Genomic DNA, 118,183 nt, shown 5'->3' on the forward strand with positions numbered 1-118,183 from the left:
TGGGTTGGGGAGCAGCTGTCCTCCAAAGGCATCCGGCAGGTGGGGAAGAGACCGGCAGGAACCCTCACAGCTGCAGGCAGTTCTGCATGTGCACCTGGGGGAAGTTGCCGCCACCCTTTGTGAACTCCAGATCAAGCTCCCTGCCACGGAGCCGCCTCTGACTCCTGGAACAGGGTCCACGTGCCCCTGTGGCTCTCCAACACTGCCTGTCTCGCTCAGAGAACTGGGTGTGGGATGACTCTAAGCTTTGGAGAGAGAGGGAGTGAAGTACTACCAGGTGTGGAATCGCCTGGCTGGAGGCAATTTGGCCTTGGTTCTCAGGAGTTCTAGCCATAGCAGTGCCCGTAGGTTGCTGACCTGACCAGGGCGGGGGCAGCTGAGGGCTCAGGACATCAAGTATGATGTAATCTGTTTGAGGGGGCAAATGAGACCCCAATTCTCAAATGTAACTTAAGGAGAACATTTATTAAGTCTTAAACAGGTCAAAGAGAGGAAAGGGACCAAGTCCTATCTGGATGAGGTCATAAGGCATTGCTAAGGTTCATGGACTTAAAAAGGAGTCACTGCCATCGAGTCAGCTCTGACCTGTAGTAATCCTACAGGACAGAGGTGCCTCTGTGGGTTTCTGAGACTGTAAATCTTTACAAGGGCAGAAAGCCTTATCTGACCTTGCAGGTAGCAACCCCATGCATAACCAACTATGCCAGAACACTGTCCCCAAAACATGACTGGTGGCAGATCCGTACTGGTTACAGGAGGGAGTGCACAGGTGGGAACGGGACATGGACATAATGTGAGACAGACGAGCTTACAAATTGGTGCAGGGACTTCTGACCAAGCGAGTCAGAGCTTGGCTCATGCCTATGTCCCCCGAAGTTTGGCAGTCTCCATCCCAGACACACCCAGGGAAAGTCCTAAAGGACCCTTGCCCTCCCTGGGCCAGTCAGAGGAGGGAAGTAATCCATCTCCAGTGCACTCGGCCTGAGTTCTCAACTTGTGGGTCTCGACCCCTTTGGGGGTGGAACGACCCTTTCACAGGGGTCGCCGATTCATCACAGTCTCAAAATTACAGTGATGAAGTAGCAACGTAAATAATTTTATGGTTGGGGGGGTGTCACCATAACACGAGGAACTTTATTGAAGGGTCGAGGCATTAGGAAGGTTGAGAACCACTGGATTAGACCATTTACTCCCTTGGTTGGTGGTTTGAAGGAATTCAACAGGGGTCGCCGATTCATCACATGGACCCTGCCAATGGATTTGGGGCTTCACTTGAGGCTTTCAATGCTATCCCTCGCCTTCTGAAAACTGGGGGCTCAGAATTTAAGCTCTGATACAAAGCTATCATGGTCCCAAGGTGAGGAAGCTCTGCTGTGACTCCTCCCGGAACGCTCCCTGAGAGTCTCCTTGTTGCAGCCTTTAGTACAGCAGACTCTCCTTGAGCGGCTGTCATCCCAGCAATGACGGCGCCCGTGGTGGCAGTGAGAGCTAGCGGGGCTGGGTCTCCTTGTTTGACAGGCATCTTTCTGCTGCATGGGCTGCTGGGCTGAAAGATGATTGAATCATGTGTCCCCACCCCCCCCAACCCAATTATATGTTGGAATCCTAACCCTTATACCTGTGGATGTAATCTTTTGGGAATAGGATTTGCTAGGTTAATAACACTATCAATGTAGGGTGTGTCTTAAACTTAATGACTTAAAAATGTTTTAAGGGGCTCGTACAACTCTTATCACAATCCATCCATCCATTGTGTTAAGCACATTTGTATATTTGTTGCCCTTGTCATTCTCAAAACATTTGTTTTCTGCTTGAGCCCTTGGTATCAGCTCCTCATTCCTTCCCTCCCTTCCTCCCTCCTTCCCGAACCCTTGATAATTTATAAATTATTATTTTTTCATGTCTTACACTGACCAATGTCTCCCTTCACCCACGTTTCTGTTGCCCATCCCCCTGGGAGGGGGTTATAGGTAGATCATTGTGATCGGTTCCCCCTTTCTCTCCCCCACTTTCCCCTTCCCCTCCTGGTATCACTAGTCTCAATATTGGTCCTGAGGGGTTTATCTGTCCTGGATTCCCTGTGTTTCCAGATCTTATCTGTACCTGTGTACATGCTCTGGTCTAGTTGGATTTGTAAGGTAGAATTAGGGTCATGATACTGCGGGGGAGGAAGCATCAAAGAACTAGAGAAAGTTGTATGTTTTATCGGTGCTGTACTGCACCCTGACTGGCTCGTCTCCCTGCAACCCTTCTGTAAGGGGATGTCCAGTTGCCTACAGATGGGCTTTGGGTCTTCACTCCACAGTCCCCCTCATTCACAGTGATACGATTTTTTTTGTTCTTTGATACCTGATACCTGGATCCTATCGACAGGCTAGTGTGCTTCCTTTATGTGGGCTTTGTTGCTTCTGAGCTAGATGGCTGCTTATTTATCTTCAAGCCTTTAAGACCCCAGACGCTATATCTGTTGATAGCCAGGCACCATCAGCTTTCTTCACCACATTTGCTTATGTACCCACTTTGTCTTCAACAATTGTGTTGGGAAGGTGAGTATCATGGAATGGCAGTTTAATAGAACAAAGTATTCTTGTGTTGAAGGAGTACTTGAGCAGAGGCTCAATGTTCATCTGCTACCTTAATACTAAACCTATAAATATATGTACATAGATCTATTCCCCATCCTCATATATAAATATATTTACATATGTACATGTCTATATTTAGACCTCTATAAATGCCCTTTGCCTCCTAGTTCTTTCCTCTATTTCCTTTTACTCTCCTTTTATCCCACTATCATGTTCAGCCTTCATTCGGGTTTCAGTAATTTCTCTTGATTACAATTCCCTTGATCACACCCTACCAGGCCTCCTACACCCTCCTTGCCATCGATTTTAGATCACTTGTTTTTCTCTTGTCTCTGGGTTTGTTAACACCCACTTCCTTTCCCCTGACTTCCCTTCTCCCATGTCCCCCCGGAACCGTTGGTCCCCTTGTTTTCTTCTCCAGATTGCTTATCCCGCCTACAGATGATCCTTTTTATATTCAACAATTTAAACCATTTATCAACCCTCCCACACTTTGTCCTGTACACTCCTTCCCCCCCCCCCCTTCTTACAGGTATTTCCCCCTGCACCCAAGTCTCCCCTCCAGTGCAGGGTCGATGAATGTTTGAGGCAGACAATCCTGTCCCTCACAACAATTTCAAAATCATTCAAAAGCCAAAGATATGTTTATCACTGTTATCTGAATAATATCCTTTAAAAACTTTCCATTTGGAGTCTCTCCTGCCCTCTGTCTGTGCTGTGCACAGCCTTGGCTGTTGAGATCATCCAGGAGGAATAAATGACTGAGGCTTAGAGACGATGTGCTATTGTGCAGCACAGACAAGACCTTTAAAAGAAGAATGTAGAGGAGTGACACCTTATCTGGAAGGTGCTGGGAAAACACCCAGAGAGCCTCAGCAGCATCAGCAGAGTCTCGATTGATGGATCTCAGGGGATGGAATGCAGAAGGAACTCATCTGTGTAAGAGAAATGAAGAAGCTCAGTATCAGTCAGAGCAAAGCTAGAGAATGGCTGTGAAACAGAAAATCAACTGCTCAGATGCCACTTCCATTTGAAATTGAAAGAAAAAATACTTAAATCATTTTATTAGGGGCTCATACAATTCTTTTCACAATCCGTACATACATCATTTGTGTCCAGCACATTCGTGCATATGTTGCCATCATCATTCTCAAAACACCTGCTTTCTACTTGAGCCCTTGGTGTCAGCTCCTCATTTTTTCCCCTTCCTCCCCACCCCCTCCCCCTGAGCCCTTGATACTTTATAAATTATTAAATCAAGTCTTGAGAGCCAATGTAGGACCCTGAGTATATCCTACTTGAATTTAAAGATCACCTCCAGAATAGAGTTGATGCACTGAACAGTAATGACCAAAGACCAGAGGAGTTGTGTGATTATATCTAGAACCTCATTCACATAGAAAGCAAAAGGCCATTTAAAAGACAAGGCAAGGCAATGGGAGATTTGAGGAGTCATTGAATGTAAAGCTGAGGAATTTCTTTTAAAAACCTTCATCTAATTCACAAAAAGTTTTTTGTTTCTCTGTTGAATCACTGCTTGTTTATCTTCAAGCCTTCAAGACCACAGATGCTATATATTTTAATAGCCAGGCACCATCAGCCTTCTTCACCACAGTTGCTTATGCACCCACGTAGTCTTCAACAATTGTGTCAGGAGGGTGAGCATCTCAGAGTGCCAATTTGTTAGAGCATACCCATACATCCTCTCCAGGGGGAAGAACAACAGAAAACATGGGGGCGTGGAGACAGAGGTCGGTGTGAGAGATGAAAATAATCATAATTTATAATATATCAAGGGGTTATGAGACTGGTGGGAGAGGGGGGAGGAAAAAAGAGCTGATGCCAAGGGCTCAATAGAAAGTAAATGTTTAGAAAAGAATGATGACAACATATGTACAAACATAACAAGAGTTGTAAGAGTGCTCAATAAAATTATCTTTTAATAAAAATAAATAAGTAAAAGAAGGAATTAAAAAGAAAGAAAGTTGTTCCCAATTTTACTTCAGAGCCACATGTAAGCACCAGAAGAGCCGCTACAGTTTGGTGCTTTCCCCTCCTAATATCTTCCATCCTGGGAACCAGCACAGCCTGTTTGTTTTTTTGTAATCACTTTATGAGGGGCCCATACAGCTCTGATCCCAATCCGTACATACTTCAATTGTGTCCAGCACATTTGTACATATGCTGCCATCATCATTCTCAAAACACCTGCTTTCTAGTTGAGCCCTTGGTATCAGCTCCTCATTTTCCCCCTCCCTCCCCGCTTCCCCCTCTCCCCTGAACCCTTGATAATTTATAAATTATTATTATTATTTTGTCATATCTTACACCATCTGATGTCTCTCTCACCCACTTCTCCACTGTCCATCCCCCAGGGAGGAGGTTATATGTAGACCTTGTAATCTGTTCCCCCTTTCTCCCTCACCTTCCCTCCACCCTCCTGATATCGCCACTCACTCTCACCACTGGTCCCGAGGAGTTCATCTGTCCTGTATTACCTGTATTTCCAGTTCCTGTTGGTGCCAGTGTACATCCTCCAGTCCAGCCGGATATGTAATGTAGAATTGAGATCATGATAGTAGGGGGCGGGGAGAATGCATTCAAGAACTAGAGGAAAATTGTATATTGTTGCTGCACTGCACCCTGACTGGCTTCATCTCCCCGCAGCCCTTCTGCAAGGGGATGTCCAATTTCCCACAGATGGGCCCTGGGTCCCCACTCCACACTCCCCCTCATTCACAATGCTATGATTTTATTTTATTTGTCTTTGATGCCTGATACCTGATCCCTTCAATGCCTTGTGATCTCACAGGCTGATGTGCTTCTTCCATGTGGGCTTTGTTGTTTCTCAATTAGATGGCCCCTTGTTTATCTTCCAGCCTATAGAACCCCAGATTCTATATATTTTCACATATTGTATGGTCTCATACAATATTTGTCCTTTCGTGATTGACTAACTTCAGTAATATCCACCCATGTCACGAGGTGTTTCAAAGTTCCATCACTATTCTTCAGCAAGGCGTAAGATTACGTTGTGTGCCAAACTGTCCATTCTCTTGGTGGGCATGTATGTTATCTCCATCTTCTTGTTATCATGTATGGTGGTTCGATGAACATGGCTGTGCATGTTTCTGTGGGCTATCGTTCTTACTTCTTTAGGGTACAGACCAAGTCATGGGGTTGTAGGGTCATGTGGAGTGGGAAACTTAACACTGAGGGAAACAAGACGAGGACTACATTCCGTAACTTATGAGAGAGGGCATCTGGAAAGCTGGTATTCCATGGTAGGAAAGCCTCCCCTTTGGTACGTTAGGTAAAGTCCAAGTACATTATCCTGCTTTATAAACCATTCCCACAGATTCTCCCCTTAATGTTGCCTTAAAGTGAGCACATGGTTGATCATATCTCCCTATAGAAGCAGACATTACCCCTGTGCCCTCTCTTCCCACCTGACACCACCCCCCTTTGTAGTTTCCCCAAGGCAGGTATTAGGTTTCCTCACCTGTGAGCTCAGGGATCTTAATGTAGATACCACCCACCTGGTGATGCATGTGACTACTGTATATGCATGGCTTATGGCTACCTACAAATGTCCCAAACAGGAAAGGCTGGCTCTCACTTCTCCCAGTTCCACGTGGCCCATCGAGAGGAGCTCAGGTGAGCATGCTACCATGAAATGTGTCTGACTCCTTTATTCTACTCTCTCTGATCTTCTGTATCCTCGATGACTTCCTATCCTCTTTATATGTTCTCACTGTACTCTTGTGCCTTCTGGCCCTTTGGTGGTGGAGGCTGGTTTCCTCTGACAACGTGGCATTTCTATTCTGAGTAGTTGAGGAAGTGCCACAGGGTTTCTCGATAGCAGCTGTCCTGGTTTACTGTCCCACAGCCGTGGAGGAGGGGTCCACGCGCTCCGGAATTTGTTATTTTCTGTGTTGTATTTATTTAAACTTGATGGTCATTGCCAGTGTGAGGTCGTATCTTATCCGTTTTGTTTCGCCTCTCTGGATGGCTAGTGGTTGCAAGCGTCTCTTTATGTTTGTTGGCCGCCTGGATGTCTTTTATGGTGCGCTGTCTGTTCACATCTTCTGCCCGTTTTTTATTGTATTATTCGTCATTTCTTGTGTAGGTACGCAGTTTTCTTTCTTTTTAAAAATCATTTTACCAGGGGCTCGTACAGCTCTTATCACAATCCATCCATCCATCCATTGTGTCAGCACATCTGTACATTCACTGCCCTCATCATAGAATACATCTTTTTTTCCAAGCGCATCTGTACGTTTATTGCCCTTATAATTCTCAAAACATTTGCTTTCTACTTGAGCCCTTGGTATCAGCTCATTTTTCCCTCCCTCCCCACATCTCTCCCTCATGAACCCTTGATAATTTATAAATTATTATTTTGTCCTGTCTTAAACTGTCTGATGTCTCCCTTCACTCACTTTTCTGTTGTCCGTCCCCCAGGGAGGAGGTTATACGTAGAGCCTAATAATTAGTTCCCCCTCTCTATCCCACCTTCCTTCCACCCTCCCGGTATCACCACTCTCACCACTGGTCCTCAAGAGATCATCCGTCCTGGATTCCCTGTGTTTCCAGTTCCTGTCTGTACCAGTGTACATCCTCTAGTCTAGCCAGATTTGTAAGGTAGAATTGGGATCATGATAGTGGGGGTTGGGGTGGGGAGGAAGCATTTAAGAACTAGAGGAAAGTTGGATGTCTCATCGTTGCTACACTGCACCCTGACTGGCTCATCTCCTCCCGCAACCCTTCTGAAAGGGGATGGGCTTTGGGTCCCCACTGTGCACTCCCTGTCATTCACAATGATATGATATTTTTGTTCTTTGATGCCAGATCCCTTCAGCACCTCGTGATCGCACAGGCTGGTGTGCTTGTTCCATATGGGCTTTGTTGCTTCTGAGCTAGATGACTGCTTGTTTACCTTTAAGCCTTTAAGACCCTAGACGTTATATCTTTTCATAGCTGGGCACCATCAGTTTTCTTCACCACATTTGCTTATGAACCCTTTGTCTTAAGCGATCGTGTTGGGAAGGTGAGCATCATGGAATGCCAGTTTAATAGAACAAAGCATTCTTGCATTGAGGGAGTACTTGATTGGAGGTCCAATGTCCATCTGCTAGCTTTCTATAGACTTGAGAGACTAGTCCCTTACCTCATGCATCATGTTTTCCCCAGGCGAGGGAATCTCTTTTGACTCTTTTAGTGAAGTCTTTTTAGGAGGTCCCAGTCATACATATTATCTTCTGCTGTGTGATTGTCATTACATTGGTACTCTATGCAATGTATGAGGGCCCTTAAATTTGTCTTATTTTCTCATTGATGACCTTTTTCTTTTAAATAGTTTTATTGGCGCTTCATCCACATATCATACAATTCAGTAGTTCAGTCATATCAAGAGTTAAACAATCATTACCAACCACCATCAATTTTAAATATTTTCTTCTTCCTTGGACGCATTGCAATTTGTGTAATTTTTTAAAATTGTGGCTAAAATATATACAACAAAGCATTCAACAACTTCTACATGTACATTTCACAGCCATTGATTATACTCTTCATGTTGTGCAACCAGTATTGTTATCCTTCTCCAAATCGTTCCACCATCATTAACATAAGCTCAATGCCTTCTAAGCAAAAACTCTTCCTCCTTCATCCATTGCAACCATTGGTCAAGTTTTGTGTTTTCTTAAATAGTTTTCTTGCTATAGTATTCTCATCTCACAAGCTCCCATAGTCAAATCTCTTCTCAAAAGTGCTGTATAACTCTCTCTCTCACGGTCTCTGGTGCTCCGGGAGCAGCAGGCAGTGGTGCAGACATGGCCAAGTTCAAAATCCACACTACATACAACCAATCCTGAGAATGGCACAGAAATGGCACCCAGAAACCCTGATCACAAATGATATGAATCTCTTCAGGGGGTGGACCTCAAGTTCCCGAGGAACATGCACTTTTCCAAGAAGTACAAGAAAGACCTGAAGAAAATGCTCTCAAATCTCTTGGGAAGCCCACGGAGGTCAAGGCTAAGATCCCAGTGGGCGTCAACTGCAAGCTTAGTTGACTGGCCTATATTGCCCACCTCTGGCTCGGGCTCGGGCACGTGTTGACAGGGTCTGAGTCTCTGCCAGCCCAAGGCCAAGGCACAAAGCAGGGCTGACAGTCCAGCCAAGGCCTCCACTCCAGGTCAAGCGCCCAAAGGTGCCTTGGTTCCCACAAAGTAGAGTTCTCCATCTGAGGATGAGAAGGACTGGGCTGCCAGCTGCATGGGGCTGTTGTCCACCTATTTGTACAAATAAACCCAAGGTGGGCCACACAAAAAAAGTCTTGTTTATACATCATCACAATAAATTATTTTTTTCTATTCTTTATTATTAGTTGGGTTTTAATACATATATCATTCCAAATTTGAATCATCATATCAAGTAGATTGTACAATTGATACCACAGTTTGCAAACATTATTTTAAATTAATTTTATTGGCCCTCTTTTTGGGTTTGCTTTGGTCTTGACTCAGGCCTTTCTTACTGTTGAATTGAATTTTTTCCGTCTGTTTCTCTTGGCGACAGGCACCCAGCTTTCTTCTCATTCTTTCTGCGAACCAGGGAGCTCTCCCAGGGCCTGGTTCCGTTGGTCTTAGAGCAGACTTCACAGTCAGTAGGGTTTCAATAATTCCTCTGGACATTTCTCTCAGGGCAAAAGCACTGTCACCACTGAAGCAATCCCTCATTCAGGAAATGCCTGACTGGCCTTCCACCAGGTGGCTGGTAGACCAGGGTAAGTCATAAAGCTTTGCTACTTGAGACTTCCGGGAAGATGGCAACGGAGTAGCACTTATCAGAGGGAATCTGCAGAATTCAGCCCAGGAAGGTTACTTGGAGGGAAATTAAGGACTGCTGGATCTCATGAGGAACATCATAAAGATAAGTAGGCACAGACCCACAGGGTTTTTGAAGGGCTACAGGCTTTTGGCTTACCACAGTGGAGGCTGGCTAGGGCTTGACCTTGGCCCCACCACTGTCTCTGCTGGAGCTGGGACCATTTGGAGCCCATACACAGGGGCTTGATCTCAACACAGCCACAGGTTACCTCCACATGCATCGGGGCAGGGACTAAACTCTTGGAGCTCCATGGGCAGGGATCAGGACTCAGCTACATTGTTACTTTTGTTTCCCTCTTTTCTCTATATCCCTGCACAGTCTCAGGGGGATTACTTTTTAATTTTTTTCTCCTCTTTGTCTCTTTCCTGTTCTCTCACATTCCACTGCTCACCTCCAGACCACTCCCCTTAGCCTAGGACATTTACGTCTGTGCCACACACAACTAGGTGAGCTCCACCCTGTGCAGGTAGCCCGAGGCTGGAGAAAGCCCTGCCTACCTCCACCAGGGGGATATTCTGCCCTTCTTACCGGGGAATTCCTGCCTGTGTACAAGGGGGCATAAGGCAGCTCAGCCACCACTAATCAATGTTGCAAGCTGCTGCAAGAACCTCTGCCCAAACTCTGCAGCACCAAAGCAGACAACCCCCCAGCCTTCTGGGGCACTCCCCTAAGGGAAGCCACAGGAAGATAAAGTGGTAGGTTAATTCCATGGTGAACTTAGCTGTAGGCAGTTTGAAGAATTATTCCTACAAGTCTCCCAGAGAGAGCCAGTGCTCTTCGACTCCCTGGAAAATGGAACCTGGCTCCTCTAAAACAATGCAACGCAAACAGAAATCAGTCCTAATGACCTCAACAAAAAAACATAAGAAACAAAAGGCAATGGCAAGAGATATCCTGAACATAACGACATGCATAGAAGAAACAGACATTGAGCTGCCACAGAAAGAAATTTTCAGAATGCTACTTGGAGTCATACAGGATATGAGGGAAACAATACAGAAAGAGGGTGAAATGATAGAGGAGATAAAGGCCACACACCACAGGGAAATACAGGAGCTTAGGGAGGAGATAACAAAAACCAGTAGCAGAAACAGGGACCTTGAGAATCGACTGGAGGAAGCAGAGACCCGCATCAGTGACTTGGAGGACAGCGAAGCAGACTCTAACAAATGCGAACAAAAATCTAATAAGATCATCAAAGAAGCTGAAGAAAACCTAAGAGCTGTCTGAGGCTAGGAAGCGGAACAACAATATAATTACTGGCTTACTGGAGGAAGACAAAACAAAGAAGTCAACTGCAACTATAGTGAGGGAATTCTTGGAGGAAAACTTCCCCAGTGACAAGAATGAAAACCAGGCAACCATTCAGGAAGCTGAAAGAACACAAGCTGGACTGAATCCCAAGAAGAAGTCAGCAAGGCACATAATAGTTTAACTATCCAACTTTGAGGAAAAAGAGCAAATCATGAAGCAGCTAGGGAAAAACAAGGAATTTCATATAAAGGTATCCAAATAAGAATATGCTCAGACCTATCAGCAGAAACGATGAAGAAGAGGAGAGGGTGGAGTTACATATTCAAAAAATTGAAGGAAAACAACACAAACCCAAGAATACTCTATCCAGTTAAATTATCGATTAAGATAGATGGAGAAGTAAGAGTCTTCCCAGACAAGGAAAATCTCAAAGAATACGTTAGAAGAAACCCAGCCCTACAAAATATCCTTGCCAACCCAGTATGGGCAAAAGAACAACACTCACCAAGCATAAATAAGAGACCACCACATAGAACAACCTCACCCAGAGGGCAACAAAGAAAAAACAGACCCCAGGATAGCATTGGCTTAAGGATGGAAAAAAGTCAAGAATGATACACATACACAAATACACAACACACTAATAAGAAAGGAAGGTAGGAAAACACCCAACACAAAAGGTATAAGCTAACATCACAGAGTCCGCAGATGGAGATAATAACTCTGAATATCAATGGCCTAAACTCAGGCATTAAAAGACTGAGGCTAGCAGACTGGCTTAGAAAACACAACCCATCAACCTTCTGCCTACTGGAGACACATTTCAAGATTACAGACAAAAATAAGCTGAGAATCAAAGGCTGGAGAAAGGTATACCAAGCAAACAACAATTCAAAAAAAAGAAGGGATTGCAATCCTAATCTCGGATACAATTGACTTCAAAGTGCAAACCATAAAAAGAATGTGGGACGCATTATAATGCTCCAGGGAATGGTGTACAAAGACCCACTAAGCATTGTAAACATATATTCCCTGAATGAGAGACCCGCTGAATACGTCAACTAGACACTCCAAAGGATGAAAAAAGAAATCATAGCCTCAACAATTATAGTGGGTGACTTCAATACACCGTTCTCTGAGAAAGACAAATCACAGGAAAGAGACTCAACAAGGAGGCTAGAGATCTAAACACTACAATTAGACAATTTGACCTGATAGATATTTACAGAACTTTTCATCCACATACCAAAAAAATTCACATTTTTCTCGATCCACGTGGCACATAATCAAAGACAGACCACTTGCTGGAGCAAAAGGCGATTCTACATAAATTTAAGCACATTGATATCATACAGACCTCTCTCTTTGACCACTGTGCCTTAAGGCTGGAAATCAACAAAAGGAAGATAAAGAAAACAAGAGAAAACAATAGGATGATGAATAACTATTTCAAAAGGAGTGTCTGCTGGCACAGATCAGAGATGAAATAAGGACATTTCTAGAAACCGAGAATGAGCACATGAGGTACCAAAACTTATGGGACACGGCAAAGGCAGTCGTCGGGGGAAGTTTCATAGGAATACATGCACACCTGAGAAAGGAAGAGAGACTCATGATTGATATGCTGGCACAAAATTTACAACAGCTAGAGCAGAGTCAGCAGGACAATCCTACTAATAGCAAAAGAAAAAGAAATAATAAAAATCAGGGCTGAGATTCAGGAGAGGGAAAATAAGAAAACTATCGAAAAAATTAATGCAGCTAAAAGTTGGTTCTTTGAAAGGATAAACAGAAAGAAAGAAAGAAAAAAGAAAGGATAAACAGAATCGACAGACTGTTGGCAAACTTAACCAAAGAAAGGCGGGAACAAATTTCAGTAGCAAGAATAAGGGTTGAAAGAGGGAACATTACAATAGACCCTAATGAAATCAAAGGATAATTACACAGTACTATGAAGGATTTTACTCCAATGAATTTAACAATTTGGAAAGACATGGACAAATTCTTGGAAATACAATCCCTATCCTCGATGGATGTCAAGAATTTCAAGAGACCCATAGCAATAGAAGAAATAGACAAGGTTATCAAGGGATTACCAACAAAAAAATCCCCTGGACCAGATGGAGTCACTGGAGAATTCTACCAAGCATTTAGGGAAAACTAACACCAATCCTACACAAACTCTTCCAGAACATAGAAAAAGATGGGCTAGTATAACTCTGATACCAAAACCAGGCAAGGATCCCACAAGAATTGAGAACTACAGACCGATATGCCTAATGAACATCGATGCAAAAATCCTTAACAAAATACTAGCCAACAGAATACAAAAACATATAAAACAAATAATTCACCATGACCAAGTGGGATTCATACCAGGGATGCAGGGATGGTTCAATATACGAAAGACCATTAGTATTATTCGTCACATTGATATGAAAAAACTATAAGAACCACATGATAATATCGATAGATGCAGAAAAAGCATTCGACAACATCCAACACCAATTCCTGTTTAAGACACTTGAGAAGATAGGAATGGAAGGAAAATTCCTCAAGACAATACAAGCTATATATGAAAAACCAACAGCTAACGTGGTAGTCAATGGAGAAAAGACTAATACAATCCCACTGAAAAGGGGGACCAGACAAGGATGCCCCTTGTCCCCGCTCTTATTTAATATCATGCTGGAGGTTTTAGCTAACAGCATAAGGCAAAGAAAAGACATCAAAGGTATTCATCTGGGGAAGAAAGAGGTGAAACTATCGTTATTTGCAGATGATATGATTTTATATATGAAAAATCCCTAAAGTTCCATAAGGGGAGTACTGGAAGCAACAGAGGAGTTTGGCAGAGTGACAGGATACAAGATCAACAAACAGAAGTTCATCGGACTGTTATACACATCAGATAAGACCACAGAAGAGGAGATCAAACAGGTGGTGCCCTTCACAATAGCCAAACACAAATTGAAATATCTAGGGATATACCTGACTAAAAGAACAAAAGATCCATATGGGGAAAACTACAGAACACTATTACAAGTAACCAAGAGTGACCTCAACAAATGGGAGAATATCCCATGCTCGTGGATTGGAAAACTCAATATAGTCAAGATGTCAGTTCTGCCAAAGGCACTATATAAGTTTAATGCAATCACAATACAATTGCGTTCATCTTTCTTCAAAGAAATGGAAAAACTGATTACCAACTTCATATGGAGAGGGAAGAAGCCCAGAATTAGCAGAGAACTCCTCAAGAAGGACACCGTGGGAGGGCTTGCTTTACCTGACTTTAGCACATACTATACAGCCACAGTTGTCAAAACCGCATGGTATTGGTACAATGACAGATACTCAGACCAATGGAAAAGAACTGAAAACCCAGAAATAAAATTATCAGCATACAGGGGGGAAGGGAGACTCCGGATAGAGCAAGATATGACAAAATAACAATCTATAAATTATCAAGGGCTCATGAGGGAGGGGGAGTGGGGAGGGAGGGGAAAAAAAGAGGACCTGATGCAAAGGGCTTAAGTGGAGAGCAAATGCTTTGAAAATGATTAGGGCAAAGAATGTACGGATGTGCTTTATACAATTGATGTATGTATATGTATGGATTGTGATAAGAGTTGTATGAGCCCCTAATAAAATGTTTTTAAAAAAAGAGACTTATCACTGTTTTATATTGATGTACAAAATTCTATAGTATAAATGTACCAAAACTTGTTTATCCATTTCTCTATAGTTGGGGTTTGGGGTTGTTTCAACGTTTTTGCTACTGGGGAAATTGCTGCAATAAACATAGATGTATATATGTCAAAAAATTATCACCATACAGACAACTGATCTTTGATAAGGGCCCCAAAAATATCCAATGGGAAGCAGATGGCCTTTTTAACAATGGTGCTGGAAAAAATGGATATTTACCTGCACAAAAATGAGGCAAGACCCTTATCTCACTCCATGCCCAAGAATAAACAACTAGGTGGATCACAGATCTTGAAGTTAAACCCCAAACTATTAGGGCCATCAATGAGGGAATTGGGACCAACTTGAGAACTTTGGCACAGGGAATACATAGGCTGTCAGAAATAGGGAAGGACACAAACACAGAGGAGGCACAAATTGACAAATGGGATATATTGAAGATAAAACACCTGTGTACATCAAAAGAATTCACCAAGAGAGTAATAAGAGAGTCTATGGACTGGGAAAATATCTTTAGCAATGACACATCAGACAAGGCCTTCTTACTAAAATCTACAATACTCTGCTATCTTCCAAAAAGAAAAAAACTGAGGAGGTGGGCAAAGGACCTGAACAGAAGTTTCACAGGGGCAGAAATCCGAATGACAACAAACATATGAGAAAATGTTTCCAATCTTTAGCCATAACAGAAATACAAATTAAAATAACAATGAGGTACCACTTAACACCCTCAAAGGTAGCCCAATTCAAAAAAATCAGAAAGCAACAAATGTTGGAGGGGCTGTGGGGAGACAGGAACTCTCATCCACTGCTGGTGAACTTACAAGTATGTACAGCTACTCTGGAAATCGATCTGGAGTTATCTAAAACAGATGGAAATAGAGTTACCATATGACCCAGCAATCCCCCTACTGGGCATATTCCCAGAAGAAGCAAGAAACAAACCAAGGCCAGACATCTGTGCTCCAATGTTCATTGTGGCACAGTGCACAATTGCAAGGAGTTGGAGTCAACTCAAATTTCCATCAACTGACTATTGGATTAAAAAACTGTGGTACATACATACAATGGAGTACTATGCATCGCTAAAAAGCAGTGATGAACGTATGAAGCACATCGCTCCATGGGAAGAATTGAAGGAAATCATGCTAAGCGAAGTAAGCCAAGCACAAAAGGACAAGTACAACATGAGTCCCCTGAGGTAAGCTTTAAAAATAAAATGCAAAAGGGCATAGGGAAAAAGTTACTGTATGCAAACATTCCTGGGGTGAGGACCAGGTAATATGGCAGGGACCAGACCAAATACAGGGATACACATGGTAGACAACTAAAAAGGAGGTGGGGAAAGGAAAAAAAACCGAAATGGGTAGTGGGGGCACAGGGCACTAACCCACCTAAGGGGAGGGTATTGTTTATATCTCCACTGGGAAAGAGGGATCAGATTTCAACCCAGTGCTCCAAGAAGTGAATGCAACATGCCGGCATGGAGTAGGGAACCAGTGGAGAGGTCTGAGAGACTGACTCCAATCCCAAATAACTACATGGACACCTGCCCCTCCCCCCAGAAGAATTTATTTCAAAGGACGGCATTGAATCTGCAGCTCTGGGAGAGGGACATATCTGATCGGAGAACACAGGAGCAGATGAAGGGGGAGAGGAGAGAGTGGAGCACATCCAGAACCACCAGGCCTCGAGGATGATGTTCTCGATTAGAGCAGTCAGTCCACATAGAGGACCACAGGACCAGACCCACTATGAGACATGACGTCCCTCACTGATCCATAGTCCTACATGGGACAATACTGGAGACAGTGTGGGAATTGCACCCAATCTGATCCCATCATTTCAAGGCAAAATACTAAGGGAGTGTAACAGAACAGCAAGGGAATGGAGGGAGGAGGTCCCCAGGGAATGCTGAAGGTAGACTTTGGGGCCAGGGTGTGGTGCCCCAACAGACTGGACTGGAAAACACTCCTAAAGGCCAACAAACAGTCCTTGAACTAACTACAAGCTTTTCTTTCTTGTTGTGTTTTTTGTCATTGGTTTATTGTTGTTGATGTTTTGTTGTATATTGTTGATTTTGCTCTGTCTTGTTTTTGTGCATGTTATTATCTCCACAGGTCTGTATAAATAAGATAGGCTGGATGAACAATCTGGAGGAGAGAATAATGGGATTGAGAGTTCCAGGGGACATGGGAGAGAGGGTAGTTGGGGGAAAGGTAGTGTTGTTAACAAACCCAGGTACAAGGGAACAACAAGTGATACAAATCGGTGGTGAAGAGGGTGTAGGAGGCCTGGTAGGGCATGAGTAAAGGTAATGTAACCAAGAGGAATTGTTGAAACTCAATGAAGACTGAGCATGATAGTGGGACAAGAGGAAAGTCAAAGGAAATAAAGAGCAAGGAGGCAAAGGGCATTTATAGAGGTCTAAATAAAGGCATGTACATATGCAAATATATTTATATATCAGGATGGGGAAATAGATCTATGTGCATATATTTATAGATTTAGTATTAAGGTAGCAGAAGGACATTGGGCCTCCACTCAAGTACTCCCTCAATGCAAGAGTACTTCTATTAAATTGGCATTCTATGATGCTCACCATCCCGACACAACCGCTGAAGACAAAGCAGTGAATAAGCAAATGTGATGAAGAAAGCTGATGGTGCCTGGCTATCAAAAGATATAGCATCTGGGGTCTTAAAGGCTTGAAGGTAAACAAGCAGCCATCTATCTCAGAAGCAACAAAGCCCACATGGAAGAAGCACACCAGCCTGTGCGATCATGAGGTGTCAAAGGGATCAGGTATCAGGCATCATCAAAACAAAAAATCTTATCATAGTGAATGAGAGGGGAGTGTGGAGTGGAGACCCAAAGTCCATTTGTAGACCACTGGATATCCCCTTACAGAAGGGTCTCGGGTGGAGACAAGCCAGTCGGGGTGTGATGTAGCAATGATGAAACATACAACTTTCCTCTAGTTCCTAAATGCTTCCTCCTCCCCCACTATCATGGTCCCAATTCTACCTTACAAATCTGGCTAGACCAGAGGATGTACACTGGTACAGATAGGAACTGGAAACGCAGGAAATCCAGGCCAGATGATCCCTTCAGGATCAGTGGTGAGAGTGGTGATACTGGGAGGGTAGAGGGATGGTGGGTTGCAAAGAGGGAACCGAATACAAGGATATACATGTGACCTCCTCCATAGGGGACAGACAACAGAAAAGTGGGTGAAGGGAGATGTCGGACAGGGCAAGATATGATAAAATAATTTATAAGTTATCAAGGGTTCATGAGGGAGGGAGAAGCAGGAGGGAGGGGAAAAATGAGCTGATGCTGGGGCTTAGGTGGAGAGCAAATGTTTTGAGTGATGAGGGCAATGAATGTACAAATGTGCTTTACACAATTGATGCATGTATGGATAAGAGTTGTATGAGCCCTTAATAAAATAATTAAAAAGCATTTTTATTGGGGACTCTTATAGTTCTTATCACAACCCATACATCATTTCCAAATCATTTTCTTTCTACTTGAGCCCTTGGTATCAGCTCATTTCCTCCCCTCCCCCTCCCTCATAAACCTTTGATAAATTATTATTTTTTCATGTCTTACACTGACCAATGTCTCCCTTCACCCACTTTTCTGTTGTCCATCCCCCTGGGAGGGAGTTATATATCGATCAATGGAATTGGTTCCCCTTTTCTCCTCCCACCTTCCCCTTCCCCTCATGGTATGACTACTCTCATTATTAGTCCTGAGGGGTTTCTGTCTTGGATTCCCTGTGTTTCCAGCTCTCATCTGTACCAGTGTACATGCTCTGGTCCAGCCAGATTTGTAAGGTAGAATTGGGGTCATGAATGGGGGGGAGAAGAAGCATTAAAGAACGAGAGGAAGGCTGTATGTTTCATTGGTAAACATTCTTTTTCTACATGGACTCCTTGACATCAGCTCCCTTTTGCCGCCCCACCCCACTGTACTTCCCTCCCCACAACCAATTCTAGTGCTCCCTCCCCCTCTCGCATTCATTGATTGCTCCCAAATTCCTCTCACCCACTCCACCCCACCCCTTTCCTGGATCGGTTATTGTCTTGATCGATCATCCAGCCCTTCCACTCTTCATAAACTAGGAAACCCAACAGAAAAAATAAAACACAAAAACAAAATAGAAAGAAAATAATATAAAGACAAAAATAAAGAGCACAAAAGGCTGCCAACAATATTTTAAAAGCTGTAGAAGAAATGTCCGTTGTAGAAGAAGTGAGAAATATTTGAGCCTAGAGCAAATTCAGGTTGGAACACGAGGGAGGTCACCTGACCAAGTATCACATTTGCTGTGATTTTGTTAGATTTCTGGATACATCGGTTCTTTGCTGTGCACACGGAAAGAATTCACACTTTAGCACGTTTTGTAATCCAAGTGAGTTTTTATGAAGGACAGGAAAGGTTTCAGGTTTCACAGTCTCAAAAAGGCACATGCTGTTTCTGGAAAGTGTGCACTGAGGTTCACAACTGGGCATGAAACCACGTGGAAAAGAACCCTCACAGGTGCCGAACAGGGGACTACCCCGGACCAAGAGGCCCAGAGACCAGGGCATGTGGGCCCCTACTAGGCCTGGAGCAGGCCCTGAGGAGGCATGCAGGGCAGCACCGCGCTCTGAAAGTTCTCCTTACTTACAGCATGCCCCTCAGCAAGGGCAAGGTAAAAAGATAGATTGTCAGCAGGCCGAGAGGGAGTGCCAAGGAAGCAGACAGGGCTGTGCTCCCTGCCTTTATTCTATCCTCCCCTCTGGCTGGGGGAGGCGTAGATGAAAGTGTTGGCCAATTCCATTGGCCGACCTTAGGCCCACCTGTGGGATGTACCTAAAGTGGGTGTGTCTAAGGCATTGGTTTTACCTGGGCCGAGGGCATGTCTGAGCATGCTCAGTATGGATCTTTCCATAGGTGTCTAACAGGTGCCTGATTTCTTCTTTGTGACCCTCTGCAGGCATCTGAGGAGACCATCCCCCTTCGTCCCTATTCGGCTCTCTAACAGTTTGATCCACCATAAGCAAGTTTACAGTCATCTCTGAGGGTAAAGCTGTCGTGTCCCTCGCCTGTGGCTAGAAGGGATCTGCCAGAGGCTTCATCTGACTAGATGTGTTAGATTTCTCAGGTGAGAAATACCTTTGTCTTTGGCTTCACACAAGAAAGAATTCATGCTGAAGCCTAGTTTGTGATCCAAGCCAAGTGGGTTTTTATAAAAGAAAGAAGAGAGAGACAGCGAGAGACAGAGAGAGACAGAGAGACACTGCAGCCCGGCTGAGCAGAACCTCGGCCCGACCGAACGGAAGGCAAAAGAGCAGCTGGGAAAGAGTGTGGTGGTCTTCAGGTTCCAGCCTTTTGGGGCCTGTGGTTGGGAAGCGTGGTTGACCTCATTGGCTGATTTAAGCCCACCTGGCCTAGATTGGGCCAATCCAGGTGTACCGCTCCCCCTGGCTCGGGGCCTGAATTGGTGCATTCCCTTTAGCCTTTATGGGCTCCCAACCTCCTAGGCATGGAGAGGAACAACCCCCTATCCTGCTACCTAACAGATACTCAGGGTATGGGTTTGGGCTCCCACTCCTCCATAGCCTTCTGAAAATGGAGTGCTCACAACTTCAGCTCTGAGTCTTTTCTCTTCATCACATTTGGATTTTGTTTTTGTCATCTTTGGATCACACAGGCTGGTGTGCCTCATCCGTGTGAACTTAGTTGATGTGCCTCACGTTTGTTTGAATATAAGCTTTTAAGAACTCGGACGGTGTTCAGTTGGTAGCTGGGCACTATCTGCTTTCTTCCCCACACATTGCTGCAGCACCTTACCAAAAGCGATCTCGTCATGAAGGCCAGTATAGAGCAGGCTCATGTTATAAGAACGAACTATCCTTGGATTGGGGTTAGAATCTGTGGGAGTCCAGAAGCCATCTGACAGGTCGCTAGATGAGGGAGAAAGGGGGTTATCTTCCCAAATACCTGCCCTAGTGAAACCTGAAATCAGCTGGCAGGGCCACGATAACGAGGCTGGAAGAATCAGGCACACTAATTAGATGCCTATGGGAAAATCCAGAACTGAGCAAGCTCAGACCCAAGTCACCTAGGCCCAGGTGGGAGGTACACCTGGGCACAACCACCTTAGGCACCAGCAATATGACATCACACAGGTGTTCCTAAACTCTGTGGTCAGCCAATACCTTCACCCACACCTCCCCAGCCAGTGGGGATAAAAACCGGCCACAGGAAGGCCCAGCTCCCCCACACTTTTTTCTCCCTTCTCTCTCCTTTCCTGTTCCCCAGTGTGCTCTGCCAGTGGAGGGCGAAATGCCCCCCCCTCCCTTCCTGGTGCCTGTGTGCCACTCAAGGCCCACTCACTCCCTTGGGATTCCCTGCTCATGGCTCTGCAAGCTACTTCCATTCCCTGAAATGGCCATGTTCAGGCGAGAACTTTCCCAAGTCCCCCCACCCCCATGCGGCCTGTGCACTTTCCCTAAATAATGTGGATTTCCTGAGACTAATACTGTTAGGCAGATAGGCAGGGATGGGATGTCCATTGAAGCATGCCCAAGAGAGCCAAGCACGAGAACAAAGGGCAACGCACTGCACATGCTCACAGGCCTAGGTTTTCCCACGGTGGCCATGGGTGGGTGTTAAACCTGGATCGGCCCACCGGGGCCAGGTGATTGCAATTCAGCCAATGGGGTTGATCTGGGGTCGTCCACCACGCCTCCCCCTGGAATCCTTGAAAAGGCAGGAGCCAGGGGGAGAGAGAGAGGGGAACTGGGGAGAGAACTTGGGAGAGATCTTTGCGTGACTCCAAGCAGTCTCTGCCAGGCTGCATGGTTGGGAGGAATCCTATGGGTGCCGCGTAAAACCTGAAACTTCTTCTCTCATTAAACTCACTTGGATCCGGAGCCAGGTTTCGGCGTGAATTCTTTCTCACGCGGAGCCAAGGACCGAGGGAGGGGTGACTCTATCCCCAGAGAGATCTTACAGTACCTCAAACTTTCCTTCCCCTCATAAAAATCACTTGGATTTACAAAAGTGCTTCTGCCCTGTGAATTCTTTCAGTGTGGCGAAGCAACAACCAAGAATGGAGGTATACCAGCCCATCCCTGGGTTATGAACAGCTCTGGTTTATTTTGGCAGTCATATTATGACAAAGAAAAAACCCATCAAGAACAAAAGCAAAACAGAAAAACATTGTCAATCATCCCCCCTGGGGCATAAGGCGGTGGCATTGATCACATTAATAACTTGTCTACTGGCTGTGGGAATTGTGCCCTGGCACCCCTCCCTCCACACATGAGCGAAACACGTAGGGGGTGCAACAGCAGCAAGGGGAGCAAAGCAATGAAGCCTCTGAGAAACCCCAAAACAGACTTCTAGGGCAGGGCTTGGCACCTCATCAGCCTCGGTCAGAAGACATACATAAGGGTCAGCATATAGACCTGAAACAAATAGACCTGAAACTATTTATAGGCTTCCCCCCACCCCCTAATGTCTATCTGTATAAGATAGGCATGGTAAACAATCCAGAGGAGAAAACAATGGGACAAACTGTTCTGGGGGACATGGGAGATGGGGGGGGGGGAAAGTAGGGAGCCAACCAACCCAGGGACAAGGGAATAAGTGATCCAAAATCGATGGTGAGGGGAGCATAGACTGTACAGTGGGGTCTGAGCAAGTGCAATGTAGCGAGAGGAAAGCTGAATGAGGGCAAACATGATCACGAGAGGAGAGTAAAAGGAAATACAGGACGGAACTAGGAGGCAAAGGACATTTATAGAGATATAAACACATTTATATATAATGATAGGGACACAGATCTATGTACATATATTTTTTAAGTATTAAGGTAGCAGACAGACCTCTACTTAAGTACTCCCTCAATGCAAGAACACGTTGTTCTAATAACCTGGCATTCTGTGATGCTCACCTTCTGTGCACAATCGCTGAAGACAAAATATGTGCATAAGCAAATGTGGTGAAGAAAGCTGCTGGTGCCCAGCTATTGAAATATATAGCAAAAAAAAAAAAGTATCTGGCGTCTAAAAGGCTTGAAGATAAACAGGCAGCCATCTAGCTGGGAAGCAACAGACCCCACATGTCAGAAGCACACCAGCCTGTGTGATCATGAAGTGTCCATGGGATCAGGTATCAGGCATTGGAAGACCCAAAACAATCATACTGATGTGAACGAGTAGACGGCATGCAGAGTGGAAACTCAAAGCCCATCTGTAGGCAATTGGAGGTCCCCTTACAGAAGGGTCTCGGGGAGGAGACGAGCCAGTCGGTGTAGTGTAGCACCAACACATAAACCATTCCTCTAGTTTTTGAATGCTTCCTCCTCCCCCACTATCATGACCCCAGTTCTACCTTATAAATCCGGCTAGACCAGAGCATGTACACTGGTATAGATAAGAGCTGGAAACACAGGGAACCCAGGACAGACAAAGCTCTCAGGAACAATAATGGGAGTTGCAATACCAGGAGGGTAGAGGAAAGGTGAGGGGAGAAATGGAGAACTGATCACCATGGTTGACGTATAACCCCCCCCCCCAGGATGAACAACAAACACTGGTGACGGGAGACAGATGATGTAAGATATGAAAATAATAACCTATAATTAATTTATCAAGGGTTCATGAGGGTGGGAGGGTAGGACAGGGAGGAAAAAAAGGAGGAGCTTACACCAAGGGCTCAAGAGGAAAGAAAATGTTTTGGAAATGATGGCAACATGTATACAAATGTGCTTGACACAATGGATGTATGGATTGTGATAAGAGCTGTAAGAGCCAATAAAATGACTTACAACAATAATTTACCCACTGGCATAGGATTAAGGCACTTTGATATGAAGAGTTTACCGAGCACGGTCCACCTGCAGAGCCGGGCTCCAGGAGTTGCTCCTTTGTGCACCTTGGGTTCTTAATTGATTGAGCTATTTACATTGAGCATGGGGGTTGGTTTTCAGGGGTCACTGATGATCTCTATAGTTCTAGGGTTTGCATTTAGATATTTTCCCCAACAGTTTTATTGGCACTGAATGCACATATCATACAATAATTCAATCATTAAATCCTATCAAGAATTATACAATTACCACAATTTTAGAACATTCCCCCAACCCATCCCCCATTGGCCTTTAAAATGAGTGTGTAACCACAGTCAATTCGAGTGCACCCTTCTCCCTCCTGCCTTCATGGTTTACTCCTGACATCCCTTTACCTCCCTGTCTCCCATCCCCACCCCTGCATCCCCCCATAAACCCTGTATCAGTTAGTACCTCTGTGCATGCCCCTGCTGGGCTTCACACACTGGGAGACCCAACAGAAACAAAAACCAAAATCAAAATAAAGTGGTACATATAAAATATTATAAAGACAAAAATACAAATAATGAGTAAGAAAGACCCCCATCAATATTTTAAAAATCAGGGAAGAAACTTTTTATTTTCTATTAATCATTTTATTGGGGCTCGTACAAATCTTTATTACAATCCATCATTCAATTGTATTAAGCACACTTGTACATATGTTGCCATCAACATTTCCAAAACATGTTTTCTACTGGAGCCCTTGGTATCAGCTCCTCTTTTTTTCCCCTTACTCCACGCCCCCCACCCTGAACCCTTGATCAATTATATATTATTGTTGTTATTTCATGTCTTACACTGTCTGTTGTCTCAGGGAAGAAACTGTTGTCATGGAACAAGGAAGAGATTCTTATACCTAGAACAAATTCAGGTTGGCTCTATAAGGAGGTCAACTGGCCCAGTCCCCAGTTCGATCCAGCATACTCAAGATTATGGTCTCTGCCTGATGGTAAGGCTGTTACTGTTTCTCTGCCAGAGACTCTAGCCTGTTGCAAGAGGAGATTTGCCAGTGGTTTAATCTGGTTAGATACTGCATTTAGATCTTTAGTCCACCTTAAATTCTTTTTTATTTTATGGAGTGGGGTATGGGTCCTGTTTCATTCTCTATCAATGGATTTCCAACGTGGTCAGCACCACGTGTGGATGAGGCTGTCTCTTCTCCATTTCATATTTCAGCACTTTGTCAAAGATCAGTTGTCTGTAGTTCTGGGTTCTTTCTGTTCCATCAGTCTACCTATCTTTTGCCGTCCCGTACCAGGCTGTTTTGGCTACCTTGGCTGTGTGAACCCAAGGGCTTTTGAAGTATAAAAAAGCAGATTAGGCTGGAGAAATAGCTCTATGTGCATATATTTATAGGTTTAGTATTAAGGTAGCAGATGGACATTGGGTCTCCACTCAAGTACTCCCTCAATGCATGAATACTTTGTTCTATTAAACTGGCATTCCAAAAAATAAAATAAACTGGCATTCCATGATGCTACCTTCAACACAATCGCTGAAGACAAAGCAGGCACATAAGCAAATGTGGTGAAGAAAGCTGATGGTGCCTGGCTATCAAAAGATATAGCATCTGGGGTCTTAAAGGCTCGAAGGTAAACAAGCGGCCATCTATCTCAGAAGCAACAAATCCCACATGGAATAACCACGTCAGCTTATGTGATCATGAGGTGCCGAAGGAATCAGTTATCAGGCACCAAAGTACAAAAAATCATATCATCGTGTGCTCACCTCCCTGATATGATCACTGAAGACAAATGGGTACATAAGCAAATGTGGTAAGAAAGCTGATGGTGCCCGGCTATCAAAATATATAGCATCTGGGTTCTTAAAAGGCTTGAAGATAAACAAGCAGCCATCTAGCTCAGAAGCAACAAAGCCCACATGGAAGAAGCACACCAGCCTGTGCGATCACAAGGTGTTGAAGGGATGGGGTGTCAGGCATCATTAAAACAAAACATCTTATCATTGTGAATGAGTGGAGAGTGCAGTGTGGAGACCCAAAGCCCATCTGTAGGCCACTGGACATCCCTTACAGAAGGGTCTTGGGGAGGAGACGAGCCAGTCAGGGTGTGATGTAGCACCAATGAAACATACAACTTTTCTCTACTTCCTAAATGCTTCCTTCCCGCCCCCCAACTATCATTATCCCAATTCTATTTTACAAATCTGGCTAGACCAGAGGATGTACACTGGTACAGATAGGAACTGGAAACACAGGGAATCCAGGAGAGATGATCCCTTCAGGACCAGTGGTGAGAGTGGCGATACCAGGAGGGTGGACGGAGGGTGGGGTGGAAAAGGGGAACCAAATACAAGGGTCTACCTATAACCTCCTCCCTGCGGGATGGACAACAGAAAAGTGGGTGAAGGAGACATCAGACAGTGCAAGATATGACGAAATAATAATTTATAAATTATCAAGGGTTCATGAGGGAGGCGTAAGCAGGGAGGGTGGGAAAAAAATGAGGAGCTGATGACAGGCCCTTGGGTGGAGAGCGGATGTTTTGAGAATGATGAGGGCAACGAATGTACAAATGTGCTTTACACAATTAATGTATGTATGGATTATGATAGAGTTTTATGATCCCCTAATAAAGCAATTAAAAAAAGCAGATTAGGCACAGAGATACAATGGCTAATGGGGGCACAGGCCATGCGGAGGTCCCCAAGGAGGAACACGGCGCAGAAAGTTAGAGAAGTTGAGACAAAGAGATGGGGAAGCCCTTCCCTAGGGCTGGCAACCCGAATGTGTGTGGGTGACTGGCCACCAAAACAGTGCCAAAGAAATGTGTTCTTTGGAGGCAGCCTGCTGGGGTATTTGTTGGAGCACCGGCTCACCGGGCCCGGGTCCATCTAACTCGGGGTGCGGCCCCAGCTCTGCGTGGAGTTGCGAGGGGAGCCACTGGGAGGCTCACCACGAGGACAGCAGGGGGAAGGGGAGGACTGGATCCACCCCACACTTTAGGGATCTGATTCTTCTCACGATGCAGTTCACAATGCAAGTAGGGTTTACCAATTTTGCTCCCCTTTTAGTTCAGGCACAGGGCCCGGCACATGCACACCTGACATATGACAAAGTGGGTTCTCTTGCTCCTGAGGAAGTCTAAGGACTTGCCAGTAAGGAGAGGGAATGAATGTACAGGTACCAAGATCGATCACGTAAACATTTATTTATAAATAGGATGCATGCCTGTACCCCCCCTTCCTCCCGGCTTCCCTCCCAACTTGGCCTTGGCTTCTGACATTTTCACTCTGGAAGCCCTGCAGGGGTCCTGGATGGCTCACTGCTGTTCAGTCACATCTGCCCATCCCAGCTGGTCATGGGCAAGGACTCAGCACCCTCTGCTCAGTCATTCACGTCCAGATCAAATTCCGGATATAGCTCTTTGGTGGCGACGCCTCGGATCACAGCTGAAAGTAGACAGGCTTTTTGGTGGGAGCAAATGGGAGGGATTGGGCCCAAGCCCTGTCCGCACTGTCGCTGTCCTAACCCACGACCAACACTTGTGGCCTCAAGTTAGTGCTCACACCTGAACCTTCTTCCTTCTCTCGTTGGCTCAGGTAACTTCCTTGCTACCTCCCCTCTTATAGGGCTGTCCTGGCCTGCCCATGGCTGAGTGCCTACGTGTGCCATGCACGCTTCTCAGCACTTGACCAAAGGGCTGCCTCTGCCCTGACTGCATTTTTCAGGGGAGTGAAAGGTAGCTCCTGCGAGCCTTTCTTCCCACTGGACAGTGGGAGTCATCTGCCTAATGTGGAGCGGGCTCTCGTCCCATCCCTGCGACAACCCTGGACTCTCAGCATGCCTGTGTGCCAACCTCTGACCCATTCAGAGCCACAGGCCGTGCCGCTGCTTCCGCGGCTAGTCTCCTTTTCCACCGGCCCTCCCACCCCATGGGAAGAGCTCTCCTCAGAGCCCTTCCCTGACCACTGTGTCTCACCAATTGCTGGGCACCCTGTTCAAGCCTACCTCCATTTCTGCCCGTTATGGCCTTCCAAAGCACAGAACACACTCGTCATTAATTTTCAGGTGCTCATTTACTTATTGGTCATCTACACCCCGACTCCCACCACCAAAACCTAAGTGGCCCCAGCCCTGTCGAGAGCCTGGCATCCTCAATGACTACTCCCTGCATACACGGGAAGGCACAGGTGGCTGCTCCAGGTCATGCGACCTGGCAGTGAGAGGTCTCAAGCTGGGTTCTAACCACAGAGCTCATGTTCTTAACTACTAGCTACTCTTCGCTCCTACTCCCTTCCCTCCTTGTTTCCTCCAACTTGAGGACCCAGTCCCGGCTGCAGGCAGGCATTTCTGGAACGACTGCTGACACGCGTGCAGCAGCTGTGCAGATCACTGCACTAACATTCGGGTGCCCACCGGTCTGAGGCCGAGTGGGACGGAGCGAGAGGTTTTCAGGAGGCTGACCACACGTTTCCTTCCCTCCCAGTTGGGTGGACAGTGTGCCTGGCCCCCCTGCCCAGTGAGACATGTGTTCAAATACCACTTTGTGCCTCATAGGACTGTCCTGTGTAGAGACTGGGGCAGCTGAGAAGGGTGGGGGCGTTGTGTGCGCGCACGAATGTGCACATGTGTGCGCACATAGAAAGGCACGGGGGTAAGAGCTAGTCACCACCTGGGATGCGGGGACTCACGCCAGGCCCAGGCTGGGCCTCTGGAGCCCTGCTGCTCACCGAGTTTGCCCAGCAGCATCTGGCCCACATCCTTGATGTCATTGTACTCATGGAGCTGGGAGATGTGGTCCTGCAGTTCATCCACACTGTAGCCTCTGGGGAAGCAAAAGGGAGAGGCTCCTTCAGAAAGCAGAACGATGACCAAAGGCTCAGACATAACAAGCATCTGTCTAACAAGGTCCAACCTACTGGGTGCTTGGCACTGGGGACTAGAGTGGTGACAGAAAGACCCTGCCCCCAGGGGACTTACTGACGTAGGACAGGGGTATCTGCTTACCCCTCACTCCTAGCAAATGCTCCCTGTACCCTTAAGCAGCACTGGTCAATGTAGCTCTCATCATAGCTGAGTGGCTCAGAGAGGGCATGCGATCCAAGCTGACTAATCAGATCCCTTCAAATGTGAAGTGTCAGTTCGAAGACTGCCAAGTCTCTACCTTGTGCTGGAGTTCTGGTTTGAGGCCCCACCCCTCCCAGGCCTGTCAGCCTCCCTGTCTGAGAGGCCACCCACATACTCTCCATGCAGCGGCATAGCCTTGTTTTCCGCCAAACGCCTATGACTCAGTTTCAGTTACGGGGCACCAATTGAAAGTTACCCTAACCATGTCAAGGAACCCGATACAACATACTCAGCTCTGAACTGGGAGATCTCCTGGTCCAGCATGTCCCTCTTCTCCTTCAGTTTCTGAATGTCAAGCTGCTGAGGATCTTCAGAGGCCCCATCAGCCTGGCCAGACTTGGGAGATGGCCGCTGAGTAGCAGAGAAAGTCACTAGCTGAACGGACCACAATGATCTACAACGCCGAGCCTGCAAAGCTGTCCCTTAAGTCTTCTTTCCTTCTTATTGGTAGTAGGAAGCACCTTCCCCCTCAAAATGCTACATTTTCCAGCCTCCCTCCGAACTGGGTGTGGGCCCATGACTAAGTCCCAGCAAGGGAAAGATAATCAGAAACAATACATGCAGTCTCTTCAACCGGGAGAGCATGCTTTCCCTGGCCTATCCGCCTTTCTGGCACGTAGGGTTCAGGTTGGAGTGGAATAGCTATCTTGAACGATAAGTTAAAAGCTACATGTTGAGAAGTGACAGAAAAAGATTGAGGCCTGGGTTGCTCATGACTGGTCACCCCACGAGTATGTGGGGTTATCTTTTACTCCCAGCCGAACCCCATCCTAATAGGCCCACTCTAGCTGCCTGTCTGACGCTCGAGACTGCTTCAGGACACCTCTGTGGGTTCTGCTCTCACACTGGCTATGTCGCTGGGTTTATAATATTATGAGTTAACAACAAACTTTCCTGGGCCTACAACTCACCGTGGTCCTTCCCACCTCTCCAAGCCTGCAAAAGCTACTGACTGGCACAGGCTGATCGCCAGGAAATCCATGTGGGGTGAACGGTCTGCACAGGATGCACAAGGAGGTCCCAGGAGACAGGTGAGTTGGTGCCTGTTCTTAGGTCAGTGGCTTTTAATCAAGAATGAGTGAGCACTATGTGCCAAGCATGGGGACAGGCTCCCAGCTAGGGAGAAGACATCAAGCCAGTTTCCAACCTAGATGTGATGAGCCCGAAGCTACAGCTTCACAGGCTCCCCAGGTGATTCTTATGGGTAAGATTCTTGTATGTAGGCATCACCTCGGGAGCCTGTGCAGCTGTAGAGTTGGCTCCAGTTTTGCTGTCTGAAGCCGTCTGACAGCAGCACTTCAGGGGCTACTCAAGGGCTCTCTCCCTCCAGCACTGGCCCCCCTCTTCCTATTGCTGACAGAGGGCAGACGAGCCGGAAGGCCCTCACAGGGAACTTTTAACTTCATAATTACCTGTCCATTATTACAGAGCACAACGGACAGTCCTGCTTCAAAACATACTGAGACCAGTGTTGAACCGGTGGGTTCACAAAGGTATACTTATTAAAATAGGAACAAACATCTTATTCAATATGACAAGTACCTAAAGAAATAGACTAGTTACCATTCCTCTTAGAAATAAGGATGTGAAGGTCATGGAACGTGTAGCCGCGTCTCGGCTCTTCCTCCACTGAGCTCCGTATTTTATTATGTTCTGGTCACATGCCATCTTATCAGAAAGGCCTTCCCTGACCAACGCTGTCTAAAATAGGGCCACCTCCATCACTCCCCAGCCCTTTGCCACCATTCCTAATCGTTTTCAGGACAACCTGCAGAGCCCTGGCGACAGTGGGTAAAGGGTTCAGACACAAAGCAAAAGCTTGGCAGTTAAAACCCACCAGCTGTTCAGCAGGACAAGGTGGGAACGTCTGTTCCCTGAAGATTCCAGCCTTGGAAACCCCGTGGGGTGGCTTGGCCTTGCCTTTTGCGGTTGCATGAGCTGGAATGGACTTGAGGGGCAGTGGGTTTTGTTTTGTCACGACCTGATCTGCATTTCTCTATCATTTCCACTGCCTGCCTCACTGATGTGTAAACTCTGTAAAGGGTGGGCCCCTGTTTCATTTACTGCTGATTTCAGTGTGACAACAGCACCTGACACACAGTATCACTGCTGTGAGTCAATTCTGACTCCATAGCAACCTTACAGGACAACCGAGAACTTCCCCTGGGGGGTTTGGAAATGGTAACTATGGGAGCAGAAAGCCTCATCTTTCTCCCATGACACAGAATAGGCACTCAATCTTTGTCAAATGAAAGAGTGAGTGAGCTACAAGAGACACAAATACAAGCCAGCCATGCTCCTGGATGGCAGACTAAATGTAGAGAAAATATCCATTTTATCAAAAACACTTTATAGATACAATTTGATCCAATCCCAGCACAGTTCTTCAAAGAAATGGGAAAACGAATCACCAACTTTATGTAGAAAAGAAAGAAAGTCAGGATAAATAAGACATGGTTAAAAAACAAACTAGGTGGCCTTTCACTCCCACTTTAAAACTTATTACCCATAGTCAAGGTAATAAAAAAAATCTTGGTAGCTGTACAATACTACAACTTAGAAAAATACAAATAACCCAATCAAAAAATGGACACAAGACATGAACAGACAGTTTACTAGAGATGACATCCATGTGTCCAACAACCATATGCCGTGTTCATGTTCACTAACAATAACAAGAACAAACTGAAACAACTAAAGGATGCCACCTCACACCAACACTCTTCAAAATGAAACCAAAAACAAAATAATAAATTCCGGAGAGGATGTGCGAGATTGGAATGCTCATCCACTGCTGGTGGGACTGCAGAAAGACAATGGCAATCAGGATGGCAAACACAAGGACCTTATGATCCTGCAATCTCTCCACCGGCTATCTACCCTGAAAAAATAAAAAACAGACCTATGCACACCCATGTTTATTGCAGCCATTTCTATACTAGCAAGAGGACGGAAGCAATGGAAAACTCTGCTGGTAAAAGCGTGGATAAACAAACTGGCACATTCATACAAGGGCATATTCTATGTAGCAATAAACAAAGTGACAGCTCTGTCACACACCACAAAACTAGAGAACAATATGCTTAGTGAAGTTAGTCAATCTTATAAATATTTAGTGATATCATTATTATAAGGAAAGAAAAAGGAAAATTGGTTTTCATATCAAAGGTTAAGACTGAAGTTAAGGAGGCCAGGGGTGGGGTAGGGGCGGGGGAAGGACAGGAACTTATGGAGGGAGGGAGGGAGGAATAAAAAAACCACCCCCCCTCACATTTATGGGGGTCATGACTGATTTGATTTGGTGAGAAGGGCTGTGTAATGACACAGAATATGGTTTTCTTTAAAAAACCAAAATAAATAAAGTTAAATTTTTTTAAAAAATGAGAAAGAGTGAAGGCTTACAACCTTAGAAATTCCCGGATTCCTTACCCTTCGGATCTAAACATTGGGTCAAGTGGTTGTAAAGGAGGAAAAGTAAAACCAAAGTCAACTTGGATTCTTTAGTGACATACAAGTGCGTTTCAAACACATAAAAAAGGGTAAAATTTTAACTAATGAGCTAATTCTCAACTCAAACTCACAGTGACCCTAAAGGGCAGAGCAGAACTTACCCCTGTGGGTTTCCAAGATCATAATGGAGTAGAAAGCCTCATCTTTTTTCCCCCCTGAAGAGGGGCTGGTGGGTTTGAACTCCTAACCTTGTGGTTAGCAGCCCAACACAAAACCCATGAACTGACCAGACCCCCTTCATTCTGGTGTGAAAAGTTCAAAGAAGTACTGGGTCCTAGGGGAGTGGAAAGGGAAGGCTTCTCAGAGAAGCTGAACCCTGAAAGATGAGTAGGCAGTAGCTTGGCCAAAGGAATCCAGAGAGAGGAGGAGGAGGGGTGGTGGTGGTGGTGGTGGTGGTGTGTGTGCGCGCGGTTTCAGTGGGGTGGAATGGTAGGAGTGTGTGGTGAGACAGACCACTCTGAGAGCACGGTGCCACTGATGGGCATCCGGCTGGCGAGAGAGGATGCTGGCTTCTGGTTCTGGTTAAGAGGTCGAGTATGTTTTCAGAGTTGGTGAGCTGGATGGCAGAGCTATCCCCCCGCTGCCCCCCCTCCCCCGTAGGTGGCTATACATGTCCAAAGAGAGGCCAGGGCTGCAGAGCAAAAAGTAGGAGCAGGCAGGCAAGCAGGAAAAGAGGAAGGCAAGGAGACCAAGGTGAACCTTCATCAAAGAGGCTGAGACAGAGAGACAGCGAGAGCGAGAGCGAGAGCGAGAGCGAGAGCGAGAGCGAGAGCGAGAGAGAGAGAGAGAGAGAGCAGAGGGGACCAGACCTCAGGCTCTGGACTGAACTGGCTTCAAGAATTCTCACTTGGAAAAAGAGGGTGATAACAGGACCTGCCTCAATGGTTGCTGGCCAGATTCAACAAGATGATGTAGGTCAAGTAGCTGAGTAAAGAAAAAAAAAAGAAGCTGAGTAAAGATTTGTGAAAATTTAAAAAAAAAGGGTGGGGGTGGGGGAAGGAGTGAATCAGATGAATCAGAATGAATCAAGACACCATGCTGACAAGGAATCCCAGAGAAAACATAGGCTTCCTAATTTCTCTGAGAGAAAGCAATACCAACATATCCCCCAGCAAAGTACCCCAGGAGCAAGGCGTCCTACCAGCACGCTGGCAGTTGCTTACATGATGGACACAATCACACAACACCCCCTCCAGGGGGGACAGCGGTCGGTGTATGAAAATGATAATTTATAATTCATCACGGGGTCAAGAGGGTGGGAGTGGGGCGGAAGGAAAAAAAGGAGGAGCTGATCCCAAGGGCTCAATGGAAAGTAAACATCTAGAAATGAATGATGGCAACATATGTACAAATAGGCTTGGTGCAATTGATGTATGGATTGTTTCTGGTTTTTTAAATCATTTTATTGGGGGCTCGTACAACTCTTATCACAATCCATGCATGCATTCATTTGCTGTATAGATTGTTATAAGAGCTGTAAGAGCCTCCAATGAAATGATCTTTAAATAAAACAAACAAACCCCAAAGGAACAGCGAGTCTTTGAGGAAACCCAGGGTAGGGTGAAGGGTGAGGGAAGGAAGGCGTCCCCGTTGTACAAGTCGTTCCCCAGAGAAACAACGGAAAGGGTTATTAGGATGAGGACTGGAGAGGCCTGGGTCTGTTTACAGGGACGTCTGGGTGAGGGAGGGCATTACGGGGTGGGGTTGGGGTATCAGGCAGAGGATGGGATTGCCACAGGCTTTTCACTAAACTGGGTGGACTGCGGGGGGAGGGCAGGGGCTTGGCAATGACCTGAAGTTTCTTAGTTGGGGGAAGACTTTGAGGGGGGCCGAGGGCGGGCCCACGCCGCCGTCGGGGATGGGGAGCAGCCCCCAGGCGGCTTGCAGGGCCCAGGGGAGAGCAGGGTGGGTCGGGCAGCAGCAGTACTCACAGGGGATCGGAAGGCCCCGCGGCAACTTCTGGAGAGTCCGGGCTGAGACCTGTGGAGGAACCCGAGAGAAGCCGGGCTGGGCCTGAGGGGCTCTGGGGGCGAAGGGTGGGATGGGGAGCAGCAGTTGGGGCGTTGGAACGCTCAGGACCAGCTGGGGCGGGCGCGGTGGAGATAGACCCTCGGGAGCGCGGGCCCGAGCTCGAGAACGCAAACGTTTGGAGGGGAGTGGGGGGTCTGAACTGAAGGTGTTCTGTGGTGGAGCCGGCCATTTTTGTGGGGACAAGCAAGTCTGGGCCGAGTTGGAATGTGGAGTCAGAAAAAGGGCTCCTCGCCCACCTCCTGAGCCCCGGGGTCCCAGGCCCCCGTTTTGGTGGGGTCGGCAACATGGCAGCGCCCAGGGGAGGAACCAAGACAAAACCAGGAGGCGGCCCCAACAAGTTGCAGCATGTGTTGCGCGCGCACTCTGAAGGGAAACCACGCCCCATCCCGGGTTTCCCCGATAAGTGGGCGGGGCCAGAGGCTGCGCGCGCAGCCTCCAGGCAGGCTTTCTCCTCCCCCCCGGCGTGGGGTAGCCTGGCCACGTCCCCTGTTACGTCTCAACCATGCCCTCTATGACGTCTCTGTAACTAGCCAATCAGCTGGGAGCGCTTAGCCCCACCCACGGCTGTAGTTCCAGCTGCTTGTTTCTTGGATCAGTTGCTAAACTAGTCCGTGGCTGCCGGAAGCACTAGCTTACTGCTGCCGGAACTAGTGATGTGGCCCCGTTTTTCCCCGCCCCAAGAGGCGATGTCGGAAGAGACCCGAGAAATGAGATTGGCCAGAGCCAGAAAAAAGGTAAAAACGCTCTCGAGTCCCGGCTTCCTCGCCCTGCCAGAGAGCCCACCGACCACTGCACGGTGCCTCCGAGGCTGGGCTGTCCCCGCGACACAGGGGACACCCTCGGAGCCCTCTCGGGGTGTCTCTCCCGTCCTCTCGGCCAGTCCCGCCCCCTCGGCTGCCCAGCCCCTGCCCTCGCTGGTCCCTGCCGGGTGACTTTGGGGTGGTGATCTCTGGGTGGGGGTGGTCGGGCTTCGACCTCGTCTCCTGACATCTTAAAACACTTCAAATGCCGGCTCCTCAGCGCACCCCGAGACCCCCACCAACTATTGTTCCATGGCCAAGTTTGTGATGCCCCTGAGACGCGCAGAGTCCCCCGGGGTTCGGTTCTCCAGCCCTCTCAGTCCTGCCCCCTCGGCTGCCCAGCCCCTGCCCTCGCTGGTCCCTGCCCGGTGACTTTGGGGTGGTGATCTCTGGGTGGGGGTGGTCGGGCTTCGACCTCGTCTCCTGACATCTTAAAACACTTCAAATGCCGGCTCCTCAGCGCACCCCGAGACCCCCACCAACTATTGTTCCATGGCCAAGTTTGTGATGCCCCTGAGACGCGCAGAGTCCCCCGGGGTTCGGTTCTCCAGCCCTCTCAGTCCTGCCCCCTCGGCTGCCCAGCCCATACTCTTCTTGCTTGTCGCCCCGAGAAGACTTTGGGTCGGTGACCCCCAAGTTTCCGCCCCCGACACGTATGCCTGGTCTCCTCCCACCCTGAACCAAGCCTCCTTGGGCTCCTGGTCTCTTGGGACTTTGGTCTAGGTCCTATTCAGCCCCCCACCCCCACCCCCGCTTTCCCACCCCCTACCCCCTTGCCCCCCACCCAAGAGCCACAACTCCGTTGCTAAGGAGAGATGGAATGTAGTTATGTCATAATCCCCCTCTGACGTTCTTTACTGCCAAGGGCCTGGCCTTTGATCTTCAGACCCAGTCAGTTCCCTAGTGTCACCTGTCTGGTTTCACGAGTGGGGAGCATGTTTATAGTTTGAAGGGTGACCTGAGACCGAGAGGTTTCAGGCTCCCATATCCGTAGGCAGTGACAGTGTCAAAAACCCACCCTTCACCAGAAATTGGAGATGTTTACACATCACTGGGGGACAATGGAGAGAAGGGCTTGGTTTGGTTTTCCTCCCAGGTTTCTATCCTCAGAGATTCCCCCTACCCACCTTGCCCCCATTCACCATCTTACATTCGGATTCCTTGGGGCGGAGGATTCTGGGTTCTTGGGAGTGAAATCTGCTTCTGTAGAAGTCGGAGAGGTCCCAGGAAAGTGAACGTCATACCTTCGAAGCTTTCCTAAATCATCATCTGCTTAGGGTGCTCGCAAGAGGGCTTCGGGTATGAAAAGCCTCAGAACAAACTGATACATGTTTCTGCAGCATCCGGGTTTTTTTAAGCATCAGTGTTTTGTGATTCTCTGGCGCGAAAAGAAAAACCCGCTTCATGTGAATGCACTCAGGGACGCTATTTGCATACCTTTGTAACCCTGACACGAAGCTGGAGCTGCCCCGTCCACTTTGCACACACCCGGAGTGCGTTGCGGACTTCTGCCAGGAGACACGATGTGTAAGTCCTGGTGTACACAATTCTCGTTCATTTGATGTTTACTACTTTTGCTCGTGTCATGCTTACTTTCCCAACTCTACCGCTGGTTTTGCCCCATGGAAGCTATGGAATCACACCCAAAACACCAGAGCTTAGAGTTGGAGTGAGAAGACTGGGTTAACATTTCGTGATTGCCTTTCAAAAAAAAACAAAACAAAACTTTTTTTTAAAGCCATGTCATCTGTCACATCAACCTTTTTTGAATCAATGTTTTCCGTCACGAAAGGCAAATTAACAGCACCGTGTCGGGTTGCTGGCAGCATGACATCAGAGGGCTTGTCATAAACTGTGACGTAGGATATACGCACAGGGGCTTCTCAGTCACAGAAGCATGCCTGCTTGTCTTTCCCGCAGTTACGGGAGTATCAGATCAGAACAGGTAGAATTCCTGTTGAGGAACCATCAAAGAAAAAGACACGGAAAATTAAAAATGGAGCTAGCCCTAAATCAACATCTTCTGGGGACAGTAGCTCATCCGAGGAGGTGAGTCCCTGCCGGCTTGGCCCATGGCGGGTAGAGGCGCTAAAGCAAATGGGTGGTGGTTAGGATGTTGGGAGAGGGAAATGTCACTTACTAGTTAAAACTTCGGGCTCTGAATTCTACTCCCGCTGCTAGGGGTGTGATTTGGGGAAAACGCTTTAAACTCCTTGGGCCCCTCTTTCCACATCTGTAAAGTAAGAGTAGAATTGTGTTATGTAAATCTTTTCATATAGGGGCTAGTACAGAGCCAACATTCCATACGTGATAGTTGCTATTTGACTTAATGCTCTATGTTCTTCATCCCCAGCCACAAGGGGACGCCAAGCCAAGAGAAAAGCCTCTGGCCGTGAGGCTCTCCCTTTAGGAAGTGCGCAAAGGGCCCCAGGGTGTGCTGCAGAGTGCCCGGCACTAAGACGAAAGGATGTGGCTTCTGAGTCAGCTTGCCACCAGCTTGCCTGGTGGACTGGGAAACAATGGCTTTCTCCCCTGGGCCTCAGTTTTCTCATCTGTAGTAAGATGATGATACTTGTGGGACCAGATTAGTGTCTTTGAAAGTCTCTGTTCCCCGCCATCCCCCTTGTACAGTGGAATCTCTCCTCAAAGGTCCGGTTTTTAAAACAGAGCCGGGGATCTGCAGACCTGCCAGATTCATCCCCGGCAGCACAGACCCAAGGAGAGGAGGGCCCAATGAGCAAATTCACCAAAGAGCTCCATTCTTTAGCTGACCCCTCAGTGGGCCTTGACCACGTCTCAGTGGGCCTTTCTGCTCTTTCACATCGACTCCTGCCTCTGGCTGTCGAGCAGGGTGACGCAGGCTGTGGTGTTACAGCCCTCCCGGAGAGTCTTCAACATCCCACTCTCCTCTTCCTCCTCCTCCTCGGAGTTGTTTGCCTCTTCCTAAGCCAGTTCTCTCTCTCTTCCCCTTGCCCTTGTGTTTCCTTTCGCCTCCTGTAGATTGAGGACATTCTGAAGGTGCTGGTATCCGACCTTAACCGCTCCAATGGGGTAGCACTATCCCCATTGGACAAGTGGAAGGTGAGGCCGTGCCAAGATCTCTCTGCCTGCACGCTCTCCACGCTGTGCACGCCCCTGCGACTTTCTGCTTCGCTGCTGCTTTGCTTCTGGCATATTTTATGTTGCTGTCGTCATAACTCTGGCCTATTTATGTCCGCTTTTCGCCTGCTTGGTTGATGATGGTTTTGTATTGTAATTTACCTTAGACCCACATCTTTTGTCATCTTGGAGGGGGTGAGATGCAATCTTGAAGGTTCAAAGTAATGGGGGAACAACTTCCAGAGCAGAGAAAGTGGGGTTTGGACTTTTCAAGCCTCCAGCTGAGTGCTTTCAGGCTGGAAGAGCAGAAAGACCAAACACGAATCTTTGGATCCTGCCCTCCCGCCTCTAGTTCCAAAGGAAACTGGTAGACTCTGGAGAAGCATTTTTTTTTTTAAGATGAGCTTAATTCTTTCTAAAGTGAGTAGATGACATAAGATGGGCACACGAGTTTGCCTTCACAGTGCAAGCACCATGCTTGTCTGTCTGTGTGTGTCCCCTCCTTCCCCCAGAGGAAAGGACTTTTAACTAAACAGATGAGGGAGCAGGACATTCTGCCTCTGCTGATCAGTTAAAACCCAGCCGCACACGCATGTGCCCTGGGGTCTTGAGAGTCTGGAGGCTGGAGAAAGTCCACGATGGTGGGGGCAGGCCGCCTCTTCTGAAATTCTAAGAGAATGCAGTGATGTTTAAAAAGCCCAGCGGAGGGCTTTGAATGGGCTCGAAGCCAGCTTGTTTAGTGGTGGGTACCATGTGGTAAGTGGGGGATTTCAGGCAGAGGGGTGAACAGGTAGGGTACAGCCGTCTGCGCTCATAGAGGAAGGCAGAGAGCTGCAAGTGCCCAGGACGAGGAGACAAGCTCCTCCAGATGTGATGTTGGCAATTCCTCCCTGGCCAACTTGCTTAGGAGACTTCTGCTAAGCCAGAATCAGGCCGGTGCCAGGCCAGACTCTGCTAGGGATCCAGGCCAGCCTTAGAAAGATCGTTGATTTCTGTCACTAGTCAAAATGCTGGAACTGACACTGTGGCCTCTGAGGAGCGGCGGCATGTCACAGTGAGGTGGGCACAGGCCTACAGGCTTCCTAAAACTGGGTCTTGCTTTCGCTCAGTCAGTGACCCATGCTTAGTGGGTCTTAAGCGCCTGTTTTCTCCTCAGGAAAATATTAGGGTGCTCCAGTCGCTGGGGCTTCTGTGCTCGAGTTTTCCTGTCCTTGGGAACTGAAGAGTCCTGCGTCTGGCTTTGGCTGCTTTGAAACTTCTCCATCAGTACCTGTTTCCCTGGGGCCTGTGCTGGGGAATCCTGACCACCACAGAGATGTCCACAAATGGGGGATGTGGTGGGAGAAGAAATTTAAGACGGTGCATTCTGAAGAGGAGGAAACACTTTTTTTCCTACTTAATACTTAGTTATAAGACTTAAAACCACCGAGGTCAGGGGGTGGGGAGTAAGTTGTTTCGCAAAACAACCCTTGAAAGTTATGTAAATGTGGAAGGTACATGGAAAAACTGGAAAAAGTTAGGGGGAATTGATTTAATCTCATGCCTAGGCAACTGCTGAGTTCTTGTTATTGCTTATTGGACTCAGTCATAGAAGCTGGCAGTCCCAGGGTCAGAGGTCACAGCAAAGACAATTGGGCTCATCCTCAGGTTCCCAGGCTCTGTAGCAGTCACTCTGAGCAGGGAAACAGACTTGCCTTTTCAGAACCCAGAGCCATACAGTCGAGCAAACAGGCAGGCCTCTCTCCTGAGAGAGCTAGGGCCTCTTGCTCCCCAGCTCCAGCCGTGGCCAGGCGCTAGCTCCCTACCGTACTTCCCTCGTCAGGCTGCAGCTTGTCAGCCATCTTTCCCCTTCATGTCCACCTGCCCCTTTGGCTATCAGGAGATCTCTGGAGCCTAGAGGCTTGCACGGCATTTTAGGCCTGAGATTGGGCTGGAGCTCTGGTCAAGCAAGTGGGTCTGGGTAGGGAAGAGAGGGAGAGGCTTCTCACAGCTCCTAGTCCTAAATCCTAGGATTGGTCTTCTCTAAGTGCTGTTCACGGGAAAGAAGAACCCTCACGTCCTCCAGGATGACACGAGTCAGTGGGCAGTTTCCCCTTTTGGCTTCTGAGGCTGTTTCTGGGTTGGATAGATGTTTCTGGAACTGGAAGGTGGGAGTGGGGATCATGACCATGTGGCGGCTATGGTGTATTTTCTTTTAACCTCCAGAGAGCAGAAAGAAGCTTCCAGTTGAGCATCTTCTTGCCGTGTGCAGCTGCTGCTTTTGAGTGGTGGCTGTCCAGAATGTTGGCGAGTGGCGTGGTTCAGCCACATCCACACTCCACAGTGGCTCCCAGCATGTGGGGCTGTCACTCTGTCTGCAGCAACGCCTGCCCTCCCCGCTTTGTACCTCTGTGTTCATCCATGGGGGTGACATGCCTTCTCCCCTGCATGGCCTCCTGACCCCGTGCTCTGCTCTGCGACAGGTACCCCGAGATCACACCACCACTCCTTCCGTACAACCTGCTAATGCTGCTGCATCACCTGGTAGTGATGACAGCAATCCATCCAGACAGAAGCCTAGAGCTGTAGCTGCGTCATCTGGGCACCCTGCTCACGATGCCATGTCACCTGACAGTGACACCAGCAGTCTTTCCAGCTCGGATTCTAGTCATACTCTCGTACTGACTCCAAACCAGGACTCGACACTCATGCCTTCAGACCAGGACACGACGCCCCAGGTTTGTGCCCCTGGCCCCCATTACCTGTTGGCCCACTGTATGCTCACCCTCAGCCCCCTGCTCAAAGGACCGACTTTGGATTTTCTGCTTTTCAGCTAGCTTGGTTCCAAGAGCCCAGAGTTCTTCCTGAGGCCCGGGGTTCAGGGTGGGGGTGGGGGTGGGAGACACCAAGACTGAGGTTGGGGGAGGCAGATGTGCTTGGGAAGGAGCTTGGCTCACCTGCTGCTGGGCAGCGCTCACCAGAAATTGAATGGCTCTTCTGTGTGTTTTTTCCCAAACAGAATCTAAACAATGGTACCAAATCCATGGATGAAAAGCTGTGAGTGTCCCCCGTGGGGCAGCAGTCCCCTTGCTGAGGGCGTTGGAGCATGCCCCTGCCCTCTCATTCCCAGTCACGTGACCTTTCCCCCAACCCTCTGTGTCTCCTCCCCCAGGCCTTTGTCATCTACTGAGAGCCTGCGTCAGATTTCGGAACACCTCAATGGCCTCATATCTGAGGTACCTCAGAACCTGGGGCCTGGGCATGGGGAGCAAGAAAGGAAAACTGCCCGTCAATGAGTGGGGTCAGGCTACAGCGTGTGGTTGAGTGGTCTGGGGGCCGGCCGTTCTGCTGGGGAATGTTTGGCAAGTCGCTTCTTCCAGAGCCGCCTCTTTGGAAGCAGTTGAACCACAAGCTGGGTGCCGCCATTCGTTCTTGCTGCAGAAAGTTCAGGATGACAGCTGCTTCATGGTGGGAGTGGGATAGAGTTAAGAACCAGGAAACATGGATGCCAGGGCTATTAAGAAGTTGGGTGGCGAGTCAGAAGAGACAAGCATGCCATTGGGGCAGAGATGCAAGCAGGCGGGCGTGGGCAGGCTCAGAGCAGTGCTTCCCTAAGTGGGCCACCCGGTGCCTCAGTTGGGGTGAGGGCCGGCACTGGAGCGATCCAGGGTGGGCTGCAAGAGCAGACACCTGCCCATTATCTGGAATTACAGGCTGTACTGCAAAAGGGTTTCATTGCCTGGGGGCCTCGGAGTCACTTGTTCTGAACTTGGTTTGGGCACCTCTGGCTTAGACAGGTAGGGGGGTCCGCGAGCATCTCTAAGTGAACTCTCCTTTCTCCTCTAGTCGTCCTATGTCAGCGGACAAGGCTTCACAATATCCAGCATGAAAGAGCTGGAGGTAAGCACCTCTGAACGGTGCCAGCCCCTGTCCACTCTTCTTCCAACGGGGGCTGGGTGCTCCCTGTCACCTGAGACAGCTGATTAACCCCACCCCCCTCAACCCTAATGATTACTCTCTCTACCTCTTCCCTCAACCCTCCTCCGACTCCTCCTTTCTGCATGTGCCTCAGAACCGGTACCAAGAACTTTGTAATGCGTTGGAGTCCAGTAATTTTACAAACAAACAGCTCAGTAACAACATAGAGGAACTGGTAAGAGTCTAGTGGGGTCTCTGATTCCATACTGCCAGTCTTGGGCTCCAATGCCTCTTTGGGGCTCAGAAGAAAGGGGATGGGGAGTCCCTGGCACCAGGGGACACTCGGGTTGCCAGGGGCCTCCGGCTCAGCTGTGGAGCCCAGAGTGCGGAGTGCACAGCAGGCTGCTTCTCTCGACTCCCGTTCTATCCCACTCTCTCTCCTCCAGGCACCCCACCCGGGGCGCCCCTCTTTGCCTCTCCTTGGAAGCACTAACCTGCCTGGTGTCAGGACCCCTGTTTGACAGGACCCCTGCTGACCCGTCCCCTAATTTGCCCTCTTGTTCAGCCTTGGACAAGTCACCGCTCCTCCCTGGCTTGCCGTTTCCCATGTAGGTGGAGCTAGATGGTGTCCAAGGTCTCTTCCACCTTAGGAAAGAGAGCGTTACATGTGTTCTGGAATGTGCACGTCAGTGATTAGGGAGCCGTGGCTTCTTTCTCTTCCCCTGCCCCTCCCGTTGGGAAGGGCACCTGGTCTGCAGTGTGTGCTCCGTAGACAGTGTTGAGTGACCGCTCTCTTCGCAATCACAAGCTGGTGGGAGAGTAGCCTTTCCCAGACGCCATGACCATGAGAAAGACCCATGTTCTCTCTGGTCGGGGACTGGAAGAGACCCGGTCAGTGCCAGGGCTGAGAACCATTCCTTTAGGGCTCCTTTCTGACCCCTAGCCCCCTTCCTCCTGGGTCTGGGGTCAGACGTGAAGGAGTCACTTGGCTTTTGTTTCTGCCCACAGAAGCAACAAAACCAGGACATCATGGACCAATGGGAGAAGGTAATGCGGTTTGCGCAACACGCTGCTGAAGGGTGCGGGGACGGCCTCGGGCTCTGTAGCCCACTCGAAGGGGCAGGAGAGGAAGGGCTCCCTCCTCTGCCTCCCCTGCCCCTGTGCACACACACGGCCCCTGGTCTTTGGCGCTGGCATCAGGCTTGTGGTATGCACTTTACCAGTCTGTCTTGGACGCCTCTCAGTTAGGGGTGCTTTCTCCCTTGCCCTGCAGGATAAAAAAGAGTATGAACAGAAGATGATGAAGGAGCACGTTGCTCTCAGGCAACAACTGGAGGTGAGGATGTTGGGCGGCATCCTCTCAGACCTTGTAGAAACCAGGCCGCTGCCTCTAAAGACCTGCTTGGTCTGTCTTTCCCAGGTTCATATACAGACTATAGGAATATTGGTTCAAGAGAAGGGTGACCTTTATTCAGCCTTGTACCACACCCAGAATGCCGTCAAAAGGAAAGAAGGTGGGAACCCAGGGCAGCCCCCATTCCCCCTCCCCGTCAGGCCTCCAAGGGTCTTCTCCATCTGGGCCCCCTTCTCCGTCTTCCTCTCATTCCAGGGGAGCTCGAGGAGGCTCGCTACCATCTGAGGACTTGCCGGCAGCGCATGGGAGACCTGGAGCGCGCACTCTCCACTGTCTCCGAGCAGCACCAGCAAGCCAACAAGGTGAGCCCACCTGCCCAGGGCGCACCATGGGGCATTCTTGCTGCGTTCCTCCTTGGGCTGTTAGTACCAGCCTGAGGATGCGGGTGGGGAGCACTGCCCGGGGCTGAGTTGGGGGAGGTGCTGTCACTGAGCAAACATTGCATCCAGAGTGGTATGGGGGTGCAGTGCTTGGGCTCTGAGGGTACAGAACACTGCACTGGCTTTAGTGTGTGCTTGCTTGTTGTGGGTGGGGAAGGCTCGCATGCGCGTGCGTGAGAAAGAGCGACACACACGATATTTCTGAAGATTGTATGGGAAGAGGCATGAGATGGCTGGAAGACGGTCCATCTCTCCACCGGCTGCCTTCTGAACCTGATGCATGTATATCTGTTTCCAGAAATGAACAAAAAGTTTAAATGACAAACATGCCATCCCTCTGCTCCCAGCCCTAGGGGAAACCCGGGTAATAGAGGCAGACAGAGCAGGCCTGTCACACCCCAGCCTGCCGGTGTGATCTGGACACTAGTAACTTTGTTTGTCAACGGAGCCAGTGATAGAAAGTCCTCCTTGGATCAGCTGGGGTTGTGCTGGTGAGGTGTTAGAGAGGTGCTGGTGCCGACGAGAGCACTCTGGATGCCTGCCCTGCAGAGTAGTGAGGATGCTCATCATCCGTAGGAGCAGCAATATGCCCTGGCCTCTCTGGGCCGCTGTGAACCTACTGCAGAGCCAAGCTCTCTTGAGCTGCCCCGTCCATCCTTACTGAGTGCTTAGTGAAAATAAGCAAGGACCTCATGGGCTCAGAATCGCTTTGGGAGAGCGTGAAAAAAGGCAAAGTGGGATCCAGATGTGGTGCAGTGACTGTTACTAGGGCTACCAGCAGGTGTGGCCCACCTGCCCGCCAACTCTGGCTCTGAACTTCCTGTGTCTTCCAGAGTAACAAGATGTTAACCCAGGAACAAGATAACCTCAGACTGCAGTCACTCAAACTGAGGTAGGATGGGGTGGACTAGAGGGTGGGATGACAGGCCTGGGGGAGTGGGTGGGACATGAGGCAGAGCCAGGCTCTGGTTCCATGGTACCAGATGCCTGCCGTGGCCGCAGACACCGCATGTGACCCTCCCAATGCCGCTGTTGAGGGTCGAGCAGTGAAAGCGCTCCTTCCTGCCCTTCACTCTGCCTTTGCTCTGTCTGCTCGCACCGGCCTCAGTGCTAAAAATGAAGACCTAGCCCAGCACAACTCAGAACTGATAGAGCGAGTTGACCTTCTGATGAAAGAGAAGACAAGCCTTCAGCTTGAGGTGGAGGACATGAAGAAGAGGATTGAGATGTCGGAGCTACTGATCCAGCAGGTGAGCGCCTGGGAGCTCCAGGGCTCGCCCTCTAGGGCCAGAGCTAGCCAGCCTCGCCCTCCCCGCCAACCAGATGCTGGGGAATTTGGACCCTTGTTGTGGCCCTGCCATTGGCTCTCCCCCAGGAAGAGATGGAGGAGCCGCCTTTCTCTGCCTGGCCTCCCCATCTGACACCACTTTCTCCATCCAGTACACCAGTGTTGATGTCAACAAGGTGATCCAACAGCTCCAGTCAGATAAAGAACAGCTGGAGAAAGAAAGGGAACAGGTGAGACCTTGAAGAGGGAAATCCGGGGAGGAGGACCCTCGGTGGCCCCAGGTGGTTGGGAGCAGGTGAGGACCAGTGGCTGCCCCACCCCGACCCCCATCCCCACCCCCTGCCGCCAAACTTCTGTGCCCCTTCTTGCAGCTCAAGGGGACTGTTAAGCTGCTGCAGAAAGACAGAGATCATTACCTTGAGACTTTGACAAACGAGAGCGCTGTGTGGCAACAGAATATGCAGCAACTGTCAGAGCAGGTGAGGTCTGACTCTTCACCCCCCCACCCCCCCACCCCCGCCCCTTCATCTTGCGAGGCTCTATTTGCTGAACTCTGAGATGGGAACCAAGGCACTGTCTCTGGTGCGCAGCCAGAGGGCGCTGTGTCTGTGTCTATAGACGGTCTTCCTTTGGAGTAGTTGTAGATTTGCCCCCAATGGTGCTGGCAGTACAGCGCTGCCATCACCACCTCTGCCTCGTGCCCGGTTTCTCCGATTCTGCACCTAATGCAGTGGATGAGCTAACAGTGCCACAGTATCCATAACCGAAGTCCCTCTGCTGCGAGGGCCCAGGAGGCATATGGTAGCCGGCTGGGGTGTTGTTTGGTGAGGTGGAGGGAGTCAGGGTATGTGAGTTCCCTTGTAGAGGGGCACGTGGGAGCCAGGATCAGGGGTCCAGTCTCTGCCAGCCCCTTGTCATGTGCTCTTCCACCCTGTGCTCGGGCAGGTGCAGACATTGAAAGAAGAGAAGAACAAAAGTGTGATTCAAGTGCAGGAGCTGGAGGCCAGCTTGGCTGAACTCAAGAAGCAGATAGGTGGGCTGGGGCTGAAGCCTGAGAGCCGGGACTGGTGGCAGGAGGGCTGGTGAGGGGAGCTTAGAAACCCCAGGGTATTTATGGTGAAGGAGAAAACAGCCTGTACCTGGAGTTGACAGTCACTTGGTGTTGACCGTCCGTGGGGCCATCTGCAGGGGGGAGGGGGGGCATGGAGGAGCCTCGGTCACCGTTGCGTGGGGCCTCAAAATGAGCACCGTGTTGGAAAGTTCTCCTTCAATGCTGGAAAGGCTGACCATCGTATAGCTGCGTGGTTACTAGCGAGGGACTGAGGTACTGGACTAGGCACCATGCACCAAATAGAGGCCTTTTTGAGCTGAGAGAGGCAAGAAGCCCTTACTGTGTGCTTCCTTTCTTAGCTGCCCGCCCTGCGGGGCCTGCCTTAGAGGAAGCACAGCAGCTTCAAATAGAGACTGAAACACTTCACGCAAAGATAGCGGAGCAGAGAGCGCAACTGGAGTTGCAGCTGAAGGAGAAGGAAAACCTGGTCCTTGCGAGTCGGGAGCAGGAGAAGCAGATGAGGGAGCTTGAGCGCATTGCGGAGTTGTGGCGCCAGCAGGAGGCAGATCGGAGCAAGATTCTGGAGACCATGGAGAGCAACCAAGCCACCATCAACATCACCCTCACCCAGAACAATGACCTCAAGGAGCAGCTGGCTGAATTGCAAGACGGGTTCATAAAATTGGTGCGTAGCCTGCCTTCCTCACCGTGCCTTGTCCCTAACCCCCTGGGCCTTTGCTTCCCCATCAGTCAAAGGAGGTCTCTGTTGACGTCAAGTGAAACTGTGCCCACGATGACATCCCAAGAGCCAGGGCGCCCTGCTCAGCTGGTGGGGGGCGGGGCGGGGCTGTGTCCACCCTGCCTGAGCTTTGGGAGGTGAGTTGGCTGCTGATTACCAACCGAGACGCTGATGCCTCTCTCTCTGCAGACTAACGAGAAACTGGAGTTGACTACTTCTCTCCAGTCGGAGCAGCATGTCAAGAGGGAACTGGACAAGAAGTTGAGCCAACTTCAGGAGAAGCTGGGTGACCTGAAGCAGACGGTAACCCACGGCCCCGCCTTAGGGGAGGAAGAATGCGGAGCCAGGACCAGGCCAGCCAGCTGCTGCAGTGTGGGGGAGGGCCATGGGACAAGTGACCACAGAACCCCACGGAATCCATGACTTTCTATTATCTCTGCCCTCTGGCTCTTAGAGGCAGCAACCCCAGGCCATAGGCCGTCATACTAGCTAGAGGCCCCGAGGCCCAAATTACAGGTCAAGAGATGGTGGCATGACAGCAGCTCCTTGGATTCAGGCCTACACTTGACTTTTTGTCCACGGGAGTCTCGTCACTTTGCTTCAGTTTTAGCTCCCTTGGCTGCTTTCGAGGGTGATTGGCAGTCTCCTCTTGAGAGAGCCGTAGAGAATTCAGAGAATGCAGGCCCAAGCGTCAGGCACACTCTGAACGTGACCGGTGGTGGCTCTCTCCACTTTTCTGGCTGCCGGTGGCTTAGTTACAAGGGTGAGAAAGAAGGCTATGAGATGTGAGGCTGCGTGAAGGCCTGGCGCTCTGGGCAAGCAAGAGAGACCAACGCTTAGGCTGTAGAACAAGGAAGCAGGCCCTGGGCAGGCAACAGAACCCCACATGCCTGCCCCGAAGGAACTGTACTGTCCTTCCCCTGCCCATGTTTCGGCTTGGAAGCTGAGAGCAGGAAGGCTACTGCCCCTGCTCGCTCTGGGTTACTCACACCTGTGTGTCTCACAGGTGGAAGCCAAGAGTCAAGAGGCTCAGGGTCTGCAGGAGCAGCGAGACCAGTGTATGAGCCATCTGCAGCAGTACGTGACCGCCTACCAGCAGCACGTGGTGTTATATCAACAACTGGCCCAGGAGAAGGAGGAGCTGAGCAAGCAGTTACTGCTGCAGGCCCAGCATGAAGGCACCCCGAATACGATGGAGGCTGATGTGATCTCCCAAGAGGTGCAGGAGACATGGGTGCTGGAGCTGCCCAGTGCTGAGAAAGAACCATGTGAGTGGAGGCCTGGTGAGCCCTGCCCTTTCTCATACTCTTCCCTGACCCTCTAGGAGCACCCGGAAGCTGCCAGCCAACAGACCCTGCAGCTGCAGGCCCCGGCCAGCCCCAAGGCTCAGCTTGAAAAAGGTAAGCGCCTCACTGTCCCTCAGGGAGCGGAGGAGGAAGGCTGAGGAGAGAGGGGACTTTTCGCTTGGAGCAGCGGTTCTCAACCTGTGGGTCACAGCCCCATTACCCTTTCACAGGGGTTGCCCAATTCACACCGGTAGCAAAATGAAGCAGCAATGAAAATAATGTTATGGCTGAGGTGTCACCAGGACATGAGGAACTGGATGGAAGGGTGCAGGCTTGAGGAAGGTGGAGAACCCCTGGTGTGGAGAGTGGAGCTAGAAGAGGCCTTTAGGGAAAGGGATCGTTTTCCCTGGGCAGGGGTTCTCCACCTTCCCCAAGCCTGCACCCTTTCATCCAGTTCCTCATGTCCTGGTCACCCCCAACCGTAACATTCTTTTTCGTTCTACTTCATCACTGTTGTGTGGCTACCGTTATGAATCAAGCTCAAAGGGGTCGCGACCCACAGGTTGAGAACCGCTGCCCTGGAGGGGGCTGGCCCAAGGTGGCAGTGAGTCGGTGAGAGAGATTCCCCGGTCCATCCACCCCCCCTTTGGTGGTGGTCTGAGGGTCCCCGCTGGCTGCGCCCCCACAGGAGCCACACCGGCTGATCACAGGAGGGAGGAGCGCGCTCCGGAACCAGCACAGAGCATCCCTGAAGACATGGATAGTAAAGAGGCCCAGGTGAGCTCCTCTGCGCACCCCTGCTCTCAGCCTTCTGACTTCTGTTCCCTGCACCTCCCTGGGATCAGCCCCTCCTCGGAGGAACATGTGAGCCCTGGGGCTGCTCCTGCCAGCCTGCCCAGTTGTCCTCCTGAGCACTCTGCCAGGAAGTGCATACCCACAAGCCTTACCTGCAGGTGGCCTTCCTCAAAGCGGCTCTAAGCAGCGCAGAAAAAGAGCAGGCCCGGCTGAGGGAGGCACTCAGAAATCAAGAGTTGCGCTGCCAGCAATTGACTCATTTGGAAGCCCCGCTCCCTGGGACTGGGAACAGCCCATCCGGGGAGACCCACCAGAACCTGCAGGAAGCCATGGAGAAGCTACAGGTGAGTGAGTGAGTCCAGGCCGCCTGGCCTTGGCCCAGCGGGTGGGGGCAGGACGCTGCTGTCCCCTGACCCTGTGTGTGGGTTCCAGGAGCGCTTTTCCGTCGTCATGAGAGAGAAGGTAGACTTGCAGGAGCGCCTGGAGCAGCTGGAGCACCGCTGTGTGCAATTATCCGGAGAGACTGACACTATTGGTGAGTAGGGGACTGCCATGGGTGTGGGCAGGATGGGTCCGAGGGAACCCAAGCTTCTGAGTTGTGGCCCCTGCCCGCTCCTCCCTCTCCCAGGTGAGTACATTGCCCTGTACCAGAGCCAGCGGGCGGTGCTGAAGGAGCGGCACCGCATTAAGGAGGAGTACATCAGCCGACTGGCCCAAGACAAGGAAGAGATGAAGGTAGGGGCCTCTGCTGAGTCTCTGTGGGCGGCTGAGGGGCCAGGCCGGGGGTGGGGGTAGCCATGCTGAGCACCTCTCCTTCCAGTTAAAAATGCTAGAGTTTCAAGAACTGGTCTTCCAACTGGTCAATGAGAGGAACGAGTGGTACCAGAAGTACCAGGCCTTATCCCAGAAGATGGCTGTTGCTACTGGACGCACAGCAGAATTCCTAGATCTTGGAGGGGCCTATGGCACAGGTGAGTAGTGACCTGGGAAAGGGAGAGGAGGGGGGAGGCAGGCAGAAGCAGGGGTGAATGTGTGCACATTGCTCAAAGGCCTGCCTCTCTCCCCAGGCTATCAAGAAGTCAGCCTGGCTGAGGCTGAGGAGCCCTTGCAGGGAGAGGCTTTCTCAGGCTACGAAGCCTCAGAAAATTCTACTGCACAACAGATCATGAAGCTGCTTAAGGAGATCCAGTATCCACAGGATCACCCAAGTCTGGGTGACAATCCCTGTATTCCATTTTTTTATCGTCCTGATGAAAGAGATGAGGTTAAGGTCTTAATGATCTAAGCCTTACACTGGGGTCGGGGACTTGTCCCCTTCCACAGCACCCTCACCTGGCCCCCACCCCATCCTTCCTCCTTTGCTGGGGTGTACATGACACAGGAAGTGAGACGGGTATGCCAGCGTGAGGCCATAGCCAGGCTCGCTTATCTCTGTGATTAGTTCAAGAAAGTTAAGGAATAAAAAGACAGCAAAAAAATGTAAAAATAAGAAAAACAAAAGATTTAAAAACAAAGAAAGTTAAGGAAATGAGGCAGGCCTCCCTCTCGGGGTCTGAGTCACTTGACTCAATGGGTTTTTTTGTTTTTTGGGGGGTCCCTTCTTTGTGGGGTTGCAAATATCTAATATATCAAGACCTGGGTGTAGGCATTTCTATTGGAAACTGGGGCGAAGGTCTCTCTTGGTGGGTGGAGGGATATGTTTATTTAAGTCGGGAGGCCTGGGAGCTATTTAAGGGGAGGGCAAAAAAAATTTTTTTAATAAAATTTTTTTAAAGGGGAGGGCTTGGGGACATCCATAGGAATCACTGAAGAGTAGGGGCGTTAGTGACACACTTGAAGTGATAGACACATATTCTGAGAAAAGGAATCCACATGTTTATAATGGTAACATCTAGAAAAAGGGCTCTCTGTTCCATCACGCCATCCGGGGTATAAATAAAAGTTTATTTAACGTGCAGAAGGGCTTGTGTTCCGGAGACTCAGTAAGCGAAGGGAAGGCTAACGAGAGTGGTGTCTCTGTAAAGTCGCATCCAGAAGGAAGAGTGGCACTGACTAGCCAGTGAGGGAAAGGACAAGGACGTGTGGAAGGCAGCACCCCAGGAGGGAGCATTGTATTCCATCGACGTGATCCGCAGACTAGCGTTTAAGGTGGCGTTTAGCAGACAGACGGGCCCCTGCCCCATGGACTCCATAAGCAGAGTGACATTGATGTCTGGAGTGACAGTGACCAGATGGACTCAGGACGCGAAGTAAACCCCTATTGAATGACTCAGCAAGAGAGACAGAGCGAGAGAGATGTAATGTGTAACAGAGACTCAAGGGAGGAAGGAGCCCTGGTGCCGAGGTGGTTGCAAGGTCAGCACTTTGAAACCCCCAGCTGCCCTGCAGGGAGCAAGACAAGCTCTCTCCTGCTCCCAGGGAAGAACTCAGAGTGTTGCAGCCTGCCCGGTAGGCTGGCTATGTCGCAATGGACTCCCTGGCAGTGAGTTGGCTTTATAGATCCCAAGACAGCAGCTCCAGCACGCAGCAAAGGGCAGCGCAGGGAGAAGGGCAGGTGTGGAAGGAGCAACCGTGGTCGAAGGGAAAGGCTTGGAAAAGAATAGGGAGGAATAGCTTTGAGACTGAGGGACTCCCCAGAATCTCCATCAAAATTCAGAGGGAGGCCTGGAGGCGGAGGGGCTCACCTGAGAGAGGATGTCTGCGGGTCCTTCTGTTCCAGTGACTCGCCCTTTCCTGAGTAGAGGGGTCCTGCGCATTCCTTCAGACTGTCTGGCGGTGATTTGACGTTCGTTGAGGGGAGCATGTGAACTACCCCACCCTATCATTGTGTTGCTGTGGAGTGGGATTCACAGCATAAAAGCAGCATTTCTAACTTCACCGCTTGGTGCAGCTGCTCTTGGGGCTCCTTTGGAAACCCCTGGCTCACTCCCAACAGGGCCCGCCACCCCAATCTCATTAGTCATTCCCCATCTTTCCTACACTGATTTGCAGCCTCTCTGTATGGACTTGCCTATTTGGGGGTGTAAGTCCCTCTTCATTTTGATGATGCCCCCTTCATTGAATAAAGGTTCCCTATGAGTTGCCCCCCCAAATTTTGGATGCCTTTCCCTTTGAGAGAGCACCAGCTTAATCCTAAGCACTAGGCCACCAGGGAGGAGATCCCCTTTGATTAAAAGAGGACCAGGGAATCCCACTCACACAAGGAGGAGGCCTTCAAGTTGAAGGGACACTCACATTATAAGCACCTATGTAAAGGGCAGGTCACTGGACCCTGGAGCACACCTTCTCCGACCTCCCCAGCCAGGGACGGGCGAGGCTGGTGGTGGGTGGTGGTGTATGTATATATTGTATGTGTATATTCCAAAGACTACAGGCCTCCTGTGTCGTAAAGAGGGAGCTCGGAAAACGGGAGTGAGGGTCTAAGAGTTGGGGTGTGGGGAGAGTTATTTATAACAGGAAGGAAGTGGGGATGGGGTTTGAGTGCTCTAGTATTCAACTCTTGATTATTTTGCTTTTTAAAATTCTGGAATAAATATTTCACCACTACTAGGTCTTGGGTCCTGGGATGTGTGGAGGACGGAGCTGGGGAGCCAGTCTGACCAGCAGAGGGCAGTGTATTTGAAGACTGCTCAGGGAGATGGTTGGGAGATCTTGTAGGCCTGGCCCCTGGAAAGCAGCTGGGTGAAGCCTGGGGACTTCCAGGATCTGCCATGGAGGCTGTAGGAGGCAGTCCTGTCTAATAATGGCCAACAGGCCCACATTTGAGACAGAAGGATCTCATCCTAGGAAAGAGAGGCAGAAAAAGCCCGTCTTTGCCTCTTCCTGCCCCAGGGCTGTCCCCCTGCCTGCCCCTGGTAACCTACTGTCCTGTCTCCCCTTCCAAGCGGCCGCCCAAGCCCCACGTCCGCCCTGTAAGCTGACTTCCCGCCCACAGTGGCCAGAGGGAAGTTCACATGGCAGCAGAGGCTCAACTCCAGGTGCTTTCAAAGCAGCCTTGGGGATGCAGAGCTCATCCCCAGCCCTCTCCCCAGCGTTCCAGCTGCCCCCTCCCCCCCAAATTCCGAGGGGAACACAAGCCAGCAGAGGACACATTGTTCTCCATCATCCAGAAATGGGTTTTATTCTCAGCCAAGAGACAGCAAGACTGGTGGCAGCCAGAGAACCACACGGCTGCCGGTAGAGTAGCCCCATGCTCTGAGGGGGACGGGAGGGGAGGAGCTGGCTGTCCACAGGGAGGCTCACTGGAGGTGGACCAACACTTGGGAAGGGGGTGTCAAGGTGATGATAGTGTTCCCGGGTAGGCCACAAGACTCCACAGGACAGCACAGTGATTGAATTCCAACACGTGAGGCAAGGCTGTGTCTGCCATATAGATCTATATATGTGTATATATGTATATATATGAGTATTTATAGATATTTATAGACCAGGGTAGGAGCGATATCACAGAGGGGCACAAGTTTTCACCAGTGTCACGCCTGGGTGTGTCGGCGTACCACTACAACAGACTTAGTCACGGAAGAGGGGTGTTGTGGAAGGAGGCCGGGGGAGGGTTGCCACTGTCAAGTCACAGAAGAGCCGTCCAAGCAGGCTTGGAAAGGTAAGTCTCCGAGGAGTGGGAGGAATCTGGTTAGAGGTCGAAGGGGGGCCTGGGGCTCTCAGGACGGGATGGACTTGCCTGACCCGATCGGCTGGCAGTTGGCGAGAAAGCGGAGAGAAAAGAGATGGAAGAGAAAAGAGGGGGGGGTGGAGGAAACTGGTAAGGCAAGAGCGGCCAGGGCAGGGGTGGGAAGAGGTGGCACGGGGGTGGCGGGGAGCAGAGAAAGGAGGGGAGGGGCTGGAGATGGGCGGGGGCCAGAGCTTCATAGGGAGTCTGGGGTGGCCACCCCACTACCACACACACTGGTCTCACACACCATCCAGGCAGTGCACCCACACCAGGACACAGGTACCACCACCACTGGGTTCCTGCTGACCCCCTCTTCTCTGACCACCACGTCTTCTAAGAAAGACCAGAGAACCCGGAGGGTGGCATGAACATGGGCAGAGCACTGGAGGCTCCTCTGGGTGATCAGAAAGCCTGGGGGGCCTTGGGGGAGACTTTGAGGGCTGGATGCCAGTGGCCACAGACTTATAAGTCTAAGAGGGGAGCCTCAGCTGGTCGGGGGGCTGCAGGTCGCGTAGGTGAGGCTGGACCCTTCCTGCTGGGGAAGAGCAGAAGAGAGTGAGGGGCCGAGGCAGAGTGGCAGACAGGTTCACTGGGTGGGTCTTGTGGCCCCGCTTGGGCTGTACTGGGAGAAGCTGACCTACCCTGGGCAAGGCTTAGGTCAGCGGACACCATTGTCCCCTTGGCTGAAAACTATAGGTCACCCCTAGGAGCAAAAGGCCAATGTCCAGAAGCCCGCTAGCTGGCTTAGGCGTTTGTGTCTAGGGCTAAGGACACTGCCACCAGCACCCAATGCCAGGCGGGGCGGGGTTGGCTGTCCCTGCCTCCCCTGTGAGTTGTGTTACGGGCCTGGGAGGCGGGTGGAGGAATAGGACGCATTATCAAATCCATGCTTTGGGGATTGGGTGACAGTCTTCATCTCAGAGCACAGCGTGGATTGCACGGTAGGAGGCGGGCCCCTAACCATCTCTGCTCTCCCCTTGGCTTTGGTTCCCAGGCCCCCCCTCAAGATAAGGTGAGAAGCTTTGGCTGCCTCAGAGTCCAGTCTCATACTGACCCCTCCAAGCTCCTCGCCCTGCACTATAAACTCTCCCTCTGCCTCTGATGCTCCAGAGAGCAGACATGTCTACCAGCTCGGACACAGAGCCTGTCTCGAGAGGTCTGGGGCAGCGGCACTGAGTCCCGAGGCTCGCTGGGGAGGGAGATGAGAGCCAGCTGGCAGCAAGGACAGAAAGAGGAAAGAGTAAGTCTGGAGTTGCAGAAGGGGGAGGGGGAGCCTGGCTCTGCAGACCCAGGTGTGCGCCCCATGTGGAGCTGGTGCAGCAGGGTAGACACACTTCATGCAGCGGGTGGAGAGGCTGTACCTACCGTAGCTGACGTTCCTCAGGGGTCACTGATAGTGATTCTGAAAGACAGCACGAAACCAACATGGCAGTTCACACGCACGGATGGGGCAGGCCTGTGGGCGGGGGCACGCACACGCACACGCCTGGGCGTGCACACATGCTGGGAGGCCTCACCGTCCTGCATGCACACGCTAACACACATGCCCACAAACAGCACGCATACACCCCACCCCCGGTGCCCTGCACCCTCACTGGCTGGCGCGTGCAGCATAGATCCGGGGCATGCAGCCGCTCGGCACACGGAAGCACGCGCAGGGCTGAGTCACAACACAGAAGCTCACCGCACACAGAGCCATGTGCACCAGCTCCCTGTACACTCGTGCGTGCCTGGTGTGCTCCAAAGGGGGCAGGGCTGGCTTCCTTGGGCTCCAGCTGTCATTACTCGGCCCAAGACCCTTCCACAGCTCCCTAGTGCCAAGGAGCACTTCTCTGGGGATTTTGAAGGGTCTCCCACCTACCCCACCTTTCCCAGGCCGCCACCTTGGATTCCTCTTTGATCTGTATTCTGCTCTGGCCAGCGGCTCTCCTCAACGCACCCACGCTGAACCTTTGCTGCACCCTGCCCAGATGCCCTGCCGATGCCTCACCAGCTGCCCCTCATCCCAACCAACCCCCCTCTGCAGTGAGTGGAGCTCACTTCCTTTCAGAAGTGCTCCCAGACTGATCTCTTCGCAGAGGCTGGGCCAACTATGTTAAGAAGACCAGTAAGAGAAGGAACCGTATGATAACCGTGCCCTGTACCACACCTCATGGAACCCTGGTGGCATAGTGGGTTTACGCGTTGGGCTGCTAACCGCAAGGCCAGCAGTTCAAAACTACCAGCTGCTCTGTGGAAGAAATGTTTTCTGCTCCCATAAAGATTGACACACTTGGAGTGGGGACCCAAAGCCCATCTGTAGGCAACTGGACATCCCCTTCAGAAGGGTCGCAGGGAGGAGATGAGCCAGTCAGGGTGTGATGTAGTAATGATGAGACATGCAACTTCCCTCTAGTTCCTAAATGCTTCCATCCCCCCGCCCCACTATCATGATCCCAATTCTACCTTACAAATCTGCCTAGGCCAGAGGATGTACACTGGTACAGATAGGAACTGGAAACATGGGGAATCCAGGATGGATGATCCCTTCAGGACCAGTAGTAAGAGTGATGATAATGGGAGGGTGGGGAGGGTAGGGTGGAAAGGAGGAACCGATTACAGGAATCTACCTATAACCTCCTCCCTGGGGGATGGACAACAGAAAAGTGGGTGAAGAGAGATGTTGGATGGTGCAAGTTATGACAAAATAATAATTTATAAATTATCAAGGTTTCATGAGAGAGGGAGGGTGCAAAATGAGCTGATGCCAGGGGCTTAGGTGGAGAGCAAATGTTTTGAGAATGATGAGGGCAATGAATATACAAATGTGCTTTACACAATTGATGTATGTGTTGATTGTGACAAGAGTTGTATGAGCCCCCAATAAAGTGATTAAAAAATATTTACACTCTTGGAAACTCACAGGGGCAGTTTTATATAGTCCTATAGGGTCAGAATGCACGAGGTAAGCAGTTCGCTTTGGGGGTTTATACCCCGAAGGATCTGAATTTGTGTTGGCAGTTAGCAAAGTGCTCCTATGGCTAGACTGGCAGTTAATGCAGCATCCCTAGAGCCACTGTGTCCCTTGGTTCTCACAGCAACCCTGCCATTGGTAGAAGGGAACCTGAGGCCCTGGAAGGGAAAGCAACTTGCCTCAAGTCCTAAGGTGAACCAGCATCTCTGACCAACCAAGCCATCTGCTTCTCAACCCCATCTGCTTCTTCTTCTTCCCCAATCCCCACCCCCATTTGCTTCTGATATCAGATCACCAGAGAGCATATTCCTCCCTGCTTTTCTCTGGATTTATGGCGGATAGACATTTCCCTCTGCCACTTCCTCCTACCCCAGCAAAATTCTGCAAATGTAAATGGATGCCATTGGTCTGGCGTGCTCTTCCTCAGAGAACGTGGCTGGTGGGGACAGGGTAGACTGAGACAGAGTTAGATACTGGTGGGGGATTTCCTTCACGGGGTCATGGATCAAAGGGTGTAGTGGAGCCATTTTCCTTGGAAATCTCTGAGAATGGGGGAGCCATCACCCATCCCTACCCCCACCCCTGCCAATTTGGTAGGCAGGGCAGGAGGTAGGAGGGGGAAGCTCCCAGACCCCTTTTGCAGAGGCTCTCTGCTCTACCCATGCCTGGGTGCCACTCACACACCTGTGTGCACGCCCACACACACACTGCACACCTCGCTCACTGGTCACACAGCCACCACCTCGCTTAAGTTCCTGGGGACCATCAAGGGAGCCCTGTGGGGAAGTGGAGGGACGGCACACAACCAGAGGTCCTGGTCCAGCCTGTTAGGCTCACCAGGGGCTGGGAGAGGAGTAGAGGGCGGAGTGGAGAAGGGAGGTAAGCGAGAAGGCAAAAGGAAGAATCCACGTGTGGAAGGGAGACAGGAGGGAAGCGCCATGCAAGTGCTGGAAAGAAGGGGGCAAGTGGGACGGACCCCACGGGCCCCTCCCCAGGAACGACCGCCGCCGGGACTCAGCGCTCTGTGGGGGCCAGGCCACGTCCCGCCAGCCTTGTGCCGTACACCCCATGGCTCCGGCACCCACCATCCGAGGGTCTTGGACAGAGGGCCAGCTCTGGTGGCCAGGGTGATGTCCTAGAATCCAAGGTCGGCTCTACCGCCCCGCACCCTTCCAGTTATGTCTAGCCGGGCGGCCACTCGCCGCACCCAGCCCCTACTCACCTGGGGACCCCGGGTGGGGCGCGGTTGGGGCGCGAGGGCACCTGGGGGGGAGGGCCGAAAGGATCAGGGGAAGCCCCCGGCCTGGAGGGCACGGGGGGTGCCCCCCCCAGGGTGGACCCAGCAGGCGGAGGCCCAGGAGCAGGGCCCCGCGACCCTGGCCGGGCTGGGGGCACGGCGGGGGCTCGGCGCTGCGGCGTGGGGCTGGACGTGGGCGACCTGCGAGTGACAGTGAGCAGGATACAAGCACAGGAGAGAGATGAATAGTTCTGCCCTGGTCAGAGACCCCGCCCTCAGCCCAGTGCTGGCCCCGCCCATGCACGCAAGCTCCTCCCTGCTGCACCCGGCCCCCAGCGGCGCCAACACCCGAGCCCCGCCCCGCTACGCAGCCAGCGCTCCACGGCAAGCCCCGCCCCGCATCAAGCCCCGCCCATCTCTAAACCCCGCCCCTCGCTCCAGGTGGGAGCCGCCCCGGTGACGCGGGCGCGCCACTGCCCGGTCCCGGTCCTCCTCCCGCGGGCCCCGGGCTGGGGGCTTTGGGGCCGTGGGGGCCGGCCCTGGTACCTGCGTCCGGTCGGTACGCTCTGCACCTGCAGCCAGGAGTCGTCCACAGGCGGGGGCATGGGCGTGCTGACGGTGGTCGTGTTGATGTCGCCGATGATGCTCAGAGCCTCCTTCAGTGCGTGGTACATGCGCAGCATCTCGTCGCGGCGCTGCGCCTGCTCGGCTGACTCCTCCATCAGAGTGTTCTGGTCCCCGCACGAATACAGGTTGGCTAATAGCTCCGAGAAGATGAACTCCTTGGTCTGCGGGCGGGCGAGAGACAGGGGCTGAGACCTGACGCTTGAGCCATTATGCACGGGGCGCTGGGCCCTGTTAGCTCTCTGTTGCGAGCCTGGGGGGCATTTGGAGTTTCATAAGCAGCTTCATCATGCCCCAAACTCGAAATGTACCCCTGCCGCCCCTTTCTCAGATTTTGGAAGACTGAGAGGAAAAGTGACAGATCTGGGAGGAGGTGCCACGAGGGCGCCTGCCTATTTGGTTCCTCCGCTAAAATGGGGGTGGGGGCTGTTCCCTTGGCAAGGGAGCACTCTCTACTGGGCCCAAATGAAGATGAGAACAGAACGTTTTCTGAACCCTGGAGAAACGAGCAACAAGTTTGAACGTACACCGGATTGGGCTCACCTCTGCGACTCTGGCACCAAAACCCAAACCCAAACGCATGGTGACCCTGTAAGGACAGGGCGGCACTGCCCCTGTGAGTTTCTGAGACTGCAACTCTTTAGGGGCGAGAAAGCCCAGTCTTTCTCCCCAGAAGAGGCTGGTGGGTTGCAACTTGGTGACTGCAGTCAACAGCCCAAATGCATCACCACCACCTCTGCTGAGCTGTGGTTTCCTTCCACAGGGCGAGTCTCTTTAGCTCATTATTCAGATGGTAGTGTGCCTTTATGCACTTTATATGCATTTGCCCCTTGACCCTGTGAAGCTGATGCGGTCGCGGCGATTCATACTTTACATGTGAGGCCATAAGAGATTCAGACAGGCTCGTTCATTTGCTCAGCCACACTAGGAATTTCCAGCAAAATCATGTTTTCAAGAAAGTTGCCCTTTCTCCTGGGGCCATGCTTTTTGTACAGGTCTGGGAGTTCTCAAAAGAGTCTTGCTCCTGGACCTTTCCAGACCTACTGAATCAGAACTCCTGACTGGTGGGGGTGAGGGTGGTGGGGGTAGGGGTGGGTGGTGTGTGTGTGTGTGTGTGTGAGAGAGAGAGAGAGAGAGAGAGAGAGAGAGAGAGAGAGAGAGAGAGAGAGAGAGAGAGAGAGAGAGAGAGAGAGAGAGAGAGAGAGAAAGAGAGAGAGAATCGGTATTTTGGCCAGGTTCAGCTCCCCAGGTTCAAATGCACAGTGATGGTGGAGAATGCTGATATTGGATATGTTGCCTGGAAATGTCTGAGGCCTAAGTGAAGGGTGAGGGTGGAGGGGCTCCTGGTATCTGAGGATCAACCTGAAGTGCATCACAAACCTGGGGCAAAATGAGAACGGGATTGCCTCTAGATTCTTTCTGGCAGATCTCTCACTGCTTCCACCTTAGTGACCCCTTTCTGGGCTAGCGCATCCAGCCTGAGAGGCCCACTGGTAGTATAAGGGGCCCACTGGAATTCCCAGGGGATGCCAGAGACAGGGTCAAGTAGAGCTGCCTATGATAAGGGCATGCTCTGGCCAAGAAGGGCGCCCTGGTGGTGTAGTGGTTATGGTGTAGCATGAGTTGGGCTGTGATCTGCAAGGTCATCAGTTTGAAACCACCAGCTGCTCCTTGGGAGAAAGATGGGGCTTTATATCTATTCCCGTTACAAGAGAGTTAAAATCTCAGAAACTCACAAGGGGCAGTTCTATCCTGTCCTATAGGGTCGCTCTGAGTTGGCATTGATAAAATGGCAGTGCGTTTTGTTTTGAGTTTTTGGACCAAGTGAGAGCCTTGGAGGGGGCCTGGGTGAAGATATATGTGAGGCTATGTTGGGTGGGGGCTCCCTCCTCAGGGACTGTGGATCGCGGGGGTCAGCATGTGCTGTCTGCATAAGAACTGTGTTTTCTCCCAGGCCTGGGCTTACAGGCTGTACCACGCACCAGACCTTGTCCCACTACTCTGGACCATGCCTTCCTCCAGCCTTTGCCCAGTGTTCTGGACTATGATCCCCTGCCTCTGGCCCCCTCTCCTCTCTTGACAGTTCTGGCCTCAGAGGTGTGGCTCATGCAACCGAGGTGCTGAGTTTGAATTTGAATATAAATTTAACGACTGAAACTCGATTCATTTATCAGAGAAATTACTTTTCCAAATTTATGTCTGGAACAGCATGGCTATGTGAATCTACATTTTCAACTGTAAATTTCAGGAAACCTAAATATAGATCAAGTTTTTGCAATGAAAATTTAGGGACCGAATCAGATTTGGAAAATTTAGCACCTCCCTAAAAAGGTCGCAAATTGTTTAACTATTGGGTCTACATTTCTATGTTGAAACTGGTATTTTGGATATATTGAGTTAAATGAAACATATCACGACCTTGAGTTTTGTTTCTTTATGCTTTTTGGTGGGTTTTTTTGATGTGACTACTAGAAAATGTAAAATTAACACTGAAGCTGCCATCATTTTTAGTGGACAGCTCCGGTCTGGCGCAGGCCTCCCCCCCCAACCTGGCCCCCGTGCCAGCCGCTCCGGCTGCACTGGCCATCTGCCTCAGGGCCATAAGGGCAGCCCTCCCGATGCAGCGAGCCACTCACGTTGTTGATCATGAGGTGCATGATGGTCTTCGGCATGAGGTCCCGCACAGTCTTGTTGACGATAGCCATGTACGAGTCCACCAGGTTTCGAATGGTCTCCACCTGCCGCTCCAGCTGTGGGTCCATGGAGTGCATGAAGTTGTCCGAGCCGTTCTCTTCGGTCTCACTGGCCTGCCGTCGGAAGCAGAAGGGCATCAGGGTGGCCCAGTCTACCCAGCCTAACAAGGCCCCTGCCAGGCTTTGGCCCCTGGCCCAGGTCTCAGCGCCTCCACGGGTGCCAGGAACCCTGAGGCACAGAAAGGAGAAGGGCCTGGCCAGACCACACAGCCACCCGGCTCCTCACATGCTCTGGGGCTCTGGACTCCGCCCATCCCACCGTCTCTCAAAACCCCCAGACTCCCTTTCTTTAGCCTTTGTCTTTGACCCATGGCCACGGACTGCATTCCGATTCATGGGAACCCTGTGGAGGGCTCCGGAGGCGGTAACTGTACAGGAGCAGACAGCCTCGCCTTTCTCCTGAGGACTGACTGGTGGGTTTGAACTTCCGACCTTGCAGTTAGCCGTGCAAAGCCTCACCCACCAGGCCACCAGGGCTCCTTTGATGTGACATTAGTGCCCAGAATCGGGCTTCTGTTTTCTAATCTGGAATAAGCAAAGCAGCCCTCCATGGTGTCTTGGGTTTCTCTCTGATTCTAAGGATGGGGCTAGCACCGGGCTGGGAGAAGCCTGGCAGAAGGCAGGGGCAGGGCACACTCACTTTCTCCTTGTCCTGGGAGGCCCACGCCAAGGCCACAAAGCACCAGCATCGCCACCAAGAGGATGGGTGAGCACAGCCGAAGCAGACACACACACCAAGGAAAGAGGGAGAGGCTGAGTGAAGCCAGGGCACTGCCTCCCAGCTGGAGACAGTGCCACAGTGAGAGGGGCCACGCTGCTGCAGGAGAAGGCAGTCCAAAGAAACCACCACCACGGGAAGAGGGTGCAGGAAACGCCTTTGAGGGCACATAAAACTGCATTGGAAAACCTCACACCAGGGCAGGTGGGGCTGGGGACCCCTGACACTGCTCAGCCCAGCAGAGGCTCAGAGACATGGCACATGGCTCGGCACCTCCAGGGGACCTTTGTATGAGCAGCTAGCTTTGACCCTCGCCGCCCGGCCACTCACCCCAACGCGCTCCGGGTACACGCCAGCCCTCAGAAAGGAGGCCTTCCAGCTGTCCACCTCCTCCTGAGTCTCACAGGCCAGTTCCAGCTGCCGATAATCCTTGTACACGTTCCTGGGAGATGGGCAGGTGGTGAGGGGAGACGGGCAAGCCCATCCTCTTGAGTGGCTCAGAGCACACTTGCATGCTTGGGTGGCGGGGTCACCAGGCCTGGAGTTCAGGCCCGGCTTGTTTGTTTCCCACATGTCTGACCCAAGACGCTGAGGAAGCCTCTTTCTAGGTGCCTGGATTCTAATAACCATCCCTGCCTCCTAGGGTCACTGTGAGGAAAACAAGCAAACTTGCTGCCACGGAGCCAAGTCTGACTCAGAGTCACCCTACAGGACAGGGCAGACCTGCTCCTGTGGGACTCCAAGAGACTGAAATGCTACATGGGAATGGAAAGCCTCATCTTTCACCCATAGAGTGGCTGATAGTTTCAAACTGCTGACCTTGTGATTAGCAGCCCAACCCATAACTACTCTGCCACCAGGGTTCATGGGGGGGGGGAGTTAGGAAAATGAGCAGTAGAATGCTTAGAAAGGGGCTGAGCCCTCCCTTTTACTGAGGATGCAGGACAGTGCGGGCCCTGGCCTAGGTCTCTGGCCCCAGGTTCCCTGAGGACTCCCAGAGGTGGCCTGCATCAAACTCTCAGCTCTGACTAGGAGATGACCCAGTAGACTCAGCCCTGGATGGGGAGGTGAGAGGGCAGGCATTAACTACCGCCCCACTGGACTCTGAGCCCCAGGAGCTAGGAACCAGGGGGCTCCTGGGCTCTTTTTTGTCCTTAGGACCTGGCAGACTGCCTCACACAGCACAGGCACTGAATGAGGGGCTGCAGAAGAAAGCGGGGTGGGGAGCACTCTGCAGGCTTTGTAGTTCAGAGCAAGACAGCAACACAACATGATGGGCGATTCTGGGCCGGGGGCAGGTTCCTGCCCTCCCTGCAGCTACATGTCCCCCGTCCCATCCCTTCCCGAGGGCTACTCCATGAGGGTGACTGGCTGAAGGCACCTCTGCTCCGTGTTAAAGAGGGCAAAGATATGCTTGCTTGACATGAAGCCCTTCTCCACGTCCCGCAGCTTCAGGTTGTCCACGGACAGCATGTATTTCTTCTCCTTCTCCTGTGGAGAGGGGCAGGAGGTGAGCTGGCTTCCTTGCTGCCACTCCCGCTCCCTAAGAGTGCTCCAGCCTGCCCCTGAGTCCAGGCCCCTCATGGAGGAAGGCCACCATAGGCATGGTGCCTAAGTCCTTCCCATGCCCTCTGCAGAGGAGCGGGCCCTGGAGCACCCCCCTCCCCCCAGCCTCCTCAAGCAAGCCCACATACTGGCCAGCCAGGGTGACCCCCAGTCAGGGACCCTGCCTGCCTGCTAGGCTGCAGGGCTTGTTTTGGATAAGGCTCTGACTTCATTTCCTGACTCAGAGTCAGGGAAGAAGGGGCCAAGTAGCCCCTCGGGTCTTCAAAGGGCTGGCTCAGCCCACTCCCCCACCAGCCAGCCGTGTGTTAGCCATCAGGCCCCCAGCTCGAGTCCGGGGACGTGTGTCGATGTGTGCCACATGTACACAATTGTGCGCATGTATACACACAGGCAAGCTCCAGGACACGCTTCAGCGCCATTTTGGGTACTGCATTTTCAGTATGCATTTTTGGGTGCACACACGTGTCTGGGCCGCCAGCCAGCATGAATGAGTGTGTGCTCCGTGCAGTGGGGTGACTACGATCGGTGTTAGCTGCACATATGTGTACCAAGTCTAAGTGGGCACGTGTTTGCAGGCGTGGGCCTGTGGGCCATGTCTGTGGAAGGGGCTGCATAGGAGGGGGCTTAAAACAGCTCGAGGAAAAAAATGCCATTATCTTTCGATCCACTTTCTAGGAAGCCTTTGAAGCCCCACTCCCCACCCCCCACGTTTGGCTTTTCTGTGGGCACTGGGGGAGAAGTACGTGAATATGTGGCGAGATGGATGTGCGTTTCGCCTGTGTGTACGTGTGTATACCAGTATAAGCAGACGTATGTCTAAGAGAAGGGAGTCGGGGTGCAGTCTGGGAAGGTCTTTGTTGTCTATACCAGGCGTGTCTACCTAATGTCACAGGACCCTGCGCCAGGCTACAGGGCTGGGGGCTGGGGTGGGAGCTGGGGGCTTTTATGAGTTTCAAGGACTCAGAGGACTTGGGCGGGAGCCCCACTCAGCATCTCAGGTGGAGGTGCTGAGTTTAGAAGGACCTTGCTCCCCCCCAGCCCCCCAGCATCACCCTGCCCACTCCCCTCTGCCCCCTGCCCCCGCCTAGCCTGCCACATAAAAGCCTTCTTTATGCCAGGCGGGTGGCCGGCAGCCCCAGAGGGCGGCTGGGGGAGGAGAGGAGGAAGTTGCACACGCGGCCAGGCCAGGGAACATCTGGAACCGCTGGAGGGAGGCCCCGCCGCCCAGCCGCCGCTGCCCGCCTGCGCTCTGGGTTGGACACTAGGTAGGAGCGGCCTCCTCCCCCCACCCCTCCCTTCCTGTCGGCTCAGCCCCCTCCCCAGGCCCCTCCTTCGCAGCCACAGCGCCCGTCACCCTGCCACGTCAAAGGAGGCAGAAGGGGAGTCTGGAGCAGAGGGGACCACGGCGGGCGGCCGCGGGGCTGGGCTGGGGCAGGAGGGGTGCTTGGATTGCCAGAGGCTGGGCCCGAAGTTCCCGCTGGATGGACAGATCCTGCTGCCTGGACAGACCCGAGGACACCTCCACTCCGTCTACCCAGTGTTTAGACTATCTGTTCAGGACTCCCAATTGTACAGTAGTCTGCACATTGGTTAGGCTGGGCTGGGTTAGACCCTCGGCGCCGCGGACGCTGGAGTGCTGCTCGGACCCCTCCGCCATGCCATCCCGGAGCCCAGCCGGCGACCTGGGGCAGGGGCTTGGGAGCACGGGAGGGCTGGGAGGAGGCGCAGAGGGCTGTGGGACGGACAGGGTGAGTAGTGGGGATGGAAGACTGAGAGGCGGGGTGGGGGTGTCAGTGAGGGCTGGGGGTTTGGACGGCAGCCTCTCTGCCCAGAGGTGTCCCCTTGACACCAAAGACCAGAGTGATTGGGTGGTGGAGGGGAACCCCCACTGGCCATACTCTCTTCAAGTCCCCAACCGTCCTGGTTTAAAACTCAACTTATCCTCCGCCCCACCCCCCACCCGCCCCACCCCAATTCACCTTGAGACTCACATTCCCACCACGAAGGCACACACATTCACAGGTCCAGACTTTAACACTTCAAGCACACACCCACATCACAAGTGCACACACGCAGTTGTGCACACAGAAACACCTCCCCACACACAATAGGCAATGCTCTACACACACACACACACACGCGCGCGCCTGATAGCCTAACCGAATGCATATTTCACATCCTCCCCTCCCTCTGGGACCCCACCCCCCAAACACAGACATCATGAGGCTACACACCAAGCACACACAAATGCACCCTCTCCAGCCCAAACACACACGCAAACCCTCACACACACCCACAGCCTCACACACACCCTTCACCCCTCATGACCCACGCTCCATTTCCACCCCCTCCCCAGCACACACACACACACACACACACACACACACACACACACCAAGCATTCACAGGAGAAACAATTCTGATGCACACACAGAGCTCAAGACAGACCCATCCACACAGCCAAGGAGCCAGGGAGCCCCTTTCAGATCCATCACCCCCCAAGCCACCCTGTCCCTGTATTAGGAGCCCCCAGATGAGAACACAGGAGTTGTAGGACCAGTGGTCAGGGCCCCCAGCCCTGGAAGGTGTCTATGAAGCCTGACTGAGCAGAGCAGGAAGTGACCCCCACTACTGGCCCCACACCACGCCACCTCACACCCTCCCTTCCAGGGCCCCTGGCTCTGGCAAGAGGCGAGGCCCCGTTGGAGTAATGAGGTCCAGATGGCTTGGCACCCCCAACCAATGACGACACAGGTCCCGCCCCACCCGCCCACCCTCCCGAGGTGGGAAGGGGCAGCCCTACCCAGGGAAGACTTGGAGGAGGACCAAGGAGGGGCTTAGAGCCCAAAGTCACAGGCCCTCTCCCCAAGCTCCACTCTCCCCTTCCCAGTACCTTGTGCCCTGCCTGCAGGCCTTCAGGAAGAAGAGGGTCCCTTCCCCCACCGGGTGGCCAGCTGGCGTTCATTACCACAAGTTCCCGCTCTCACCCCCGCCCCCCCCCCCCCCCCCCCGCAGTCCTCCCCTTCTCTCTGGTCACCTCTGGAATCCAGATGTGGAAGCCAAATAGACTGATTCTTAAAGGAGACCAATGACTGGGAGGGGACTGCGGGGGCTCCTCTGTGTGCTCCCATGGGTAGGCACCATCACTCTGTCCCCCTCAGCCTGGAGAGACCCTGGACATCCCCCAGTGGACAGCTGGAGTCTAGGGGGCTGGGGGGGGCAGGGCTTAACAGGATGTCTTGCACCGCGGCTCTCATGTGTGCCATGGGCCTGTGGGGACCACAGAGAAGCGGCAAGGCACGCCCTGAAGTGGGAAAACAGGAAGCCTTCCCAATCAGGGAGGGCTACCCAGACCCCCGCACCCTCTCTCCAGGCCCTCAGCCCCCAGCCCACAATCCAAGCTATCTTCTCCTACAGCCTGGGCAAGAGGGGTCACCTGCCTCTAATCCCGCGTCCACCTCCCCCCATGGGGCTTTGTTGTAGGGTTTTATTTTAACCACCTTTGAGTAGTCCTGACTGCTCCAAGCTCATGGTCAGGTCTAAGCCCAGCTCTGGTCACCCGCTGGCCCCTTGATGACCTGACCGGGGCCCTGAGCTCACCTCATCGTCCTTGTACCAGGACAGGTTTTCGGCTGTCAGCACAAACCAGTACTCCTTAGAGCCCCCCTTCATGATGCCGATATTGTTGATAGTCAGCCAGCCCTTCCGGATGACCTGGAGGGGGTGGCCGGGGAGGGGGTGTCAGTGGACAGGGACCAGGCTTCCCCATGGAGGACCCCATGGTAGGCAAAGATGCATTCACAAGCTCACCCCCTCCCCAGCTCTTGGAGGCCTGATTGGTCAGGGAAGGTGGGGGCCAGACCTGCCCTGGCTTGCACCACAAGCGAAGAGACTGGGAAACAGAGGGAGACAGAGGTCCACTCAGGCTAGAGAGCCTTTGAACAGTCCGAGCGTTCTGAGTGAGGGGCCTGTGGCCTCAGGAAGAGGTGAGTTCCCCATCACTGAAAGTGTGCAAGCAGTTTATGTGGCAGGTGGGGTGAGACAATTCCGACTTCACTTTCAGCTTAAGATCCGATTTCTTCTAAGGCTTTTTCCGTAATCTCAGGGACTTTGTGCACAGTGTTGCATCTACCTTGAAAACACTTTGCCCCACCCCACCCCCATTTTGACTGGCACATTCCCACTCACCCTTCAGGTACCAGCTCAGAGTCACATTCTCAGACAAACCCTGTTTGACTCTCCAGCACAGACCAGAACCCCCATTTTCACCCGTCATCGTTCCCTCAAGTTGCCCCTGAACTTAACCAGGTGTGTGATTATCTGTGGGTGTAAGCCTCCTCTGCTGAGCTCTGAGCACTCTCGTCCACTGGTACAACCTGGCGCATCGCAGGGCGTCTGGCAAACACGCAGAGATCCATCAGCGTTGGTGGGGGGCCATCAATGAAGGCTCTATCCTAAGAGCCTTTGGGCCCCGGGCCCAAGACAGGGATTGGGTAGTAAGGGGCAGAAGCTGAGCCAGGAAGGGCCCAGTTTTACAGTAGGAGGCAAAGTTCTTCTTTCACGGCAGGGGGCAGCTGTTACTAGAACTGTCTGGAGCCATCGGCACCCGCCAGGGTCATTTCCCAGGCCCTGGTGATGCACCAGGCCTGAAACCAAGGGTAAAGGAGCTGCTTCTCCCCTCCCTGACTCACTCACTCCTGGCTTCTCCTCTAAGCAGTCAGAGAAGACCCCGAGGCAGGTTGGGGGCTTACAGGAAAGCCCCAGACCTCAGCTGGTTTCTGCGGTCCTCAATGCCCGCCTGGAGCCCTCCTGACCCCCCAAGACTCTTATAGGAGCTCAAGTCACACAGCTTCTATGTCAGTGAGCTGAACACACAGCCGTCTCATCAGTTCACAGAACACGATAGCAAGATCCCAAAGGTTCCTCTCCTGTGCCTGTCCTGGGATTTGACCAGCTGACCTCATCACTCTGCTGCCTGCCTGCCAGGAATTGCACCATTGTCTTCCTTCTGGCCAGTCCCAGTTTGCTCTCCTCCCCGCTCATCCAACCCCACTTCAGAGCCCCTACACCAAGGACCTTCTACATCCCCAACTCCCACCTGGCTTAGACTCTCAGGGACCCTGCCTGCAGGACAAGCTCTCCACCAGGCAAAGGCAGCCTCTGATTCCTGCCCAGGGCCAAGCACATGGTAGGCACCTGTGAGTATCTATTCTGCTAAGTTCCTACTGTGTGCCAGGCTCTAGACTGGAGCTCGAGGACTAGTGATGGACAAGACAGCCCCAGCCCCTGACACATGGAGCCGGGGTGGGGGGTAAGGGGGAAGGGAAGGAAACATTACACCCACACTCGCATACGCAGCTAGACGAGCACAAAGAAACTATTCCTGTGGAAGCTACAAGAAGGACAAAGCTCGGGACTCTCCACGGTGCTGAGAAAGGGCCCTGATAAATAACGTCCCCACAGAGAGAGATCTGAAGGGTGGGGAGCAGGGAGCCAGGTAAGGAGGTGCTCCCCACTCCCCACTCTGGTGGAGCTGGCTGTCAACCTCTTAAAGGCATGTCCTTCCATCCATCCACCATCCGCCCTCCCCATCCATCACCCACTCACCCAACAGATGCTTAAAGAGCACCTACTCTGTGCTATGCCTCTGCTGGGCAGTTTTGCACCCGCCTCCCTGCCTGGTCTGGCCACCTGAAGCAGACGGTTGGCTCCTGCACACTGTTGGGCATACTGACAGGACTATGTGCGTGGCTAGGTCTTGCCTCTGGCCTGAGAGCATATGTGGAACCTCCCACTTATTATTGTGTGGGGGTGGCTTAAGCCAGAGGGGGGTCCTCTTCCCGCTGTACTTTCATCTGTCCATCCCCCCCTACCAATCAGTCCCCTCCGCCCCTCACTACACAAGCCAAGAGCCCCGGTCCTGGTACTCACCAGAATCTCATCCTGCAAAGAGGTAACCATAGCAACCAGGAGAAGCATAGGGAGAGAGGAGAGAGGGTTACTGAGGTAGGGTGGGAGGCTTGTGGCTGGCAGCTGGCAGGCTCACTGGCCCCCACGGGACCCTTCCCCTCAGGGGAGGGGGCTCTCAGAGCTTGGTGTCCTTCCCTCAGGCTGGGACACGGGGGTCTACTCACCTGGTTCCCGGAAGCCTTCTTCTTACTCATCTGGCTGCTTCTCTGCTGAGCACTGAAGGGGAAGGAGGGGAGGGATCTCAGCAGCCTCTCGGAAGGCTAGCCCAGCAGGTTTGGGTCCTACACATGCACACCCAGCCTCCCCAACTCACACAATAGGTGTTGCACTCTACCCAAGGATCACTCACTTGGCAAAGCCTATGAAGTCCTCGTGGTTGGTGTTCATGTAAGCCAGCTCAATGTCAATGAGGAGCATGACCTTGCAGGGCACACGGGCCAGAGGGCAAATGAAAGAGACATGGCACAGAGTTTAAAGAGGAAGGACCAGCTAGGAGGAAAATTCTTACGGGGCGTAGAAAATCTTAGCGTCCATAATAAAACAAGAGCCCCCACAAATCAGTGACAGCAAGGCAAGCCACGCATGTCAGAATAGTCAAAGAAAAGGAATGGGTAATTGCACAAGAAATGTAGACAGCCAGATATATATGTAAAAAACAAACAAACAAAACCCCAAACTGCCCACCCGTATGAACCATAACAGAAATGTGAGTCAGTCACAACGAGGCTCTGTTTACCCTGTCCAGTAAAGAATCCGTGTGGATGCCGGTGAATGGGGGCGTGCTGCAGGGAGGGGAGCTCTGCTATATACTGTCGGTGGGAATGCCAAAGAGGGCAGCCTGGCAGCATGCAGCATCCAAATGCCCTGGAACTCTCTCACGAGTGCTGTGAGCATGGGTGTGGCCCAGGGGCTCAACGCAGTGTAGTTTGTAAAAGAGATCAACTGGGTGCCAACCATAAGGTGAAATGGGGTGGGGGAGGGAGTCAAGAGAGCTGATGTCAAGGGGTTCAAGAAAGAAGAGAAGTTTCTTCTCGGTGTTTTCTGTTCTGGCTGGCTGGAAACCATTTGTGGAAGCAATCGTACGATCCTGCTTGAGGCGATTGAACTGTGGAATGATATGATACTGTATTCGCTCCCAATAAAATGTTTTTGTTTTAAAAAAAAAGGTAAACTAGATAACCAAATTCACTACCACGGAGTCCACTGTGACCCATGGCAGCCCTACAGGGCAGAGTCTGAAACAGCGACTCTTGAGGGAGAAGAGAACCTCGCCTTTCCCCTGTGGAGGGACTGGCGGACTCGAATCGCTAACCTCACAGTTAGCAGCGCAACGTGTAACCACTGTGCCACCAGGGATCCTCAACATAGGGGACCCTACCCTCTAAGCCACAAAGCACTTTGAAGCTTGGCTGCTTTGAAAGAATGCAGAAAGGTCCCAATGTTCTGGCTGTGGCAAGATCCTCCCCCACCTTTAGAAATGGCGCCTTGTGGAGGGTGCAGGCCATGGGGTTCCAACCCAGACCCCGCTGCTTACTGTGAGATTGGGGTGTTCCTCACTGCGCCTCGGGGCGGGGGGGTCCCTGGGGGGAAGGCAGTCAGATGGGACAGGGCGGGTCACCTATCTGAGCAGCAGTTTGTGCTGGGTCTGAACCACTAGTGGGGCACGCAGGGTCGGGACTTCTTCAGAGAAGAGACTTCCGAGTGTGTGTGCCTGTGTGCACGGGCTCCTAGAAAAAGAGCTGCATTGGGCACAGCACCCTGTTAGTCCTGGTTGTCTTGTGGGGAGACTGTGGTTGGGGAGCAGATCCTGACCCCTAGCCACCCCTGCGCAGAGCCCAGTTTTCTAGACCGTAGTCTGGCTAGGTGCCCCGGTGGCACAGTGGTGGTGGCAGAGTGGTAACTCGTTGGGCTGCCATCCGCATGGTTGCCTGGTTGGCTTTCTGAAACCACCCAGGGCTCCAAGAGAGAAAGGCCGGGCTTTCAGTTACAGTCTGGGAGACCCACGGGGTGGAGATGGGTCAGCACTGACTCCGCGCTGGTGCTTGGTTTGGGTCGGCAGATCTTTCTTCTGTGGGTGGGGAAGAAGGGCCGAGAGGTCGGTTAGGCACCCAGTGCTTAACCAGGCTCCTTCCTGATGGAGGGAGGCATACTTACTTGTAATGCAAGCGTATCAATAGCACCTGAATGTTTATTACTGCCAACTTTTATCATGGAAAAAAAAACAAAAGAAATTTTGGTAAAGGGCCAGTAAGGTGTCTAGGACCCATCAAGTTCACAAACGTGCGTGACTGACAGGAGGGAGCCCAGCAAGGAGGAGGGAGGTGTGAGGTAGTCAGTGGATGAGAGTGGACACAGAGGACCTGTCATCGCTGGTCCCCAGCCAGAGGCAGCATTCGAGGCAGTGAGTTTGTGGTCGGGGCAATAAATAGTTGACGAGTGATTTCATAAAAGGAGGGAGGTGGCCATGGGAGGGAGCCAGAGCCAGCAGACACACAGACCCAAAGAGGATTGACCAGAAAGACAGGCGACCAGACGGTTGGGGAGGGGTGAAGCCCGTGATTGTGCGAGGGGCGAGGGAGAGGCAGGCAGAGCAGGCCACAGCACGCAGGGGAGGGGAGCATGCCCAGCCCAGGGGCAGGAGGGGTGGAGCCGAGGCCACAGAGTGGAGCTCAGTCCCAGGGGCTGCGGGCCTCACCTGCTCCTTGGTCCGACCCTCGCGCTCCCGGATGTGGGTGGTCACGATGCGCTCCATCTCCTCTCGCAGCCTGGGGTACTGCTGGAGCTGGGGAGGGTGGGAGGGAGAGAGCCGCGTACACGGGGGGCATGGGCAGGGAGCACCCAAAGCCTGTCCACGGCTAGGGCTCCGTGGGGGTAGGGGTGGGGGACAGAGGGTGGGAGGCACACATAGAAAGCCCATGAGAGGCCTGTGGTCTCCAGGAAGCTGATGGCCTCCTTCCCCCTGAGAGCTGGGTTACAGTGACAATCCAAGAGTGGTTCCAGGGCCTCTTCAGGGGCCTACCTTGGCAACGTCAGGGGGACAGAGCAGGCCCCTAGGGGTGGGGAGGGGTGTGGAGAGACTATACCGTGGCCGGCTTAGTGGCAGCCTTCTTAGAAGCAGGCGTATTATTTTGAGGCCTTTGGCTGCGGGGGACATTAGCTTCTAAGGATTTCACTGGTCCTCGGGGCGGCCCAATGCCGTGGGGGCAGGATCAGGTGGGGGGAACCAGGCAGGGCACAACTTCCAGAAGCCAATCCAGGAGAAAGCAGGGGCGGTGGGGGAGGGCTGGGCTCAAGGTGCCAGTTAGCCTCCTGAAACCTACTGCAGGCTGGCACTGTCCCTTGTCAGAGCACCAGTCACAGAAGATGACGTGCAGGGGCCACAGGCGTCGGCATGCGAGGCGTGGGGAGGGGTGGCATGCAAAGGGGGGTGCCAGCAGCATGAGCAGTACCCCGCGGGACCTGGCTGGACGCTGAGTCACCCTGGCGGAACCCACCTGGTTTTGCCTCCCTTTGAATGCCCCCGCCCCAGCCACATGTGCTGCCAACCCAGAACGGCCCACCCAGACCCAACTTAGTCTCCACCCCGCTCCTTGGGGGTAGGAGCCCAGTGGCACCCACTCCTGTTTTTATGAATCGAGGCTGAAGGGGGTGTTACTTCAAATACATCTCTCTCCGCCTGTGAGCCCTGCCCTCAGTTCTGGACCAAGCCAAGAGTGCTGTGTGCAGAAAGCCTGCCCACTGCTCTGAGCGCCCACTCCTCCACTTGTCAAACTGAGCCCTGCCCGCCTGTTCACAGAGGCAGGTGCGGGGCCGGCCCCTGCCCACGCTCACTAATGGCATGAAGGTGTGAGGGGATGGATGAGAATGGGTGTCTTGGCCCTCCTCCCTGGTGAAGGGGCACAGGCTCCTCAGACCCTCCACTCCTGGGCCAGCCCCTCCACAGGGACTGCCCTTACTGCTGGCCCTCCCTGGCCAGGTGGACCTAGCCAAAGTGAGAGCCTACCCTATCCGGGGCACTACCCCCATGGCTGGGTCAGGCCCCTCAGGTTGGTTTCCCTACATAGGAAGAGGGCTTTGGGTTGGTGTGCCCGGGGCACAGGGGCAGGTGGTGATTCTGAGCGGCAGCTGGAGGCGGAGGGGTGGCAAATGCAGGGCTGGGAGGGGGACAGCTTGAGACCAGGAGGCCAAAACATGGCTGGGGGTTCCCAGGCCACCCCATTTCCCCAGGAGGCGTAAGGAAGGGCTCCTTCTCCCTGAGAAGTCTGCAGGCCTGGGCAGAGTCCCCAGGCTGAGTCATCTGAGCCACTGCCTGGCAAACTTCTACCGAGGGGGTCTCAAGCACCGGCCCCTCCCCACCCGCCAGCCCAGGGGCGGCGAGGGCACAAGGAAGAAGAGTTTGGGGGAGGGAGCAATTTGCCAAAGAGCATAACCAATTCTCCCACTCACCGCCTGGACCGTAAACTGTTTGTTTTCTGCCGGTCGCATAGGACAGGGCGGCCTTGGCCCCTGAGGGAAGTTCTGTTCCCGATGAGCATCTTTCCCCATTCTGGCAGTCTCTGGGCCTTTCCAGGACTTTTAGCCAGTTTTTAAAAATGGGACTTTTCTCTCAAGTCCTTGGCTGGGAGAAGAGGGAGGCCGAGCAGCCTGGAACCCACCCTTTAGAGGCAGGAGAGCAGAGTGGTACAGGCCCTGGTACAGGCCCTGGAACCCTGGGTTCAGAGCCAGTCCCTGCCCTGCTGAGCCTCTTCCGAAAAGCCATGGAACCTCTCAGAGCCCCGGGTTCCCCGTGTGACAAGCGGAGCAGTCAATGGCACCTTCCTCTCCGGGGTGTGGAGAACGTGGAGTCACAGACGCCGCGCTCCGGAGGTGGGGAACTGAATCCCAGCAAAGCCAGGAGTAGAGTTGAAAGTGGGTCGATTTGGGAGGGAGTGGCTTGCTAAGCTCGGCAACACTTGCTGTGTGTGTGGGTGGGGAGGTGACGCTGGGAGGGCGCTACCATGAAAGAGAAGTGATCTCTGCCTATTAAGATATCAAAAGATCAAAGTGTTCCTGACCAAATGTCAGCTCACAGAAACCACGCAGAAGACCACGGCGAGGTCGGAACTCGACCAACAGCTGTGACCCAACAATGGAAAGCACCCGCGTCACTTGCTTTTCCTTCATAAGGAGCCCTGGTGGCACGATGGGTTCCACGTCGGGCTGCAAGGTTGGCAGTTCAAAACCAGCGACACTCCAAGGGAGAAAGACGCGGCTTTCTACTCCCATAGAGTGACACTCTTGGGAACCTACAGGGGCAGTTCTACTCAGTCCTATAAGGTGGCCAAAGTCAGTATTGACTCGATGGCAGTGAGTTTTTGTTTGGAAAGCCTCTGTAACTTTATCCTCTCTATATAGGGGGTGCCCCCCAAAACAACAGATTTCCCCTCCAAAGCTATATATTAATTTTTTGGCAAAATAACCTTATCGCCTTCAAAGTACTCTCCATGATGCTTAATACATTTGTCAAATCTGTGATTCCATTCTTGGAAACATTTCTCAAACTCATCTGTGTGGATGCTGACAGCACCTCCCTCATTTTTTTCCTTCACCTCTTCTACGGCGTCAAATCGCTGTCCTTTCATGTCCCTCTCCATTCAAGGAAACAAAAAGAAGTCGCGTGGAGCGAGGTCAGGTGAGTGAGCTGCGTGGAGAAAGAGAGGTGTGTGGTTTTTTGCCCAAAACTGGCAAACTGAGTTGGCTATGTGAGCAGGTGCATTGTGGTGGAGGCAAAACCAGTCCCCCGTCTGCCACAAATCAGGAGCCCCTTTTGTCGCACGCTGTTATGCTGTAGTCTTTTCAGAAGCTGTAAATAGAAAGCTTGATTAAAAGTCTGACCTGGTGGAACAAACTCCAAATGCACTCTCCTCCTCACATCAAAAAACAAACAAAAAATGAGCATCATATCGATCTTTGACTTCACTTGACGAGCTTTTGGTGGGCAAGGACACAATGGTGTCCTCCACTGGCTTGGCTGATTTTTGCTTCCAGGGTCTAAGAATAGCACCGCATCTTCTCACCAGTAATGACCTTGGGGGAAAGTCCGGGTCACTTTGGAGCAGTTCTTTCAAAGCACGGCACTCAAAGTGCTTTTTCCTGGTCAGTCAGAACCCGAGGCACAAATTTCCCAGTGACAACCCTCCTCACTCCCAAATCTTCCATTATAATTCGTTGAACTGAGCGCCAAGAGAGTCCAGGTAACTTCCTATCTACTCAGTGGTCTGTTGCCAGTCTTCAAGCACAAGTGCACGAGTTTGGTTGACATTTTCATTTCAGGAAGTTGACAGGTGTCCAGAAAGAGGTTTGTCATCAATTGACATTTCATCTTTTTTGAAATGAACAAAGCACTCATACACTTGAGTTTTCCCCATAGTGCAGTCCTGATAAACTTTGTTAATATCACAACAGTTTCTGCAGCATTATTTCCCCAGGCAGGAAAAAATTTCACAGGTGCATACTGTTTCTCTTAAATTGGCCATCCATCGCAAAAAAAACAAGGTTCGATTGAAAAAATTCCCTGTGACCAAAGAGAACCTTCCCAGGCAACACCACTGGGTGCACTAACACAGAGAAAATTGCTCGAAAGCCCTGTCCAGTAGAGATTATTCCCTTTTTTTTGGGGGGGTACCCCCTCTTACTCTCTCTACCCTCAAATCTTACACATTTCTGAAGCCTGCTCATTTGTTGCTGTTTTCATAGTATGCTGTGGAGGGACAGGCAGATAAAGTAAATCTTCCAAACCCCTTTACTGGCCATAGTCCGTCATTGTGATACTTTATATACAACCAATCCTCTTTTGATGGATATCTGGATTGTTTCCAAAATTTCATCATTTCCACCCAAAAAGAAAAGAACAACGGCTTTTCTCTTGGCAGGCAATTCGGCCAGGTGCTCAGCAGTTTTTTCAATGCATGTCTAGTGGTTCATCTTCTGGGAGTTTACCCTAAGGCAAGAATCCTAAGTGAACAGGAAGGAAACTCTTTTTACACGCGGAGATGCTGCAGAAGTGGAGACCACCGGAAGGCTCACCCACAGACAAACAGCTAAGTCCCCACCAGCTGCTGACGAGTCAATTCTGACTCACAGTGACCTTACACGACGCAGTGGAGCTGCCCCTAGGCCTTCCAAGGCTGCACTTGTTACGGGAGCGGACTGTCGCCTCTCGGGGACTGACCGCCCACGGTGATGCCAAGGGCTTTAACCACGGCACCACCAGGGTTCCTTAACAGTTACCTAAGTGGTGGAAAACCCATCCAATAGGGTACGAAGCAAGCACTAAAAATGACTCTGTAGACTAGGCGAGAATACAAAAGCATACCGGCCACTCTTCAGAGAGCAAGCAGCATGTAAATGTATCTAGACAGCAAACAGATCTCCACGTTGCGGGGAGGGGGTTGGAATGGAAGGAGCAGACATGGATGGAAACTTTGTGAAGGGTCACCTTGTCAAAGTCACCACCGTCCTGACTGGGCAATCTGCATCCAGAACTGTACCCCAAGAAATAACAAGACAGATACTAAAAAGGTATCTCTCAGAAGGAGCGCTGACTCGGGGGACAGGGAGAGATGGTGGTCCGTGGGGGTGCGGACTAGTGGACGGTCTGGTAAGTGGGTTGAATGCAAAGTTGTTGATCTGCAGTGTAAATTCTCACCCAATTTACAAGTTGTTTAAAAAAATGGTTACTGCAGCATCATGACACAGAAAAAAGGGAGACAACCTAAATGCCTGTCAGTGGGATCTTGCATATGGAAATCACTGCACATCTTTCTAGTAGAATATGATTCAGCAGTTACAGAACCCTGTAACTTCCTTCTGCCTCTCCACTGATTAGCCCGTTGACAAGGATGCCGTGCTGGCGGACCTGACCTTTCTGGTTGTACGAGTAGGGGACTTCCATTTCCCTCCTGTGGCATACCCTCGTCCCTAACAATCGTGGGTGGTCAAGAACAAAATCATCATCAATCATTTCATTCTCCCACCAGGTGTATCCTTGAAAAGTGTGGACAGAAATCGCAACGTGGCGCTCTGGAAAGAGCAGGCACTTCCTTCCTTTTCCGTATTTTCTTTGTGGGACTGCATTGCCTTCACAAGGAAAAGCCAAGCCAGCATTTGCCTTTTCAATTTAGTTATACCCGGTCTTCCTGTAAAGGGGCTCGCAGTGGCTTAACGTAAACTCTGGATGTGTACGTACACACGTACGACTGAACACAGGAACTCGCTCTCAGGACCCAGAGTGACTGATTTAGATGTCACCATCAAGATCAGGCAATGGGGAGCCCGGCTTAAATTCCGAGTGCTTTGGTGGGTGGGCGGGTGCTGATTGCTTAGCCACACGGGTGGCTACAGGGGAGAGAGGACTGTGAAAGGGTGGACGTGACAAACTGTGGGCAAGCCGTGAAAACGACGGCACTGTCTTTAAAACATCATGTCAAGGCCGATGTAAACATGAATGTTTACAAAGTCCAGGGAGGCAGCGACCTCCCTCACCGGTTCTGATTCAGCCTGTGGGCCGGGAGGTACTGTTCCAGATGACCCATCTAAAAGTCCTCAAAATGTCCAAAAGAGTACAAATAGGAAAAGGCATCTCAAAAGGCCACAAACAGCTCAAAAGAGGCTGACCGCGCCTACCAGTTGAGGGTGACTCCAAGCAAGGGAGCATCTTCAATATGCTCTTAGGCAAATTGCTTTTCAGGGACCAACATCACTCCCCATCCCAAGAGGCTCTGACCCGGGTCCCTTGGCCTCTGTCAATCAGAATCCTGCTCTGCTGCTCCTCCCTAGCAGTGGGATCCTGCTGAGGCTCCCTTCTAACATCTGTGAAACGGGAGTCACAAGACCGCCCACTCTAGTGATGCTGAGACTCAGTCAGATAAGGAGAGCAAGCACCTGGACCAATGCTTGGCACACAGTAGGTGCTTCACAAAGAGCTGCCTCCTTAGCATTGTCATTCTTCTTGGTGGGAAGGGGCTGGTGAGGTCAGCAGGGGTGAGGGCGGGGCTGGGGGTCCTGGAGAGACTGCGGGTACAGGTAGAGGTAGCACTCTGAGCTGGACGATGCATCGGGCCAGGGGTCACCCAGCCAGCATGGGTGTCTGGTCCACAGTGGGCGGCCGAGGGGCTGCTGGGCCTGCTCAGCAGATGCTTCTGCCCACAGGCCACTGTGGCTGTCAGAAAGGGTCAGCTAGGCCCGGCCCGGCCCAGGCGGCCATCATACCTTTCCGCTACACTTTCTGATGGTGGCCGTGAGTTCACTGACTACCATATCCACACACTTGATACTGGGCTCTTTGAGCTTCTGCACCTGCTTTTTCACTGTGGCTTCAAAAGCGAGGTCAGGTGTGAAGAGGCCCGTCCTGTACCCAGGGAAGAGGAGGGGCCATGGCACAGAGAGGAGGGGAGTGAGAGCCAAGCGGGGAGCCGGAATTGGGGGGTTCGGGGGGGATGGCATGGGGCGTGGGGGAAGAGAGACACCGACACAGAGAGAGAGAAACAGAAGACAATGTGAGCGTGGGACCGGTCCTCCCTGCAGCCATGCCACCCGGGGTGGGCACCTCCCAGGTGCGAAAAGCACCGCCCCAAGGCTCTGAGGTCTGGCTGGAGGGTCTGGGGAGCCAAGGTCCTTAGAGAGTACAGAGTTTCTCCTGAGCTCCCACCCTACCCATCTCCCCTCTGCATCTACTCTGGGCCCTGCCCTCTCTTTCCCAAGGCTGTCTTTGACCACAGCTTTGGGTCCTCATAAGCGGAAGACCCAAGGCCTGGACAAAGCCTAGACCCCCTTCACCATCCTGCTCAACCTTGGGTTTCCAGTGGCTGCTACCTTCTCTTCATCCTGGGCACAAAGCCTCTAGCCCCATCCCCTAGATCTACCACGGTTGCTTTGCCCAGTTGCCCAAGCGGTGCCCAGTGCCCTGCCCGACTTCTAGAGCCTCCATTCACAGAGACGACGGTGCTGCTGGTGCTCCCCCGGAGTGGGGGCCTGGCTGCCTGACCTCCCCACACCAGCTCTGCTCTGCTCCCCTCTGGAGGCACTCAGCTCAGAAAGACAGAAAGAGAGGAGGTGGTGGGTGCTGGGGACTGGGACAGCAGTGGGGAGGGAGAAGGAGGGAGGCTGTGGGGTGGACACGAAGGTGCACTGGGATTGGAGAACAAAGCTCTGGTCTCCGGGAACAGCCCTGCCACTGCCTAGCTATGTGACCTTGGGCGGGTACTTGGATCTCCTGGGCATCTGCTGTGCCGTGGGCACCACTTCTCTGCCCAGCTCTCTTTGCATGGCTCTGTGGGGCTCAGAAGAGGTGGCAGACAATATAGGGCTCTGTCCCTGAAAGGCCAGATGTGGATGGAAGGGAAGGGGGGCAGGTGCTGAGTGAGGGTCCCCCAGTGAGGGTGGAGTGAAGATGAGAAGGATGCAGGACAGCGGAAGTCAGAGGATCTGCTAGACCTGGGACCTATGCACACCTCCAGCTGCCCAGGCCCCAGATTGCCCCCCCCGCCGAAGTCCCCGTGCTCGTCTTCAAAACCAACATCTCCCCAAGACTTGTCCTGGGAACCCCTAAAGCTGATGACATCTCTGAGGACAGGAAGGGGCTCCAGGGTCCCCTCTGTGCTGGGATAGTTCAGAGTGCATAGCCAGCCATCCCAGCTGCCTTACCAACCGCTAGTCCCTGATCTTCAGGGCCTGGGGGCTGGGGAGGTGGGTGAGGCATTCCCCTCTCCTGGTCTTTGGCAGGTTGCCTCCCCCACCCCGCTGGGGTCTGTACATGCTACTGAGGAGGCGGTGGGGGGCATGGGGAAGGGATGCCTGGCAGCAGTGCAGGGTAGGGGCAGAGTCGGGGGCTGGCCCGGCCGCTGGGTTACCTTCTTGGTGCACTGTCTAACGGTGCTGATTAGCTCCGAGATAACCATGTCCACACACTTGAGACACGGTTCTCGGGTCTTCTTCACTTGCTTTTTCACAATGGTCTCAAAGGCCATGTCTGGGGTGAAGAGCCCCGTTCTGAACGCCCGGAGCAGGAGAAGGGCACAGTGTCACCGACCGGGGTCCTTCCCCAAGACCCTGCGATTCCCCCACCCCACAGGGTCCTCCCACTCCCCCTCTGGAGCCTCATGTGTAAAATGGGCAGGCTGTGTGTGTTGTGGGAGGGGCTTTCAATCTTCAGGGTGAGAGCCAGTTGCGCTGAGTCTGCTGTTTGCCACGCCTGCTCCGAGAACTCTGTTCCTACAGGGGTTCTCTAGTAGAAATTGACTGAAAACTGCCCTCCTGGTCCTCCTGATGGACCTTTCCAGGAATCAAGCATCATCTTTCAATCCCCAAAGCCAAACTCAATGGCGACTCCCAGGGACCCTGTAGGACAGGGTTGAACTGCCCCTGTGGGTTTCTGGAACCATAATTTTGGGGGGAGTAGAAAGCCCTGTCTTTCTCCCTAAGAATGGCTAGTGGTTTCAAACTGCTGACCTCACAGTTAGTAGCACAATGGGTAACCACTACCAGGGCTTTTTATTTCAATACTAAGGGAGATTTTCTTTCCTTCCTGTGTTTTGGTCAATGCGGTTATCATCATGCGGATTCACATCCGACCTTAAAACGGAACCCGCACGAGGGCGAGGGCAGTTTGGTCTGAGATATTGCCTAGCACAGAGTAGGCTTGTTACATTGTGTGTGTGTTGACTAGATCTGTTGAGGGAGCATAGTGCAAATCCGGGTCCCTGAGAGGAGTCTGGGTGTCCCAATCTCCCTTCCTGATCCGAGGGAGCTGGGGTTGGCTGGCAGGAGGGCCGCTGGGTGGAATAGGATCCTCTTCAGGCTAATGGGCGGGTGGAGAGTGGAGCGGACTTGCCCCGTGGTGACATCAGAGAGGAATATAGACCAGCACCTATAGGCTCTGCCTGCCCCAGGTCCCACTCAGTGCTTTGGGCAGTTTTGCTCTCCCCACCTGGGTAAGACTGGGTGGTGCTCTCCACCTGGGGGTGAGCAGGAAGCTTAACCCCAGAATGTGTCCCCTGCACCTGTGCCTTGCACTCTGCCCAGGTGGTCCAGCCTCTAGACCCTGCTCCCAAGAGCAGAGAAGGGGGACAGGAGGTCTCAGGAAAAGGAGTGACCTAAACCTCCCATCCCCTTCTCCCAGCGAGGGCCTGTCAAAGTGAGAGCCAGAGAGTCAAGGATGAAGGGATTGGAAACCAGCCTTCTAGGGTCTTTCTGAGGGAGACCCAGTTCATCATTCCCTGTGCCTCTGAGCTAGGCTCCCTTGCCTTCCAGACTCAGACCCCCCCACCTTCCTGGTCCCAATACATGCCTAATGCCATGGATATTCTTGATAGCATAGCTGATCTCCCGTCTGAGTTCCTTCTCATCAAACTCCATCTGTGTGGGGGAAGCAGAGAGATAGCTGGTCAAAGCCAGTCACTAACACTTGGGGGAGGTCATGGCAGGGTCTGTCCCACTCCAATTTGGTCAGCAAAGGAGAGAGAAAGATCGAGAGCAAGAGAGAGAAACTGACTCTTGCTGAAGAGGGTCCTAAGTCTTCCTGCCCTACCTTGACCAACTCAAAGGGGAAGCGCTCATGGAAGATCCGGTTGATTCGGGCTCCTCCCGAGAGCTCATAGGTGTCGATCTGGTCTCCCGAGCCCTCGATGCGCTTCTCAAAGTCCACAGCAAACTGCTGGACCATCCTGGGGGGAGAGGAGTGTGGCCTGAGGGACAGAAGCAGCCTGTGGAGGGAGCTTGGGGAACTGAAGACGGTGCAGAGATGTGTGTGTCCGTTGAGCGGGGAGGAACCTCAGCTTTCGGTGGGGGGTGGGGGTCAGGGAGAGCCTCACTGTAGCAGCGCCTTGGTCTTGCGAGCTGGATCATCTGGGCGGAAGTTCTTGTACTCGTCCACCTCTTTCTCGATGGACAGCAGCTGGCTCTGCAGCTTGTTCCTCAGCCCCGGCAGCGTGTCCCGGATGTGGTTTGTCAATTGCTGGGAGTGGAGCAAGAGGAGGGTGAAGGCCAGGATCACAGGCTCCAATGAGCACAGCATCAAGTAGCGACAAAGGTGGCACGGGCTCATGTGGATGTGGGGAGGTGGCGAGCTATCAGGGGCAGCTGCAGCCCTGCCCATGGCAGCCCAGCCCAGCAGAATGAAAGCTGAGGTATGCATTGAATCAATGGCGGAATAACTTCATTTTCAACACAAGCCAGAAATCTGGACTTTTGTGTGCAATTACCCAATTTTGAAACTAATTTAATCCTCTTCCCAATAGTATAAGGACCACTGCCTGGTGGCATCGTGGGTTACACATTGGGCTGCTAACTGCAAGGTCAGCAGTTCAAAACCAAAGTTGAGACATTCTCTTCTTGCAAAGAGTTAGTCTCAGGAATCCACAGGAACAGTTCTGCTCTGTCTCAGGGGATCCTGTGAGGAGCTAACTTGAGAACGGTGAGTTTGGTCTGAATAAGGGCAAAGCAAATGCATTGTGGTGGGAGGGTGGGAGGGTTGGCTCACGGCCATCGAGTCCATGCCGACGCACAGCCACCCAAAGGACAGAGTGGAACTGCCCCTGTGAGATTCGGAGACTAACTCTTTATGGGAATAGAAAGCCCGGTCTTTCTCCCTTGGGGAGACTGGTGGTTTTGAACTGCTGACCTTGCAGCTAGCAGCCCAATGTGTAACCACTATGCCACCAGGCTCCTCAGCCTGAATTAAGGCATGCATGTACAGGCATGGCATGGCTCTGGAAGCCCCGTTCCAGATGGAGAAACACTCCAGGGGAGCCCTGGCATGCCGTGCTCCTCAATCTCCAGGCCAGCCTCTCCCTGGTTCACAGGCAGGGGACCAAAGTCTTCAGCTGAGAACACTTCACTCTGGGTCCCCAAACCCTTACCAACCCTCCATGCAGAGTCCTGGTCTCCCCCCCTGGGGGTTAGGCTGGGTGTCAGAGCTCCCTCCCTAGATTGAAGTCAGGAAGAGGTCAGAAAAAGGACTCATGGTGTGAGTATGGGTCATGCTGGCTGACTGACCTCACCCCAATCATCGTCTCCTGCTGGCTCCCCCAGCCCCCACCCCACTTGACCTGAGCACCCACCTGGTTGAGGACCTTCTGCAGGTAGGGTGTGCCCATGCGGTCAGCCAAGTGGCGGTAGGATGGGTGGGAGAGGAAGAACTTTCGCTCAGCAGCCAGGGCAGCTGTGATGTCCTTCTTGCCATCGATGTCCTTCTGACTCCGGTTCACTACCCCGATATAACCTGGGGACCAGACGGGGTCCAGGTCAGGGGACAAGCAGTTTTGCCCAGGGGGTAGGGGACAGTGGTCGGGGTCAGGCAGGGACCTGCCTACCTCTGCGCAGGGGGAGCAGCTTGTTCTCCAGCACATCGCGGGCGTCGGTGCCCTCATCCATCAGGTCCAGCTTAGTGATGACACCGATGGTGCGCTGACCTGCGGGAGGGTCAGCCAACCCGGAGCCTGCTCTCACACACAGGCCCCCACACATCCCATTCCACGCTCTGCCTACTCCCTCACCTCCCTGCCCCCACTCCCGCATTCCTTATCAGTTCTCCGCACATTCTGCTGAGACGGTCCAAGTGGCTCCTTCTGATGTTGAGACAAGATGCCCGCAGCCCTGGCCTCGGAGTTCCAGCTTGGTAGGAACCTACCCTGGGGGTCTACCTCCTTGGCGATCTTGAGGGCATCAGAGTTCGCCAGGTCGGAGTTGGCGGGCGACACGGCCAGGATGAGGCAGTTCTCTTTGGTGACGAACTGCATGAGCATGTCCCGAATCTGGAACTCGATGTCAGCAGGCTGGTCCCCCACCGGGACCTTGGTCATTCCGGGCAGGTCCACCAAAGTCAGGTTCAGCACTGGACAAGGCAGTGAGAGAGCGCGGATGACCGTGGGTGAGGGGAGGTGGGAGCAGGTGTGGAGAGAATTCACGTTGGAATCGCGATGGGCGGAGCGGGCGGCAGTTGGGTGTGGGTGGGCGTAGCCATGGGTGGGCGTGGTCATGACAGGGTGGAGCTTGGGTTGCAGCGTAGCGCTGGGACCTGGTCACTGCGGGGAGGAATCTGCCTGAGCAGGGCTCACTTAATCTGCCTAAGCAGGGCTCACTTAGGGCTGCAAAGGGGCGGGGCCTAGAAAGGTGTTCGAAGGGGCGGGGCGGGGCGCGGGCGCAGCGAGGCGGGGGCCCGCCCCCGGGCCTCCCTACCGTGCGGCGAGTAGACTCGCAGGTTGATGGGCACGGGAGAGATGCCCTTGTTGGTGCCGGTGACACGGTCCGTTTCAGCCTCGATCTCCAGACGCACCTCCTCGAAGTCGGTGAATTTCTTACCCTTGCAGTGCAGGAATTCGGCATATTCTACTCCATCACCGGGCGAGGGGGGCAGTGCGGGGGGGGAAATAGGCATCAAAGGCCAGAATCCCACCTGGATTTCTCCCCTATCAGAAGGAAACCCTCTCCCCTTGTCCCACTCCCCCCTCCCCAGCCGTGACTTCTCCCTCCCCCACCAGAACCTGTCCTAGCCAAGTATTTTCATCTCATTCTGCAGATGGGGGCAAGGAGCAAATGGGGAGCTCCTGGCCAAGGTCAGTGTGAGAGGCTGGGGGTGGGGGCCCAGGACAGTACCTGTGGAAGAATTGACCAGCTGCAGGACCAGGGGGCGGCGGGTGACAATGCCGGATCCTCGGGGCAGAAAGTCCCTATAAGGAGTTGGGGGTCAGAGGGAGATCAATAGGGCCCTCTTCAAAACTCCCCCAAAGTCCTGGCTCCACGTCTCAACTTAGCCTGAGGGCTCAGGGCGCTTCAGGGATAGTTGTGGAGGTTGAGAAGCATGGGAAGTGTGTCCCCTGCACCCCCCCCATTTTTCCTGAGCCACAGGATTTATGCAGCTGAGCTGCCAACCTTTTCCCAGACTTCTCTCAGACATGTCTGGTTTGTTCGGAGCCAACAGGAAATCCCTGCACCAACTCGGCCAGTTGCTGTTCAGCCTGAGGGAAACTGAGGCATGTGAGACCCCATCTGCTGATGTGTCCATGTTTATGCATCATCCAAAAGGAAAGGGGCCTGTACTTCCTTCCCTTCAGGGAAGGGCAGCATCTCACTTCCCCTTCCCGGGCCCAGCTGGCTGGAGCTGAGGACACAGAGGATGCTGGGAAGGAGACAGAGGAAAGCACCCGTATTTCCGAAGTGCACACTGTGTGCCAGGTGCTGGCTGGAGCTGAGGACACAGGGATGCTGGGAAGAAGGGGGCAGCGGAAAGCACCCGTTTTTTGGAAGTGCCCACTGCGTGCCACGTGCTTCGTGGACAAGTGTCTCCTGGCCTTATGGAGCAGATGCTGTGATCAAATCCCCGAGGAGACGGGGCTTCCGAGACATCCAAGCTGCAGTCTGTACCTAGCAGAATAGACCCTGAGCCCAGGCCTGTTTGACGCTGTAGTACAAGCCCTCCCTCTGCCCTTCGTCCCTCTGAGGAAGTAGAATGGGGGGGTCTCAAAGGCACCTCTTGCCCCTAGGCCTGAAAGTCCAGACCTCGAACATGTGCTCGAACCGATGTCATACCTGGCATCAGCTGTCCCTGGCTGACTCATCAGGGATTGGATTCTGTCTGTCTTGTCAGTTCTTCTCACCCCTCCCAGCCCCGCCCCACCCAGGCCATCACAAGCCTAAGGGTGGAGGCATCTCCAAGGATCAGCCTGGAAAATCAGAAGTCACAGGACCTTCGGGACCCACAAAAGGGGAAGCAGTCCAGAGCCCAAGCAGCTGCAGAGATCCAGCTAGCTAGCATGTTCCTGCAGAGGTGGCAGAGGCCCAAGAGGGGAACGGACATGCGCAGACTCACACGCATCACTAGTTCTGCCCATCAGATTCACACTCAGGCAGAGCTGAGGCCAGAACCCCAGTCTCCTGCCCCCTGCCCAGAGCCTCACCTGGCCCTACAGCGCTCCCTGCATCCCAGACAACAGACTAGGCCCAGGACTCCTAGGTTCAGGGCTTCTCTTGGGGGCTGGGGAAGCCTCTGCTGATGCCAGTCTTCATCCTGCCCCCACCTCTGGGGAGAGCAGAGGCTGCTGGGAAGAGCCATGGGTGAGTCCAGGCTGGAACGGAGGGAACTGCTCTAAAGGGTTTGAAGGGGGAGGAGATAAAGTGTGCATTTGTTAACACTTTTTCAGGCACCAGCTACGTCTACCCACTCTCACAAGGCCGTGAGCAGCAGGTGCGCAGGAACTGCCTGGTTCTGTCCATCTGTTGTAGCCCACTGCCCAGCAAAGGGCTCACTGCATGGGCGGCGCTCACTCCGTCCAGTGAATCCCTAAGCCGTCGACACCATGCTCTCCTCTGGCAATTACCGCCTCCGCTTTACAGATGAAGAAACAGAGGCGTGGAATGCTGAGGTGACTTGTCCAAGGTCACCTAACTAGCAACGTCAGAGCTGGGATTCAAACCTGAGCATCCGCTGGGCCCCAGAGCTCGGGAACTTCCCATCAAGCTGTGCCGTCCCCTAAAAGCAAGGAGCCAGACTTAGCTCTCCACAGAACTCAATTATGGGAGCAGCTTCGTGATGCCAGGCCTTGTGCTGGGCCCTGGGATGGGAGATGAGTCAGGCAGCACCCCCCCACTCCCACCCCCACCCTGGAGCGTGTGGTGCTGGGCGAGGCAGACAGTAAACAGAATGCAATGCAGTGACATGTGCTAGAGAGGAGGTGTTGCAGGCAGCAGAGGAGGTGGTGCTTAGCTGGGGGAGTTCAGGGGCTTCCTGCCGCTGTGGCCTATCCTTTGTTCTCTGGTTTCTTGGGGGAGGTGATCCCCGCTTTGGAGGTCTCCCAGGACTGTGGTGGTAGCACATTTGGTCTCACAGTGGTGGAGGTAAAAGCCTAGGGTCCACCTCTCTCCTCCACTAGCTCCTTACCCAGAAATACCATAGCAACTGCTGTTGTCATGGAAACAGTGGGACCGGTGAGAAAGGACAGAACTACTCACAGAGTGCCCCCCCCCTTCCCGGAGATGTGGCCCTTCCCTGGATCTCTCTCCCATGAAGCCTCCCTGCACAGATCAGCCCACCCAAACTATGTAGGGCCCGAGGGGGTGGGGGTTTTGAAGCACCTCATAGAGGGTGCAGGGAAGTGGGTGGTCAAGGGGCCCCAGCCAGCCTGCCACAATGGCTGACTCCTGGGGCTACTTAAAGGACAAACAGCTTACAGGCAGCAGAGATTAGAGGGCAGGGCCCTGTCTGGCCAGGTGGGAGAGGCCCCATCTTGGCTGTGACCTCTGGCCACAAAGTCTGGCCCAAACTGGCCTGCATCAGAATTCCCTGGGCGGCTTGTTAAAATGCACGTTCCTCAGACATGGCCGGGTGGCAGGGTGGGGTCTTGGGGCCCAATCTGGATTTCCCACTGGCTCCCCAGGTGGTTTCCATGTTCCCAGTCAGGTCTAAGGATGGCTGGCTTAGTGGTTAGGAGGCAGAGGTCTTGGGTTAATACTGCAAGCCGCTTCACCCTCTGGACCTCAAAGCTCTCAGGTGTAAACCGGACATCCTCTAGAACAGAGGTTCTCAACTTATGGGTCTCTACCCCTTTGGGCGTGGCCATGGAAAGTGGGCGTGGCCTTTCAAGGTGCTCACTAGCTCCAGAACACTGCCATGTGGTGACTTGTCTGCAGCCCCTTCTCTCCCCTAATTTCAGCTGGGGGATCGATCCTAATCCCCACAAACCCTTCCATGTCACCCCACTCCAGACCCTGAGTGTAATCCATGGACCGATGGGTGGGAATGCTGGAAATTAAGGAGAAGCTTGCAGGGGCTGTTTCACCGTGCAGAGGGTGGGACCGAGGCCCTGAGAGGGGCCGGGCGATATGAGGGCCCAGGAGGTCTGCTCCCCAGCTCCTCCTCGCTTGGCAGAGAGGGGAGAGGACCAGCTGGCTGGCACATATGGCTGTGAACTCCTAGCTCACTGCCGGTCCCTGTGCCCAGGACTCGGAATGTAGTAGGTGCTCAGGCAGGATTCCTGGAAGCACCAGGGGGGCTCAGCGCTCCCATAGCTCTGTCCTTTCACTCACTCGGACGTGCTCCCTACAGCCCTCTGTTAACCAGCCCCCTGGGCGCTCTTCTGTGGGGGTGGGGGTGGCCACTTAAGCCTCCCGCCAGGGTCACCCCCTGCACCTCTCACTGGGCGATGGCAGAACAGGTGTCTGGGGAAGTGTGTGGGGCCCACCAGCCGGGGTGTTTGTGTGGGGCGCCCAGTGTGGGAGGGAGGACGGTGGCACGCCAGCTCTCCCCACTCCTTCTGGGCAGATGGTGGCTTCCCTGGGAGGCCTTGCCTGGCCATCTGCAGGGGCACCGTCATACCTGAAGAAATCCACACCTCCTGGAGCTGGAAAACACCCACACCCTTGTTGGACTTGGCACTGTCACCACCCAAGAGGGGTCTGGAGAAACTGTACCAAGAAGGGCTGCCGTGAGCCCTGCTCCCACCCCACTCCCACTCACCTGGGACCAAGCTCAGGGGCCCTGACTCCCAGGCCCTGCTGGTAACTGGTGGACATTCTAATGATGCTGCTTCTGCTTCCAGAGTCTGATATGAGACCGGCTAGGGACCGTCACTTAGCTGTGTGGCCATGGACAAACAGCCCTCCCTCTCGGAACCTAGGCCTCCCCAGCAGCCAGGCCGGCTGCTGTGAGTCTAATGTGAGTGAATGCATGATTCTAAGTTATTGGGACAGCGTGTGGCGCCTGCTGGGAGCAGGCTGGACCCTCACACCAGGCCACCAGATGGTGCCGTGGGGAGAAGGTTGGAAAGTGTGTCTCCTGGGGGCTGGCTGGCAGCATGGGGGTGGGCCAGGAGATTTCCAGCCAAATTTGGCCCTGAAGGAGGAAGAGGAGAGGGCGTGGTGGGCTCTGAGGTGTCCCTAATGTGGAAAGCCGGGGTGGGGTGAGGAGGTGGGCCAAGAAATACCACAGGGAGTGGGTGAGGCTGCTCGGAGCAACAAGTCCCTCTCTGTTTCTACTGCCCTGGGAGTCCGGGTGTGCCCATCTCAACGCAGCTCATGCATTTCAAGCTGGGGTTTGAACATTGCAGGGCAGTCCTGGCCTCAGATGCTCAGAGGTCCTGGGAGCAAGTGCTGCAGGGGCATCCTCAGCACCCGGCACACAGCTTGGCACGCTCACCGATGCATGCACTGGCCCAGTCTTCCCGCCATCACCCTCCTGCACACCTTCAACTGAGATACAACACCCTGGTGCCCTGTCGTGATAGGGCAGGACTTGTACCCATGGTCCTGGATCCCAGTCCAGAGCTCTTTCCTCAACCACTACTTTTTTTTTTCTTTTTAAGAAAACCCATTCTCTTTCCTTCCCTCCTACCTGGCCACCTCTCCTTCCTCCCTGCCTCCTTTTTCTCTCTGGCCAATGTTGATGGTTTGGGATTTGCAACATGGAAATAGATTTCTCTTTCATGTCCTACTTAAAGAATCATGTTTCCCATGTGAAAAAGCATGTTTGAAAAGACATACCAGGCTTTATGAAATACAAAGCGGCCATCATCCCAGCACCATAGTCTCCCTGCTGCTGCTGGATTCGACCCCAGAGCCCCGGGGTCTGCTGGGCAGAGTCGGTCCATGGGGCTTGCAAGGGTGTGGCCTGGGGAGGCAGACTGCCAGCCAGCTTCCCTAGGCACTTCTGGCTGGATTCAAACCCCCAACCTTTCTTCTAGTAGTCAAGTGCTTATCTAGTTGCACCACCAAGTTGCAGTATGGATATTTGGTTTTAAATCATAATAATGGATAACACTGCTTGCCAGGGGCTCTGCCAAACCCAAAGCCAAACTTACTGCCATTGGGTCAATGCTGACTCATAGTAATCCGATAGGACATGGTAGACTGCCCTTGTGACTTTCCAAGACCGCAACTCTTTACCAGAGTAGAAAGCTCTGTCTTTCTCCCTTGTTGCTGCTGGTGGTTTCAAACTGCTAACCCTGCAATTAGCAGCCCAGCATGTCAACCACTACACCACTAGGGCTCCATACCCGCCGGGGCTCTGCCAGCGACTGTAAAGCTACATGGCCTAGAGATTTCTTCTGGTGACAGGAATGCTCATCAAGAGACCGTGATGCTGGTGGCACAAAGCGACCTTCCCTGAAACTCCCTGAGCTGCACACTTCCAACGCTGGGCTCTGGACATGCCACGTACCCCTGCATCATATCATTGACCTTCACAACAGCCAGGGGAGACCTGCACGGTCAGGTTCTCCGCCCTCAAGGGGAAGAAGTGGGTTTCAGCATGGAGGTGGAGGCACGCACCCACCGGGCTCCAAGCGACACTTTGGTAATTGCTGGGCATTTGCCAAGTCATGCCATCCAGCACGACGTCTGGAGCGGCACTGCTCAACATCGGCAGTTTTCCGTGAATGAGTCCTGGTCCTCCTGCCAAATTCTGTCCTGCTTTGAGCCTCCGTTTCCCCAGCAGCTCCGTGGCGGTCCCCATGCCCTCACCAAGTGCGGGGTGCTTTGTGGGTGCAACAGCCTGGCGTGGCCCAGATTTCCTTCCCCTGTGTTGACACTGGGTGCACCTGAGGCAGGCGAATGGGGCCATCGCCAGAAGAGATGGAAGTGTGGTTGGGGCCGTGGTCTGCTGGGAGACCTCAGGCCAGGGGGCAGGACTTCTTCCTTCCTCTACAACCCACTCCTCATGCTGGGCAAAAGCTGAGTCCTGGCTCCCGCACAGAGGTCCGGTCCAGGGAGGAGGGTGGCCAGGGAGTATACACTGGAGGAGGTGTTGGCTGATGGCAGAGACTTGGAGGCAGAAGACGGGAAGGAGGGAGGATACCAAGGGTAGGATGACGAGCTCTTCAGGCAGAGAGACCCGCCCGCATGCACAACAGCACCCAGGAGGGGAGGCAAGAAGGCACGGCCCAGTGTCTCCATGAACGGCGAGATGCTGCGCCTGGTGGGAGGGTGGACCAGGAGGAAGCAACTGGAAGGCAGCCAGGTTGGGTCATGCGGGCTTCCAAGGCCCAACTCAGCTGCTGAGTCTCCGTGGGGAGGGCTGGCGTGGCACGTAGGGTTTCAGGCAGAGATGCGGAGGCCCGGGGACGTCACTCACTTCTGGTGACGGAAACACGGCTGGTTTTTGTGTGCAGGCTGCCCCTGTTGCTAGGAAAAGCTGGTGGCACTGGGATGGGGGAGTGGACGGGGGGGTAGACTCTACAGGGCTTGCGGACTGACTGGGGAGCATGGAGGTTGCTCCCAGGGCCTCCGGCCAGCGCACTCTTCCAAGCTCAACACCCCATATTTTCCGGTTGCCTATAGTGATTCCAAGTGACTGGAGCTGCCTTCTGCAACTGCTTCCTGTTCCTTTAGCCAGGTTTCAGCTCAGGGAGGGGATGGGAGTGGAGAGGAGGAGAAAGGGGCTGTGTGGGCGTGTACACGCACATCAGTGGGAGGTGGAGGGGATGGACAGACACAGGCAAAGGCCTGGCCTGGGGGCAAGTATCTGGCCTGGCTCTAATTCAGTCCTGTGTGACCATGGGCAGGCCCTTGCTCTCTGTGCCATCTCTGCGCCCCACTCCCAGAGAGGCTGACTCCTCTGGCTGGCAGGCTGTAATCAATACTGTCCTTCAACCTGGGGACCAGCCCCCACATGTTAGGGCTCCTTCTTTGACCCTCCTGCAGCCTTGCCCTCTCTGTGGGGTGAGAGCTCCCCAAGTCACCTCTAAGAGCATGCCTCTTAGATCCCATTCCTTGGTCTAGACTTTACTCACAAGCAGTCTCAGGACCCCCTCCAGGGTCCGCTCTCTCAGGGAGCCCTCCTGACGGCTGTGGGCTGAGGAGTGGAGGCCGCCTGTGCCAGGGGATGGATCAGTCCTGGGGCTATGGAGGAAGCTGTGACATGGGGATTGGTGGCCCTAAGTGAGCATAGAAGGCCCCTGGCGGTGTGGAGTCGAGTGGAGTGGGAAGAGATAGGGCGCCCCGGGCAGAGGGCCCCTGTCCCCATGTCTCTCCATGGACTCCTCCGCATCCGCAGGTGGGGAATCCAAGGCCAGCCCGCCCCATGGCTCTGAAAGTAGGAGGCCCCGAGTTGTCTTTCGCAATTCCTCGGAGAGATGAGAGCGGGGCAGCATGGGACACATGGCACTGTGCCCATAACTGGCTTCCTCCATCCCTGCCCAGTCCTTCCCGCCCTCCCCCCTCCCTACCTGGTTGACCTGCTGACCCTAGCCAAGGCCCAGGAAACTGGACTCTCCTGGCACCAGGATCAGATGCTGTCTGCAGGGTCACCTTTCATTCCAGGTTCTTTGGGGCCACTGGCTGGGGAGAGGGTTGGGATGTCCTCTGGCTGAGGGGTGGGCACATTTCCAGGGGGTTTCTACAGGTCATGAGCTATCAGCAGGTGGCGGGTGTATGTTCTAAGCATGTAGAGGCCGAGGCGGCGTGTGGCCGTCCTGCAGCAACAAGCTGCCTGCAGAGACTTTTTATGGACAAGGCCTCCCCTCCACAGTCCCGCCCCAGCCTGGGCCAAGCATCCACATACTGCGGCCACTGCCTGGGGCGTCTTCTCCCACACAGACCCTGTCCAAGTCCTTTTCTTGCTCATGTCCAGCCACCTCCTGGCCCCCAAGCGACTCCCCCCATTTTATTTTACATTGTATTTTTTGTTGTTGCGAATATGCCCAGCCAACCATAAACAAACTCAACCGTTCCTCCTGTCCCACTGGGTGAGTGGGGTCTACCCTCCAACTCCATGCCCATCCTTACCCCCTGCCTCAGTACCACACCCTCACTGCCCCGACGTACCCATCGTCTCTCTGCGTTTCTGTTGTCAGTTTTAATCCCACATCAACCAAAAGGTCCCACTGTCACAAGTTGATATCAACCCCTAGTAGGGTTTCTGAGGTTTTATAAATTTTTCAGGAGCAGAATTTATAGAAGGTTCCCAAGGTGATGCATCTTTTTTTTTTGCATATAAAATACCATCTATTAAAATTGGACTCGTTGGAAAAACACAGGACTCACTAAGACACCATCAAGCAAGAAGGCTTTTAAGACATTCATAATTATAAACAGCGGCTTGATCTCCCCTCATCTTATGGGAGCAGCTAGCCTCGCCTTTCTCCCTTGGAGCAGTTGGTGGGTTTGAACTGCCAACCTTGCAGTTAGTTAGCCGACCCAGCAGTGCCACCAGGATTCCTTTTAATCCCATTGGATCTATTCCAGCTCAGAGACTCTGTACGTTTCCAAGGCTTGTAAATCATCATGGGAGCAGAGACACTCCTCTTTCTTTCTTGGAGCCAGTGGTGGCTTTGAACGGTTTACCTTGTGGCTAGCAGGTACAATTAAAAAACAAAACAGAAAACACTCATCAAGTCAATGCCGACTCGTAGCGACCCTATAGGATGGGATAGATCTGCTCCTGTAGGTCTCTGAGACTAACACTGTTTACAGAAGTTGCAAGCCCTGCCTTTCTCCCTCAGAGCCCCTCATGGTTTTGAACTTCAGACCTTATGGTTAGCAACCCATCATGTAATGACTACACTATATCCCCAATAGATAGCCCTTAAAAGAGTCTAATGCACTACAGAACTGACTCGATGGTTAAGCTAACCGACTGTTTGGCTTCAAGGAGCCTTGGGGGGAGCGGTGGAATGTGAGTTGGGCTGCTACTGGCAGAGTCAGCAGTACCCCCACCCGTCTGCCCCCCAAAGGAGAAAGATGAGGCTGTGTGCTCCTATAAAGAACTGCCCCAAGAGGCCATTCTACTGGACCCTATAGGGTGCCTATGAGTCATAATCGGGGCTTGACTAAATGGGTTTCATGATTTGATTTTAAGGAGACTTTGGGAGGATATTTTTGCCTAAAGTGTTAAAGATGACCTTAGGGCAATAGGTTCAGGAGTTCATCCACCTCTCCTGTGCTCCAAAAGAGTCTGGGGTCAATGAGAATTTGAAATTCTTCTCTGCATTTCCCCTCCTTTTGATCAGGATTCTTCTACCGAATTTTTGACCCAAAGGGCAGTTCTGTCTTCCAGGACCAGGCTCCTTGAACTCTTCTTCAAAACCCAGGCCCACTGAGCCCTTCCTGTGGTCTCATCCAGAGCGCCCGTGTCTGCCACTGCACCCTCAGGGGACTGGCACTCAGTGCATGTCAAGCAAATGTAAGTCCTCTTCTCATCCTCCAGGTCGGTGTCCCTCAGCTTGGGATGTCCCAGTTATACCCTAATTCTTGTTGGTCTCAGTTTCCAAATCTGAGAAATGAGACAACCATGGTGCACCCAACCAAAGGGTGCAGAGGAAGAGACAGCTTAAGAGCAGAGTGGGGGGAAATAATTAAAGTTAAAAAAAAAAAGAGAGAGAGAGAGCAGAGTGGGCTATCACCCAGCTCAGGCCAGGGGAGCTCTCTCAAAGGCCAGAGGTCAGCATGGGGCCTGGGCTGGGACCCGAAAGAGGACAGCGAGGGGGGCTGCAGTGAGGCTGGGAGGAAGGCAGCCATCAGGGACCCCCACCCTTCTTCTGTGGGTGCACCTTGGGCAGGCTCCCTGCCATATCCTGGGGGGTGATCCCTCATGCCCAGCCTGGCCCACCTCTCTGCCTGCACCATCCCAAAGGGTTTACCCGTGAAGGCCCAGGCGGGAATGGAACTGGCACATCCCTATACCAGGCTCTCCAGTGATGGCTGCAGGGCACCAGAATTCCACAAGGGAGGCGCTATTTGCATCCCATGTTACAGGTGCGGCTTTAGCACCTGAGCAGGGCTTACGAGACATGGCCACAGTCGCTCAGCTTAAAAGTACCAGAGGTAGGCTTCAAATCCAGATCCAATTCCAGAGCCTGAGCTCCTGACCTAGAGCTTGGTAATGTTCCCATTGACCTTGGCCTTCATCCAGAGACCCAGAGGGCAGGGAGGGTGGGTACTTCTCATTTGTCAGCCTGCCTTTGCCCCAGAACGAGGGAGGCCAGGGGGAGCTGGAGCCTGGAAGCCAGCCTCAGACATCTCACTTTCCATCTGTGTATGTGTTAGGGGACATATAACCAGGCGGGCGAGCGAATGGAGAGCCAGAATGCTAGAGGAGAGGACCCCTGGGGTCTGGGGCACCAGGGATCTCTTTGTGAAATGCTGGAGGGGTCTGGGGCCCAAAATCATGACTCTGTCTACATTTGCTGCTAAGATGATCTCATCTACGCCCCCCAGGTCTAAGCCCTAGCTATACCTCAGGGATGCCCACATTATATGCCCAGCCCCGCGAGCTCGGCTTGTACCACCAAAGTGCCCACCTGACTTCTCCACATAGAAGGGCAAGAGACTCAGCACGTTCAAAACCACTTACTTTCTTCCTAGCCTTCGCCAAGCCGCGCCTGCTGTTCTCTTGCCCGGTCCCTGTTACAGGCACCTCAGCCACCCAGTCACTCCTTGAGGTCATGCTTGATTCCTCCGTCTGCAACCTCCACCTTCCACTCAGCAGCAGGCCCTGTCGGATGTACTCCCCAAATACCCCTCCATCTTTTCTCCCAACTGCCTCACCGTCTCTGCCACTGCCACCACTCCCACTCCCTAGCACCCACTCCCCCTCCCCCGCTCCCCCCCTCCCAGTCACACATTTCTGGCTGGAATCAGCAAGTTACGTCACTACTTAAAAGCTTCTGGAAATAATGAAAATAAGCCCCAGCTCCTTCTCCTGGTCCATGATGCCCCTGCCTACCCATTGACCCATCTCTCCCTCGCTCCCCAAACACCAACCACCACAAAACAAAAGCAACAACAACAAAACCCTCATTGCTATAGAGTTGATGCTGACTCATAGTGACCCTGTAGGGCAGAGTAGAAAGCAACTCTTTACGGGAGTAGAAAGCCCTAGCTTTCTCTTGGTTGGTGGTTTTGAACTGCTGACCTTGCAGTTAGCAGCCCAGCCTTTAACGACTGCACCCCCAGGACTCCTAACAGCAGACACCACTGAGGCTCCTCTCCGTTCCTGAAGCTCATTAAATTCTTCCCTGCCCCATGGCCTTTGGGTATGTTGCCCCCTGGGTTTAGAACGCTCCTTCCCTAGTGAGCCTCATCACTTCCCATCACAGTGAGTCTCCTTGCTTCTGATCATTTGGAATGTGTCTCTTCTGAAGCTCTCCCTGATGACCCCTAGACAGCGTCTCTTCTCCCCTCTCCCCACAGCCTGCATTCCCCAACTGTCTGTCCTCCCTATTCTCCGTCTTGCCCCTGTGCTGAGGCCTTGTGGGCACTCCATGATGGATGCTCCAGGAATCTTTACTGAATGACCCATAAGCCAACCTCAGTTTCCCCTCTCTGTCAGGTGGGTGAGAAAATAGCAGAAACATGGTCTGAGCAGATCCTGGGCAGCTGCTGCCTGCAGGGTCCCCTGGGTACCGGGTAGCCAGGCTCAGGAGCAGCCTCTTCCTCGGATGCATTTTCTACTTCCTCCCCGTGGAGGATTAGCTCCCAGGATGCCCCTGGGGGCAGAGTGGTTGTTACCAAGCTCAGCAGCCCTGGGGACCTAGCCCTAGGTGGAGAGGTTGGAGCCCAGGAGAAAGTGGGAAGGGTCAGCTGGGAAGGGTTTCCCTGCCTCTGCTCCAACCCTGGCCTGCCCCCCAGCTCTCACAGAAGCAAATGACACTTTCCTGGTCACTCTCTGCCTTGGGCCAAGCCTTCCTCTTCTTCCCTGTCCTGCATTCCAGGGAATGGAGGCGTTCCTTTAGAGATGTGGGGAAAGGGCACAGGGCTGTAGAGGAAGGCAGCCAGAAGGCCGAGCCACACCTGCTGGGACTGGGGCTGGGCTGGGCTGCTTGCTGTACACGTCCTAGCATATCTTTCCTTGGGCAGTGAACTTCAGGAGGGCAGAGACCAGGTCATTCCTAGGGGCTCTTTCCTGCATGGTTACTAAAGGGCTCGCACTCCCATGACCTCACTGCCACTTACTCTCAGGGAGGCAGAGCCAGAGCCCTTCCTGTCCTCATGCCCCAGATGGAGCAAACAGAGGCCCACACACCTGTATGCCCCCAGAGTCCAGGGCCAAGTGCAGAGGATGGGACCAGGACCCTGGGCTTTGAAGTCTAACAAGCTGCCATTCGGTCCTGGCTGTGTGACCTTGATCAAGCCTCAGCATGACCTCCAGAGTCTCAGGTTCCTCTTCTGTAAGGCAGGTCCCTGCCTCATGGGGCTGCTGGGGATGGTGCCCGGCACAGGGAAGCCTCGTACAAATGCACGAACACAGGAGGAAGGGATACGATTTGTACACTATCAGATGCAGTACTGTCCATCAGTGACAGACGTTCCAAGCCTCAGGCCTGTGCGGTCTTCAGGGTTCCCCGCTGCCCCGAGCCATCTGTGTCTCTTGCCAGTGTCTCTGAAGCTCTGGGATCATGTGAGCGGCAGGTGGAGGGAGGAGGGGGTTCTGCAGAGCTTGTCTCCCCCCTCACTTCCCTAGAGACAGACAGCACCCCTCCCCTGCTGACCATATGGGCCCAGCCGCCTCCACTGAATCTTTCCAACAACCCACAGATACATCCCTCACTCCAATCTTCCTCTTATGACTAGGGCTGACACTGGGCCACTTGGTGGCAGAAATGACCAACTGACCATATCACAGATGGGGAAACTGAGGCACAGAGAGGGCAAGTGGCTGCCTGGAGTTTTCCAGCAGAACCTGATTTGGACAGTTTGTCACCCCCACAGAACCCCTATCCCTCTGGTGGGTGGGGAGGGACCCCTACCACCCTCCCCCACCGTTATGACAGACATTTCCCTAGCCATGAAGGTCATTGGAAGAAAGCTGAGGATTCTGGAGAAGGGGAGGGAGGGTGATGGAAGAGGGGGTGGTGGTCAGTCTGCCCAGTCCCCCAGCCCCAGGCCACCTGCAGCCCTGGAGAGTCAGCAATTGCACTCTCCTTGCCCCAACCATAAAAGCCATCTCTGCTCCCTGTTCCTGGGGCAACCCTGTCTGCCTCAGGACCCTTTGTCTTTATGGGTGCGACCCTCCACCCCCCCACCCCCCCACCCCCCGCTTCCCTGCCACCTGGTCCTCCCAGCGCCTTGTGGGATCAGAGGCAGGAGGGGGATTAGGTTCTGCAAATGCCCCCCCTTCCTCTCTGTCTTAGTCATCTCTGCCCTCCCCGCCTGCCTTCTTCCATTGCGGTCTCTCCTCTCGGGCAAGGGGAGAGCAACGTTGACAGGCGCCCCCTACCCAGGCCTGGGGGCTCAGAAGCAGGTCTCTCCTCCCACCCCCCCCTCCATCCTGTCCTTCATCTTCCGGCAGCCCGCGCCTCCCCCTCTGCCGCGCTGCTGCGCACGGATGGCGGCCGCGAGCCGCAGAGGTGTGTGTGACGCGGGAGAGACTGTGCGGGGGCCACCGATGCCCACGAGCCCACGTCCTCTTCCAGGAGGTGCGGGGACCCCCTGCCACACTCCATCAACCCCGCGGGGGGTGAGGTGGCTGTACCACCGTGCCCTGGGGGCGCTGCCCTACCTCAGGGTCACCCGCCGCCCTAGGGAGCCCCTGACGAATGGCGAGGCCACCCACCCCCCACACACAGCGCCAACCCCCGCGCCCAAGGTGGGCGGCAGCTCCCGGCCAGGGTCTCTGGAGAGCGCTGTCGTCCCCAAAGGATGGGGCGGGGGCGGGGGGCGTAATGCAGTGGCCGGCGGCTTGGAGACGTCTGGAGACAAGCTGGGGGCGCTCCCGCCCCCGGGGCCTCCCGAGGTGGCGGCGCGGGGGCGGGGAGGGCCTCCTTGTGACTTTGGGGTGGGGGTGCGCCGTCCCCGGGCGCAGGACCAGGGCTCCGAGGTCGTGGCGCCATCGGGAGGTCGGGGGTGGGGGTGGGGGAAGGGGCCCTCGGGGCGCGCGGTTCTTACCTGCCTACGAAATTCTCGAGCACGGAGCTCTTGCCAGCGCTCTGGCCGCCCACCACGGCGATCTGCGGCAGGTCCAGGTCCGCGTTCTGGCCGATGGCCGAGAAGGCATCCTGCATTCGGTTGACCAGCGGGATGAGGTCCTCCATGCCGCGGTTCCCCATGGCTGCGGCGGGCCCCGCAGGCTGCGCTCCGGCTCCAGACTTGGGCTCCCGTTTCGCCGCTGCAGCCGCGCGCCCGGACTGCCTGTGCCACGGGCCCCCCGCCCCTCGGGGATGCGAGCGTCGCGCGGCGCCCGGCCGCCGCCAGAGGGCGCAGCGGGATCCGCCGACCGGCCGCCGTGCGCAGGCGCCGCCCGGGGCACTATGGGGGCTGTAGTCTTCTCCTGCTGCGGTGTTTGGGGGCGCTTGAGTCTAGGTCGCTTCATGGGTTAGGCGTTGAGGTGCTATGTTCAAAGTCAGCTGTTCAGACACAAAGGCTACTATCCTCAAGGTCAGCAGTGCAAACCAAAAAGCTGCTCTGGGGAAGAAATATGAGACTTTCTGCTCCAGGGAAGATTTCCAGACTTGGAAACCCACAGCTCTATCTACTCTGTCCTATAGGTCGCCCATTGGGCCATCGAATCCCGAGAAGAGAGAGGTTTTATTAACCTCATTTGGCAGATGAAGAAACTGAGGTACAAAAGAGGCGAAAGAAGAACTTGTCCACGTTCAAATAGCAAGGAAATCATGAAGTCGAGATGAGGCTGGAGAGGAGAGCGATGGCGCACACCCACTTTTATTTTCTCGAATACACTGGCTCTCCTAGCATCTATGCTTTTCATGCGCACAAAATAAAGCGCTGACCACCTAAAGTCGTTGCAAAAACAGTAGCAAAGAGAACCCAACAGCACATTTTAAATGTTTTACATCATAATCTAGTGGGATTTATTTTAGTAATGTAAGGGTGACTCAACATTAGAAAATCACGCAATATTATAAGCCACATAATTAGAACAAAGGAAACGAACCACATGGTTATCTCTATAGATGAAAAAAAAACATTTGATAAAATCCAACAATGTTTCCTGATGAAAACCCACGGAAGACTGGAAAAAGAAAGGGGAATTTCTCAGCATGATTCAGGTAATGCGTGGAAAGTCAACAGCCAACATTATGCTAAATCGAGACAGAATGGGAGCTTTCCCCTTGAAATCAGGAGCAGGGTAAGGGCATCCATTCTCATCACTTCCACTCAATACTGTGTTAGAAGTCCTCGTCAGAGCAACACGACAAGAAAAAGAAATAAAAGGAATCCAGATTAGAAAATAAGCATAATTCACTTTTTCAAAGATCCTAGAGTCAAGGGTGTTTCAGAGTTCCCTTCATACAGGTAATCCCAAAAAGCGCATCAGAAAAACTAGAGCTATATGGCAGAACAGCAGAGTTACGAGGTACGTGGTCAACACACAAAATTCAGTTGGATTTCTATGCACCAACACTGAGAAATCCGAGAAGGAAGTCAGAGAAATAAAATGCATGTTTAATACATGTAAGATAATAAAATCCCCAGAAGGAAGCTAACTAGGAACCTAAAGGGCTTTTACACTGAAAACGAAACCACAGCGAACAAGATTTTAAAACATAAGTATATTGAAGGATGTTACACATTCATGAATTGGAAGACAACACTGTGAAGCTGCCCTTACGATCCTACGCAAACTATAGATTCAACTCAATCCCAACCAAAATTCCAACAGTTTTCTTTATGAAAATGCTCCATTTTCTATGGAACGACAAGGGGCCTGCAACAGCTCAACATATGTTGAAAAACAAAAACAGAGGAGGAAGAACCATACTTCCTGGTTTTAAAACATAGTTGCATTTGCAGTAATCAAAAGAGCTGGCACTAGCATAGCAATAGATATATGGATCGATGGAATAGCATCGAGAGTTCGGGCAAACACATATATGACCATCTGATCCTTGACATGAATGGTAAGAGCATTCAGTGGGAAAAGAAGAGTCTCTTCAATAAAGAGTTCTGGGGAAATGGGATTTTCACATACAGGAAAATTAAGGATACATGCCTCAGACTGTACCCCAAACCAAACTGAAATGGAGTAAAGGCCTACATGTGCAAGATAAAGTTGTCAAATTCCTAGAAGAACAAACAGGCCTAAATTTAAACAATAAACTCAATAAACACATTTGTACATTTCTTGCCTTTATCATTCTCAAAACATTTGCTCTCCACCTAAGCCCCTGGAATCAGCTCATTTTCCCCTCCCTCCCTGCTCCCCCTCCCTTATGAATCCTTGATAATGTATAAATTATTATTTTTGTCATATCTTGCCCTGTCTGACATCTCCCCTCACCCACTCTTCTGTTGTCCATCCCCTAGGGAGGAGGTCACATGTAGATCCTTGAAATTGGTTCCACTTTTCCAGCCCACCCTACATCCACCCTCCCTGTATTGCCACTCACACCACTGGTCCTGAAGGGATCATTTGCCCTGGATTCCCTGTGTTTCTAGTTTCTATCTGTACAAGTGTACATCCTCTGGTCTAGCCAGACTTGTAAGGTAGAATTAGGATCATGGTAGTGGGGGAGAGGGAGGAAATATTTAGGAACTACAGGAGAGTTGTATGTTTCATCATTGCTACATCACACCCTGACTGGCTCGTCTCCTCCCCCAGACCCTTCTGTAAGGGGATGTCCAGTTGCCTACAGATGAGTCTTGGCTCTCCACTCTGCACTCTATCCCTCATTCACAATGATATGATTTTTTGTTCTGATGATGCCTGATACCTGATCCTTTGACACCTCGTGATCACGCCGGCTGGTGTGCTTCTTCCATGTGGGCTTTGTTGCTTCTGAGCTAGATGGCCGCTTGTTTACTTTCAAGCCTTTAAGACCCCAGACACTATATCTTTTGATAGCCAGGCACCATCAGCTTTCTTCACCACATTTACCTATTCACCCGCTTGTCTTCAGTGGTTGTGTCAGGAAGGTGAGCATCAAAGATACCAATTTAATAGAAGAAAGCATTCTTGCATTGAGGGAGTACTTGAGTGGAGGCCCAATGTCCATTTGCTACTTTAATACTAAACCTATAAATATATGCACATAGATCTATTCCCCCATCCTCATATATACATTTACTTTCATATGTAAATGAATTTATTTAGACCTCTATAAATGCCCTTTGCCTCCTAGCTCTTTCCTCTATTTCCTTTGACTTTCCTCTTGTCCCACTATCATGCTTAGTCTTCATTTGTACTTACAGTAATTCCTCTTGGTTACATTACCCTTGATCATGCCCTACCAGGCCTCCTGCACCCCCCTCACCACCAATTTGGATCACTTGTTGTTCCCTTGTCCCTGGGTTTGTTAACACCACTACCTTTCCCCCTTCCCATGTCCCCCCAGAACTGTCGGTCCTGTTGTTTTCTCCTCCAGATTGTTCATCCAGCCTGTCTTATTTAGACAGACCTGTGGAGATAATAACATGCACAAAAACAAGACAGAGCAAAACCAACGATATACAACAAACCAATGACAAAACAAAACACAACAAGAAAGAAAAGCTTGTGGTTAGTTCAAGGACTGTTTGTTTGCCTTTAGGAGTGTTTTCCAGTCCAGTCTGTTGGGGCCAAGCCCTGGCCCCAAAGTCCACCTTCAGCATTTCCTGCGGACCTCGCTGCTCCATTCCTTTGCTGTTCTATTGCACCCCCCTTATTGTTTTGCCTCGGTGTGGTGGGAGCAAATCAGATGCAATTTCCACACTGTCTCCGGTGTTGTCCTCTGTAGAGCTATGGGTCAGTGAGGGACATCATATCTCATAGTGGGGCCAGCCATGTGGCCCTCTTTGTGGACTGGCTGCTCTAATTGGGAGCATTGTCCTCAAGGTCTGGTGGGCTAGGATGTGCTCCACTCCCTCATCCTCTCCCTTCATCTTCTCTTGCATGCTCTGATTAGATATGTCCCTCTCCCGGAGCTGCAGATTCAATCCCATCCTTTGAAATAAATTCTTTTGGGGGAGGGGCAGGTGTCCATGTAGTAGTTGGGATTGGGGCCGGCCCCTCACATGATGATGATTTTCAACAATGGCATATCTAATATAATAAAAGCACAGAAAGCAAAAGGCAAATTAAATAAATAGGATCTCATAAAAATGTAAAACTTTTGTTCAGCAAAAGACTGCTCCCAAAAAGACTTTGCCATAAAAGGAAAAGGCAAGGTACCAAATGGAAGAATGTCTCCAGAAACCACAGATCTGACGACCATACGTATATATTTGACAATTTAACAACAAAAGGACAAACAACTCAGTCGTGAAATGAACAGAAGACTTGAGTAGATATTTTACCAAAGAAGACATCTAAATGGCTACCAGACACACAAAAAGAAGCTCAGCATCGTTAGCCATGTTAGAGATGTCACAGTGGGGCATCTCCACCCTCAGGAGGACAGCTAACCAAAGATTTGAATGAAATGTGCAAAGACCTGGAATTGAAAAGCAAAAGGGACAAGCATACTCAGCATTTCTCAAGCTAAGAACCGAAGAAAAGATTCAAGCCTAGAGCAGCACCCTTAAAGGTTTCTGTGATTGAAATAAGGAACCCTGGTGGTGTCTTGGGTTACAAGTTGGGCTGCTGTCAGCAGTTCAAACCCACCAGCTGTTCAACAGCAGAAAGCTGGGAGTGTCTACTCCTGGGAAGACTTTGTCTCAGAAACTCAAAGTGGCAATTCTACTCCGTCCTACAGGGTCACTAGGAATCAGAGTGGACTTGATGGTAGTGGATTTTGAATGGACAAAATACTGAACAACACAGGAAATATCAACCTGAAATGAAAGGACTACAGCCACCGCACCACAAAGAACTGGCTAATATTCTACCAAGTGTGCAGTGACATACGATCAAGAGTCAATGGTATTAAAGAAAATAGTCCCAATCTGCCCTGATACTGATGCGCAACAGGACTCTAGAGACTGACAATACTGATTGAGATGTTTCAATAAATGGAGGCAACACAGACGTGCTCTTTCAACTATGCCCAGAAATGTGAAAGACCTGACCAATCGCTCAGAAGAGATCCATATTTGTGCCCATTCCAGAGAAAGACAATCCAACAGAATCCATAAGTTATTGAACAATATTTCAATAATTTTAAGAGTGTTGCAGCAATACATTGACAGGAACTGCCAGACATTCGAGTAGGAATCAGGAGAGGATGTGGAACAAGAGACACCATTACTGACGTCAGACGGAGCTTGGCTGCAAGCAAAGTCGACTAGAAAGATGCTTACCTGTGTTTTATTGATTCTGCAAAGGTGTGAATCACAACAAATTGCAGGCGACATTAGGAAAAAGGGAAATGCTAGAACAATTAATTGTTGCAGTCTAGCTGCAGGAAGGTCCAGAGGCCCCTCAAGGTGGGTCACGGCATCGTCAAGTGGGAGACAGAAACCACGCGACTCAAAGGTTGCGGTGACTGTTCCAATTTTATTCATGCAAAACTTCAACTTATATATTCTTTTTCTTGGCTCAAAGCTTATGGCCTGAGGTCATACATCAGGAAATTCTCAGGCCACAAGACCATGACAAGTTACATAAATCACATCATGATTCTTGGTTAAAAATTAGTACATCTTGAAACGAAAACTTTCTCAACTACAAGGGTGATAGACATAAACCTTCTAACATTAACTGAGCACACTACATCCAACTAGAGTGCATTGTTCTAACTATGAAATCAATAAAGCATTCATACAGTTCATTATCAATCACAAAAATTATAGAAAAGCTTTGGCTGTTCTTTCTTAGGCTGTTCCTCTAGGGCTTTCATTTCTTGTTCTTACTTTTCCACTAAGTTCCCATAAATTAAACTCCCAAAAGTCTTTCTGTACCAACGTATGAGTTGCCTCACAATAGGTAGCTTTGCTTCAGTGGACTTCAAACACCCTGGAGGCCCTCCTCTTGCTAACCATTCCATAAAACTTAAATTACTAAAAGGAACTTGTACACCTTCTTTGTTAACTATTCTTATGCCGTTTTCATTACAAGCCCCTGTATAAGGTAAATCATGGCCAGGAACTCTGTTTCTCTTTGGGTTATTTCCTGGAGGGGGGTGCCATATGCTACCCCCTATGCGGTAACCAATATAAGGAGGGGGAAAAAACATGGGAAGAGGATGATAAACTTTTAGAGTCTTGCACAAAAGCTTCCAAACGAGTCTCTGAGATTTCCGTGGGTCTCAGTTGCAATAACTCAGCCTGCTTAAGATCTAACATAAATTCCTTAAGGTGGGTTTCTGGCTTCCAGTTTCTAGTTTTATTATACAATACACTTTGCACGTAGTCAGGACATGGATCTTTCAAAGCCATAGGAAGGGGAGTAACCTCAACTTCTGGGGAATATTCCTCAGTTGGCAGCTACAATTATCAATAATGATATCAGGCCAATAATTTCAAAGGGTTCACGGAAGAGACGTCCTTGGTGGAGCCTTCTTCGAATGCTCCTCCTCCATGTGCTGACTTTGTCAAGACCCATGGTTGGAAGTGGTATCGGCACTTAATTATACTCATACAGAACCTGTGCTATGCAGAACCTCATGTATAGACAAAGAGACAGTTGTCCAAACTGAACAAGAGAATATAGTATGGTTTAAAATCAGGAAAGGTGAACGTGAGAGTTGGATTCCTTCTCTTTGAGTCCCTGGTGGCTTTGAACTGCTAACCTTGCAGTTAGCAGCCCATCACCTAGCCATTATGCCACCAGTGCTTCTTGAGTTGGATTCTTTCTTATATAATCTGTATGCTGAGCAAATATGCGAGAAGGTGAATTATATAGAAAAGACTATGGCACTAGGGTTGGAAGAGAACTCGTTACCCTTGCTTTCTGCAAGTGAAGAAGACTTGAAGCACTAACTGATGAAGATCAAAGACTACAGCCTTCAGGACGGATAGCACCTCAACATAAAGGACATAAAAATCTTCATAACTGGACCAAGAAGCAACACTGTAATAAATGAAGAATAGATCAAAATTGTCAAGGACCTCATTTTACTCGGATTAACAATCAACGTGCATGGAAGCATCAATCAAGCAATCAAATGACATTGCATGGAGTGAATCTGCTGCACAAGACCTTTTTTAAAAATCTTTTTATTGGAGGCTCCTACAATTCTTATCACAATCCATGCATGCATCCATGGTGTCAAGCACATTTGTACATTTGTTGCCCTCATCACTCTCAAAACATTTGCTTTCTACTTGAGCCCTTGGTATCAGCTCCTCATTTTATCCCTCCCTCACGAACCCTTGATAATTTATAAATTATTTTGTCATGTCTTACACTGTCCAATGTATCCCTTTACCCATTTTTCTGTTGTCCATCACCCAGGGAAGGGTTATATGTAGATTCTTGTAATCAGTTCCCCCTTTCCACACCACCCTCCTTCTACCCTCCCAGTATCGCCACTCTCATCACTAGTCCTGAAGGGATCTGCCCTGGATTCCCTGTGTTTCCAGTTCCTATCTGTACCAGTGTACATCATCTGGTCTAGCCAGACTTGTAAGGTAGAATTGGGATCATGATAGTAGGGAGGGAGGAAACATTTAGGAACTAGAGGAAAGTTGTATGCTTCATCATTGCTACATTGCACCCTGACTGGCTCATCTCCTCCCCACAACCCTTCTGTAAGGGAATGTCCAGTTGCCTACAGATGGGTATTGAGTCCCCAATCTGCACTCCTCCTCATTCACAATGATTTGATTTTTTGTTCTTTGATGCCTAATACCTGATCCCTTTGACACTTCGTGGTCGCACCGGCTGGTGTGCTTCTTCCATGTGGGCTTTGTTGCTTCTCAGATAGATGGTCGCGTGTTTACCTTCAAGCCTTTAAGACCCCAGAAGCTATATCTTTTGATAGCAGGGCACCATCAGCATTCTTCACCACATTTGCTTATGCACCCACTTTGTCTTCAGTGATAGTGTGGGGAAGGTGAGCATCATGGAATGCCAGTCTAATAGAACAAAGTGTTCTTGCAGTGAGGGAGTACTTGAGTGGAGGCCCAATGTTCACAAGACCTCTTTAAAACACTAAAGAGCAGGTGTCACTTTAAGTGCTAAAGTGTAGACTTCCGGCAAGATGGAAATGGAGTAACACATACTAGAGGGACTCAGCAGAATTCAGCCCAGGAAAGTTGCTTAGAGGGAAATTCAACACTGCTGGAACGCAGGAGGAGCATCATAAAGGCAAATAGGCAAAGACCCACAGGGTTTTGAGGGGCTGGGGGCTTTTGGCTTACCTCAGTGGAGGCCAGCTGGGGCTTGACCTTGGCCCCGCCACTGTCTCTGCTGAACCCGGGACCATTTGGAGCCTGTAGAGCCAATTGGTTTCAACACAGCCATAGTTTGCCACCACCTGCTTTGGGGCAGGGACTGGACCCTTGCAGCTCCTCTGCTCCCCACCCCACTCCGTCTTGGAGGGCTGCGCAGGGGCCTTTTCTTAACACAGCTACAGCTTGCTGCTGCCTCCTCCGAGCAGGGACTAAACCCTTGCAGTTCCACTGGGGGTGGCGGGGAATCACGACTCAGCTACACTGTTGCTTTGTTTCCATCTCTTCACTATATTCCCCCTCCCCCGCCCCCACAGGCCCAGCAGGCTTGCTTTTTAACTTTTTTTCCCTCCTCTTTGTCTCTTTCTTGGTCTCTCACACACACTACTGCTAACCTCCAGACCACTCCCCTTAGCCTAGGGCAGTTACGCCTTCACCACACCCAGCTAGGTGAGCTCCATCCTGTGTAACTAGCCCAAAGCTGGAAAAGGGCCTGCTGACCTCCACCTGGGGATACTCTGCTCAACTTCTTACTGGGGAATTCCTGTCAGTGTGCCTGGGGGTATAAGGCAGCTCGGCCAACACTCCTCAATGCTCCATGCTGCTGCAGGAACTTCTGCCCAACCTCCACAACACCAAAGCAGGCAATCTTTCTGGGTCACTCCCCTAAGAGGGAAGCCACAGGAGGATAAAGTGGTAAGTTAGTTCATAGTGAAATAAGCTATAGGCAGTTTGAAGAAGCACTCCTACAAGTCTCCCAGAGAAAGCCAGTTCTCTTTGACTCCCTGGAAAATGGCACCTGGCTACTCTAAAACAACGCAACGCAAACAGCCATCAGCCCCAATGACCTCAATGAAAAAACAGGAGAAACAAAGGGCAATGGCAGAAGATGTCCTGAACATAATGACACACATAGAGGAAGCAGACATTGAGCTGCCACGGAAAGAAATTTTTAGAATGCTACTTGGAGCCATACAGGACATGAGGAAAACAATACAGAAAGAGGATGAAATGATACAAGAGGTAAAAGCCATAAACCAAAGAGAAATACAAGAGCTTAGGGAGGAGATAACAAAAACCAGTAGCAGACTCACGGACCTCGAGAAGCGACTGGAGGAATCAGAGAACCACATCAGTGACTTGGAGAACAGCCAAGCAGACTTTAACAAACGTGAACAAAAACCTAATAAGTTCATCAGAGAAGCTGGAGGAAATCTAAGAGCTATGTCTGATGCTATGAAGCGGAACAACATTAGAATTATTGGCTTACTGGAAGAAGACACAACAAAGAAGTCATCTGCAACAATAGTGAGAGAATTCTTGGAGGAAATCTTCCTCATCTTAATGAATGACAACCAGGCAACCATTCAAGAGGCTGAAAGAACACAAGCTAGACTGCATCCCAAGAAGTCACCAAGGCACACAATAGTTAAATTATCCAACTTTGAGGAAAAGGAGAAAATCATGAGAGCAGCTAGGGAGAAACAAGGAGTCACATATAAAGGCACCCAAATAAGAATATGCTCAGACCTGTCAGCAGACACTGTGAAGAAGAGGAGAGAGTGGAGTGACATATTCCAAAAATTGTAGGAAAACAATGAAAACCCAAGAATACTCTACCCAGCCAAATTATCACTCAAGCTAGATGGAGAAGTAAGAGTCTCCCCAGACAAGGAGAAACTCAAAGAATATGTTAGAGAAACCAGCCCTACAAAAGATCCTTGCCGACCCAGTATGGGCAGAAGAACAACACTCACCAAGCATAAATAAGAGACCACCACATAGAACAACCTCACCCAGAGGGCAAAAAAGAGAAAACAGACCTCAACATAGCATACTTACATATAGAAAGACTTCAAAGGCTGCTGAGGTAAACTTTAAAAAAAAAAAAAGGCAAAAGGGGCATAGGGAAAAAGCTACGGTATACAAACATTCCTGGGGTGAGGACCAGGTAATATGGCAGGGACCAGACCAAATACAGGGATACACATGGTAGAAAACTAAAAAGGAGGTGGGGAAAGGGGAATAAAATAATGAAAAAGAAAAGGTTGGGGGGCACAGGGCACTAACCCACCCAAGGGGAGGGTATTGTTTGTGTCTCCACAGGGAAAGAGGGACCAGACTTCAACCCGGTGCTCCAAGATGTGAATGCAACACACCGGCATGGAGTAGGGAGCCAGTGAAAAGGTCTAGGTGGTTGGCCCCAACCCCAACCACTAAGTGGACACCTGCCCCTCCCCTCAGAAGAATTTATTTCAAAGGAGGGCATTGAATCTACAGCTCTGGAAGAGGGACATATCTGATTGGAGCACATGGGAGCAGATGAAGGGGGAAGAGGAGAGAGTGGAGCACAACTTGGCCCACCAGGCCAGGAGGTCAACGGTCCCAATTAGAGCAGCCAGTGGACAGAGAGTATAACATAGCTGGCCCCACTATGAGACACGACGTCCCTCACTGACCCAAATTCCTACAGGGGACAACACTGGAGACACAGTGTGGGAATTACACCAGATCGGATTGCGCCACACCAAGGCAAAACATTAAAGGGTGCAACAGAAAAGCAAGAGAATGGAGTGGCAAGGTCCCCAGGGAATGCTAAAGGTGGACTTGTGGCCGGGGCATGGTTCCCCAACAGTCTGGACTGGAAAACACTCCTAAAGGCCAACAAACAATCCTTGAACTAACTACAAGTTTTTCTTTCCTGTTGTGTTTTGTTTTTGCCATTGTTTTGTTGTATATTGTTGCTTGGTTTTGCTCTGTCTTGTTTTTGTGCATCTTATTATCTCCGCAGGTCTGTCTAAATAAGATAGGTTGGATGAACAATTGGAGGAGAAAACAATTGGACCGATAGTTCCCTGGGGACATGGGAGAGGGGGAATAGGGGGAAAGGTAGTGGTGTTAATACACCCAGGGACAAGGGAACAACAAGCGATCCAAATCAGTGGAGAGGAGGGTGTGGGAGGCATGGTTGGGCATGAACAAGGGCAATCTAACTAAGAGGAATTGCTGAAACCCTGGTGGGGACTGAGCATGATAATAGGACAGGAGGAAAGTCAAGGGAAAGAGAAGAAAGAGCTGGGAGGCAAAGGGCATTTAGAGGTCTAAATAAAGGCATTTACATATGCAAGTAAATGTATATATGAGGATGGGGAAATAGATCTATGTGCTTATATTTATAGGCTTAGTATTAAAGTAGCAGATGGACATTGGGCCTCCACTCAAATACTCCCTCAATGCAAGAATAGTTTCTTCTATTAAACTGGCATTCTATGATGCTCACCTTCCCAACACAACCATTGAAGACAGAGAGTGAACAACCAAATGTGGTGAAGAAAGCTGATGGTGCCCAGCTATCAAAAGATATAGCATCTGGGGTCTTAACGGCTTGAAGATAAGCAAGGGGCCATCTGGCTCAGAAGCAATAAATCCCACATGGAAGAAGCACACCAGCCGGTGTGACCACGAGGTGCTGAAGGGACCAGTTATCAGGCATCAAAGAACAAAAAAAATCATATTATTGTGTGCTCACCTCCCTGATACAACCGCTGAAGACAAATGGGTGCATAAGCAAATGTGGTGAAGAAAGCTGATGGTGCCCGGCTATCAAAAGATATAGTGTCTTGGGTCTTAAAGGCCTGAAGATAAACAAGCGGCTATCTAGCTCAGAAGCAACAAAGCCCACATGGAAGAACACAACAGGCTGTGCGATCACAAGGTGTCAAGGGATCAGGTATCAGGCATCCTCAGAACAAAAAAAATTTCTTACCATATTGAATGAGCAGGGGAGTGTGGAGTGGAGACCCAAAGCCCATTTGTAGGCCACTGGACATCCCCTTACAGAAGGGTCTTGGGGAGGAGATGAGCCAGTCAGGGTGCAATGTAGCAACGATGAAACATACAACTTTCCTCTAGTTCCTAAATGCTTCCTCCCACCCCACCCCCAAACCAATGTCATGATCTGAATCCTACCTTGCAAGTCTGACTAGACCAGAGGATGTACACTGTTACAAATGGGAACTAGAAACACAGGGAATCCAGGGCGGATGATCCCCTCAGGACCAGTGATGTGAGTGGCGATACTGGGAGGGGATAGGGAGGGTGGATTGGAAAGGGGGAACCAATTTCAAAGATCTACATGTGACCTCCTCCCTGGGTGACAGACAACAGAAAAGTGGATGAAGGGAGACATGGGACAGAGCAAGATATGACAAAATGATAATTTATAAATTATCAAGTGTTCATGAGCGAGGAGGGAGTGGGGAGGGAGAGGAAAAAATGAGGACCTGATTCCAGGGGCTTGGGTGGAGAGGAAATGTTTTGAGAATGATGAGGGCAATGAATGTACAAATGTGCTTTATACAATGGATGGATGTATGGATTGTGATAGGATTTGTATGAGCCACTAATAAAATGATTTTTTTTAAAAGAACTAAAGCACACCTGACCCCCAAGTGAGATATTTTAAATCACCTGAGATGCACGTGAAAGCTGGACAATGAATAAAGAAGACCAAAGAAGAAGTTATGCCTTCAAACTATGGTGCTGGCAAAAAGTATTTAAAATGCCATAAACAGTCAGAAGAATGGAGAAAGTTGGTTTAAAGTGAGAATGGCATGACTTCTCGTGTCCTTTAGACGTGTTACCAGAAGAGACCTGTCCTGGAGAAGAATATTATGCTTGGTGAAACAGGACATCAGGGAAGAAGAGAAAGGCTTTCCTCTCCGTTTTTATTTTAAAAGCATTTTAATCTTTGCCATTGTAAGAAATGTATTTAATCCATATGTTAGGTTTGACACTGTTTTTGTTAAATCATTTTATTGGAGGCTCGTACAACCCTTATCACAATCTATGCATATATCCATTGTGTCAATCACATTTGTACATTTGTTGCCATCATCATTCTCAAAATATTTGCTTTCTGCTTGAGCCCTTGGTATCAGCTCCTCAGTTTTTCCCCTCCCGCCCCACTCCCCCTCCCTCATGCACCCTTGATAATTTATAAGTTATTATTATTTTTCCATGTCTTACACTGTCCGCCATCTCCCTTCACCCATTTTCTGTTGTCCATCCCCCTGGGAGGGGGCTTTATGTAGATTATTATGATCGGTTCCCTCTTTCTCCCCCCACCTTCCCCTCCCTCTCCTGGTATGGCTACTCTCATTATTGGTCCTGAGGGGTTTATCTGCCCTGGATTCCCTGTGTTTCCAGTTCCTATCTGTACCAGTGTACATGCTCTGGTCTAGCCAGATTTGTAAGGTAGAATTGGGGTCATGATAGTCTAGGGGGAGGAAGCATTTAAGAACTAGAAGAAAGTTGTATGTTTCATCGATGCTTTACTTCACCCTGACTGGCTCGTCTCCTCCCACAACCCTTCTGTAAGGGGATATCCAGTTGCCTGCAGATGGGCTTTGGGTCTCCACTCCACACTCCTCCTCATTCACAATGATATGATTTTTTGTTATTTGATGCCTGATACCTGATCCTATCAACATTTCGTGATCACACAGGCTGGTGTGCTTCTCCCATGTGGGCTTTGTTGCTTCTCAGCTTGATGGCAGCTTGTTTATCTTCAAGTCCTTAAGACTTCAGACTCTATATTTAAAAAAATCATCTTATTGGGGGCTCGTTCAATTCTTATCACAATCCATACATCAATTGAATCAGGCATGTTTGTACATAGGTTGCCCTCATTCTCTTCTAGACATTTACTTTCTATTGAGCCCTCGGTACCAGCTCTTTTTTTCTCCCCACTCCCTTTTAAAAATACATCATTTTATTGGGGGCTTGTACAACTCATCGCAATCCATACATCCATCCGTTGTGTCAAGCACATGTACATTTGTTGCCATTATTCTCAAAACATTTGCTTTCTACTTGGTATCAGCTCCTCATTTTCCCCTCCATTCCCCCACCTCCTTCATGAACTCTTGATAATTTATAAATGATTATTTTCCCGTGTCTTACACTGTCCAAGGTCTCCCTTCACCCACTTTTCTGTTGTCCATCTTATCTAGATAGACCTGCAGAGATAACAATATGCACAAAAAACAAGACAGAGCAAAACAAAGCAACAAAAGAAAACAAAACAATGAAAAAAAAACCATGACCAAAAAAAGTCTGTAAATAGTTCAAAGTCTGTTTGTTGACCTTTAGGCATGTTTTCCTGTTGAGTCTGGTGGGGTGCCATGGCCTGACCCCAAAGTCTATTTTTGGTATTCCCTGGAGACTTCCTTGTTCTGTCCCCCTTGCTGTTCTGTTGCACACCCTTAGTGTTTGGCCTCAGTGTGGTGGGGTCAGACTGGGCACAATTCCTGCACTGTGTCCCAGTATCGCCACTCATACCACTCGTCCTGAAGGGATCATCCACCCTGAATTCCCCTTAGCACTATGAGTCAGTGAGGGACGTTGAGTGTCATAGTGGGGCCGGCCCTATGGTCCTCTCTGAGCTTTGGCTGCTCTGAGCGGGAGTTTCGGAGGAAGACTTTCAGTGAGGTGTATAGGCATGGTGGCTGCCACGGTGGGGGTTAGAATAGCACAGGGTCCACTGCAGACCACTTAGCATCAATAACAGGATGACTGAGATTTAAAACACACATAGGGAAATAGGAAAAGATGTGGGGAAGCTAGAACCCTGATTTATCGCTGGTGGGAATGCAAAACAGTGCCACTGTCGTGAAAAACTCAAAATAGAACAACTATGCAATCCAGGGATGCCACTCCCAGGAAAAAAACCCAGAGACGTGGAAGCATGGACGGAAACAGAGATGTACACGCCAGTGTCATGACAACACTATTTACCACAGCCACGGCAGGGAGACCACCTAAATGCCCATCAACAGATGACTGGGTAAGCAAATGCAGCACCACCAGACAAATGCCACCTAGTCAGCAGGGAAAAGGAAGCCTGGCTCCACACTAGGGTATGGATGGAGCTGGAAGATAGTATGCGGAGGGAAGGAAGTCAGTCAGAACCTGCCTAAAAAGACAAGGAGAGTGTGCTAGTCTGGGTAGCCTAGAGACACAAATTCATAAACACACATATGCATATAAGGGAGAGGCTTATGTACAAGAGCAATTGAACATTGAGAAAACATCCCAGCCCAGTCCAGATCAAGTCCATAAGTCCGACATTAGCCCAGATGTCCGACAGCAATCCATAAAGTCCTCTTCAGACTCACGAAACACATGCAATGACGCCAAATGCAGGGCAATCACAGGCCAGTGGGTGGAAAGTCTTTGGATCCAGTGGCGGTGTGAGCATCTCAGCGCTGGCAGGGGTCTCTACATGGCTTTTCCAGCTTCAGAGGTCTTGTCAGCAGCAATGTCTCCCAGGGAAGTCAGCAGAGAGAAGTGTCTCCTGCCTCCAAGGAGAAAGTACCGGATTTTCCAGAATTCTCAGGAGAAGGCCATGCCCACACAGAGGCCTCATTGGCTATGATCTGATTGACATAGACTCCACCCCTACACTTTTAATCCTCAAATTCACAAACAATTACATATCTACCACAGAAAGGCACACGTTTGGGGTAAAAAAAAAAGAGGGTTTGAAAAAAATTTTTAGTATATTTTATTGTGTTTTGGTGAGAGTTTACATAGCAAATTAGGTTCCCATTAAACAATTTCTATACATATTGTGAGAACAGTTTATTAGCACTGACCAGGGGCAGGAGCATGGAAGGCAAGGGGGTTAGCAGTCACGGACATCACCTTGATTAGGGACAGTCACACGGTGATTTATCATTGCTGTCACTAAGCTGTACACCTCTAAGAGGCGGAATTGGCAAACATTGTACTATAGATGGACGGACAATGGCAGAGAGAGGAACTGCTGAGGTCGTTAGATAAACACCTCATGGGATTTGATTTCTTAGTTTGGCGGTTTAAGGTCATGGTTGTGTGGGACAGCCTGGTTAATTCGTCTAATGATGTGCCTGTAGCTTCTGTTATCTTTCCTGGGTTATTGTGGAGTGCCAAGGGTCTGTCTTCTTTTTTTTAATAAATCATTTTATTGGGGCTCATACAACTCTTATCACAATCCACACATACATCAACTGTGTAAGGCACATTTGTACATTCATGGCCCTCGTCATTCTCAAAACATTTGCTCTCCACCTAAGCCCCTGGCATCAGCTCCTCAATTTTCCCCCTCCCTTCCCATTCCCCCTTCCTCATGAACCCTTGATAATTTATAAATTATTATTCTGTCATATCTTGAATTATCTGACGTCACCCTTCATCCACTTTTCTGTTGTCCGTCCCCTATGGAGGAGGTCACATGTAGATCCTTGTAATTGGTTCCCCTTTCCAACCCACCCTCCCTCTACCCTCCTAGTATTGCCACTCACACCACTGATCCTGAAGGGATCATCCACCCTGAATTCCCCATGTTTCCAGTTCCTATCTGTACCAGTGTCCATCCTCTGGTCTAGGCAGATTTGTAAAGTAGAATTGGGATCATGATAGTGGGAGGGGAGGAGGAAGCATTTAGGAACTAGAGGAAAGTTGTATGTTTCATCATTGCTACATTGCACCCTGACTGGCTCATCTTCTCCCTGAGACCCTTCTGTAAGGGGATGTCCAGTGGCCTACAAATAGGCTTTGAGTGTCCACTCAGCAATCCCCACCTCATTCACAATGAAATGATATTTTGTTCTTTGATGCCTGATACCTGATCCCTTCGACACCTCGTGATCACACAGACTGGTGTGTTCTTCCATGTGGGCTTTGTTGCTTCTGAGCTAGATGGCCGCTTGTTTACCTTCAAGCCTTTAAGACCCCAGACGCTATATCTTTTGATAGCCGGGCACCATCAGCTTTCTTCACCACATTTGCTTATGCACCCGTTTGTCTTCAGCGGTCGTATCAGGGAGGTGAGCACACAATGATATGGTGCTTTGTTCTTTGATGCCTGATAACTGATCCCTTCGGCACCTCGTGATCACGCAGGATGGTGTGCTTATTCCATGTGCGCTTTGTTGCTTTTCAGCTAGATGGCCGCTTGCTTACCTTCAAGCCTTTAAGACCCCAGTGCTGAGGGCCTTAAAGGCTCAAAGACCCACATCCACGGCACACCAACTGGTCTCTAAGCACCTGAAGTCACAGAGGAAGGAGGGGAGTCAGGAATAGGAGGAAGATGTGGCACATGGGCTAATTGCTCGAGGAATGCCAGCTCTTCGGGATCCTGCCTGGTTACCATTTACTGCGCATTTTGAGCAAAGACGCCACAGAAGAACCCTAGTTCAAGGGGTGGGAGGGTGGGGTGGCACAGAACTTGTTTCTCAGGAACTCCAGACTTCCTGGAATCATAGAGAGTGGATGAACCCTTGATATTGTTGTCCCTGAAATCTTCTAAAAACTGAGCTTAAATCAAAGAGGAACAAACAAACTCACTGTCATCGAGTCAATTCAGACTCACAGAGACCCTGGAGGACCCAGCAGAGCTGCCCCCAGGGTTTCCGAGACCAGGACTCTTTGTGGATGCAGACAGTCTCGGCTTTCCCCCAGGGGCAACCAATCGGTTTGAAGCGTCGTTAACAGTCTAACTGAAGGTGTTGTGCAACCAGATCTCCTGCGTGCAAGTAGGAGGTGCTCAGTAAAGGTTGGTTGCACGGAATTGAACAGGGGTCTCATACAGCTCCAGTTTAAAACAAGTTCAGTTATTTAACCTGCTCTTCACCTGAATTCATTCTTAACACTGATCAGTGTCAACTTTGGGCCACATTTGTGAGGCAGAGGTGTGCAAAGGTTAATAAGAAGCGAGCCTGTCCTACTGGAATGGAGATTTGCATGGGAGAGAGAGAGACGCTAGGTAGCCCCATGTGAGCCACGACTGACAAACCCAGGAGCAGGTGACCAAGTTACCTGGTCTAGGCCAGGGCCAAGTCACTGCCGAGGGAGCATTTGAGCCAGGTTGTGGGCACACATGGTGCCGGTGCCCAGATGTCCCAGCAGCCCTGGTGTGCCAGATGTCCAAGTTTGTCCTCCCCCTCTCCTGGCAGGAGCTCTCCAAGAGCCCAGCGCACAGTGGGCGCCCAACTTGTGCTGATTGTGCCATGTCTAAGTGCATGTGGGTCAAGATTATGATGTTGAAGATAATGAACTTGCCTGGTGCCCAAATTCTCTCATGCTACTTCCTAACTCTTGGGCAAGCCACTTGCCCTGTCAGGGCCTCCATTTCTTCATCTGTAAAAGAGGAGATTTGGTGATACAGTAACAAGTTTGTAAGGCATTAGAATGTTGCCTTAAGTAGCCAACAGTGAAACAAAAACAAGACCACAGTTTTCAAACTCACTGCCATCCAGTTGAGAACAACTTAGAGTGACCTATAGGACAGGGCAAAACTGCCCTGTGTGTTCTTAAGACTGTCCCTCTTTACAGGAGTAGAAAGCCTTGTCTTTCTCCCAAGGAGCAGCTAGAGGTTTCGAACTTCGGACCTTGCAGTTAACAGTCCGACTCTTAGCCACAATGCCACTGGTCAATAATTTGAGCTCAGATTAGTGTAATTATAACCACTATCACCATTGTGCCACCCAAAGAAACTTCTTCGTCTGCAAGTATTCTGAGCGTGGCACTTCGTGATGTGAGTGGGTCGAGATTTGGAAGAAGAGACGGACAGAGCTGGGTCTAGTGGCCCCCAGATTGCCTAGTTCCAAACACACACAAAGGGCTTTGAGAGGATCCCCACTCGAGCCGGGATGGCGGGCAGGAACTTTTCTGATGAGTGGTAGAGGTGCATTATGGCGCCTCCCCCAGGAACACGGTTAACTGAATTGGAATCTGCCCGCATGCTGAGTCCCCCTGCTCCTCCT

The 118,183-nt window shown here is 51.6% G+C and overlaps 3 protein-coding genes across 10 annotated transcripts; 1 reads left to right on the forward strand and 2 right to left on the reverse strand.

Annotated features, from left to right (window-relative positions):
* Positions 1–26,474: 26,474 nt before the first annotated feature.
* On the reverse strand, positions 26,475–34,318 carry SWI5 (SWI5 homologous recombination repair protein). 2 transcript variants are annotated; one of them, XM_075560713.1, is made up of 5 exons: positions 34,204–34,318; positions 33,868–33,916; positions 28,656–28,777; positions 28,030–28,124; positions 26,476–26,748 (listed from the first exon to the last, which is right to left on the reverse strand). In XM_075560713.1, exons 1-5 carry the CDS (start codon positions 34,251–34,253, stop codon positions 26,684–26,686), a joined length of 381 nt encoding a protein of 126 aa, XP_075416828.1. In that variant the 5' UTR covers positions 34,254–34,318; the 3' UTR covers positions 26,476–26,683. The 2 variants fall into 2 exon arrangements, with proteins under 2 accessions (XP_075416827.1, XP_075416828.1); XM_075560712.1 differs by lacking the exon at positions 28,656–28,777 and having other exon boundaries at positions 26,475–26,748; positions 33,868–34,313.
* Positions 34,319–34,556: 238 nt separating this feature from the next.
* Positions 34,557–50,676, forward strand: GOLGA2 (golgin A2). 4 transcript variants are annotated; one of them, XM_075560714.1, is made up of 27 exons: positions 34,630–34,701; positions 36,108–36,294; positions 36,688–36,816; positions 37,768–37,848; positions 40,329–40,583; positions 40,865–40,902; positions 41,018–41,081; positions 41,692–41,745; positions 42,772–42,810; positions 43,037–43,099; positions 43,184–43,277; positions 43,373–43,479; positions 44,391–44,449; positions 44,666–44,807; positions 44,998–45,075; positions 45,217–45,324; positions 45,791–45,878; positions 46,256–46,581; positions 46,825–46,938; positions 47,642–47,854; positions 47,960–48,035; positions 48,610–48,698; positions 48,875–49,060; positions 49,149–49,251; positions 49,345–49,451; positions 49,537–49,687; positions 49,766–50,676. In XM_075560714.1, the coding sequence occupies exons 2-27, from the start codon at positions 36,178–36,180 to the stop codon at positions 49,999–50,001; spliced, it is 3,117 nt and encodes a 1,038-aa protein (XP_075416829.1). In that variant the 5' UTR covers positions 34,630–34,701; positions 36,108–36,177; the 3' UTR covers positions 50,002–50,676. The 4 variants fall into 4 exon arrangements, with proteins under 4 accessions (XP_075416831.1, XP_075416833.1, XP_075416829.1 ...); XM_075560715.1 differs by having other exon boundaries at positions 49,784–50,676; XM_075560716.1 differs by lacking the exon at positions 36,108–36,294 and having other exon boundaries at positions 34,557–34,701.
* A 2,899-nt stretch (positions 50,677–53,575) lies between these two features.
* On the reverse strand, positions 53,576–99,309 carry DNM1 (dynamin 1). 4 transcript variants are annotated; one of them, XM_075560722.1, is made up of 22 exons: positions 99,054–99,309; positions 84,837–84,910; positions 84,420–84,569; positions 83,872–84,075; positions 83,555–83,653; positions 83,303–83,463; positions 82,055–82,197; positions 81,772–81,907; positions 81,532–81,599; positions 80,096–80,234; positions 71,902–71,988; positions 69,556–69,626; positions 69,371–69,422; positions 69,168–69,179; positions 66,837–66,950; positions 63,052–63,161; positions 62,001–62,112; positions 60,836–61,006; positions 58,122–58,363; positions 57,561–57,776; positions 54,751–54,787; positions 53,576–53,917 (listed from the first exon to the last, which is right to left on the reverse strand). In XM_075560722.1, exons 1-21 carry the CDS (start codon positions 99,212–99,214, stop codon positions 54,766–54,768), a joined length of 2,544 nt encoding a protein of 847 aa, XP_075416837.1. In that variant the 5' UTR covers positions 99,215–99,309; the 3' UTR covers positions 53,576–53,917; positions 54,751–54,765. The 4 variants fall into 4 exon arrangements, with proteins under 4 accessions (XP_075416837.1, XP_075416835.1, XP_075416834.1 ...); XM_075560720.1 differs by lacking the exon at positions 54,751–54,787; XM_075560719.1 differs by lacking the exon at positions 54,751–54,787 and having other exon boundaries at positions 53,576–53,920.
* Between the last annotated feature and the right edge of the window lie 18,874 nt (positions 99,310–118,183).

Source organism: Tenrec ecaudatus, chromosome 10 (assembly GCF_050624435.1).
Source record: "Tenrec ecaudatus isolate mTenEca1 chromosome 10, mTenEca1.hap1, whole genome shotgun sequence".
NCBI lineage: Eukaryota > Metazoa > Chordata > Mammalia > Afrosoricida > Tenrecidae > Tenrec > Tenrec ecaudatus.

Coding starts and splice junctions, on each gene's coding strand:
- DNM1 (XM_075560719.1), bottom strand. CDS start 99,214: ATGGGGAACCGCGGCATGGAGGACCTCATCCCGCTGGTCAACCGAATG. Junction 80,235..81,531: donor AAGAATATCCATGGCATTAG/GCATGTATTGGG, acceptor CCGGGCGTTCAG/AACGGGGCTCTTCACCCCAG. Junction 69,423..69,555: donor GACTTCATAGGCTTTGCCAA/GTGAGTGATCCT, acceptor CTTCCCCTTCAG/TGCTCAGCAGAGAAGCAGCC.
- GOLGA2 (XM_075560714.1), top strand. CDS start 36,178: ATGCACTCAGGGACGCTATTTGCATACCTTTGTAACCCTGACACGAAG. Junction 40,584..40,864: donor ACCAGGACACGACGCCCCAG/GTTTGTGCCCCT, acceptor TTTCCCAAACAG/AATCTAAACAATGGTACCAA. Junction 47,855..47,959: donor CTGATGTGATCTCCCAAGAG/GTGCAGGAGACA, acceptor CTGACCCTCTAG/GAGCACCCGGAAGCTGCCAG.
- SWI5 (XM_075560712.1), bottom strand. CDS start 34,253: ATGTTGCCGACCCCACCAAAACGGGGGCCTGGGACCCCGGGGCTCAGG. Junction 28,125..33,867: donor GCGGGGCCTTCCGATCCCCT/GTGAGTACTGCT, acceptor TTGCTTCCCCAG/AGGCTACAGTGTGGATGAAC. Junction 26,749..28,029: donor GATGCTGCTGGGCAAACTCG/GTGAGCAGCAGG, acceptor GTCTACTTTCAG/CTGTGATCCGAGGCGTCGCC.